Source organism: Oreochromis niloticus, linkage group LG2, assembly GCF_001858045.2.
Source record: "Oreochromis niloticus isolate F11D_XX linkage group LG2, O_niloticus_UMD_NMBU, whole genome shotgun sequence".
Taxonomy (NCBI): Eukaryota; Metazoa; Chordata; class Actinopteri; order Cichliformes; family Cichlidae; genus Oreochromis; species Oreochromis niloticus.
The window spans coordinates 24,344,378-24,478,966 of NC_031966.2; the positions used below are offsets into that span (position 1 = coordinate 24,344,378).

Sequence of the window (134,589 nt, forward strand, 5' to 3'; positions counted from 1 at the left end):
AAAGCGTGTTAAAAACCAACCAAACAAACAAACAAAAATGTGTCTAGAGACCAGGAGCAAAACCCTCCTCAAGGCAATAATATACACTGAATCCAATTTCAGGACTTTATCTCCATTTTTTTTTATACATTATCGTATAAGTTTCTCTCCATAAAATGCACTGTTGCATAAAAAGGGAAGGTAAAAGAGGATGAAGAGCCTGGGAACTTATTTTTATTTCCGTGCCTGTTTCTGCTCAGCTTCATGTTTTTTTTTTTTACTGTAACTTAGAAACTAATATTAGCAACTGTTGACTCAGTGCTGATGCTTGCCTTTTGGTCACATTTGAGCCAGACTTTATTTGCTGCTACATGTTCCTCTATCAGTCAGTTTTGTTTGACTGATTTCCATTTCTTTTCCCATATAGAGATTTTGAACCATTGTGACTCTGATATTTTTGGTGCTTGAGACTTTAAAACGTGACCATCAGACGGCAACACAGGTTAGTGGACTCTTATCTTTCTCTGAATAAAATTGTGTTTTCCTTTGAATTAATGTGAATGTGGTTTTGGATTTTAGTTATTTTAAGATTTAGATTAAGATAAATAAAATCAAATTCTGGGCAGAATCGACCCAGTAAAGACATGAATCCATCACACTGGATGGCTCTGTGAAATGTCAGCTGTATAAGGACCCCCACCATGGTACTTCATACTACACCAGAGTCATTAACTGATAGATCAACAAATAAATGGGAGAAAAATTCTTATTTTTTCATTATCTACTACAGACAATTCTGAAAAAGGGACATCTGTCAATTAACAAAAACTTTGTTTTATATTTGCACATCTGACCAATGAGCTACTAGAACCATTTATTTAATTTTACACATTTATTTCTTCATGACGGACACATGATGATGATTTCCAACCCTCTGCAGAGGTTTTGGCTACCAAGTTTTTGTTATCAGTCAGATGATAAAAACCTGATTTGTGCTTTTATCAATCCTGTCTTATTTAAACAAGTTTGGAAAGGATACTGTTACACACACTGCTTCCTTTAAAGTGATCATTAAGTCAAATCCTTACTTCTCCCCAGCAGTTTCTGAGCATTGTAGCCACCAAAAAGATAAACAGCATTTATCTTAAACAAAAACTACTCCAAGGCAGCTCACTCTCTGGGTAGTTTCTTACTTTTAAGGAAATAATATTGTGTTTTGTATATATTTGTTTTGTTTGAAACCCATTTTAATATACCTGACATTTTTTTGAGTATAATTATTTTTTCTTATTTGTATTCATGTGGGTGCAGTACATGTGTGGCATTTATTTTTGTTTAGTAAAATTCATTTAAATGTTTAGTGATAAAGTTAGTTATTTGCAAATGACTGGACACAAATCACTTAATCCTATTATATGACATTATACTACAGTATATATCTCACGAACTTGACTCCAAGTGTTATTATTATATGCATTTTGGAGTCAATGCTGTATTGACTCCACAAATCTTGAAAAGAAAGGCAAATGTGAAATATAAATGTGAGATCAGAGGTCAAATTTGCAAAGATATTTGGATGCAAACTATAATGTGATCAGTAAAATCCCAAAATATCAGTATCTTTCCCCAAATGTTGGCAATACGAACAAAAGCAGTAGAATATTAAACATAGTTTTAAGCATATCTTTTGACTTCAGACATCCAAGGTAATGTGATATTTAGAATCACCTTTTTTTTCCATTTTTGATCAATATTATTAATTATTATTAAGTTGACCTTGATAACCCTGGTGAATGTAACCAAATTTTAATGGATTGTTAACATGACTCCACTCTATAACCCTACAAACTTTTATCAGAATTTATTCAAAACATTTTGAGCTATTGTATTTACAGACAGAATGACACACAGACAAATGCTACCCGTTTAATAGCTATATTTTCTTATACAGGTTACAATGAGGGTCACAGCAGCTGTACTCTGGACAGCAGCCGTGTTGGTGGGACTTCAGAAGAGCGCTTCATCACCTGACAACTTTGTAGACCGATCATCCCAAAACCTCTCTTCTGTCCCAACTGACCTGCCACAGACGACTGAGTTTTTAGACCTCTCTCGCAACTACATACATCAGCTTCACAATGGAGACTTTGAAAAGACCACTCACCTTAGGTTCCTGAATGTGTCATGGAACGGTTTAGAGGAGATCGATCCACAGACTTTTCTTGACACGCCTCTCCTGGAACATCTGGACTTGTCGCACAACAATCTCAAGAACCTCTCAGGTCAACAATACCTGCTACACACCGTGAACCTCCTGATGCTAAACTTGGCCTTTAACAGATTTCTTACCATGACATTGGGGAGTGAGTTCAGCTCTCTTGTAAAACTGGAGAGATTAACAGTTGGAGCAAAAAACATCAGTGTGGGTGACTTCAAGAACATTGCTAAGGTGAAACTACGCACATTGACGTTATTACTAGAGGATGGACTTTATTATGAAGCAGGCAGCCTGGAGGATGTTCACGCTCAAAGGCTGCAGATAGCCTTTGGACATAATCAGAAAATTGACCGTAATCTGACTGCTGATGCTCTGTCCCTGCTTGTTGAAGTGGAGATGATGAATATGAAAGATGGCTACAAAGACCTAAGTAAGCAGCTAAGAGAGACAGTGAAAATCCACACGACAAGTTTTTATCTCACCAACATAACAATTAAATGGCAGGACTTAACTGAATATGTAAATGTGGCTCTAAATACAACTTTGAAACATGTTGGTGTTTCTGAAATTTATGTAAAGAATCCTCCTCACTACACAACTGAAGTGATCAAAACATCACAGGTGATTTCTTTCACAGCCAGACAGGCAGTGGTAACAAGTTTCCAATTCTCACAGGAGGCTTTATACAACTTTTTCATCAGCATGCCAGTGGAGAGAGTTGCGATTACTGACGCACCAATAATACACATGACCTGTCCCAAGTCACAGAGTCCAATACGCCAGCTGGATTTTTCCTTTGGTGCTCTGTCTGATTCCATCTTCTCAAGTGTGGTGGGTAAAAAAGTAGTTGAATGTCAGAACCTGCGTAACCTGAAGAACTTGACTCTGGTAGGCAACAGTCTTAAAAAACTTGAGACACTGAGCAAACGTTTTCAATATATGTCATCCCTGCAACATCTGGACCTCAGCGTCAACTCCATAAGATATGACCAGTCATTAGAGTGCATCTGGCCAGCAAGCATCACCAATATAAATCTGTCTTCTAATAGTTTGACTGACTCGGTTTTTCAATGTCTACCAAATGGGACACAGATACTGGACCTCCAGAACAACCAGATTTCTGTGGTTCCGCAATCCATCCTCAAACTGAGGAACCTTTCAACTCTGAATCTAAATGCTAACCGGCTGCGGGACCTGCCGCTGTGTGACACTTTCCCCTCACTCCACAAGCTTCTGCTCAGGTCAAATTCTCTCCATGCCCCATCTGTGAACATATTGGAAAGCTGTCCCGAACTGCGTACCCTAGATGTCAGTTTTAACCCCTTCACCTGTACCTGCACTCTCAGAAGTTTCATAAAGCTCGCTATCAATTCTGAAAAGAACAACAGCCAATCAGGAATTGAGCTGCTGAATTGGCCACAGGGCTATTACTGCACATACCCCGAGGACGTTAGAAACTCAACTTTAAGAGACATCTCGATCCCAGAGGTTTCCTGCAACATTGGCCTTCTAGTGGTCGCAATTTTGGTCCCAGCAGGGACACTGATTATGTTCGTTGTGATTCTGTGTCACTGTTTGGATGTTCCCTGGTACATGGGCATGATCTGGCAGTGGACAAGAGCCAAACATCGTGTAAGAATGCGACAAGCTCGGCCCGAAGATCTGGTGGGCCTGGAGTTTCACGCATTTGTGTCTTACAGCCAGCACGATGTTGACTGGGTGCGCAATTCCCTTCTTCCCAACCTCGAAGGCCCCGCAGGAGGGCTTAGAATCTGTCATCACGAGCAACATTTTGTGCCGGGAAAGACGATCATTGAGAACATCATCAGCTGTGTGGAGAAATGCAGGCGCTCTGTGTTTGTCCTCTCTGCTCACTTCGTCAAGAGCGAGTGGTGTCATTACGAACTCTACTTCGCCGCCCACCAACGTCTCACTCTGGGCTCAGACAGCATTGTGCTGGTACTGCTTGAGCCTCTGCCTCAATACCTAATCCCATCCAAGTACTACCAGCTGAAGTCCATGATGAACCGCCACACATATCTGGAGTGGCCTCAAGACAGGGCAAAACAAAGGTTATTCTGGGCTAACCTCAGAGCTGCCCTACAGACTGACCTGCCAAATGCTCCAGTCACACAAGTACAGGAGCATTTGGCAGAGGAAAGACGTGAAGACGGACACAGATTAAAGGGGTAAAAAAGGGCTACAAAAGCATTTGGATAAACTGGAAATACATCATAGCTACCCTGCATCTTTAAAGACCGGGCACCTTTTAGGGTTAATTTATCTCATTAATTTAATTAGCATTTAATGACCATCTGATATGATTGCAATGTATAAATTATGAAATAACACATAAACTTGTTTAAACCATTCAAGTAACATTTAATGGAAACATCCATACAAACTAACATTTTGATTCAAGATTGTAGCAAAAACATTAACCTACCAAATAGTATCAAAAATGCACTTTAAGCCTTCTGTCATTACTGACTCCTGCAAGACATCACATTATGAAATGTGGTGGTTATTTATGTTACCATCTCAACTTTGTACCACTGATGAAGAAAACAAACACATACTGTAATGTGAAAATGAAAGCAATTGTCTATCAGTATTGTTGCTAACACTCTAAAAAGAGAAGTTCACTATGAAGGTAAAGAATAAGCCTGCATATTAAGAGTTCACTCCTCGCTGAGAAAGAAAAGAGAGCTGGAAATGTGTCTGCAGAGAATCAGCTTTCTGGGTCATTAAGTCAGTCCACTTGCATTTAAATTGTGCCTGAAACCTCACAAGCTAAAGTCCAGGTGTCAGGGGAGCGACTGGATGATGATTATTTTTTCGTTAATGCAGAAACGGTGAAGCACAGCGAGCAGGTTTTCCCCACAACGCGACACCTGCCTCTCCATGGCCAGACGGAAATCCTCCTTCACTCCTTTGGTGATTCCTCGAGTCACTGTGTGGTGTCTGGAAGAGGAAAAAGATTTTTTTTTAAATAAATGCAAACATAGACATGGTCAGAAATATGGTTTTATGAGATACCTTAAAATAAAAAGAGGCTTAGATTATATAACCTATGCAATAAAAATAACTCATAAATACTGCAGGTTACATTTTCCTTACACACACACATAAATCAGCCAAACAGCATTTTTAGTCTTTTCAAATAAAACGAAAAACATTCCATTATAATAATAATAATCAAAACCACATGAAACATGTCCACACATGAAATGAGATCAAGTGTTATGAGAAGGCAAAATAACTAAATTCACTATACAAAAACACCAACATCGTCTTCAGTAACAACAACAGTGATGACCACAGAAAGGCGAGTAATGGCTCAAATAAACAAACGCCGACAGAAATCAAAGAACGACTAACTCTTGATGTAAAATGACAGGCCCAAATTAAAACTGGGGGATGACAAGCCTTGAAGCTGGGGATGAAGGAAGGGTGACTGGTGGGGTGGTGGGGCGGGATGGGGACTGTGGGAGGAGGGGCCTGGGGTACCTGTCCATCGTCTGCACCCCTTGTAGCAGGAGAGTATTTAACTCCACCCCCAGGGCGGGGCTAGGGTTCCTGAGGGACAGCAACATTCAACAACTCTGTCAGTGAGGGTGCATTCAAACGTCTGAACTTCTACAGTAATGAACAAAGGAGTCTGAAAACAGTTTTTTCTTTCTTCGCTTAAACCATGAACTCCCTCTCTTTATAAACGCCCACTCCATTTACAGCTTTTTCAGTTTAAAAGGTCAATTTTCCCCACAGGCCTTGTCTATGTAGATCAGTCAGTAGCACTGTCCTCTTAAAAACACACCAACAGAACGGGAGAGTGCAGTCACGATGCCAACTAAATAAAGCTCATAACGGGAAGGAGGCTGCTTACTTGATCAGCATTCCCTGATTGGGCAGCAGCTCCAGCTGAATTCTGCCTCCTTCTGGAGTACGCAGGTATGCAAACTCTTCCAGCATGTCAATGTCTGAGAAAAACCATGAGTTTAAGGAAACCAACATCCAACACATAACAAGATAAAGGAATCACAAAGAGAACTGTCTATTTACAACAAAATAAAGGCAAGAAATGAAGGCAAAAAGGATACTGGTGACATAGTTGAAGAAATTCTCATACTGGAAACTGCCTTGTTGGCAGATTTTGTCCACTGCCTTTAAAAACAGCATCTCGCCCTGTGGCCAGTCGTACTGCAGGAGCACCACCACATGACCAAGGGACAGGTCGTCACGACTGTCGGTGAAGGCACGGAGCTGATTGGCCAAAAAAGGGGAAAAAAAGGAAACAAAGATTGTTCAACCAGGGTTTGTATCACAGTCTCATTCAGCCTTACAGCACGGAGCATGTCTTCTCAAAGTCTGCCTATGAAAACTTATCCAAACCCTTGCGCCCACTTATTTCCACAGATGTATCGTGTCTATGTACCTTAAAGCAGGCAAGCATCAGCTGGAGACAGAACGGCAGCACAGATTTGCTGGTGCACGGAAGTAATCTCAAGTCATTACCTGGTTAAAACCAAAGAACAGGGAATGTTAACAGTACTCAAAGCAACATATAAGTACAGACGCATGCAACACTGACTCTGTATGAAGATGGCACAAACGTATTCATATCTCAGATTAGCAAAAATAAATCAAAACTGTTCATAAACAGAATCAGTGAGTAGATTCAGGAAACTTTTACCTTTCCTCGTTTTGGGCTTGACTCTAACCTGATCCTCTGGGGTCTTTGGTGGCTCCTGGTTTGGGGGTACTAGGCCACTGACAACTTCAAGCAGCTTCTCACAGGCCATCTGACAAAAGAAACAGCACCATACAAAACTATTACACAAAATTTGACTGGACAAGGGCTAGTTGTTAGGCCAAGATACTTTCTAAAACTTTTATTGATGAGCAGAATACTAATATAGTAAAACTGACTAAATGACAGACCTGTGATTGACCAGGTCTGTCAGCTTGGTTTAAAAAAAACTGCATAAAAGTGATTGCAAGTTGTTCTAAACACATGAATTTAATCTGGGACATTTTAACCCATTTTAACTATAGTGCCACCTTCAGGCCAGTTGGTGTCACTGATTTGTTTTTCATGGCTTGTAGAACAATTTATTATGCAATGAAATATTTTAAGTAAATATACATGTTAAAAAACAACAAATAAATTATATATGACCAACTATAGATCAAAAGTTTCAATGTGAATCAATAAATTGTTACAGTAGAGTATATTTTCTGCCAGCTGTGCATTCATAAACTTTTTCTTTATTTAAGTTTTCTGCCTTAATATTGTGTGCCCATTCCCAAATTCAGTTCATCACTTCTCTCAGCTACATTTGTTTTAAAACACACTATATAAACAAGTTTGATATGATTTATTTAGAGGCATGTAAGCATATGCATGTCTCCTGACACAACCAAAATAATATATGCTAAGAGTGTGTTTGTGTGCATGTGTATACCCTGTACTCTCCCAGGGCGTAGTGGCAGGATGCCTGCTGTATGAGGGCCCTGTGGTGCTCCAGACTGGCCTGACCTGAGGGACTCTGTGGCCCAGGCTGAGGCTGCTGCACTGCAGCCATCTGGTGCAGGCTAGAGAGGGCCTTACGGTACTGTCCCTGGAGATAATACATTAACACATAATCAGTATATAACCAAAGACAACTTAGAAAGTGTATTTAAATTATAATAAAATAGCCAAAGTTTCATCTGCCAACTTCAACCAGTTGTGTTTAGTTTTAGTGCGTGCATTTGCCTCATTCTTTAAATACTATATAAATTAAAATGTACACTCTCCAGCCACTTTATTAGGTATATCTGTAGGTCAGAGGCGAAGGTCCAGATGGCTGATAGGAAGGTGATGGTAACTCAAAAAAAAACAGAGAGGATCATTTAAAAGCCACAGCCTAACTGAGTACTCTTGCTGACCATCTCCATCCCTTTATTGCCACAGTGTACCCATCTTCTGATTTCTCTGGTTGTTTCCAGCATGTCACAGGGAATTTTTGAAGGCAAAGTGGTCAGTGAGTGCCTGCATCGGTATAATCTGTTCTTTCTTATGCAATAATTGCATTTCCCAACATTGATCAGGGCTATTTAATTCAAAGCTGTATAAAAATGATGGCATATTTGATCCTAAAGTTAAGATAATAAGCTAAAGATGCTGCTGTTAACAAATAAAAGGGATGCAGATGATTTGTCACAAACAGAAAAGGTAAATTAAAAACAACTCTTGCCTGGTATATAATCATGTCGGTGAGGAATATTCGGAACCACAGCCAGCTGTCCGTCTTCCACGCGGCGCAGATCTTCTTGAACTCTTTGAGAGAAATGCAAAATTTAATAAAATGGTAAAAACAATGAAATTATTAAATTATGATTACACAGCAACAAATAAAACTGAAAGAATTTGTGGACAATTAATGCAGCTGTTCTGATAACAAACTTTTGATGTAGCGACAATATGACTGAACATAAAAATCTCCTACCAGCTTCCAAACCATCATGGGAGTGAAGAAGGTCCCAGCTTTCTCTCGCTGTGCGAAAGCTCTCCAAAGTCTCTGACCAGTTGGGCATGTCATTCTTGTTTACTACAATGTGTCGACCACGGCCTTTTCCCAAACCTTCCTCATCATCTGAGCTCTATAAAGACACACAGATCCAAATTTAATCAAAAGAATTTCCCAATCTGGGATCATTAAAGTATCTTACTCATATCTAAACTTTTCTCACCATAGTCTTCTCTCTTCCATCTGCTAGTTTGCGTTTCTTATGCGCATGTTTCAGTGCTCCTCGCTCCACCTCCACATCACTGTACACTGAGCTCAAATCCTCTACAAGGATCCACGGCCCTGAACTCAACCCACTGATTCCTACAAAGAAAAAAATAACACTGAAACCTGATTGTAACATTTTACTGAAAAGATTAGCTATATTAAATGAAGATGGAGATCTACAAAGATAGACGCTAACCCTGGAACAGTGCAGGCTGTACAGCTGAGACGTAGAAGAAGGCACTACGGAAGAGGACAAGCGCAGCACAGATGACCACCTGACTGCAGCACCGGGCCCTCGTCTCTCCTTCTAGACCAGGCAGGTAGCGACACAGCTCCTTCACCCTCTGCAGCATGTCCATATAACTCCTACAGTGCAAATAAACACATGAAAACATTCCTTTTAAAAATTTAATTTCAAATGATCACTTTCAAAGTCATTGAACCGATCCACATTTTAACCATCTATTATTCACATTTTACATGTGGCACATTATATTTGTTCTACTAAGTGTTTTTTTTGTTTGTTTTTGATTAAATTAAGATTTTTTCCACTCATTACCCACAACGTAACTCATATGTGATTTTTTTTTTAAAAAGGCATTCCCTTAGCTTCTTCCTGGGGTCCTTAAACACTCAATCCAACATTTACAACACATGAACATAAAACAAGAAGGTAGCAGATAGCATTCAGTTTTATAGAGAAAACATAAATACCTCATAAAAAGCTCAAAGTATAACACACCTCGTAACAGAAATCCAAAAAGACATAATCAAAGGAAGCCATAATTGACATCTGCAACAGCATTCCTGTACCGTTTATAATTCTGCATCACATATAATGTAGTAACAAAATTCAACAATGCCACTTGTACTGACAGTGGCTACAGTCAGTGTACTTACTAAACTAATGGACTGATAAGCGCCTTTCTGGCTGAGCACTCAAAGTGCTCTACCAAATCGCACAAACATTCATACAGCCTTTCTACCTATGCCTAAGTGCTTTCTAGCAATCACACACCAACTAGCACTCTGATGGACGCTCTGACAGAAACTTGGGATTCAGTCGATCCACCGACCTTCCGATTGGTAGATGACCCTCTCTACCACCAGAGCCACAACCACCCAAAGGTCATGCACTTACAGGACCTGGTATTCCCAGGCAAACTTTCCGAGTACCCTGCAGGCCTGACCCTACTTAGCATCCAAGATCAGATAAGATCAGGTATCCCTGAGCAAATTATCCTACACTTTATGTCACCTTTGTGTAGGAACAACAGCAGTAACTAAGTAACAATGTGACAGGCAGAGTGGTAGATTACCTCTGTCCCTTGTCTCCCTGCCACTCACATCGTGCCCCAACCACAGCAAGGATATCCAGCAGTCTCTCCCAAGGTTCTGCCACCAGCGACGATTTTTCTGTCAGGCCATCAATCACGTAACGCTGGGAAGCACGTGACACACTTGGTGACTTCAGAGCCCCACCTTCTTGAGAGCCTGAAACAGAAAACAAGAGAAACAAAGTAAATAGAAAAAATAAATACTTCAAAGGTTTCACTATAAAGCCCAGTATAGAACTGGAAATTTTAAGAGTCAAAGTGATCCCACTGTGATAGCCCTAAAATAGAAAACAAAGAACAAGTTCATCACAGTGTATCTTCACCTTGTATCTGTCCATCAGGCGAGGGCCCACGGGTAACATAACCAATGTAGAATTCTGCTGCTTTCAACATGTATTTCTGCATTAGGCTGGCAGGCAGGCGCATATCCATGTTGTTTATAACCAAAGGAAGCACATCACACACTGTAGGAGGAAAAAAACTGTATGAAGCAAGTGTTTTTTTGTTTGTTTTTCAAATGAAATAAAACAAATTTAAAGAAAGTATTTACTCACCAAAAAGCTTCCTGAAGCAGTTGACAGGAGTCTCCAAATTCTCTGATGCCTCTGCTTCCAGCAATGTCTCTCCTAAATTGACCTAACAGCACATCGGGTTCTTTAATAGCTTTTAACATTACATATAGTTTTTAAAAGACAATGCAAATAGTAATATTACACACCCCATGTTGAACCACAGACTCTGGAAAGCGCTTCAGCAGTAACAGCAGCATCTCTGCCTTCTCCAAAGTGTTGAAACACTGCTCCGTGGCTTTCAGCAGCATCTCACACTGCACTCGACCAGGCAGCGTCTCAAACAGTCCTGAAAATGAAAAAAAAAATACTCTTTAGATTTTCACAAGAAGCACTGTTCATTGTCACACTTTTCAATGCAAGTAATGAAGGGTTAAAACCCTCTCACCTCTCAGAAACTGTGCCTGCTTATCCTGAGAGTCACTCCGCAGGGCAGCTGTAATAACACTGATCTCACGCCAAACAATGGGCTGATCTGGAAAGTTTATGAACCTAAAGAAAAATCAAAACTAAGTAAGAGGTCAGACTCAGGACAGGAAACTTGACATTAACGCAAAAAATGTAACTCACATGTCGTACAGCAGCCGCCCGGCTGAAGCTGTCTTTTCTGCATTGCGTTCAATGATGTACATTTCATACTGTAAAAACAGGTCCAGAAACACGAGGTGTAAGAAGATGTTTTTACTGACAGCTTTTGCAGCTGGAGGAGATGATTTGCGTTACCTGTATGTTGAAGTCTGCAGGGTAAAGGGTCCTGGCAGTGATGAGCCAGGCTTTGGCAGCACAGGGATCATCAGAGACCAGCTCCCGGGCTCTTTTCACCAAAAACTCACAGTCCTTTTGGGCTGACATTCTATATTTCTGGGTTTAGATGCCGGATGTGACAAAATGTCAAAATATGCATGCGTGTTTTAATGTAGCAGCCAAATGTAACGCTACAGTTAGCCACATTAGCTAGCTAGCGTCAGCTATTTGGTTTTCAGCTGGCATATTTGCAATAACTGATCATCAGACCACCGCCTATTATCCAACTATTCTATTTCAATATAACTACTACACTTATAGTGAGAAGCAAAATCAAGTAAAAGATAAATCTCTATTTACCGACGCACTCACTAACTTTACGGTAGTGACGTCACGACGCGTCGTTTCGTTTTACGACAGCTACGTCGAATTGCTACCGGATCAGGTAAAATGCAACAACAAAAATAAGAACAATTGTAACACTACTATTCTGATATGCTGCACTTAAAAAAATCTGGAAAAATTAAACAAATAAAATTATTCAGGTTTGCACTGTGAAATACAAGAAATTCCAAAACAAATCCTAAAACTACCTCCGAATCAGCCGTTACTCCATGCATACGGTGTCGGATCGACAGCAGTGCGCAGGCGTGGAACAGCACCGCTGTCACCTGCGTTTGTTAGGGCTGCAGACACGACCTACAGTAGTGGCCCAATTACCCAGCAGAAAACAGCACTCTACCTGTCTAGGGATAGGACAGCGGCTGGTTTCACTGCAGGTAAAGGTTCAGTTGTGGGCCAGGTGCTTATGTGACCAAAACTAGGCGACTCTTATTTTGCCTGTTGACTTTCAGTGGCAGCGGACGATGTTTCGAACCAAACATGGAACAACACTTGTCCGTTTGTCTTTCTTCTTGCTAGCCACTTAGCATGCTAGTTGGACAAATGTCTTTGCGCAGCATGCAGTGACTATATATCTCATCACTTCGTCATATTATCTTAAACGTATACGTAAGCGAGGGGTGCAGGTACTAGCACTGTTGAGCTAGCGAACCAGTCCAGCATTTCTGTGTGTGGCTGTTGCGCTAAGCGTGCTAACTCCTCAATGATGTGGTTGTCCTTATTAAATAATTCATACAGAAAATAACTAATGGAATTTTTTAATGTTCGAGAGAGCTTGCTATTTGTACCAGACTTGGAAAAATTTTGTTTGCACAACCGCCATGACACGACAGGTTAGTGAATCCTAAAGAAACGGTACACAGAGGGCGTGTTCACCTAAGATTAGGTTGTGATAAGATTGCTTGCTTCCGCTCAAATTTGAGTCAAAATATCAAGATCAAAATAAGATTATGTGTAATGGTTTATTTAGTGCGACAATAATACCTTACTGTGTTAGATTATGACTTTAAAGTAAATGTAGAGGTTTTAAGCAAGAAGGTGCAGTCGAATATCCAAAGTAAATGTAATTTACTGATTGTTATAGTTATGCAATAACATGCAAGATGCAGCATAATAAAAGTGATGGTCGGCTGTATTTCTGATAAGATGTCAAAATTCTAGCAGTGACCTGTATCCTCCTTGGATATGAAATGTACGTTTTTCATTGCAGGGAAGTTGGGTAATTTCTTCTAAAATATCATGGTAGCAAATCTGCAACAAAAAAGGGGCAGAGACACAAAATATTGGTTACTTTAAACTTGCAGCCGTTTTCAATGCCACAATGTAATTTCATGCAAAAGCAGCCATGTGGTGGTCTTGTGTTGTAATACTGACTTAAAACTGTGTCAAGAGTTTTTTGGTAGATTTCCTTTGACCTCTCCTGACCTTGCACCATTACCACCACTTCTCCTTTCTGTTGCTTTATATACTAAAGATGTTTTTGACAGTTTCTTATAATTTTTTGGGAACTTCCATTTGTACTGCTGTTGTTGTATGTCACAGGATGTATCTGTTGCATCTTTTGTATAAATAACTAAACTTAATGCTCAAGGCAAATACAGGGTGTAGTCTATACATTGCATTAACAGGTTTGCTTCCCTCATGACTTAGCGTGCACGTATCAGGCTGCTAAGTTGTGTAATACTCTTATCAGTTGGCAGTTGGGGCAGTGTAATTATACAAGTCTAAGGCAGGTTATTGAGTTGGAAAAGTTCACCCAGCTTTAGGCCACATTTAGATAATATGAGCCACAGATTTATTTTTTATTTGTACTTCACAAATAATGTCATACTTAATATCTTTGTTTGGGTGAAAAGAGATTTTTTTTAAAAACACCTGCTGATATTTCTTTCTAATGTGTTTCATAAATTTACAGAAGTGTGTTGATGTGATGCTTGAGGATAAGGCTGTGGTGCACCGGGCCTCTGATGGCTGTTAGCACCATGGACTCCGAGTCAGCGCGGACACCTCAGACCCAAGCCCTGACAAAAGGAGGCCATTCCTTGTTGTCTGCTGGCATTCTGACCACCAGGTTCGGACCTCAAGGGAAGCACTATGTTTGTGGTTCCCTTGCAGCTTTTAGCAATATAGTGTTGACCTTTCCGATCCAGAAAGTCCTCTTCCGCCAGCAGCTGCATGGCGTGTTGGCCATCGATGCGGTGCGACAGCTCCAGAGGGATGGGCTGAGGAATCTTTATCGGGGCCTGCTTCCCCCACTTCTCCAAAAGAGCACTACAGTAGCCATCATGTTTGGCTTGTATGAGGACTTCTCTAGAGTCTTACTAGACCAGGCTGGGAGCAGTGGCGTGCCAGAGCTGATTACAAGAAGCTTTGCTGCAGCTTTGGCAGGAACTGCAGAGGCCATACTTACACCGTTTGAGCGTGTGCAGACTCTCCTACAAGACCACCGGCACCACGGGCGCTTCAACAACACAGCACACACCTTCCGGACACTTGTGACAGAGTATGGTGTGACAGAGTGCTACCGTGGCCTCGTGCCCATACTACTGCGCAACGGCCCTAGCAATGTTCTCTTCTTTGGGCTCAGGGGCCCCATTAAAGAGCAGCTCCCAGAAGCTACTAGCAAGGCAGGTAACTTGGTTAATGATTTTGTTTGCGGAGGGTTGCTGGGGGCAGGCCTTGGCATCATGTTCTACCCGTTAAATGTAGTCAAATCGCGGGCTCAGTCTCAGGTGGGTGGAGCCTTCAATCCTTGCAGAGAGGTGCTGTTAACAGTGTGGAGAGAGAGGGGTGGCAGTATAGCCATGCTGTTCAGAGGAGCCCACCTCAACTACCACCGCTCTCTTCTCTCCTGGGGGATCATCAATGCCACCTATGAGCTGCTGCTGAAGCTCTTATGAGAAGAGGAATGGAGACGACAAATGAGATCTAGAGTGAAAGAGAAAGTGTTTTAAGGGATGGGGTGTTGAGTGGAGGAACAGAGCCAGTCTAAAGTGACAAATGAGAGGTTGTAAAGTAAAGTCGGTGCACTTGCTGTCCAACATTTCCAAAACTAAAAGATAACAGCCAAGTTGTACTTCTGACTGGGGGCCAACAGTCACTGTAAGATAACTGCCTGCTATTGTTACTTTCTGCTGTTGTCAAAGTGTTAAAAGCAGGCAAAACTTGTGCCAGGGTCCAGTTAATATGCCCATGTTTGGTCTGTGTTGTAAAGTTTGAGGGCGCAAATAAAACTCCATCAATCTTTTTCAGAGATTTAAAAGGAAACTTTAAAACTTGAGTGATTTCCTGTTTTGTGGGAGAATCCCTCTCTGTGGACATGCTGTTTGCTGTGATGTTTGTTTGACCAAGAGCGCCGCCTCTTGTGAAGATAAGTTCTGCCACTTAAACAGCTTTGTGCTTTTTCCTCATGTTTAGAGCATTGTTCTCGTGCTCACCAGTTCAGAGTAAAGTAAGACATAAGAAGGCTAATATTTAAGTGACTGTTGAAATCAGTATTAGCAGTGCACAAAGTCTAGGAATTTTCAACAAAAGGAAAAAATAAATAAGGAGCTTTTTCCCTTTTTTTTTTCTATTTTTTACATCAAAAAGGTCTCAGTTTTCACACGTGAGTCAGTTAATTGACATATTTTGTTAAATAATGTTTTGTCTTGATTTATTTTCTGAAGTGCTATTGCCAGTGTGTGTTGTTTTTTTTTTCTTTTCCTTTTTTTTGGTTTTGTGGTTTTGTTTTGTTTTTGTGTTTCTTTGTGTGTGTGTTTTGACAAGTGCCCTGTGGTGTATTCTCTTGTCAGTTTTTTTTTTAATTGAAATACGGGGGGGGGACAATCTGGATGTGTAAGACAGCAAATAGGAGAAGAAGACCTGTGGTTGAGTTCTGCATCACTACTGCTCTTTTATTGGCTATGAAATAAGTGTTCCTCACTGTTTGTTTCCTTTTTTAAAACTTACTGCCATTTATTTTATTTATGTATCTCTTCCCCCTTTTGCTCTCACTTTAATATCTTCTTTTGTCACGCTTGCTCTCCCCTCTGTCTGTAACATCTGTTGACATAATGGGCTCAGATTTCAAGCTTGAGTAGCTGCAGTCACCATACTGCAGCTCTTGCTGAGTTCGACAGCCCGAAGAGGAAAGGCATGCTGCTTGGACACTTGAGAAAGAGGCTTCAGAATAGTGGCACAGAGAGAAGACAGGGGCAGAGGGTAATGTTCAGTGGCACAAAAAGCTCAAGCTGCCATGTAAATGGATCACTTGGCCTATTTCTTCAAGTCTTTTCATTCTAATATCCTCTTCAAAAGTGTATCAAATAACGCTGTTTATCACTTTCCTGAAGCACAAGTTTCTGGATCACTACGAAAATGAAATGTCACGTTAGTAATTGTGCTAAAATGTTTGAAATCTCTCAGTTAAAACCTGAATAAATGCAGAAGTACTTCGGGAAAAATGAGCTGACTGTCATATTTTCACCTAGAGAGAAGAAAGATTTTTCTTTATGTAACTGAGACACACATATGTTATGAAACTGTTTTTGTGTATGTTTTGTGACCTCTGTCTCATTGCTCTGTACCTATGAGTCATACAATGATGATGTGTAAACTGTCTGAGCTGTTTTTGCCTTTTATTAATTATAATCCCTTCTTTGTAAGTGACAAAGAAGTGACAACACTTAACGCACACTGCGTAAGTATTGTCAAGGATTTTTGTTTAAAAGAAATGACATCAAGTCGGGACTGTGAGACTGAGTTTTGGGTCAGCGCAGAGTACTACTTTCTAGCTTACTGTGTCAAGAAGTCAGACAGCAGATAACGATCAGATTAAGGACAATCTGACAGAGGGACTTTAAATCAAGAAGCACTGAACTGCTGTTGCTTCAAAGCCTCTCAGCTCTCTTTGCACCACATCAAGTGTCCTTCTGACTGCTGTCTTAGATGAAATCTAACTTTTTTATGTGCAGATTTATCTAAAAATCAGTTTTAATCATAGTAGCAGAAATATTGCTCGAACTCTGCTAACTGGCTCTCCACATAGTTTGAAGACCAGTACCAAAAAAAGCAAAAAGGGGAGGGGGTGGCCCCATGCATAGATAAACACTGCCATTTTGAAACCGTATGAAATTAACACTGAAAACACAATCTTCATTCATTATAGTACTGTGCAGAAATCTTAAGTCACCCCTCATTTCTTTATACTACGCTTCCAATGAACCAGATTTGTTATATTGCTCTTGAGCAATGGTTCTCCAGGCTTTGTAGAGGTAGTTGTGATGTCAACTGCTTTTTCTCTTATTTTCAGTCCAGTCCTTGTACCTGACCATTTTCAGGCCAATGTTTCTTTTTTAATTTGTTAAGCTATCTAACACCTATGGATAATTCAAGCATTAAAATGACAGCAGACTCAAGAGGTGCTAAGCTATCTGACAGACAACTTAGACCAATTTTAAATTGTATCTTTAGCAACGTTGTTATTAGTAGCCTTTTGCAAAACCACATAATAATTTCCTCAGTTAAATCTGTGGAAAACAGCAGACAACAAAGTTTGACAGGTGTAAACAAGATATTCCCAAAGAGCTATTAGAGGAATACTTGGCATATCTCTGCAAGGTGTGGAGTGTGTAACCGTGGTGCAGTCTCTCATGGTTTGGAACATTTCAGCCAGTTGTGTTGGGGATCTTGTCAAAATTGATGGATTTACAAATGCAGAAAAGCCTATCATATTTTGATCTGCCATCTAGAAAGCATCTCAGTGGCAATAGCTTCATTTTTAAGCATGGCATTAACCAAAGCACACAATGGAGCACCATTAGTCATGGATTGACCTCTGCAGAGCCTGGACCTCAACATTATTGAAGCAGGGTGGGATCATCTTGATACAGAAGGGAGCAAAAGTCACCTAATAGCCAAAGCAGAGCTTTGCTATTTCTTCAAGAAGCCTGGAGAACCATTCCTGAACACTACTTAAAGAAATTACAGGAACGCTCTACTAAGAGAGTTTGCACTATGGTGAAGAATGAAGGTGGTCACACCAAATATTGACTTTCAAGTTCACTAGAATTGTGCAAACTCAGTTTTATCATTATATGCTGTATGTTTCATGTATCTTTAAATACATTTTAATAAATTATTGCACCGACTTACTGTTTTCCTTGAAACATATAAAGAAATAAGGGGTGACCCAAGACTTTTGGAGTTGGAGTGTAAAGATGGTACAGAGGCTATGAAATTCATAAATATTAGTTTATCTGCTGAAGTGAAATATTCACCACGGGGTTGAATATGGTTGAATATTGGTGTGCAGTGATATTTCTTATGATCTCATATATAACACTCAATATTTGTGAATGGTAAATGAAAGCACACACAGTTCCCAAATATTCAAGACAGCATTATTAAGGTCAGTGTTTCATTTATTCCCAAACAATACATTTCTTGGTACATTAACTTCATGTTTTATGTGGGGATGGAAAAGTGGCTGCTTCTGTAGAAACACAGTGGACTCTCTGACTATGAAATGCTGTTCATACAATGTTCCCATACAGGAAAGAGTTAGTGACACAGGCACTCTTTACTGATGGAGCCAGCCTAATGAACAACAGGAGACCCGCCTGAGACTTTACACAACGTCTTGACGTTAGCACGGTGATGGACGCTGCACAACTATCTTAACAAAATTTCCCTCAGTCATCAGTCTGGAAGATTAAATATACTACCTTTCCCCTCACCAGCTGTCTCTCAGCACTTAAGCAGTCTTTATTTCAGCTAATCCCCTTATCAAATTTGAATAAGCAACCGCTGACTGATTTGGCTTAATTAGCTTCCTGTTGTTTGTAGGTGGCTCGAGTAAATCCTTCAAATCGGATGGCGTCATGTGATATGGAGGAGCTGATAAGTGAACACTGTACATCAGCAAACCGATTGAGCAACGTAGTCCTTTTACTGAAAGTTCACAGACATCAGTATAGACAGAAGTCTTTATATTGACAAAATGCTAATGCCATGCAACCTTGCAAAATGTTGCATTCCTTAATGCAGAACGTTCTCCAGAAACAAGACAAAAACCAACATTCCAAACAAAGAAAGCATCCATTATATTCAAGCAAACATAATGCAGCTGCTGTTTGTTTTTAATGTTAGCACAAAAAACCAACAGAGTATGTGGGGGGGTTGAGGGGTTTATGTTTGCATAGCCATAAACTAAAGTAGGGACAGAATAGGACACAGAGATATAAATGTATATCTACAGTTCTGACCCCAGCATTGACCATCAGCCCATCCATCAGTCAGTACTCAGTTAATAAAGTGGTGCACCCAAAGACAAAACCATGGCAGGGAACAGTTGTGGCTCAGTGTTTTAAGACTTTGGATCTTTGCTACATCTGGATAGATTTTAACAGTCACTCTTGTGCCTCATCAAAAAAAAAAAAAATTAACTACATAAATAAGGTCCCCTGTTTGGGCGGACCTCACCCACACATTCCCAGAAAATATATACTGTATGTAGTGTCCTTTGGATGAAAACTAGAGTAACATTATAATACTGCATACGATTGGGTAATGGGGTTATATCCAGGAAGCATTCACACAAAGTCAGGTATGGACAGGGAAGGGGTAGAAAAAACAGTTTACACAAGGATACATGTCTCAAAAAAGGTGCAATCTGTAACAGTCAAAAGTGCTCTCCCTGCTGAGTAATGGTATAGTCGTGACTGTAATGTTGAAAAACTAAATCCTTACAAAGGTGCAAAACCTGCACATATAAAACAAATCAGTTTATTACTATATTTCGCAAGTGAGATACAGAATAGTTCCTGTAGTTTGTCAGTAAACGTACCGTAATCATAAACGTAGAAAATGACAATTTACAGATTACACCTTGTGGAGTGGAGCAATATTTAAAGCAGCAAAAAAGATAACGTAATACTGTCTCAAAGGGGAGGGAAAAAAAAGAAAAAGTTCCAGTGACATCCATAGTTCTTTTTTTCCTCACCAGAGACCTGCCAGTCACAGATCATGGTGCAAATATTGTAAAAAATAAATACATAAATACATACATGGGTAATTCATCATTACATACATACACATATTGTATCATAAAATAAGAGAATTATAAGATAATTATAAAATTCATATGTACAAATGCATAGTCCGTATGCGTCCAAGGAGAGGTTTAGCAACGAAGTGACATTGCTTCGTTTTAGGGGTGTGTTTGGTGTTTGTGTTTCAATGTGGGTGTGTGTGATGTGTGTGCTGTGGTGTGGTGTGCATGGCACTTACTGTACAAGAACACAAGCGTCACACACCAGATAGCTCTGTGCTGCTTCTTCTTGTCTTCACCTCTAGAGTCAGTGCGTTATTAGTGGGTCAAGGTTCACAGATCAAAAGTTTAGAGGTACATGTCCGGGTGTGTCCGAGGGCTCTACCGTGGGTGTCCGGAAGAGCTGTGTGAGTGCGAATACAGACGAGATGAGCACAGTGCATCGTTTGGCTAGCAGCCTTACCCCGTCGCCCTCTCCCTGACCCTGTACGGACCCAGTGACGACCCCGCTCCTACCCCCTGCCCCAGCGCCAGTTCCAGCTGTCTCAACAGCCCCAACAAACTCCCGATACAGCCCCACTATCTCTTTCAGCTTGTCCATGGCCTCTTGGCCATCATTGTCCTCAACTTTTTGAACCAGATTTGTGTTATGGCACATGTCACAACCAGTGCAAGGGTTTGTTTGTAGACAGGCTGCCGACAGCTGTACCAGGGCACTAAAACTATTGGATAAAGAACGCAGGGCTTCATCGGGCGCCCAGCCTACCCGCGTGGCTCGCTGACATCCAGATGCTAACCGTCGAGCCTCAGCCTGAAGAAGACTCCTCTCGGCCTCTGTCATGGTAGCAGGTGTCGTCCTATTACACTTTAGGCTTGCTCCTGGGGCAGGGCTGTCTTCGGTTCCATTATGATTTAGATCAGGCCCTACTTTTAACTTTGTGCTATCTTGCTTTGCATCTTGGCACAATGTTTGCTTTGTTTGCTCAGGTGCACCTCGTTCTAAGACCAGAAGAAGCTGATCTATATCGTGACGCAAAGAGGCAAAGCCGCCTTTCAGCCCACCATAATTCTTGTTAGTTAGGGAACGAAGCGAGCCGCCGAATGAGGTTGTGGGTGAAACTGGACACGAAACAAGAGGACTGAGTTCAGAAGAGGTCGTGGAGAAAGTAGATAGCGGGCGAGGGTTGTCCCTCAGCAGTGAAAGAATATTGGGTTTGAGAGAGGGTGTTGTTGTAGGAGATGGGGCAGGTGCCGGCTGGACAGGTTTGGGGCGTATGCGACGGGAGAACTCATAAACTGTGAGCTCATCATCAAAGCTAACGCCATCCTCTGTGTCGCCGCTGAAACAGTTGGCGTAAACAGTGCGGCAGCCACAAGCCTCCCGGTGTTGCTGTGGAGGAGTGCTGTCTGCCAGTGAGGAGGTCGGTGAGTCACCTCCAATCTCCATGCTGGACACACCTCCCAACCCGACTGCTGAATGAGACCGCGACTGAGGCTGCTCTGATGAAACGCTGCTGCTACGTGCAATATTTTCTCTAAAACTTAGATTAGGGTGGGAGCCGTTTGTGCCACTGGCCTTTTTGATGTGTGCCGACAATTCTTGGGCCTCTTTGATTGTTGCTATGACAACTTCAGCTCCATCATCTAAAATGGTCCCTTTGAATCCTGATTTTGAGGCCACACTCTCTTTGTCCTTGACAGGAGTTTTGTTTAGGTCTGATAAACCACTGGCTACAGACAAACCAGACCCAAATCCAGATGTGTCACCATTGATGGAACTAGTGGACGGATAGTCCAGAGTTCCTAATATCTCCTGGGAACGGGTCATGTACCAAGGAAGGGCCTGAATCTTCCCTCTCAGGGCTGAGGCAGGTAGTCTGCCTCCTAGACTGGAGGAGCTGGTTCTCAGGTCAGATCCTGAACCAGATCTTCCAGATTCTCTGCTTTCTAGGCCCCCTTTAGAATTGGTTGAGGTCAGCGAGGTGGTAACCGTAAGAGGCGCATCTGTATTTTTGGGTGAAAGGCTCTCGTGGCTCAGAGAGACCCTTCTAGGTCCTGACTGGATGCTCCCATTACGACTGCTCCAAGGGTGAATTCCATTTGGAGGACTGACGCCATCCTTACAGATCCCTTTGCTTGGATCAGTAGGAGAGACAGGAGAGCTGGCAGGTAGTGATAAGGGGTGAAGATTGCTTGGTGAAGTGGGTTTGGGAGGCACTGGAGGGGGTATTGTTAGCTTTGTTCCTGAATTAGAGCGAGTGATTGGGGTTAGGCTTGCTGGCCTCTTTGTTAGCAGGTCAGTTCCACTGCTTTTCCCCTCAGCTTCAGGAATTTGCGATTCATCAGGAATGTATTTTTCTTTTTTGGAAACAGCACGCGTTCCATTTTCTAGATCTTTACTTTGTTTTGTGCTGCTTTCCTGCCTTTTTGCCTTTTCTTCATCTTGTGATAGCGATTGCTTGCTATATCGCACTGCTGTGATCAAGGATGACGACATAGGCAATCCACCTGATGTGACCGACTTGAACTCCATGGTGTCTGGCTCCATTTCAAGGAGTTCTGACGACAAACGTCCAGAGGCATCCCCATTGCATTGGGCATATGATCTCCCATGCTGGGGGGACTTGGGAGGAATGATCTGAGGTTTGGGAGGCAGCTGTGGTTTCGGTGCCAATGGTGGTTTGACCTTAACATCAGGTTTCTGTGATGGCTTTGAAGGACTGCCTTGCTGGTTGAGTTGATTCGAAGGGGCTTTAAGTGCCTCCGCTTCCTTCTTGGCTTTATAGAATTGGCTTTTATTGGCAAGTGGAGATGACGGCTCTTTCCCCGGGACAGCTGGAAGACTGTTCCAGGTTCCACTCAAACGATTAGCATTGCGTCGGTCAGCCAGCTCAGCATCTGTGAGAGAATGAGAAAAATTCAATGAAAACAACAGAAAGAGAGAGGTATTAATGGACCGACAGACATCTTCTCACAATTGTCCCATCTCCTTTCATCATATCTTAGTCACAGTGCTGTCACATGTCATCAGTACACAAATAGATATACCATCACAGACAAGGGACTAAGTTATCAAGCATGCTGTAAACAAACCTGAGAGATCAGGAACTGGAGGAGTAAATCTCTCTTGTGCGTCGAAAAACTCATCCTCAGAGTCTGAGACATTGTCTTTGACTAAAAGATTCGGCTTGGGGTTGGGTGAAGGTGTCAGAAACATGCTCTCTTCATCCTTTGATAGGCGGTTCTCAGCCTTTCCTGCTTTGTTCCCAGGAATTGAACTTGTTCTTACTGGGACTTTGGGAGGGGTCTTTTTCTTTCTTTTAATAGGTGATCTTTGAAAGGGTATGCTGTCAATCATTCTCAAATCTCTCGAACTAGGAATCTTTGAAATACGTCTAAGTGTCTCAGCGCCCCGATCTTCCTCCTCTTCATCGTCATCATCGTCATCACTGGTAGCCCCAGGCGGGCTTGGTAGGAAGTCAGACTTGGAGAGGTCAGCAAAGCAGAGGCAAGAGTTGTCATTCCCACGGTAATTGAGGTTAGTGGGTCTAAGTGGCCCTTGATGGCGTTTTGGCTCCAGGAGGTAGGGGTGGTGAACATCCAAACTCTGAACATCCTCGCCTACGTGCAGCCCGTGAAGGCGAGATTTGGATTTGCTGGCAGCACTGCTCTCCTCAAGTGCAGTGCTCAAGGAACTGCTGGACAAGCTGGAGAAGCTGCTGGTGACTCGCGGGTCAGTGTGATACCAGGAAGAGTCCAGGTTCATTTCTTCATCCATAACACTGAATTTATGCAGACCACTTCCTGTTGCTCCTCCTTCATCTGGACTCTCATTTCCTTTACCTTCTGTTGTCACTATTATCTTCACTTCCTGTTTGCCTTTGTGCTCCTCTCTCTCTATTCTTTCTTCCTCTCTCCTCTTCTCTTCCTCCTCTCTTCTCCTCTCTTCCCAGTCCTGACTTGCTGGGTCTGGGCGTTTGTAATTCTGAGAATCCATCGGGTCATCCTCGTCTGTTGAGTCGTCTGAGTCACTGCAGCAGCGAGACACATAACCTAATAAAACCCAGAAAGTGCACAAACACCAGACAGGCATTGCAAAGACTATGTTAGTGCATTCATAAAGAAGAATAATATTTAATTTTTGATAGTAAAAAAATAAAATGACATCTTATCTTTTTTTTATCCGTATCCGTACTGGATGGTGATATAAATAAACATGTGAGGTGAAAAAAGGGCTATCAAAAAGGCCAAAGCCAGAAAGTGATAAGTTTTAAGTGAAACAGTTTTGCTCACTTGATAGGGATTCATAGCACACGCCCTCTATTACGGCGAACCTCCCACACACACCTTCTTCAGCAGGAATCCGGTGCACCCTCACTTTTGGGCGCCCCAGACGGAAGACGTTGACATTGGGATCCACCAGGAGTTTGCAGTAGCCTCCCAGCAGACACCCTAAGTCTTTGGCTGCCAGAGAGTCCATCAGTAAGGCAAATGGCTGAGAGGGGAAGGGTATGGCAGAAAAAAGGTAAAGTAGTAGTGTTTAAAGCCAAAGGGTAAGAGGGGAAAGGCGATGGAGTGGGAGAAAGAGGGAGAGACAGTCACCTTTGCGTTCATGAATTAACATTATATATAGCTAGCCTCAGGCTGTATGCTGTTGTATATCGCACATATAAATGAGAAAGAATGCCTGACCTATATTTAGTGTCATGTTGATGAATATAGTGTGGTGAGTGAACATCTGTGTCACATCTATACGTTTACGACTAATACAGCCTTGCAACTCGATGAACATGTATATCCCACCTAAGACCTCCTTACCTTCATGTCATGCAGCGAGATGCGCAGCAGGCTGACTTTGTCCGACTCCGAGAGCAGCTCCACTCGGCTGATGCTGCTGAACTCGACCAGCGTAGAGATCACGTTGAGCTTGTGGTTGATGACCTGACTCATCCCATACTTGGCTCCCACCAGCAGCGTGACCAGCACTTCCCTGTCCTGAAGCTGAAAGGAGAAGGAAGAAAGAAAATAAGTGTTGCAGTCATTTTAATTGGTTGGAATTTACATCCTTTAGCAAATGGACCCACCAATGTACATGAGGCCTTTAGCCCTTACCATCATTGTGGCTGTGTACGACCGTCCTCCATAAGAAATGAGCTCTCCCAGCTGAGTGAGGTAGGCCAACCGAGCCTGAGTGGCAGATATTACCTATAACACCACAGAAAAGATATACAGTATGAGCAAGACAGACAAAAAAGGGGGTGGGTGGCATTACCCAAGCCTGATACTGACTATTCACCTTTTTAATTAGCCTCCTACTCAGCATCTATTTTTCCTCCAAGCTGCTGTTCTTTCATATACTGCTTTAAACCTTAGGAAGATTAGCAGTCCTCATACATCTCAGCTAAAAAGTAGCCTGAAGTCACTGCTGAACTGTCACTATGTGTCTCTTTACACCTCTCACATTTTCCTTCCACTTATCCATTTACCTTCTGGCGTGGCTCTAGCAGGGACTGGATCTTTTTGAGGTGGTAGCTAATGGCTTTCCTCAGGTCCTTCTCCCTCATGTTGCCCAGCAGCGTAGGAGAGATGAAGCTGTCTAAGCCGAACTCCTTCCTGTCAACGCCACATTTGCAGAGGCATGAAAGTACTCCGTGAATAAAATGTTACAACGAAATGCATGAAAAGTGAAAAGAGTTTGTAATGTAAGGACAAAGATACGCTTAGTATCGGGACTTAAATTCATATTTTTCACTGAGCTTTATTTCTTTAAAAAAAAAACAACTAACAGTAGATGTTACTAAACAGTCATATTTCAGCTTTTGATCCCATTAATTGCAAGTTGACTTCACAATTATAACTTGTGGGATAACTGTTGTATACAAAAGTACAGATGACTGCTCTGTACTACAATATATAAACGTAACAATGGTTGACAACCAGGTCGCGAGCCTTTAAAAAAATGGATGCTTGCTTTGCATTTTGAGACACTTCCACTCTTAAGTAATGGGGCAAATATCCTGCACACACACACTAAACCTCTCCCATCACATTAATAGATTAGGCATTTAGTGAGCTGCCTCATCCTAGACAAATCACAGTAATTGCAGCAGTGAAAAAATGTCAAGGCCCTATTACTCAAAACCTATAATGAGGAGTACCACAATTACAGTGTCCTACTAGCGTGACCCCTAAATGGAAACACTCCCACGCGTATGACTCACGTAATACTCTTGATTGAGGTTCTGGTCTGTCCACAACTATCTAGTCTCTCATGCATGTGCAGGGCTGCCAGGCGGAGTGCAGTGTTGCACTTCATCTCCACCGCGAAACGCTCCTGTAGCACATCGCCAACACTCTGCAGGCAGAAATAATCAGTTTTAGGATTACATAATACACATGCACCTTACAGTCACCTGATAGGAATTTTTGTCCTAGCATACTCTGCATGTCAGACATTGCAAAGCACGTAGCTCATCAGCATATCTGTTAGTAAACCAGCGACCCGACAATGACAGGGAAAACACAATAGGCGAAGACAATGAAACAGTAAATTGGCATGACATAAGCGGCACTCCCCATTGCTTTAGTTTGCAACAAAAGCACGCACAGGTCACATGTAACAATATCAAGACTTAGCATCATCAGAGCAAGTGTGTAACTGCTTTGTACAAAAGAAGGACTAAAGAATGTGAACAACGTGTTATAAGGATAAGGCCACAGTGGAAAATACAATGAGTACTATTTTAAAAGCAGTATCATAAAGATATAAGGAGCAGCTGCATGTCGACTTCAGAGCTACTTTTGTAATATTTTCGAGGAATTTCAGAGCACACTCAGCATAAAATGGGTACAAAGTTTTATTTTATGTATGTACGCGGAGAAAGGACCAAAGTCTAATTGCGAAATAATTCAGAGCAAAAGTCTCAAAAGTATGACAGTAATGGTGACAACAAATAAAGGAGCTTCTCTGACCTGTAAAAAGAAGTACTCAAAGGCAGAGGGGTCATCCTGCAGTAGGTCTCCTGGGTCTCTGGGGATGAAACAAACCCTGAACAGACACCTGTAATCGTGGGAGTCTTTCTTTTGCACCACCTGGTGAAGACAAAAGATAGAGGTGGAAAGTTGTAGCATTTAATCTTCATCCACATCTACGAGATATCTCCGCATGGATTCTTTTCCTTCACCCTCTGAATGAGCTCATCTTCATGCAGTAGCAGCAGTTTGGTGATGCTGTACTGTTGCTCTAGCACCAGGGCGAAGTACTCGATGGCCCGGATGGACAGCTTATCCTTCAGAGTCAGAACAATGTCCTGCAATGACAAAAAAAACCAACAGCTCACAACTCTTAGACAAACAGGTTTCATCCCACTCCGCTGAGGGCAAAGGGACAAATCTGATTCCCTGTCTCAGATTTCCTTCAGCTGGGAAAACAAACTGAAATACAAAAGCTGCTGTAAAAATAATACCCTGCTCATAAAGACAGGAGGATGTACTGACTGATGGTGACTTACTGACCTTTTCATAATTTCCTTTTTCAGAAACAATATCTCCCAATGAACTACAACTGTTATAGCCAACCCACAACGTGACACCTTTAGGGGAAATCATACCTTAACTTCTGGTGCACTTAATTTCAAAATACTCCCACCTGGTCCTACCAAGCTTCTCACAGCTACATTCACCTGTGTGCTTAGTCTCGTGGTGGTTTTATGAAACTGTGTGGGCTTTTTATTGGCTCATAAGAGGACAGTTTTGAGTCACCCCTCATTTCTTGTTGCAAGGAAAATGGTAAGTAGGTGCAGCAATTTATTGTAATGTATGGAAACATACATGGAACATACCATATATAGGGCAACAATAGGGTTTATACAGTTCTAATGAGCTTGAAAGTCAGTATTTGGTGTGACCATAGCCTGAACTCTCTTAGGTAAGCCTTCCTGTAATTTGTTAAGTAGTCTTCAGTTCTCCAGGCTCCTTGAAGGACATTCAAAGCTGTTCTTTGGATGTTGGATTCATTTTACTCAGTTCTCTGCCAAAATGATCCCACAATGCTTCAATATTGTTGAGGTCCACACTCTGGGGAGGCCAATCCATGCCTGATAGACTTGAACTGTGTGTTGTTCTATCGAGGTATGCTTTGGCAGTGTGTTTGGGATCATTCACCATTGCTAATTGCTAACAGTTTACAGATGGCTGTAACTCCTGACCTCCTCCATACATATGAGGACCATTTGAATCAAAAATTTAAAACTTGGACAATGATTTTCGGTCCAGTTCTTGAATAGTTTGGCGTACCTCAGTCTTTTCTCCCTGTTTCCTTTCCTTATAAATGCCTTCTTGACAGCCATCCTTCTACTGACACCGTTTCTGATGAGGCTTCATGGAGTAGATTATTACCCTGTTTCCTCAGTTTCTTTAAGGGCACACTGCACACCATGGTGAGATATGTTATTGCTAATTGTTTTTTTTGTTGGTGCAAAAATACTATTTTATGCCAGTCAAACTGTGTTATCTTCTCATAGATTCAAATTCAAGTTTGAAATTGGTCTATTCCAAATTGTCTGTTGTGTGTAAACGCACAAGGACTAGACTGAATATGAGTGAAAAAGTCCAAAGGTAAACTTTGAAAGACGTTTATAAACCCAGAAGAATTATTTCTCAAGACTACGTTAAAAATAACTGTTGTCAGGCTTCTTATTACTGGGGCACACTGCTGTTATGTAATAAAAATGTCAACCATGAATGATGTAGGGATCTCTTGGGTCACTTAGTTACTATATCTATCAAAAGATAAACAAGTAGCAACTCTTGTGTCCATCAGGCCAATGAGCGAGCTACTTTCAGCTGTTCTCCTATTCACGAGGGCTTCCAGAGCAGGTAGTTTTGCGTGTTTGATATGGCCACTTCTAACATAACCCTAGATGGATTTGCGTCTCCTCCTGTCCCAGGATCAAACCCCTTTTGCTGGTTAGGCGAATGTGTAACTTACTATACGATGGAGCCACTCAATGAAGCCACCAAGTAAAAGCTCTAAATGCTCTTTTCGGGTAAATCTTTCTAACTAGGCCGGTAATCCTGTTTATTACATACCTTGACGGTGGTGTTGTTGTCGAACTTGAAAGCCTTGGTCTGTCCGTTCTCTAAATAGACTTTCAGAACATTGGGCAGGAAGAGAAGAGAGTTTCCCTGGTGGAGAGAAGTGAGAGATGTGGTCAGACAGAATCGATATCAGATGAGAAAAGATCAAATATTAAATGATTGCAAGAAATGTTAGACCATAAGCCCTAATGAGGAATATTTCATTATGTGGAAGACTGTGAATTGAAAGTCATTCGACAGCGGCTTGTAGCACATATAAGAAAAAAAAACCCTTACAGTAAATGCTTGTTTTTGTGTGGCAGCCTCCTTCTGTATCAGATAAGGTTTTCTCACCTGAGTGTGCCCATTGACCACCACCTCCTCTGCAAAGCGCACTTTAACTGGATTACTCCTCAGACGAGCTCTCTTCTCTGCTGACATAATGGATGACTTGGGATTCTGTAGCACACACACACACACACATCAGCACCATTACTGTACATGAAGGATGAAGCACGAGCTAAGACACACACATGAGTAACACTGACGCCAGCAGGCTTTAAGATGCAAACATTCAGAGCTGTACTCAGACGGTCGATACATACATCACAGCACAATGTAAAGTGCTTAATCCTGTCAGAAGATGCAAGCTAAGAGTCACATGCTTGGGAGCACACAGACAGCTTATGTTTAAATGAGCAATGGCATAATGACTGTGTAGTGAGGAGCTCATTAATGTCTTCTTTGTACTCACTGTCATGTGCCGCAGGATAGTCACATTGATACAGTCCTCCAAGTTCCTGAGCAGAGAGAAGAAGCATTCATTCACACAGACGGAGGAGGGATCATAACCTTTCTGCTCAGCTATTAAGACAGCATCTTCTGCTCTGACCTCTGCCGCTAACTCACTAATCCTTCTACACCCGCAGTCACACATGAATCAGCGTCACACTCCCAGAAAACAACTGAAATAATTGTCATTGATTTCTTCAATGACTGTAAAAAACGAGAATAGAATTTATTTGGATTTTCTCTAATTTACACAGAATCGAAAGTATACATACAGGCTGAAATATATAAATACAGCCCCTTAAATCTACAGTTTTCTAAGAAGGAGAATTGGAGATTTACACAAGCTGGAAAGATTTCTAAACAATTGTGGTTCCAGGATCATCGGTTCAAAGCATATCCTAAGTATAAATTATTGAGATGTGTCACCACTTTGGTCTGGAAGAAGACCCAAACCGTCGATCTCAAACGAGAGGAAATTGGTGAGGATGTTCAGGAACAACCCAAGAAACACCAAGGCTCAATCTTGAACTGATAACTGCTGAAACACCTTGAACTGAGAGGGTGGCGACCAAGAAAGAGTACTACTCCAACATCGACACCTTCAAGCACGACTGAAATTTGCAGCTGCCCACACAGACAAGCCAAACACTTCAAAAGTAGTTTTGGAATGGAAACCAGACCATTTATATTAACTCTACTAATACTTCCAAAAAAACTGGTCAAATATCCAGGATCATTCCAGAAGCTTGCTGATTGATACCTAAAGCATCTGGTTGAAGTACTGTACAAGTTGCAGAAGGGACATTTAACCAAATATTAGTGTGGCTATATATTTGAGCCTGTATGGATACCACTGATCCGTTGTGATTTAGAAAAATGGAAAATAAATTACAATTTTTGCACCCAATTCTTGCTTTCAAAAGTCTTTAAAGGCATTAATTCAAACCTAGACAAAGAAAAGTTCAAATAAAATATTAAAAGCCCCAAATTACCCTGAGATTCATGCCCATGATGAGTGCATGGAAACTTCTGACCACAACTGTAGATAGATAGATGGATCTCCTCACCTTAAGACATTTTCCACCTGCTCTTCACTCAAATCCTCCATCGCTGTATCATTAATCTGCAGCACCTGGTCCCCTGGGAATAGTATCCCATCTGCAGGACTTCCTAAACACACGCATTCCCATCAACACACACACAGATGCACAAATTCACACAATGAAAAGAGTGAGCTCTTGCATAAAACAAAAAAACCCCACAGCTGCGTACATGGAGACAAAGGGAGACACACACACACACACAGAATGACACACATGCTTGTTCAATATGGCTGACTCAACAGCGTTCGGCTGAGCTCTCCGGGACGTGAGGGGTTACGGTTATTCTGGGTGTCTTCCAGCTCGGCTCGGCTCTGCTTTCTGTAGTTATTTATACTCATTTGTCTTCAGGCAGGCGAGCACGACTGAGGCACAGCAGTTTCAGCTTACTCTAACACACAAGCACACAGACATGCTGAGCATCTGTGCACGTAAATACATGCACCCACAAATTTTCACACACCCAGTCTGCCTGGCAAAGCCCTGTCTGTCCCTGATTTGTGACCCACTGAAGGCAAGCTGTACAGCATGGCAAGCTTTTGCACACAAACACACACACCCAAAAGCCAAAGTCCCCTCCTGTTAAGCTTTCATAATAGCGCTTCCTCCTCTTCCTCTTTCTATCCTACTTCATCATCCTTCACTTTCCTTCAGAATCTACCAACATGGCCTCTCTGACTATTCCCAATCCCTAAGTGTCACCAACTGTTCATCCCCTCTCTGCTTTCTGTACACTTTCACACTCATTACTTTGTTCTCTTTGGCCATGTTTGCACTTTGGTTGTGTATTCCCCTCTGGGTCTTCCTGCTGGCATCTTCTCTTTCAATTAAATCTTGTCTTCTGTTATCACTTCCCTCTCCCTATCTCACTCCTCTCTCCTTTTCCTTGGCAGCAGCTACAGCGCTGGTGGCAGGGTGGGACCCTCCTCGCTGCATTTATCAGCTTATTTTACAGGATAGACATAAAGTAATGGATCAGCATCTCTCCCTCTCTCTCCCCTGCACTCTGTCTCTCTTTATCAGTCTCTCTATCCCCCCATCAAAGTTGCATAAATGAAAAGTGATTGAATTTAAAAAGGATGAGCAGGTGGCTCTGTTGTTTCTGTGGCTTCTCTGGCACCGTGCCCCGGGGCCTGAATGCCAGGAATGTGTGTGTGCGTGTTATGTGTGTGTGTGAGAGAGAGAGAGAGGGGGGGGGGGATAAAGTGTAAATATGCTTGGTGCACGCGGAGAAGTGTTGCATAAAGCAGGTGGCAATTTGGTAACACTGACTCACAGCCACTGCACGGCTGATGTACCTGTGGCGATGTCCCTGACCAGCAGGGGTGCGTTTGTGGTGAGGGTGAAGCCATGTCCAGTGCTGCTGTCAAGGACTGGGTCCCTGGTAATCTGCAATGTCAGCTTGGCCTGGAAGTTCTGATTGGACAGACTGTTGGAGCGCTGCGACCTCCCATCGCCTAGCAACCGCTCTCTGAGGAAGTCAAACAGGGTGATGGGTTATCAAACTGGAGGCAACGACAGCCATGAAGAGATACTATGTATTCAAGTAGTGTATTCAAAGAGGAGAAAGTTTACTTTTTGCTCTTCCAGATCAAGTTTCTTATTTGTTACACAGTGACTGCTGATTAAAACCTAGCACAGAAATCCTGTAAAGTGAACCTTCTCTGCGGTGTTACACAGTATTTCTGGCTCCACAGTTCAGAGAGTTTGTATATATTTTAGGCCTCGATGCAGCCTCTCATTTCACTCACTGTCTGAAGACAACCTATTTTAGCTCCTCTACAGTTAAGTCAACTTTCTTCTGATTGGCTGTTCCTCACAAAAGTGGGGTTGCTACACCCACGCCGAGAGCTACAGTAGAAAGAAACTTTCTAAAATCGAGTGTTTTGATCATTCAGGTCAGGAATACTCTCTATTTAACCTCTTTATTTAGAAACTTGTATAAATGAACGTTAACCATCATAACAGTATATATATAACCAAAACTAATGGAAAAGCATGCTAGGTTCACTTTACAGGTGTAAAATAACAGCATTTATTCAAGTCACAACAGATACTGTGGTGTAGGATTTACATTTTCAAGGCAATGGACGGTCCAAATGAACCAAAGTGAATCTCAGAATGATATAGAATTCAAGGTGACATGTTGTTGTCTGTTCACTATTATTAAATACACTTAATTTATAAATAATTAGAGAAAAGCATCATATAATCAGATTAACATACATCCTTAGCTTGAATGCACCCTGGAAATAGGTTTACTTATGAATGACAAAATTAAATTCAGTGCCACCTCGTTTTCACAAAGGCACGTCAGACATTGACACTTTTATTGAATCGGTTTAGGTTTTGCTGTGATTTGTGTATTTTACAACCTCAACATGATTAACAAAAACAGGCCGGGAGAATATTGTGAAACTGCCAAAAGATCACTGGCACCGACTTAAAAGATCTTTGCTGTGTTTTGGCAACTAAGACCCCGTCAGAGGGCAAAGGTCACTCTGGCAGGCCTTCAACACTCTCTTTATGCAAAGCTTCAACACAAGTCATATGAGAAGGCTGGGGAGGGCCAAAGCAAATAAATATATGAGATCATTTGTTCTGTCAGCTGTTGGATTGCTAAACAAGCTGCAGGCCAGGGTAGTACACAGTTTTTAACTGCGGACTTTCAGTGCATTTGCAGCTCTCTTTATGATTGCATTTAATGTATGCTTTTCGTTTATTTATGATGTGCGATGACAGTGATGACAACTATTTGCGAACCAAAATTTGCCTCGGGGACAATAACGAATATCCTTCTTCCCAGGAATTCCCAGGAGGAAGTTTACTGGGATTTCTCAGCAACGCGTTCATTGCTGAGAATGAGTCTTAGCGGACAGCGAAAATTCTTGAAAGCATATTTGTGGTTCGCCGTGGGGCAAGTTTGTGTATGAGAGAGGGACAGTCAGGCAGTTTGGGTTTGAATATGTACTTAGCTATGTGGCTCAGTGTGTGGGTGTAGGGAGGTTGTTTGGTTTGTATGTGTGTCTTAGTGGGTCCATAACAGGTTGAGAAAGGCGGTTTCTTCTTCAGTTTTTGCCTCTTTTTGTTTTTTGAGTGCTGTTTATCCTTTTTTTAGTTATTGCTAACTCACAATGAGTCAGTAAATTTCCTCAGCATGCTGAACAAATACACACCTGCACTTTCCACATTTTTTTGTCATTCAAGAATCTGGCACCAGGCTTAGAAGTGCTTAAAGTTGCTCTTCCACTCTTTATGCATTGTTTAGTTATTTTTAGCATATAGGTTGGTGGGTTTTTTTAAACTCTGTCATACTGCATACTCATTTTCTTCCCATGAAAATCTACCCTCTGAACACCTTTGCACTGATTTCACCACAAAAACATCTTCCCCCTCAGCTCAGACTCCTTTTAATCCCGTACCTGCTAAGTGACTCTCGAGTGCGTCGTATTATTGTCCCCACCACCTGCTGCACCCGACTGGCCCTCCGAGCTGGAGACCTGCTCCTGCATCGCTCCTGCTCCTCCATTTATCTGCGACAAAGAGAGAAAAGTACATAAAGACGCAGAGGAACAGGGAAACGTGGGAGGAAGATGAAAGGATTTGGTTGGGATAAATGCTCAGTTCTGTCTTTTTTGGACTGTGCAATCAGTGCAAGAATTGTGCTCCAGCTACATTTGCATCTAGTCGGGCCCTTTTTTATATGCACTGCATGTAGCCTGCCTCGAACGCTATGAATAATCAGATGTGTGAGCAGAAAGCAAAAAAAAGAAAACAGGCTGTGAGAGAAAGGGGTGGAGTTTAGTCAGCACGAGCAGCAAAACATGGCGAAATGACCTGATTCTCAAAAACAACAACAACTGCATCATCACACAATAAATGGATTCGCAAGTATGCCTCAGTATGAACGTTCACAACACCACCACTCTGCAGCTGTACATTTTCTGCTTAGCTTGCCCTTTAAACAAGGGAGTGGTGAGGACATAAAGAGCGATGGAGGGCTCATTTTAACCCTGGGGAGTTCGACTGAACGCAAACCAAATCTCAAGACTTACGACGCCCCTCAAAAGTGTTTTGTTTCTTTCAGCCAATCAATACACTGCAGCTGGAAGAGGCTTGTAGAGCGCCTGATAATTACTTGATAGCCTTTATTTGCGGCATGAAGGGGAATTAAGTTATACTGAGTTTTGTTTTCAGCAGATACTCCTTTGTGATATACTTCATCTGCTGTTTGTGGCCATGCTGGGCGGTTTCACCCACTGAAAGAGGGAAAACAAAGGGGAAAATCTGGCAGGGACGGGAAAAGCAGTGACCTAGATCTGATCTGTTTGGCTAACGATGATGAATGCCCTCCTGAAACTTAATGATCCATACCTTGGCCTGGGGGAAACCAATCCAAGAGCTCAGTCTGACCGGCCTTCGGAAATATGGATCAAACTGCTGCATGCCAGCAGTTCTGTGAAGAGCTTAAAAGAGGCAGTGCTCTGGCCGTCTGCCACACTTGTTCCTAGCATTTTAAAAACACGCCTGTGTCCAATAAATGAGGAAGGATGAGTCATTAAAGTAGGAATTACCTCACAGTACTTCTGATGAGTTATGTAAAAACAATGCATGTTGTGCTGTAAGCGGTAGATATTAAGCAGTACTACTGTGTGTAAAAGTACATTTTTGGGAATTTGTCTATTTCTTCACATTCACTCAACTTTCTCCCACCTCTGCTTCAGTGTCTCTGCTGAATGGAGGCCAGCGCTGACTAGCCCTCCTTAATGGTAGTAAAACATGCAGTGTAGGTTTGTCCTTTAAGAGGATTAGAGGTACTCGCTCTGCACAAGCCCGCACTGGTCAGGGTGTCACTTTAGCACCTCCTGCTTATCCGGATAGAGCCAGATAAACATGGATGAAGAAGGCTGAGTGAGAGTAGGTAGTAGACAGATGCACGCGAGGAACCAAGTGCACTTAGTATTACATCTGCTCCCCCTTTGATCACTGGAAGAAACATTGACTATGTGTTAAATGTGCAGGTGTATGGATGGGTGAGATGATTCTTCCTCTCTTCTGTCTGTCATTTTCTCCCTCTTTCTCTCACCTTCATTGCCCTTGCAGAGTCAGGTAGTCATCTCCAGTGACAGTCTCTGTGGGCAGCACTTTTTATATACATACACAACCTAAGCACTCGAGCAACGAGTTTACTATCTTGGCGTTCATCAACTGCAGCTCACATTTGCAGCTTTACTAGTAAAGCTAGTCTAGCAGATCCAAGAGGAAATACACTGTGACTGCACTTCCCTCATAGTTCTAGAAAAAAGGAGAGAAAGCAAACAGCCCGGTGTTTCACATTTTAACTAAAGACTCAGAGAGAGCGTGACTCACCGTGATGTAGCTTGTCTCTTCAAGACTCCAGAACAAACATACCCCCTCGCCCTCTGAGACATCAGCTCTGGGTAGGTTGAAAAGAGGTGGAGAGGGGTTGTTGCGATCATCAGGGCCGATGCCAATCCGGAGCTACACCACCTGTGCAAAGCAGAACACTATCAGGAAAACCTGTCAAAACACATCCACGTGACAAGTTTATAATTAGAATGAAGCAGGAAACAACCGGTTTCTGGGACTGATTAACCTCTATTAGCTCAATTTTTAACCTGTTCATTAAAAGAAAGTGAATTCTACTCAAGTAGTCAGTATATTTTTTTGTGAACGCATAAGTGTGTCAGGCAAAGCAGATGTGAGCATGAAACAAGTATCTGGTTGTGGTTTTCCAGAAGGCTCCTCCTCTAGTCCCAGAGGCTCTCTCGCTCTCATCCACTGACTTTCTCTGCTCCTCCACAGCCTCAAAAGCTCATGGCGATGGAGAGACGAGGCACTCCATCTCCGTCTGGTTGTCTAAATTAAAATTTCATACAGCCCAGTTCAGTTAACAGTTCAGTTAACTGGGTTTGCTCTAAAAGCAGAGAGGACAGCCTGTGAATCCCGATGTGCTGGAGAGGGAACCACTGCCAGGCAAACAGCGATCTTGGCCGATATTAAAAGGGGACAAGTCTTTCATGTGAACATCAGGGCAGATATGTTGGAAACCTAAGCCAGACTCTGGTTTGCAGTGGAAATAAAGGGCTTTGTTGTGTGCAAGCCCGGCTTTTGAATTAGGAGAAACATTGGATAAACATTCTTGCTCTCATCTAAGGAAACCACTTTATTCTGCACTTGAATGTTGATCTGTGATGTAAACGCTCATTCTTTGTTGCTTTCTTCTACAAGAGGGAGCAGAAATCAAGGAGCTGATAGTCCCATCACTGTAGTTCTTCCATCGGGCCCTGTGTCCCACACACAGAGCTCTTTCACGAGGCCCATGTGTCCCTCAGACAAGGCAGAGGAGGACCTGGACCCACACAGACTGCAGGGCACATGAATAATGCATGGGGCTAATGCAGCTAGTTCAGCCTCCAACCGCCTCCTTCTGCCACTTTGCCAACACAGGCAAGGAGAAGAAGAGCGAGCACAGAAGCAGAGAGGGCGAATGGGGGTTGGAAGCAAGGGGAGAAAGGAGTGGGGGGGCCGGCTCTAAGGGGGCTGAGAAAAGGGGCAGGGATACAGAAAGAGAATTGGTCAGGGCAAAGAAAAGAAAGAAAGGACAGGATATTGAAGAGGGAAAAGAAAAGGGGGAGAGTTTTAAAAAGGGTGAAGAGGGCAGCGCCAAAAGAAATGAAAGGAGAACGGGGAAATAAAGAAGAAAAAATGGAAGGTGACAGAGTCCGTTCATCAGGAGGAGCGGGTAAAATGGGTGGTCAAGTGAAGGTGAGGTTTTTTACCACCATTTGAGAGCAAACAGTGAGACAGAAGGAGCTGTTAACAAACACTCAGACCTGTAGCATTGGTAGAACCCTCCTCTCTGACTGTGTGAGATCACTTCAGTTTTCTCAGGATGTGCCAGCATCTTCATTTTATCCAAACCCGGCACAGTGGAAAACGGTGACGGGTCTACTCCTTAATCTCTCTCTGAATCAATAGTGAATCTTAAATGCCATCCTGCACTGTGACGTCCTGAAATCCCCGAGCTCACCATGCAAACAACTCATCAGCAAGCCTCAGAGCCTGCCTGGCCTTTCACTCAGTCTCCCTCCTCTTTTTCTCTTCACCTTCTCACCCCTACACCAGCCTTCGCTTTACATGGCGAACATAGAAGAATGCTGTTAGGTAATAAAGTCTGTATTCCCTCTCTTTTTTTTTCTTCTCTTTTGTCTGTGTCTGATTTCTCTAAGACAATCCCTCCCCCGTCTGCTCATTTTCCTCACACAATGTCTCTCTGTCTCTGACAAAACAGCCAGTTATTTAATCCCAGTTTGAGGACGCATGCAGTTCATAGAATTAGGCTTCTCCACTCTATCCTCAGGGGGGCTGAGAGGTGGTACTGAACGGGCAGTTCCTGTGCAGTCATCTGAAGAGAAAATGGTTTTAAGCCCAATTAGCACTGCTGGGCTAAACCACGTCAGTACAGAAAAACCTGAACGTGGCACAGAGAAGTCACATCAGGGCATGAATCCACTGACTCGACAACAGATTTTATTTAGAAAGGACCGGTTGGTTGTTTTGGACATCTTGTTCCCAATCTGTCCCGTGCACACATACACACCCCAACCCCCTTCTCAAGCCGAGCACGACACGCCGGATACAGCTGCACCACATGAGGTGCAGGACAGCGGCAGCAGGGGTTGGTTCAGCAACTCCACATTTCATTTTGGCTCACAGTTGTTGCCAATAAAGTTGGACACAGACTTCAGGGAACATTCAGCCCAACAGCAGCACGCTTGGCAGAAAATACTGCGTGTTTCAATGCTTGGAGGACTGGAGGTGGTGGTGGTGGGGGGGATTTAATGTGAGACAGCTGAAATGATTCAGATTTCATAAATGCAAAGTTGTAAACGTGAAGAACAACAAGCAGAGCAGACAACACAGACCCCCAGAGTCAGTCAGGGTGCAGGATTTGTTCTTTGTTTTTTACTTAGAGCAACAAGATACTTTACTCATACTGAAGGACTTTAAAAATAAAGTAAATAAATGCTTGAATGCATATATAAGGTGGGGAAACACTCACAGTGTGTTCTTAGAAAGTAAAAAAAGTTGATTATTTCATTAAATTTGCTAATATACGTCTTAAATGTCTAAATAAAAAGACACTTTTGAGTACTCAGTGTAGCTCTGTGTGTGTAAGTAAAGAACTGTAAGTTGCTTTCTGTAAGAAGCTCAATATGTGGATGTTGTATAACCACAGAACTTAAAATGGACCATGTCTAAAATAATGTTCAACTTGAGTTAAAGTAATTAAAAAGGGACGCCATGATGAATCATCAGATGCTTTTCATTAACTCTTTCCCCCATAAAGACGACATTTGACAACCTTCCCCGCACCCTTAATGACAGCTTTTGACACCTCAGTATATATCAATAAAGCTGTGGTTTGACTCCCATTAGAATAGTTTCCGGCCTTTTCCGAGGGTAGCTGCAGAGGCAGAGACCACCCTCACTAATTTCTGATGCACACCCAGTAATTTTCTTCTATAAGCAGGCCTGAAATATGACAGAAGCTGCTCAGTTCAGAAAAGCGTTTCAAGTGTTGCTCTTAATAGACTTTCAGGGGGTAAAGAGTTATAGGGTGTGTATTTATATGGTATTACACATACATACATAGATTGGCAGAGGTTTTGGAGGTGCTTCAATATCCAGTGAAAGGATACTAAGTAGCAGGAGGCAGAGATCAAACCACCAAACTTGTGAGAAGCTCCTACATAGTGTTGTATTTTTTGCCAGATTGGCACCGGGGCTCCACGGGCGCCATGATGTGTCAGGCTAATCTATGTCTACAAAAATTACCACAGAATTTGGTGGATACTCTTGGGGCACATGGAGGATGAATCCAGCTGACTCTGGTGAATCTCTGACTTTTTGTTTAGTGCTACCATGAGGCTGATGCTTTCTTGTGCCCATTAAATATTTAGATTCAACATCCACTAAGCATGCCGGCATAAAATGTTGTACAAAACTTCTAGGTGATGGTCTGCCATAAAATTAAGTAGAAACATCACCAAACGCAGCTAGCTGTAGGGTTTTTTGTTAACTTTCTATTAGTGGAGGTGGCTTGTTTTCCGTATATGATGCAGCATGTGGCAGTGGTCCATGGTATGCACTTGCAAAAAAAAGAAAAAAAAGAAGAAGGAATAAAATCACTGATAAGGTCGATTTTAAAAGGAACAGCTTGTTTGCTTGTTCAACTTCACGGCATGTTGTGTTTTGCTGGTTGTTTGTTACTGCAACCTGTCTTCCAGACATAATCCCATCTTCTGTTTCTCATTCCGTCTGTCAGCTCATTCCATTAGCATTATGGAGACCGAGCTCACCGTGCACCGCTTGTTTCATTCCCCCTTTCATCAGCGACCTGGCAAGGCTTGAGCTCCCCTGTGCACTATTAAATAATGGGTACGTTGCGTTGTGTCACAGATCTATATCGATGGTTCTCATGGTTGTAAAGAGAAGGAAACATGCAGACAGACATAAAAAGAGAGGAGATGTCTGATGTCTGAGGAAAGCTTTTGGATGTTCCAGGATGATAGATGTAGCAAGTCTGGAATTTCTGCACCACTTTTTTTTTTTTTGTTGTTGTCTGAGCCAATTTCCTTCAAGTCAGTAATCCTTAAGAGGAACACAATACAGGTCTAATCTTTAAGTAAAAGCAATAAGAGTCCAGTCTGTTTGCTACAAGCTATAATAAAGCCCGGGTTCTGTAATAATGCAGATATAGCAGGCCTTCAATATTTCATATCGCAGCTAAGAACAGAAAACCTGATTATTCGGAGCCGATGATTTGCTTGGGCTTTTAAGGAAAATTCTTTTCATTCTCAAAGTCTTTTGCTATATGTTCACAGAAAAGGGGGGTTGGCCTACATTAAGATACCACTGCCAGTCAGTGGTGGCATCACCAGAGAGCTGTCACATGAATGAGGTCACGTCTCCTGTTTCCTCTGGCGACAACTCCAGGAGGAAACAGGTGTAAAATACTCAATAATAAACCCTTCCCTATAACACGTGGATATATATCTTCATATATCCACCAGAAACAACCTCTACAATCAAATTAGGCAACCCATGACCTACTAATTAGCTGAAATCTTCCTCCTTATAATAACATGAACCGAAGATGAATTCTTGAGCAGGTCAAGTATTGGTCAGCGTATTGGGAGCAGGAGCAGCAAAACACGAGCTCAGCAGCAGCACAGTCTGCCCCGGAGACATGGAGCTGAGACTAAAGATGAAGAGAGATGGAGAGGATGGTAGACTGGCTCTGGTTAAGTGGGACAGAGGAGCAGTCAGCAGAGAAGATCGAGGATAATGCAGCCAGGCATCAAGTCTTTCCTGATGTGCAAGTTCTGCCCGTCGCTTTTCTCCTCTGGCGGAGTGACCTCAGAGCAGCAATTCCCATCACATGCTTCAGCATACATCCCTGAGTCATAGCACAAAGCCTGCAGCGCTGGCAGGAGCGCAGGCGGCGTGCTCACATGTATGCACACTGAGTGAAAGCAGCTTTATGTTTAGGATCCGCCAAAACGCCATACGGACCGCAAACAGAAGCATGGAAAGAAGATATCAATGAGAAGATAGCAATGAGTGGAAGCTGCATTACCACACACGTCTGGGCCGCAACAAAGAGTCACATTAAATCACGCCATGCGTTAAACGGAGGGCCCCAGAACAAGCAAAACGCATTGTTCCGGTCTAGTTATGTTGCGCTTGTCATGCCCGACACGGCACGGCACGGGAGAGTGAGAGAGAGCAGGGAGAGAGGTGCATGGCCAAAGGACACGAGCGAAGGAAAAATCGGAAGAGACGACTGTCTCAGGCTGGCTGCACATCGCCTACGCCCATTCATAATGTGCGTGTTTTACTACCCAGACTCCTGGCATCCCCCCTACCCACCCCCTCCTCCTCTGATCAGCCAGGATTTAGTCCGTGCATTTCCCATCTGTAGCTAGTGACGGTGATTTCACTTCGCACACGACAGCGTGGATTTCCAATACCGATGCATAACACATGCGTTTGAGAATATGGTGAATTATAGACCGGGCGCTATTTTGTTGAGATTTTGCTATAACTGTATATTATATGGTGTTGATATATTATTAATACACTGGGGGTTGTGAGATTTAACCTCAGCGCCTCTCTTTATCGCTCACAAACCCATCATGAATGCCGCTAAAAGCATCGATATCTGCCATCTCACAGGCCAGACACTAACTTTGATCAGTGGCCGCAACCATGCCCCTCAATCCAGGGCGCTAAACAAAGAGAGAAGAAGAAGAAAAAAGGTCACTCTTTTGTTGTTTCCCTTATAGCGTAATCTTAATCGGATTTAAATCTCCGCCACCTCCCTCAAATATAGGGACCCGGGTGTAGCCCGCGGGTGATGTGAAAGTGACCACGAGTTAAATTATTCATATTCACATGATAATCGGTGCAAATGGCAGCACTGTCTGAACGCAAGGTGCCGGTCGGTGCCTGCGTAACCAGCCGGGCGCTCCTGTCCTTCATCAGACAGCAAACGCCGTGAAATAACGAAAGGACTCACCTCGTGGTTGATCGGGAGACAGTCGGACCGGGAGTCTGAGGAGGGGGGGATTGGTTGTTAGGCTTCCCCCCTCTTTTCTTCTAAAAGACGAGAGATTTTATACGAGACGAAATCCGTTTCTCGAAAATATCCTCCCGCGCCAGATGATGATGGTGATGGTGATGTGGTGTGTGGGGGGGTTTGGCTAAAAGCTGGATGCTGTCATCGTACTGGGACTGCTCCCTGCCTAATCCTCGGCCCTGAGCTCAGAAATAACCCACCCCCTCCCTCTGCTCGTCTCTCTCTCTCTCTCTCTCGCTTTCTCTCCTCCTCCTCGCTGCCTACATCGCTGTCTGTCCGGGAGGACACCCCCCCCCGATCATCCCACACCTTCTCCACAAGGTCAGTTAGTTACAGCAAATAAGTTATTATAGTCACTGTAGTCAGTGACGATTTAATTTGGCCATTTCTGATAAGTTCTTCGGTTAGTATGTTAACTGAAGATCTTATAGAGCAAATCAAAACCCTAAAATTAGATTTATTGTGAAATAAATCACCATATTGTACATATTATTATTATTATTATTATTGTTGTTGTTGTTGTTGTTGTTGTTGTTATCATTATTATTTGTGTGTGTGTGTGTTAAAATAATATTCATTTAAAAAGCAGCCCACACGCCCGGCCGTCAGGGGCCCCAGACGGCCGGGTTCCCAAAGGGTTCCCGATTTATTGTTGGCTGTTTCAGCTGGCCTCAGGTAATTTAGTTAATTACAACTTTGCCTGGCATCTGCACCCCTCTTACACATAATTACTCAGTTAAATATCAATGGTCCCAAAGCGGAGTCTGTGCTGCTGCCACTCTCAAAAAGATCTAAGCACTTCCTAAATTAAATGTTTAATCACCGAAAAACAGGGTCAAATTGACCCTTATGGACCACACCCGAGAAACCAACCACAATTATTATTATTATTATTATTATTATTATTATTATTATTATCATAAGTTTATTTTCTTAACATAATTCTATAATGTGCAATTTCCTGAAGGAGTATTTAACTCTTCTGCATTACACTGGATAAGACTATTTTAAGTATCCAGCAGAGCATACACAAGAATAATATAATAAATAAAACATAATTAAAAATAACTAAAATAACTAAAGTACTCCAATTTTAACTAAATATACGATAAAACCGCTAAAGTCTAATAAAGGCTCCACTATACACTTTCGCGTTCTGGTTCCTTTGTATGGTTTGTCCCTGTGTAGGCACCGTATTTCGTCGTAATTTCCGGTGTTGCGTATTTCCGGTTTAGCTAATTCGTCCATGCGCCTGAAACGGTGAATTTTTCAGGCGAACCAGACCGAGTAGAATTACAGCAGCAATGTTTAAACTGGAAGGGCTCGGACCCAAAATGGACCCGGAGGAGATGAAGAAGAAAATGCGACAAGATGTCATCTTATCTTTACGAAACTTCCTTATTTACGTCGCTCTGCTCAGAGCCAGTGAGTAGCGTCAGATGACATTGAAAGTTAGCTGAGTAGCCCGCTCATGGGTATTTAATGCAGCTCATTATCAGTAAACGGTGTCATTTGCTCACTTTCTCTTTGTAATAATCATGCATGTGAAGTAACACGAGCACATCAAAATGTTGCCCCCATCAGGTATATTATGTTGTGGTTTACAGTATTTAGAAATCACATACACCTCACGTGCCAAGCAGTACTGAGCTTGATACACAGTACTGTGGAAAAGTGTAGGGTCATCATTTATTCTTTATGTATTGCTAGGGAAATGGTGCAGTGATTTAATGAAACATGTGCAAACATACATAGAAACGGTGTATATAACAGAAAAACAGAGTTGGTACAATTCTAATGAGTTTGAAAGCCTCCACCGTGTTTTACAGATGGCTGTAGACCGACACATGTGTAGCTTTCTCCTGGCCTCTGTAAATACTGACAATGATTTGAACCAAAAATGCCAAATTTGGATTCATTACAAGACCTTTTGTGTCTCATTTTTAGTCCAGTTCTTGTGGAATTTAGCCAACCTCAGGCTTTTCTCCCTGTTTACTTTCCCTCTTGAATGGATAGTTGACTGTCACCTTTGCAGTGAGACAGTTTCCATTGAGGTTTCAGTGAGCACTAGATCGACTGAAGGGCCAAATGTATCTCTCAGGATTTCTTTCAGATACTGTTCATCTACCGTACATTGTTTCTTATACCTGCTACTATTTTTGTCCTCTGTCTGTCCACTTTCCTGCCTTTTTTAATTGCATTGCACATTGTTTACCAAGTTTTCAGCTAGCAGCTCTTTGGGAATCATCTTGTTAGTACAAAAATCCCATTTTATTGCCAATCAAACGGTGTTATCTTTGACATCTTTTTTTTGTGGATTTACCAATGGAAAAAGCAGCATTTTCTGCAGGATGCTAGTAACAAAGTTGCTTAAGTTTATTAAATTATCTCTTGAGTTAGGTGCCTGTTTTTTCTTGAATGAGTTATGTTATTCAAGACAAAGAAATGAGGGGTCACTCAATACTTGTGCAAAGTACTGTATATGTTGGTGTTTGGTGCCTGTCTTTCCTGTTCTCCTCCCATAAGAATTTGTTTACCTGTAGCAGGTAAGATGGTGTCTGTTCATCTGTATCTGAGAGCTGTGTATCTGTTTGGACTGGGGCTGGTGGAGCTGATATGACGTGTATTCTGTGTTTACAGCACCATATGTGTTAAAGAAGCTGGACAGCATATGAGCGGAGCAGCTGGTCTCCTCCTCCTCCATCCATTCACAGAGAGCTGATTGCATCAGAGACAGCATGGATCTCCAGAAGCAGGCGGCTGGTTCCATTACAAAATCACAGCGGAAAATTACCAGCATTTGTCCATCACTGCAGCGGAGAAACCGGCTCACACACATTCAGTTTTGTTTCACTTTGTAAACTTTTTTCTTTTTTTTAACTGTTATTATTAAAACACCTTGTCACTCTTTGTTTATACATGTTTTGTCTTTAATAGAGTTTCTTCCAGATGTCATAATAAAGTCAATCCATGTTTATGTTGCCAGTGTACAAGTGTTTCTTCAACACCTAATATTTGAGAGATATACTTAATACACAACGCATATTAGTAGCACTAATATGTATGTAGTATGAAATTATAGATAACATACAACTATTTCTGGCTCTCTCAAGAAATTACTGCTATATTGTTGCTACAATTAAAAAAAAAAAAAAAAAAACAAGTTTGTGATCAAACAGAATGTGCCCGCACTTCCTGAATCATACCACGTGGGGGCGCTGCTACGCAAGTGTGCGGACTGATGAGACTGCAAGTGATGGAGGCGTCAGCAATGGACGCTAAACCGGGCTATTGTGTGTGAGCTCTGTGGCTTACTAACCGCGTAAGGGTGATGTCGGCTGCAGTTTGAGGTTCTTTTTAGTGAGGAGAGCATCAGCCGTGCGCACGCGGGATCCTCCGCGTTCCTCCGTGTTACCGTTGGACCAGGCCCGCCCGTACTCCAGAGCATCTCTAGAGCAGCCGGTGAATCAGACAATAACGCTGCTAAACACTGGAGCTGTGCTGCAAGGGGCTGTTCCCAGCAGATGAGATGCGGATGAGAAGATAAGCTGTGTTTCTTATCGATCGACCGGCTCGATGGATTCTCGATGATAATCTGATATCCTTAGTGTTTAATAACCAGCACCATCGGCCGTGATGAACTTTCCAAGTCACTTTCAGCATATTTTCAAGCAGCTCAACCACCAGCGCCTCCAAGCTCAGCTGTGTGACTGTGTAGTGGTGGTTGGAGGTCAGACCTTTCAGGCTCACCGCTCCATCCTGGCAGCATGCAGTTCTCACTTCAGGGCTCTCCTCACCTCCAGCGACACTGCAGATGAGGCTGGAGGTTCAGGGGCTGACAGGTGTCGAGATGGTCCCAGTGTGATAGAGCTCGATCCAGAGGTGGTGACCCCAGAGTCTTTCTCCACCCTGCTCGATATGATTTACACCTCCACTCTTTCCCTAGGGACCTCCAATGTGATGGATGTGTTACTGGCGGCATCGCACCTGCACCTCAACGCCGTGGTCAAGGCCTGCAAGATACACCTGTCCAGGAAAAACTTCCCTGCCTCTGCGCCTAAAGGTTGGAGGTCTGTGCAGCAGCAGGAACAGGAAAGTCCATCTTCCCAGCTAGCAGGCAGTTCACAGCAACGGGTCACATCAGGCCTGGAAGAGGACCTCGATAAAGAGGAAATGGGAGAGGAGGTGAGTCAGTCTGTTGGGGATGAAGACTGTGTGGTGATAGTGGGGCATAAGAGAAAGCTGCATGAGGACAGGCTCAGTGACAGGAAGAGAACCTCCAGACTTCCTGGAGAAAACTATAAGGAGTGTTCACCTACTGTTACCAGGAGCTGTGTGAGCCACGAGGACAGAGGAGAAGCTCTGTTGTCCACAGGTTGCCTGCAGATAACTGACGCACTCTGGGAAAACCAAGGTGATGAGGAGGAGAAGAAGTACAAAGCACCCAAGGGAGAGTTAGAGGAAATCCAGCTGCCGAGCCAGTCGGATAGCAGCATAGGAGGTGTGTGGGAGAAGGGTGAAGATACAGATGGAGACGGTGTGGTCAAGGTAAAAGTGGGAGAAGAAGAGGGAGACAGGCCACAGATGCCAGTGATTGAGGTGAAAAAGGAAAATCTAAGCTCATATTCTCCAGATTTGTTAACCAGTAATTCTCCTCCGTCTCCACTGGAAGCCTGCACAGACAATTTGAATGCGCAACTCAGTGGTGAGAAGATGGCTGCAGCCAGCCCAGCAACGTGTAATGTTGGCTCTTTACAGTCGGAGCTGTGCACAGATCTTCGCACTGAGGAGCAGAAAGAAACTGGAGATCTGGATGAGAACTCTGCGGATGGTGAGGGCCTGGACAGCCTGTCAGACCTGGCTTTTTCCTGCTTTCTCAATCCTGGCACTGAAAGTGTCATGGGAGCTCTGGAAGAAGATGACAGTCTAGCCAGCCTCACGGCTGCTGCCACAGCTGCTGCCGCTGCCGCCAGCGAAGCTCTTCCAGCTCTGGTAGATGCAGGTGAGCAGGATCAAAAGTCAGACGAGGCAAACACCTCTACTGCTCAGTCTTCAGACTCTTCATCTTCACTTATTTTTCCGGTCACCTCGGTCCCCTTGCAGCAGCTTCTCCCAACTCAGAGCCCAGGATTTAGTGACACCATCATCCTCCAGCCCACCCAGAACTCTCTAACAGGGTTCCTGAGCACTGTCAGACCACCACTCAGTGTGGGAGCCCCTGTCGTCCAACCCTCGAGGGCAGGGAAAAGCTCAGGAGCAACAACCTTCCGTCGAATCGCCCCCAAAACGCAACCTGGATCAGAATCTGGCACAGAGCTTTCCCATGGCTCTGGGGGGACGCCGCCGATCGGCCACCTCTGACACGAGCTTCAGAGGATGTTCTCTCCAAGTGTAAGAAAGCAGCTGCTGAGGACCACGTGCTGCTGGTGGAAGGGGAGAAAAAATACGCCTGCAAAATCTGCTGTAAGACCTTCATGAACTTGACTGACTGCAAGAAGCATATTCGTGTCCACACAGGAGAAAAGCCCTATCCCTGTCCCAAGTGTGGCAAGCGCTTCAGCCAGTCCTCCCACCTGTATAAGCACTCGAAGAACACCTGCCTTAACTGGAAAGATGACCAGTCTTTGGCAGACACTTTGCTCTAAATATGGACTGTTATTTATTACTATTCAATTAAATTAAATCCATAAAATGTATCCAAACTGATGCAAATACACTGATGATGGTTTGTATTGCTGCTGTGCTTCAAGTTAATGAGAATAAATGATTCATTTGGTCATTTTTATTGATCACAAATCTATTTTTTAACATGAGGTAATTCAAAAATTACACACTTTTGTGCGTGAAAGTTAGGTTTTTATTCTTCACAAAAATCATATTTCATTACAAAACTGGAGTGTTATGCTGTTTCAGTAACGGGAGACATGAAGTATTAGCAGAGAAAGTGCAGATAAGGAAGTTCATCATGGTAAATATTGCATTTTAAAATGGGGGAGATGAGTTTTAAGAATACATTATAGTGTATTTTGAGAAGTTTTAAGGTTAACGAGGACCGATGGTTTGTTATTAAGGCCATTTTTAAAGTACTTGAATATATTTCACAAAACTGCACCGATCATTTCCTTCCTCAAAAATGCACATGTGGTTTCAGTGTCAAAACTGACAGATTAAAGTCAAACTATGAAGCCAACACTGATCATATACCCAACCGTGACTGAACTACATTCTTACTATTCTTTTCATCCAAATCACTTCATTATTGTTTTCTGCGGTCAGCAGAAGAGGCACAGTGGCTCAGTTTGAGGCTCTTAGAGGGTGAGTTCACTGGGCATGTCTGTGCCCTGCAGACCACCCAGCAGGTTTCGTGCTGCCAACGCCGACATGACGCCTCTCGTGGAGTAGGTGGCACTGCCAATGTGAGGTAACACCACTGCATGGGATAAAAACAGGACATAAAATATTTTTTAAACAGTAAATTAAACATTAGAGGTCAGAAACAGACATCTACGCAGGGAACAAACTTTCTGCTCACCGCAGTTCTTTAGCGTGAGAAGCCGGTGGTTTGTTGGAAGTGGCTCAGGTGTTGTGACATCTAGTCCAGCTGCAGCTATCTGTCCACTGCTCAGTGCCTCGTATAGATGCTCCTGGTTCACCACAGCCCCCCTAAATCAAATAATTCACTGTATGATGATGGGGATTTATTGTTATTAAAAAAGTACAAGGGCACAGATTATTGTCTCAGTCCGATCCTCTACCCCCTTTAAACACACTGCTCTACCTGCTAGTATTGATGAAGACTGCGGTGGGTTTCATCTTGCTGAAGAAACTCTTGTCGCACATGCCCTGGGTTTCTGGTGTCAGGGAGCAGGAAACAACAATGAAGTCGCTCTCAGACACAAGTGTGTCCAGGGGAACTGATCAACGGAAGAGGTGACACAGGACAAACACGTATATTAACAATCAATAAAATATCCACTATGAAACTATGAAGCCAACACTGATCATGTATCTGACCGTGACTGAACTACATTCTAATTATTCTTTTCATCCACATCACTTCATTATTGTGTTGAATGAACACCTTTCCCCAAACCCTGTTTTTTGGAATATAAATGTGAATGTATAAAGCAATTTTCTAAGCCCTATTTGAGAATACATATCCTGTTTTTTTGTAAAGTGTTTGCTTCCGGTGCCAGCATCGCCTTTAAAAGGAGAGGAACAAAAGGCCTGACTGGGTATAAAAAGAGGATCTGAGTAAAACTGAGACAGAGAGGTTCACCACTCTGTAAACACTACATACACAACATTAAAAGTACAATAATCATGTCTGCTTCACAAAACAATATCTACAAAAAAGGGACAAAGCTGTGTCTGCGATCGTTGGGCCCTTGGGCAGCGCTGCATTTATCACAGACAGAAATCTGCAGTAGAAGTAAATATGTTACACTTATTGTCACATCTAAAGACGATGGAAATACCAAGGCTTGTGGATGCACTAGTGATGATGTAAGATGGCGTTATCCTAATTTATTTAATCCTTTCAACAACTTGAGAGTACTGTGATTTTATTTCATCTTTATTTCTATTCTATTCCATCTATCTATCCATTAAATCTACCTCGTATTAAATCTACATCATTAATTGCCAGAAATAAACCCTTTGGACAGGCCTTGTGTGTAAATTTGCACAACAGCTCAGATGCCATCTTCACTGTAGCTTCTTTGTTTCAATTCAGCCATTTACAGTTAAATCTGGGTTTTAACTGGTGTGCAACACATTGCATTTTATGTAATTTACATTTTGTGTCCACATGTCTTTGGACACAGGGTTAAATTAGGTTTACAACTACTGCCCTCCCCCTTCTACCCTGCTATGCTTTTTATCATCCCCCTTTCACTGTGTGCATTTCTCTATTCATTCCTTACCAAACTCTCCGTTCACTTCAGCAGCGTGCGGTTTGGCTGTTCTCCCAGAGTACAGAAGTCTCTTCACTCCGAAAGGCATGAGTCTCTGAGCTATGGCCATGCCTGCACACGAACACAAGCAGTTATTCAACTACCAGCAAGTCTTAAATGCTAGGAGGAAAATCTGATCAGATTTTGCAAGTTAGATACGGTTACGAAGTTAGTAAAGCCAACCTATGCGTCCCAGTCCGATGATTCCTACAGTGCTGCCAGAAAGACCGTAACCACACAGCCAGAGAGGTTTCCACGAGCTCCAGCCACCACTGAGGGGAAGAAAAAGTGTGATCAGAGAAACAATAATAAGATTTTCACTCATTAGTATAAATGTGTAACTAGGTGAGACTGACTTTTTCACCTCCTCCACTCCCTCTGGTAATCTGCGAGCGGTGGCCAGCAGCAGAGCCACAGTCAGCTCTGCTGTGGCATCAGTCAGGACATCCGGGGTGTATCCAACACGAATCCCACTGTTGAAAACAAAACATAGGTATAACTGAGAAGGCATATAATGTGTCCTCTTACTGGTTAACAGTGAAGTTCAGTTGATTCACCGTTTTTTGATCTCATCGATGGCCAGGTGGTCAAATCCCACAGACAGCGTGCTGATCACTTTCAAGTTCGGCCCTGAAATCAAAGACAAAACAGCTAAGCAGTCACGTAGCTGTCAAATAAATGTAATCAAATCCCGAGTTTAAAAGCAACAAAATGGCCATCTTCATCCAGACAATATAAGCTGAATGATTAACAGTGATTATGGACGGACCTAAGGGGTTCAGGCCTGCCAAATAAAGTCACTGTGCCCCCTCAGCTGAATTCTAATGATACACTTGAACTACAGGTTACACTAATTCATACACATGGTTTAAAGTAGTTTACTCCTTCTGCAGCAGTTGTGGTAACAAAGCATGGCTGAGGTGGCTGAATGGACAGGTCTTTCCAGCTCAGACTTCCAGCAACCCTTTGAAACCAAAAACAGGTGCTTGAGCAGCTAGTTTTAACTTTGTAAACATTTCTCTATGAGGGTACAGTGTATGGTTGTAATTTCACATAGCGTGTTGGAGTTCAAACCCTCTCAGGCTAACGTTGGCCTCCCGTCCAGTTCATATTGTGTGCTACAGACCCTGACACACAAATCCAAATCAGTACTACACATAGGGTGATCAAGTGTCCCACTTTGTGTGGAAATGCACAGCATTTATATCCCCTACTGTCCCGCAATGAATGAAAGTTAGGAAAACACACATGGATCTCTAAAATCCAGAGGTGATTAGCAGATAGAGGGAGACAGGGAAAACTATTATTTCTGGTGATAAATATATCAAAACCGTTATTAAAAATCACCCACACACATACTGTTTATTTAGTCTGCTTGGATCTGGTCACCCTACCACCTGAGGACAGTGAGTACCTGCAGCCTCCAGGACCTCAGCATCGATCTTGTCCGACAGCAGGCACAGAAGACCGTGAGCCCCCTGAATACCTTTGAGAAGCTCTGCCCTCGGCACAGGCTCATCGGAGTCCCACTGAGACACCTCACATCTGCTTCCAACGAGACACGAAAAGAACGAGATGCATGAAGTAGCATTTCACTCAAACATGCAGGCTAGCTTGTGCAAGCAGAGAAAACTGAGAGTAATGGTGTGGCAACAGGAGTGTATAAACATGAATCACAGCGTGCATGAGCCGATCTGCACAACACTGTTACGGACAGCTTGCTGTTCATTCACACACAAAAACACTTCGTACACTCCAGCCGCTGACAGGATCTTCATCCCCTCTTGCGGGATGCGCCTCGTTATGAAAACCTTCATGAGTTTTCCCGCTGACTGCATCCCACTTTAACGGCAGAAAACCTGCACACTCAAAACTGAAACTTGAAGCTTTTAACCTTCAACGTCAGCAGAGCCCGGGCTACTCTGAGACGCCAGGAAGTAGTCGAACTCACACCACTGCGCCTGCGTGGTAGGGATTGGGTGCACATACTTGACTCGCTACTTCTTTTGGCATTCCCATACAATTCGAATAAAATTTAATGATAGCCATAAAAGACATGTATCCATCTGCCTGTTGTCTTATTGGTTATAGTTTAGAGACTAGGTTAAAGCCTGCTTCCACGTGTTTTTATTCATTTTTGGGGGGACAATTAGAGGATTATCATACAGGAATCCCAGTAAAGGAATGTTTACATCACTCTTCCGATTTTGCCCCTTGCCACCCGACGGGATGAAAATGAAAGGAGTGGACAAAATCGTAATAATAAGCTGTGGTCGTAAAACGCATGCGCGTTGTAATGTCAAAGTACACAAACAACTGTAAAGTTTGCTCCTGATAGATTACAGGCATGTGTATATGAATTCATCATCAGAAAACTTATGTTGGTTAAATGTGCTATAGGCTATAAATAAAATAGACCTGACAATCAACACAAAAAGACAGACATTTTTTATAATGGATGTTTCAAGTATATTTTTCAGTTTAATAAAAATTTAAGAATTAATTCACACAATTGCATGCTAAAGTAAAAAGACAGAAACAAACTATGGACCCTGGTTAGCTCAGGCTGCTGAGCTAACCAGGGTCCATAGTTTGCGTTCTGGTTGCTTAATCCAAACCCGGGCCACTGGATCCGACCTGTGACCCTTTGCTGCGTGTCATTCCACCTCTCTCCCAGCTTTCTGTCTGTCTCCACTATCGCTATCAAATAAAGGCAAATGCTAAATGCAAGAAAATATTAAAAAGAAACAAAGTATGGATAATATCGCACTAGTATCGATCCAATAACAATAGCGGTGTTGATATGGTCCACCTCTAGCATAACTGTGACCCCCCAAAAACTACCATCTATCCTAAAAAAAAACGAATAAGGAGTGGCTCAAAACGTATATCCACTGTATCCACTGTATATCCAAAATGATTTCTCTGTGTTAGCAGCGACATGTCCAACACATGCAGTTTGTTGGGACTCACCCTATAAGCTCAATGCTGCCCCCTACAGTGAAACGCACTTATCGCGTGGAAACCTTTTGACTTAATATTTCCTCTTTTGCTGCTTCATAATTATTTGATTCTGCAGCAGCAAAAGCAAAACGAGTAAAATCCTTCAGCCTACTGCTTCAGAGACTCGTAGACTAGCCATGGACTAGACGCTTAAATTTCTTCACGCGCCTGAACGATTTGCTTGCGTAAGACGTCACCGTCTGCTCCTGCTCGCTCTCTCCGCGCGACGCTGCTCGTCGCTCGCTGGTTAAAAAAAAAAAAAAAAACTCTCCAGAGGAGTAGCCTCTGCGCTCTGTAAATGGTCAAGTCCTCACCCTCAGAAAGCAACAGAGGGCGGAATAAGGAGCTCTCGGTACGGAAGAAAAACACGCAGGCTCCGAAGCAGGAAATTAGAGTGAGGACCCAGCTTGGAGAGGTAAGAAAACACCCTTCTTGAGACTATAGAGGTTATTTGTTGAATGCCAAGACTGGCTGTAAGAGGCTACATATTACTGCTAGCTTGTTTGTGATCACTGCAAAAAGGAGCTACTCTTTGCGTTGAGCCCGTCTGTCAGTATTAAAACCATGTAGTTACGATAACTCACTCGATAACAGCTCCAGGAAAGAAATAACTTTATTGTCCGCATGCAGCGAGCTGAAGCCGTATCGCATATTTGCTGTCATATTACGAAGGCGTTACCGCGGTGTTCATGTGTCAGTGATAGAGCCAAGGCAGCAGCAAGAAGCTTTTTTTCCTCTCTCTCTCTTTTTTTCTGGTTGCTTAACTTCAATATGCTTTTAACTTCAACACCATTTACGCTGAACGGGTCTGACCGTGCAAACCACTAGGAACCAGCAGTCATGTAAATTTCTGTTTAATCTTTATTGGTCAATATATTTTTTTACCCCAGCCACATCCTTATATAGACTGAGTGTTTCAGCACAAAACTAACGAGCGTGAGGCTCAGTTATCGGTTTATCTGTTTTAATATAATGCCGTTTTGCAGTATTGTTTTTGTGGTTGCTTCTAATCGTGTTTGTGTTGTTATGTACACGATAGGGGTTTTGCAGCACTAAAGGCGTGCAGTTTGATTTCTGTGGGAGGAATGGTGGTACTATATTTAAAATTGATCCATTGTTATTAAAAGTTACAAGCTATAAAATATGACGTTTTTTTCTTATATAAAACAATTAGATGAGCATGCTGTTTTTAGATATTGCTGAAAATTCTTGGTACTTTAAGTCAATTATGGTAAGATGTTGTAAATATAGCCATGGTTTGCCATTAGTGGTGTAATACGAACAGAAATATGACAGTATGTGGATGCTATATATATAAAAAATATTTGGATATTGTATTTCCTCATATTACACAGCTATGCTTTAACTGGATTTGTGAAAATGATTAAGCAGCAATTTTTTTTGACTTCCTAAACCAAACTGATACACAGGTTATTTATTGAACGTAACTAAATTCCAAACATCCATGTGTCATTTCAGAAAATAATACTAGTACTGACCCCACCCACGGCACAGTTTTGGCTGAGGAACCAGCAGAGCCTGTCTAGGCCTGCAAGAAACAGCAGGTTAAGTGCAGACGGACCTGTACAATGGCTCTGTTGACCCTGCATAGGATCCCATCCATCTCCACCGCGCCAGTGAGTTCAGTTATCTCCCCGTTTTGCTGTACACAAACATTTTGCATCGTGTCAGCAGATATTATGTTGTTTACTTTTCTTTTATAAAGAATGATTCAGAACGTTGACTACAAGTCATTCATGCCAGCCCCTGAAAAGGTCGGCATGAAGCGCAGCAGCTCCTGAATGTGTCCCGTTGTGGATATCATCACTACATTTGCCTGAATGATAACAAGGCAGATTTGTTTTTCACTTGTAGACAGGGATGCGATCGCACTGATAGGCTTACATGGTAGCAGTACCACAGATATAACTCCTGTTAAAGCATTGTCAGATAGTAATTAAATCACTTGCCTAAAGGCCCACTGTACCTGTTAAATGCATACATCAATACTCTATCATCAGCTTCTGTCCCTCACATCTCCTCTTCTCTCATTCTCCTGCTGCATCATAAATATTTTTTTCAGCATTATGTCAAAGCCCTGGGTTTCCCCTCTGGTCTCTGTCATTGCAAATTAAACCATAAATAACTTTACTGTGCTTCCAAATCTCATTTTTTGCATATTTATGTCACAGAATTTAAACACTCTGCTATCTTAACTTGTTTTCTCCTTCTTTTTTTTTCCTTCTTCAAACCCTCATCGTTCCGCTCCTGGCTCCTGCTCACTTCTCCTCTTCTGTTTCTTTTTTTTTCTTTTTCTTTTTCTTGACTCTGTCTGGACTTGTCAGTTGCGTAACAGGTAATGTTTCTGTCTCAAGTTTCTTTCTCTGTAAACCCTTGTTACTACTGCTACTTCTCTTGTTTCTTTCCCCCCTTCCCTCTTAACGCATTGCATTTCTTTTTCATTTACTGTTATTTTTTTCTGTTATTCCTCTGTTTACCTGCTTATTGTTACTCCGCCTCCCCCATCCCCCTTAGCTCTTTGTGTCTGTCTCTTCACTGCTGCACCTTATCTGTATTGTACCACATTTCACCCGAGGAACTTTTTTTTCCCACTATTTTGTGGACAAATTTTAAACAGGAAAAACATCACACACACAAACATGTACATACATGTGTACACACAGTGCTTCTAGTGCTTCCAGGATATTTCTTTCTTTCTTCCAGCACCGTTGTCTTTATTAAGTTGAAATGAATTAATTCTGAGAGCATTAGAAACGCTGTGTAACCGTTTTTCATTTTAAGTAGCGTTTGAACCTCCAGCATCTTCTCTGACCCTCTTTTGGGATCTACATATTTTCACTTTATTGTAGTTGCCAACAGCCTACCTAACAAAATCATTACAGGCTTTGTAAATGTAATTATAGGTAAATCAAAGTTAACATGGTGAACTGCACACATACAAACCAACTACACTTTTGTTTTGTTCATGATTCCTGTTGATGAAGATTTATTTTTTGAATTTATTTATTTTCTAAGGATGAAAGCCTCCAAAGAAGAGGAAGACTTCAGAAAAGGTAGCTGTAACCCACATGACATTTAAATAGTTATAAACTGCACACCTAGGAAAGACGATAACCAGTTACTTGATGACGGCAGCAGTAACCTACTCTCTGTAACTCTGTAGAGAGAGCTTTGCCCTTGTTAAAGGGGCAGTCCTCCTGTTGGAAGATGGCAAGAGTGGGAGCCTTCATCAGGAGACGTCTCGCACCCCGACTTCTCCTGTCAAGCAAACCAGCGGCGCGCCAGACATGCGCCACACACATCTCCGTGCAATGATTGAACACCTCAGACCAGAAGATACAGTGAAGCTGGTGAGCACTCGTGTCTTTACAAATCATATCAGCAAAATCAGAAAAATGTCACACTGAAACAATTTACTTTTTGTCTTTGATCAACAAGTAAACTTATACGATTGTATCACTGGCAAAGGTTATAACTCCAAAATGTTGAGTTTTGGTAAATATTATGATTTATGATGTTAAGAAACCCTAAAAGTGAGTGTTGTTGCACATACTGACTTTTTCAAAGGGTAGGTGACTAAAGGGAAAGTTTCAGTGACTTCACTACAAGTTCTAAACCTTCAGAGACAGTGAGTTACCACTTTTTAGGTCCTCAGTATCACTAGCATCAAGCTAACTTGCGTAAATATTATTCTAGTAATATTTATATAGTATGGTATAGGAGAATTTGTGGCTATGTCCAGAGCTATTATTTGGTGTTGATGACAGCATTCAAGAAGAAAGGCACAATACTCCCATTTAATTTTCTGTAAGGTCTCCAAAAAACTACCTGCTTTAATCTCAAACTGGCTTAATAAGGCATCACACAGACTTTGTACTATGAAATTAGCAGCACATAAAGCTCCTCCTGGATAAGATCCAGAAAATATCCAGTCACCAGTGCATGTGTGAAAATGCCTGGTAGGAAGCATCAGTAAAATATCACATGTGATGGGTGGGCAATATAGCCTTGAAAGTATATCACAATATTCCAAGCAAATTTGCGATAAGGTTGAGGATATATAGAGAAAAATACGGAACAACATTTTATTTTCAGCTGGATTTTTAAGAGTAATTAAATGAAAGCTATTTTCAAACTTTGTTTTCCAATGAGCTACTGTCTTTCCAAATTTGAATTGTGAAACAAGGTAAAAGCAGCAGCATTATAACACAGAAGTAGGGGCAAAGTCAGGTGGTGTTTGTCCTGAAAACTTTTAGTTAAAGTATAAGATAATTGTTTTATTCTTTGGGTAAATAATAGTGAAGTAACTTAATCTTGTAACTCTTCAGAGGGAGCTCAATATTGTCACATAAGAAACCTAAAAAATGTTTTCCATTTGGGTTGTTGTATCTTGGGTTGAGCTTTTCAACAGGTTGCTTATAGCCCTCTTTTTCCATTCGGATTGGTATCATCACTTTGACCAAACAATATATATGAGTAATTTCCATTCACTGTTTGTGCTTCCTGTCATATGAAGCTTGCTTCAGAATTGTTGATGTAAGACATTTGTTTACTTTTGTGTTGCACATCACTAGCTGCTTCACTTTTATAGCCAGGTTGTGTTTTTGCCTCAAGTGGTGAAAAACATTTGTTCTTTCCTCCTTTAGTGGAAACAATTTACTTACATATTTTGCCAGGGACACGGGGCTCTTGCCCTCAGACGTGCCCGGGCTTGTCTTATTCTTGCTCTAGGGAATGTAAATGCATGGTGTTGCTATAGCAATGAAATGGCTATATGATATTTTTATGTCACATAAAAATTTCATTCAATTCAATTCAATTTATAAAGCACCAAGTCACAAAGTGTACTTGTAGCTTTTCTTGTTTCAGCTTGTTTCAGCAAGACTATAGGTAGAGGCCTTTAACCGGACAGGAGCCAGTATCTTGATCTCTGTAAAGACAACATTTACTTCCCTGATTTGAGTTTTCCTTTAAGGCCAAAGAAAATAAACTACGCAGGACATGTTACACCACTTGCAAATACCCAACCTTATTTGGCAACTTTAGACTTAAAAAGAAAACTATGATTTTTTTTTTTTAAATTCATTTTTGCATGTAAAACGCAGTGCTCACAAGTCGTATGTTTCCCTGTCATCCCTCCCTCTGTGTATCTTTTCATACAGGCGGTGCAGTTAGATTCTGTTAGCCCAGTAAGAGTCAGGTATCTGATTGTCGTTTCCACACTGGCCAACAAACATGAGAGCATCCTGCTGGGCATGGATTTCCCCAACTCAGACAGGTGTGTGTAACCAAGATGATGGTGTACAGTTGCGCAAGATAAGATTTCTGTTCTGTTAATAATTCCTGGTTAAGCTTTAACAAGTACAATTTCCTCCCTTGTCTTGTGTGTATGTGTCCTCTCTTTTTGTTTCTAGTGATCATTGCACCATCGGCCTGGTACTGCCAATATGGAGCAATACACAAGTTTATCTGGACGGAGATGGGTAAGAAACATGTTTTTAAAGAAGGATTAAGGATTATATTAAAAGTGTAAAAGCAGGCGTGAGGCTGAGATTGGGAGGCTGCTGCACAGACGGTGCAGCCTGATTTCTGGGATTTTGGCCAGAGATAATATGAATGAGTAATGTCCTTATTTTTGGAGTTGAATCATTCTCTGTGAACTACAACAGCTCCTGTCACTCAGTCACATCATTGCATAAGCATGGAGGTCATGTGTTTTTAATAATGAAATGAAAGTAAAGTATGGTTAGTTTCTTTATGTGACTGTGTATTGAAAGATTTGTGAGTTTTGCTGCTTTAAAGTCTAATAAATTTTTTCTGTGACTGCATTGTAGTGCGTGAAGAACATCAAGGGTCCATTCCAGCACATTTTGTGTGTCTTCAAATAGTCAGCTATATCTTGATTAAAACAGTTTGGGCTGCTGATGCTCAAAAAAAGATAGAAGAGCTGATCTCTCAGTAAACCGAGAGGTGTCGGATTTAAAAACAGTTGGGCTAACATGACGGGGTGCTTAAACTGCTGTGTTTTAAATGCGCGTGCATGCTTTAGCGTCATCCAAGTGTGTTTGCCATGTCACACCAGCATGTTCCCCCTCATCAGGCTGGATCACACCTCCAACTGTGCTAATGTCTCTCTCAATCACTGTCCTCACGTTTTCATTCCACAAGAACAAGAACTAATTCTAATTTACACTGAATTATTTCTCTCCTGTGTGTCAGACTGTGATGTAGCACAACGATGCTTCTTAGCACTGTTACTGTCTTATTTCTCCTTCTTCTCTTTCTCGTCGTCAGGCTTAGTAATGAGCATTCACATTTCTGTGTGTTTCCTGCAGTGGCTTTAGCGTGAGCTCAGCAAAAGAGACCAGAATCTTTAAACCAGTTTCCATGCAGACTATGTGGTGAGTGAAGCTTATATCCCCAGCTGCTCACTTTGCATATCAATAGCTTTCCTTTGCTCTAAATCTCAAGATAAGTCATTAATACACACAGTGATGTTCTTTTTGCTTTTCCTCTCCCCTCTCTCCTGCTGTAAGGTCAGTGCTGCAGGTGTTGCATGGCTGCTGTGAGCGTGCAATCAAGGCAGCTTTGATCCCAGGCTCTGGGCTGGAATGGGCTCGGCACTACTACCGGCACATCGAGTCCGATCGCAACTGCCTCAATGAGTGGGAGGTCATGAATGACCTGGAGTCGATCCGCAAGGACAGCTATGGACAGAGGTATGCTTTTATTTGTAGTAGCCAAGGGAGTTGATGTGCTGGAAAAAAAATATACATTAAGATAATTTACTATATATAAATTAACTTATTGGTCCCAGAGTTGGAAAATTCAAAATCCACCACATGCAAACCCTGTGTGCTTAAAATCCTATGTTTTAAAAAAAGTACAGCTGTAGCATCACGTGGAAAATAAATTAAATTAAATTAAACATGGCACTTTCACCGCTTAATCTTGCTATTAATGTAGTAATAATAAGAAACTGTTCTTATTGCTTGTGCCTCCCTGCCAGTTGGTACTAAAATTTCCCTTTTGTTCTCTGGGAAGTTCGGCAGAGAGAGTTTCCAACGAGATCCTGATCAAAGAACACCTGAGAGACATCATGAGGACTGAAGACCTGGACAACCTCACATCCAAAATGGTGAGAAGTGTGGGCAGGTAGAGACAGGAAGTTGGTTTTAGAAAAAAAAAGTGAAATTATTACAGCATAACTGAGGTGAAAAAATGTGACAAAATGCATTCATTCTCTGCTGTAGGTGCACGCTACCCTGGAGTCCAGGATAGGCTTTGACATGAGACCCTACAAGGAGTACATCGACAATGAGATCCTGGTCACCATGGCTCAGATGGACAAGCCCTCCAAAATATTTGACTATCTATACCTGGTGAGTCATTGTTAAAGGTCAGATAGAGCTAAAAGCCATATTATGTACAGTCACTTTCTTTTGTTTTGGTCAAAAAAACTGACATGGGTTTTAGTGCCAGGATGTTGTCATGTGACTGTAACTTCCCCTTTCAGATCTGTGTTGACAGCGATAGGGAAGATGGCTCTGTCAGCCCTTTCCTTCTCATCTTCTCTGACCTCGCTTTAACCTATTTTTATTTGTTTTCAGGGCTCTGAGTGGAATGCAGCGAACTTTGAGGAGCTGCAGAAAAACAAGTTAGTAGTTTCACCTGCAACATTTTCTGCAGCTCTGTGTGTTGTGGTCTGTCTCTGTTTCCCATTAAATCACAATAAGGGTAATATTTAGCTATGCACTGTGTTTTGCTCTGGCTCTGAGTGTGTCTCGGCATGTTTTTCAGCGTGGGCTACATTCTGAATGTGACGAGGGAGATTGACAACTTTTTCCCAGAGTCCTTCTCTTACATGAACATCAGAGTGTACGATGTGGAAGCCACAGACTTGCTGTCCCATTGGCCAGCTACATTCAACTTCATCAACACTGCAAGGTACCAGAGGCTTTTTCAATCCAGACTTGTAAAAAGGTTTGTAATTGTTCCTCCGGGGCAGAAGCTCTGTTAGGGGCTGAAATGTGTGAATCTAAATCTCCATAGAGGACTGTCTATGATGAACTCCTGTATTGTGACACAGACCTACAGTCCTTTAAGTCAAAAACCACTTTACTGTGTATCCTTTTTTGCTTTCTTGTCTGATTGATACCATTCTCAAGATTATATAATCTGATTATTATCTTAGTGGAGACTGGAAAGTCTCCAAAATCTGCAGAGCTTTTGTTTAAATTTAATGGGATTTAAGCTTACATTTTTGTATGAATAGCATACACCCACTGGACTTTTTTTTTTTTTTTTTTAACTACGTACACCTAGTAATGGGTTGAACCGCCTTTTGCCTTCAGAGCTGCCTTAAATCTTTGCGACGTAGATTCAGCATGGTGTTGGAAACATGACATGACAGCATCAAGGGTGCAGAGCTGTAGTAACTACAGTTGTAACTACAGTTGTATAGTTGTTGAGCCATACTATAAAGATATGGTATGGCTGAAGCTAGGATATGAAGAAAGTCACAATCAGGGAGCAGCACTAAGGCTTCATGAAAAGAAGCCACACTGAGAAAGAAAACTGCAGATGTGATGTTTGCTTTGAGAGTGTTGATGGAGAAGTTTTGAGATGGTCAGAAGCTTCTCTGTGGATCTAGAGACCACATATGATGGGAGCCATGAGATGCATGAGGAAGTCAGGAGTGGCAGAGAAGTATGTGAGGGTGGTGCAGAATATGTTTGAGGACAGCGAGACAGTGGTGAGATGTGCGGTAGGAGCAATGACTGTATAAAAGTTTTGGGTAGGAGTGACAGATGGTTTCAAGGTGGTGTAGGATTGGCTCTGGGCCCCTTCTTGTTTGAAGTGATGATGGATAGGTTGGCAGATGAAGTCTAGCTGGTGTCTCTGTGGTCTATGATATCTGTAGTGACAGTAAGGAGCTGGTGGAAGAAAGGCTAGGGAGCTGGAAACGTGCTCTGGAGAGAAGAGAAATTAAAGTCAGTAGAAACTAGACAAAATACTGTGAATGAGAGAGAGACAGGTGGAAAGGTGAAGAAGATAGGAGCGGAGATAATAAAGGTAGATGATTTGTAATGCACAAGAGAGTGCAGACAGGGTGGAGCGGGTGGAGATGAGTGTCAGGGGTGATTTGTGTAGAATGATAGCAGCAAGAGTGATGGGGAAGGTTTGCAAGATGGTTGTGAGACCTGACAGTGACAAAAAGACAGAAGGCTGAGGTGGAGGTGGCAGAGCTGAAGATGCTCTGAGTACTCTGTGTTCCCATGGTCTGCAACAAGACTCCACAAGTCTTCACGGTCTGACATGTTATATATTCAGAAACGTTCTTTTGCATACCCTAGTTTTAACAACTTATTATTTGAATTACTGTTGCCTTTCTGTCGGCTCTAAGCAGTCTCCTCTGACACTGACAAAGCATTTTCATCCAGAGAACCACCACTCAGGGGATATTTTGTCTTTTTCAGACCATTCTCTGTAAATCCCAGAGATGGTTGTGTGGTGAAATCACCATTCTTCCGTCCATCTTGCATTATCAAGCAGTTTGAACAGTGTACTTAATATAGTGGCCAGTGAGCATAAAATATAAAATGTTAGAGAGATTTAACAGCACTGGAACACTGTATGTGTTACTGTAATCATTTATAGACGAAGGGCTTCCCTTTGTTTCCAGTTTTTATAATGAGCTATGCTCACTTCACGCAGCTTCATATTTAATGGACACTGATGAGAGTGTTGTCGGTCTCTGTGCCTACTTTTAACAGAAAATGAAAGACTACATTTCCTCAAATATTGAATTCGATCAAGATTGGCATAGCCATCAATTTTTCAGTTCTGAGCTGTCACACTGTGACTCAGCTTCCCATTTCAAGTCTAATCTGTGTGAATGATGTCTACAAACGACGACTGAGTTGTGAAACATCATGACAGGCGGTATTCACACCACGAAAATAGAAAAATACTGCTTCTGTGTTTTCAGTTTACAGTTTGGAGTTTTGAAACAAAACCTCTGAGAGAAGGCCAAGCTACCCTACAATTAAAGCTGCAAATCTTAAATTTGTTCAGCTCCTCGGCTAGTTTTAAAGCTGCCACATGTTCACAAACCAGAAGCCTTTTACTGCAGAGCGTTATTTTGCATGTGCGTATACATTCCAGTAGTTCTCCCTTCATGACTTAATATTTGTTAAGCAAAATCCAAAATCACTGTGCGAGTTTTCCTTTTCATCTTTGTGTATTACAGGAAGAGTGGTCAGGCGGTGTTGGTTCACTGCAAGATGGGCGTGTCCCGCTCTGCCTCCACAGTGATTGCCTATGCTATGAAGCAGCAGCACTGGACACTGGATGTGGCATTGAACTACGTCAGGGATCGCCGGTCCATCGTCAAGCCCAATGAGGGCTTCATGAAGCAGCTCCACACCTACAGCGGCATCCTCAGTGCAAGGTTAGGCCTAGTGCTCTTTTTTTTTCCTGTTCTCTTTAGTTTGGAAGCTCAGTTGAGGAATGTGCATGTGCATTTATCATTCCAGCCAGCAGCGCCATAGTGCTCTCTGGAAGCGAAAGTCGAGAGACCAAAGACAAAAATCAGTTCGAAATGAGGAAAGAGGGGAGGAAGAAAAGACAGCCGACGATGAAGAAGAAGAAGAAGATGAGGAGGAGGAGGAGGAGGAAGATGATGATGAGGAAGATGACGGACTTGATGAGGATGATGGCGTAGATAATCCAGATGAAAAAAATTACTCAGGGGAAGACTGTGAGGTAATCAGATCCTGAGCAATTTTTCACTTTTTAAAATCCAGATTTATTTATTTTTTTACCTTTACAGCTTTAACTCCTTTATATCTTATCAACCTCATCTAGGTATTTGAACAGCCTGCCCCAAAGTCTGACACTATCCAAGACCCTGTGCAGACAGGCCCTGTGATTACTGTAAATGAACCAGAAAAGGTGAGCAGACTGCCTGACCCACATTTGTCCTCATATTCTCACGCAGAGTGCATCAAAGGCTACTCATCTTTTTACTTCTCTTTAATCTCCAGGTCATACCAAGTGTTAATCGTAGTGGCAGAATGAACCTCTACTCATTAATGCAGTCCATCAGCGAGATGGATGATGTGGATAAAGGATATGAGGTAAAAGAAGCAGAGTGCCGGTCTCTCTAGCCTCCTCTTTGTAGTTAAGCTGACAGTTTGGAAATGGCTCATTTAGATTGAGGACATGTAGCGAAGCCTGTTGTTTGAAATAACTCATGAATAATATATGAGTCATGCTTCTTACCTCTCAGCTGTAAAAGGCTGATGGAGTATTGTCGTCACCCCAAGAATGAAGTGATGTAGGATTTTTTATATTGTCATTATGCGTAACTACTAGGAGACAGAGAGGTAACACTGGAGGCCACCAGTATGTTTTTATAGCAACTTTTTCGTCCTGTGATTATGTTAGTATTTCTACAGACATACATATTGGAAAAAAAACAAACTAGGTTTCATTTTTAATCAAAATCTTTAGTTTGACTCTATGTGAGGACCTGTATGGCCTTCCATCCCCTTTTTCACACCTTGTGTCCTGCCAGTAACTATACTACCAAAATAGTAGCTGATTTAGTCTTCTGTGGTGAATCTTTCTAGAGATTATGATGTAATCCACTTAAGTGGTCAACATTATTTTTGGCAGCATTTATGGTTGTGTTGCTTTATGTGCTAATCATCTCAGTTACGTCCCAGTGTTTTACACGCACTGCCAACCATGATCGAAATAAATAAAATGCTGGGACTTTTTCTCTCCCGAGTCTCCATTTAAAAATATTTATCTGTCAAGTTTTTGTCTACTTCTTTGTACATTTCCTTTCATCAGTTCCAACAGTTTTGACATTTGTGAGTCCTTTCATTGTTATTCCTTATGTTGAAGCGAGGACTGTTATGCCATCACTGATAAATTAAAAAACTGTTGTGAATACGTAGCCAGAAATAGAAGGTATTGATGGTACTGAAGCAGGATAATCACGGTAGTCGCCAGCTACAACGTGTAGTTAGATTTCGACCGAGGTTTACGTCAGGTAGTCCCATAGCGTTCAGAGGCGTTTGGGGTTGCGATGTATCTGTGGAGTAGATTTCTTGCTGAAGAATTAATCCCAATGTTATAACTTTGTACTTTCCTACTTTGTTCTTTTCAAAGATGCCTGGCAGTCCGAGGCGGTCACCAGGACAGCGGAGGCGTAGCTATGGGCGCCGATGTCTCACTCACCAGAAAGCATGTGTGGATGTTTCACCTGAACCATCCAGCCGGCCGGGCGCGGGCCAAAGCAAGCCCCAAAGTGATTAAAAAGATGAACAAGCAGGGAGGTACAAGAGGGACTATAAACGAGGCACAGAGGAGAAAAGCAGGAAAGTGAGCTCTGGGAACATGCCAAGGTTTTTATATAATGATCCTAAAGTCTTAATTTATATTTTCCAGGTCTTGGATTGCATATGTCACCTCATAAAAGCTATAATAGATAGTTGATTTTTTTTATAAGGACCATGCTGCAGTATTGCTGTACCGGTGAAAGCCAGGATATCTGATAGCTGAAATCATTGCATTATTGTATTATTATGTTTTATGTTTATGAAGGTATCCAAACACATATGAACCAGCATGTCCCTGCCGAGCTCCCTCAGTCCCTCTTCCGTTTTTTTAAGCTCTCCTTTCAACACTTCAGAGGTATCTATGCAATAACTGTTTTAATTTCCTTATATGAGGCTGTATGCTGCCAGCCCAAAGCAGAAAGTGTTCATTTCCTCCTTCTCACAACACATGCCATGTGCAGATATGGAGGATTTCACTGTATCTAAGCTGTGCATTATGGATTATGTCAGAGCCAGTTTTATGGCATATGCCAGTTTGCCAAACTGTATTCCTCTGTGCCAGTGAATATATTTAAAGGAAATGTCGGTTTGCTAGGAACCTTTCCCACCCATTTTATTTTCATCCATTATATTTTGGCTCCAGGGCTACACGAGTGCCTTCAACCTGAGAATGAAAAGTGATTCTTTAATGATATTTTTAATGTTTTAGCTTAAGTACAAGGTGGTGGTAATATATTGCATTTCTCTTGTACCATTTCCAAATTTTATGTCATTAATTATGTGACTTTACAAGTTTGTGCATAATTACAGTATATATAGTCACATAATTGCTGATGACCTGGGTGCATGTTTTGTGTTTTATACCAGCCTGTGAGAGGACACTGTTCAGGGTTTGAGCTTGTATTTATATGGACTTTGAAGGGATCAACTTAAATTATTCAATGTTCTGTTTTCACTAGATGCTGATGAGGACATTTCTTATTTTATGCTGGTATTACTTTTTATCCAGTGAACCCAAGTTAAAAAAAGAAAAAAAAAGAAAACGTTTAACCTGCATGCTCACTATTAGAAAAAAAAAAAAAGAGGAAAAAAGAAAACATGCACTTTATAATCCCAACACACTGTTCCCACCGCCTGAGCCAACTTCACACTGTACTATGATTAAAATGATCAGTGATTGGTTTTTATTGTCATCCATTTCCTTATTGTAACAGACTCTCCACTGCCTGCACCTCACTCTTGTTTACAAGCACCTGAGTAAAAAATAAATTATTGTACTCAAACCAAGAATCTTTATTTTTTGATTAAATATTGAACCAGAGGAGAATGACTTAATATAAAAGAGACATGGCACAGGAACAAGCTTTCTTTTGAATCCTATTTTTTACTGTAGCAGTTGTAATCTTAATATCAGCACAGTAATAGTTAACAAAAGAGAGAAGTAATCGGGATACAGATTTATACAAAACAGCGGATTTGACTGATGAATTACAGTCAGGACCCAACATATTTCCTTCTGGGTTCACTTAGAATGATTCCTCCTGCTTTCATTGCAGCTCTGAAAGACTGAACCTGCAAAACAGAAAAGCCAGAGAGAGAGAGCGATGTGAAGCCAAAGGCTACCTCAGTGAAGTAAAGTTACAGTAACTTTATTTCTAGTCCCTGCTGTACTCACAGAATCTGAGCGGTATGTCCAGGGAATCGCCCTATACACCATCCTGGTGATGCCAGCCTGCTGGCAGCGCTGCGCCAGCACCTCGCCCACAGCCTGACAGGCTGCCACGCAGTTTGTAGAAGCCAGCTCCTTCTTCACAGCCCACTCTTTGGTTGAACAAGAAAGCACCGGAATAGGGGAGCAGCTGGAAAACACTTGGGCTGTCACATGGTGTTGGCTACGGGAGAACATCAACCTGAAACAATAAGAGGCACGAGAGGAAATTAAATAGAGATAATTGTTCTTTATGCATGAATATGCCATGTTTCATTAGAACCTGACTGATTACAATATTTTTCTGTCCATTCATATTGACCGTTATGAACCCAATGGGGTAGAACAAATACAGAATATTTGTATAATCTAGAATAATAGCAATGAATATAAAAAGAGTTATCTTTGTTTCCCAATTTTAGTTATACAACTTAACATTAATTTAAGAAAAAAGGTAATAAATTTACATAAATGGATACTTGTTTGTATGTTGTAAGCTGTGACCCAGTGTGGGGTTGATGCACATGACTGTTGTCTCCATTTCTCTTTGAATTTTGTTCCCGACAGCTGCTATACTTTTATAAATATTTCTCTCTGTTCATCTTGTTTGTTTCTTTGACTATTTCTTTAGATCTCTGATTATGCATCAACATGTCTCAAAGATACTGTGTCACTGCTTGTTACAAAGTCACGATCCTTCTTAGATTGAAGTCATTTTAAATGTGTAATTTAGTTTTATAAGGCAACTTGTCACATTACTAATTACACTAACATAGTTACTGTATAGAGTAATGTGTTACCGCATAACAGTTACTACAAAGTTAGAAAGTAATTCACAAGTCCTCACTAACAAAAGTTGTTAAATTACAGTAAGCTGTATCACGACTATGCTCTTAAGATTTATTTCTGGAATACTAAAATATGCATGAATTTTAAAAACTGCCATTTGAGAAAAAACAAAAATACAACAGCTAATGCAACATTACAGCTCTTATAATGCAGTCACGTCTGGGGGGCAGTATTTCAACCACTGGCACAGACCGACTGCTGTCAAGCCAGTCCCCATGCTGTTTAACCTTATGTGTGTAGGTATTAACTATTTAATACCTACACACATATTACAGCATTATCAAGGACTGTTACAGCATTAACAGTCCTTGATAAATATCAGTCTGTCCTTCATAGAACTCATTTTACTGAAGCAGCTCTTCTTTGAGTGTCCAGTCTCATTTGGATGCAACGTGATGCAGATGAATATTCTGTTTTACTGATGTTGGACAACCCCTGCTTTTGATACTCTTGACCATCACATGTTCCTCGATAGTGGGTGCATCTGGGCCTGCTGTAGAGTGGTTTACATTATAGCTATCTGAATGAAGCTTTTCAAATGCTGTTTCTAAGTACAGGCCCTCTTCCACTTCTATTACCTATGGTGTGCCACAAGGTTCTGTATTGGGGTCCTTAATTTTCAGATATATCTGCTCTGTCTTCAGCACTTTTTGAGCACCTTCATGAACATTTCTTATCACTACTATGCAGATAACATTCAGTTATAGATCTCTTCTAAGCCCCATTCTACAGATCCTGAAAAAATGCTTAGACTATTAAAAGATGGATGGCTGATAACTTTCTCCTACTTAATGAAAAAAACCTGAAGTCCTTGTTTGTGCCCCTGACAGATTGGTCCCCTTCTGATATTTGCTAAATATTGTATCAGGAACCGTGGGGTAACATTTCACTTTGCTTTCACTCTGCATGGTCATGTCAAATTTCTGGTTTGATACGGTTTTTAATAGCTTAAGATAGTTGAGCACCATGGTGTTACACTTTGAACTGGAGGTTGTTATTCATGCATTTATTTCATCATGTTTGGATTATTGTAATTCATTCGAGCAAAACCTCCTTGGAATGTCTACAGGTTGTTCAGGACCCTCATGTCACATCACTGGTGAACCAGCTGCACTGGCTTCACATTCAATGGGAGTCCATTTTAAGATGCTTGTTTTGACTTTTAGGGGTATCACATTAGTGAACTTCATTAGTGAACATCCATACATTCCCAGGAGGTCCCTGAGGTCATGTGATCTGAAACCTTCCCTCTGTCTTAGCGTGAGATCTCTTTGAGGACAGAAAAAAAGTCAAATCTTTTTATTTTTACGTTTGGTTCACTCTTTTTCTTTTTTAACACTCTGGTATTGTAATTTTAGATAAACAAGAGACTAAACAATGAACAAGAATATAACGAGTATCACTCCTCAGTATAACGTTACTCTGATTTTTTTACTTCAAAGTAAAAGCCCTTTAAAATTTCATATATGAGCAATATTTGTCTGAATCCAGAATTCCAGTATAGAGAAACCGCCTGTTTCCACAGACTAATTTCACTTTAAATCAACAGGATGCACCCTCGCAGTGCTACTCAGTCTGATTCTGGATTTCACAGTAAAAACTTAAACTTTTACAGACCTGTGGTAGAACTCCCGGTGTGGCCAGGTTGTCTTCCAGCCCCGATCCTTCACAGCCAGAGCCATCTGCTCCAGGTTGCGGGGATTTCTATTTACAAAGGTCGGGTTCACGGCTTCATTTTCATCCGCGGAGGGCTCTGGCTGAGAAGCTGCTTGACTCAGACACCGAGCTGTGTGACAATTAGTCTGGTCAGCTTTTATGACTGCAGATAGAAAGTTTAAGGCTTTCTAGCTTTACTTACCCGTCTGGTTTGAAAGCAGAGCTGGCCGACAGCGTTGAATTTGACCTAAGAGCAGCCGCACACTGCGACTAACTTGGCTCAGAGCCATGTCCTCCCGAGCAGTGCTAACCTCACAAATAAAAAGGCCAATCAATGTGTTACCATCAGGTAAGACGCCAAAAACAAGCAAACATACTATTCAAGAAAAATCCACCGTTACATGAGGAGTCCCTTCTTTGACATTCCGATAATATCCGGTTCACTCTGTGCCACTTCGGAAACAGCACCCATAGAAACTGAACTCGCGCTTAAGGTTCCGTTTACAGTAATTCCGGAACTTAAAACGATGGAAAACGCCAACAACTTTTTAATTCTACTAAAACTATCAGGCAACAAGAGTAACCAGTGATCTGAAGATTTTTCCCTGCAAAAGAAGTTATTATTGTTTGTTTAATGTCAGACTCCTTATGTGTATGAGTTGTTGTTACATTGTTGTATTTACATCTTTTACACTACTGAACAAACGTCTTGAGCCACCCCTCATCCTTATACTGTATGTTGCTAGGAAAATGGGAAATTAGTGCAGTGATTTATTGAAACGTGAAAACGTGCATGGAAATACAGTCAATCAGACAAAAACAGAGTTTTTACAATTCTTATGAGCTTGAAAGTCAAAATTTGGAATGACGAGCTGTATTTTTCAACACAGACTGAACTCTTTTAGTCAAGCTTTCTTGTAATTTCTTTAAGTGGTCTTCAGAAATAGTTTTCCAGACGTCTTAAAGGACAAACAAAGCTCTCATTTGGATGTTGTTCGGTTCGCTGTCAAGATGATCCCACACTGCTTCAGTAATGTTGAGGTCAATCCATGACTGATAGTTGTACTATTGTGTTTTGGGTCATTGTCATGCTGCTACAGATTGAGAATCACCTTGGTGGTACAAAAATCAAAATATATACTTTGATCTTGGATAGAATCAAAGAAATGAAAACAATTTGATTTTTTTTTTTGTTACAGGCTGTTAAGAAAAACTGCCTAAAGACAAAAAAATGTTCCTCTGAAGCTAAATATGAAACAATAACGGTTTGCTCCTCTAGACTTCTGCACAGCACTTTCATCTGTGGTAACTTCTCAAAAAAGTACTGTGGCATATAAATGGTATCACTCAGCCGGCAACAGATACTTCAAGTGCTTCATTTAATAAAACTCAACATTTAATTTATTATCTGCTGAAAACTGTTCAATTTTACAGTGTAAACAGGGAGGGGAAAAATTTATTCCATTGCAGTGTTTTGTACAAAGTGGTGGTTTAACAATAGAAGATACCATCTGTCCATAACACAATGCATAAACAAACAGTCCTAGTAAGGCACCCAAGAAAAATGCAGCTATCAATAAATACTTATGCTGTGGTGTTGCTGGAAGACATGACAATGTGGGAACAACATCTTTGGCTCATAAAAATCATCCAAATCATTATCTGAAGAATTCTAAAGAACTTGCACTTTAATACTTCAGGTCAAAACTTAAACTTTCCCTTAAACTGAAGAACAAATCCATTCACTAGTGTACTTTCCCTTTTCAAAATTGATGCTTATTATAAATGTTGAGAGAGTGAAAAGCACATGATTACCAACTATTTCTCATGCTAATGATAGAGTAATTAGAAAGCAGTACATTATCTTTGAAAAAAAATAGCATGGGGATACAAAATATGTGTTTTATATATGATATGGTATAGTGGTAAATTAACGTATAGGGAGTCATTCTACCGGTGCAAAAATAACAGTACAGCATTCATCATTCATTGATCATTGTGCAAGTTAATTAAACCATTTCATAGCGAAAGGGAACCAAAGGTCGAGTACCGTTGTTAAGACAGGGTCGTTCTGATTCATAGACACATAAATTAACTTTGCTGGTAACCCTGAATAAACCGCTGGCTGATCATATAGGGTTTGAGGCATTTATTATAGATGCGAAGGAGAAAGGGCTGAGTTTGTAACCATCTCCACTGTAGAACTTGTTCTGAAACTCCACCCTGTAAAAGAGACGGGCATAAGTCAATCTCCAACAACAAACAGAAACCTCAGAGCACGTATCATACTCTTATTCTACAGTGGACTTTTTTTTGGTAATAGTCTGGTTTGTTGTTCCTAAAGGTTAAGTCAATCTTTTCTCCAGCACCACCATCCTGAGAAAACTACTGCATTAATGCTACATACTGTAGGTGGTGTATCCTACAGTCAAATTCAACTTTGCATGCAGGGTTATTGCCAGAGGCAGCTGTAAAGTCTGCTTAGAACAGTCTTTGCCTTCACTGCATCTGTCACACAACAGACAGCAAATAGAGTGCAATGTTTACACCAGCATGTAACAAAAACATGTGACCATGGATTGCTGGCTTAATTGCACAGACACATAAAACCTGACACACACTCTGAAATAAAAAATAAATAAAAAAGTGGTTCCGGATCTTTCCCAGTGCAATCATACAGCCTATCTCCTTTAAAAAAAATCTTAGTTAACCAAAGCTATTTTCCCCCTTTGTCTCAACCCTTCTGTCACTCTCACCAGTGCAGACGGAGCGCATGCAAGAAAGCTGAGAGCCCCTCCATGACCAGAAGGATGCAGACTGTCAGCACAGCGAAGAAGGCGAAAATCACAAAGAGGACTACAGCTCCCACGTAACCCTGCCACGTCAGCCCCTTACGCATGACCATCTCCCACAGCACCTCTGACAGCTCTGTGGAGACACAAGTGAGTCACTGTTAGAGAATCACAGCTGGCTGGAAAACAACAACATGAGTGTGTATAACTAGAAAAATAAAATAGATTAAAAAAAAAGAAGAAAAGTATGAGTAAGTTTTGTTTAAAAGAGGAAGTCGTGTGTGTGTGTGCATCATGTGAGTATGAAGATAAGCATTGTGTTTGTATGTGCAGTGCCACTGACGTGCGTGTGCCAGGCTGAGAGCCCAGAGTCGGAGGTAGGAGGCTGTGTTGGAGATGCAGCCCAAGCAGTACTCGATGGTGTGGATGGCCTGATGCATGAACACATCTGCGACATCAAACTCCTACAGACAGCACAACAAAAAACCCCAAAAAACCCAAAAGGAGTTAATCAGGATGTATTAAAACAGGTAAACTAATCTAGTTACTCTAGCTTCACCCTCACCTCTTCTACTAGCGGCCTTCCTTCTACTTCCCCCTGATGAACATTGATGGAGCCTTCATCAGACACCAGTGGACGCCTGTCTTCATCCAGATGCTGCAGAGAATTAAAGATCAGTCAGAAAAGTAAATGCAGCTACATAAAAGGAATTAAAATTCAACCAAACGCAGACTCACGACTCGACGTCGTCTTCTCTTGAACATAATGTATTCAAACGTGGGCTTCCCAAGGAGGAGGAATGGCACAGAACACAGAGCCAGTATCACCAGGACCTTCTGCACTATAGCCTGCACAGAGTTACAGAGAAGAGGTTATCCTCATTTGACCGTTAGTTTATTCAGTTCAGGGCTTGCATGTATTTATCTACTTAATGAATGCAGCATTTTTGTTATTCAAAAAACAAAACGGAGACACAACTACATCACTGTTGCTTGATAATGCAGTTAAAGTGCTGATTACTATATTTGGAAAGTCCCTTATTGTGTTCATGTGCTTGTAATAGATGTGGCATCTGGGGTTTGACCTGCCAAAGCAGTGCTGCATTTACATGCTAGACTTTCACAAAATAAAACCCACAAACAACCACTGAAAGATGTAAATATGGTAACAACATACATAAAGACTATCATTCAGTTTATAATAAGATTTCATGATAACTACTGCTCAGTGTGACCAACACACACATGTTTGGGAAGTGGGAAGCTAAGAAAATGCATAAAGCAAACCCGATATGTTCCCTTTAGTGAAGCTCACAAACGACGCACACACCTGTCCTCGATAAAGTGGAGGGTTGTCAGGGTTTTCCGTAAACAGGAACATGTCTATGAAGTGGATCAGTATGCTGGGAGCACTTTTGGACTGAGAAGGAGCGTAAGCAACCCACTTATAGACCACCATGAACACCAGGTAGCCAAACAGAAACAGCATGAAGAAAAGCTCTGGGATCAGCACAAAAATCAAACTGCTGAACTTGCGAAAGTGCCTGTAGAAAAAAAAAAAAACAAAAAAAACAACAACAACAACAACCAGGGAGAAACGAGGATAAGAACACGAGGTTGTGAAGGCAGCACAGAGCTAATCTGAAACAGACAAAACAGGTGTGCAAGCAAAACACATGCAACAAAAGGGTAAACATTACTTACCAGTAGTTGAAGAATGACAAGCAGACTCCAAAAGTCATGTGAATAATGCCGATGATGACTGACATCTTCATCTTGTAAGAGTTTAGGAATGTTAGTTTGTTGTTGGCCATCCCCCAGACCTGACGACAACATCAGAGAGAATAACTGGAGTTACAATCAAGACACATGTATACATATTTATGTGCATGTTTGATTGGAAGACGATGAATATGATGGGCACACCGGGTCAATGCCAAATGGATAGGGGCTTGTGAAAACGCCAGGTACAGCAGGATCCATGGATAAGTACTGGCTCCCTGCCAGCACCGATGAACTGAAAGAGATCACACGAAGGTAAAAAGTGTGTCGAAAATGGAGTAAACAGCAAGTAAGTATTACTTATTATATTATTGTTTATGATTTATTTGACCTGTATTTTTTGTGTACTAAAAACTCAATAAACACATTGTTGCAAAAAAAGCAAATAAGTTTCCAGGGTGAATATACGAAAATGTTCTTACTTCCATATGTTTTTTTCAAACATTGGGCCGACGTGCCAGGCCGAGCTGAAGGTGGCGAGCCCTTTGCTGAAGCACTCGTTGTAAATGGCTCCCGTGTAGATGGAGAACAGTCCCATCAGCAGAATCAAATACCTTCCACCGAACATCATCCTCCAGATCTGACACACAAAGCGGTCAAGGACATGTTTTAGTACATTATAATTATTTGAATTTTTTACATTTAAACATAAATGGGAAGCTGTGTGACCAAAAACAGAATGCAATGATTTGGAAATTTGTTAATACGCCCACATTTTATTTACACAGAAAACAAATATTAAATGTCAAATATTTAACAGCTGGAGGAACAATGTGCAACAGCATCTTAGTCAAAGGCATATGCACTTTTTAGAGCAACAAATGCTCCTGTCCAGTTGACGTATTCGAATATGTCAGTAAGATAACGCTAAACCATGTAGTGTCTGAAGAGGGGATGCTGCACAGCGGGAAACATGGCCGTGGCCTAAATCTTTTGAGTCATCTTGTTGCCATGTTTTGTTTTGTTTTCCTTAAAATGGTACATGCTTTCAGTTTAAACAGTTAACATGTTTTCTATGTCATACTGTGAATCAAATATAGGTTTCTGAGAATTGCAAATGAATGCATTTTGTTATTTAGGTTCTATGACATTTTTGGAATTGAGGTCACAGAAACATTGCTACTTTTGCTCTTATTTTTCTCTTCGGTGATTTTCATGTTGGTCAACCTGTAAGCTGGAGGCATGTCTGTGCATGCAAATTTCAAACCACATGCAAAATTTACTGGTACTGGCGGATTCCTTGGCTCACGCAGATTATGAAAGCATACTGGAATTTCAGTACATTTTTTGGGGCATCCGTGAAACAAGAAGTGAGTTCATTTGGTTATTAGTCAGTGTGGTGAGCAGGTCCTGTGGAACAGAGGAACAATCTAAATGTGGTCTGTTGTATTACTGATGCTGCTTGGTCTGAAATAAAGTTGCCTTTAAGTTAGACATTTTGTTAAATACAGAGTGTCTACTCTTCTAAGTTACCTCATTGTTGTTGTTTCTAAGTTTGGGATCTTTTTCCTCGAGGACCATCCAGAGAGCAGTCAGAGTCATCAGTAAACCGTGGCCCACGTCCCCAAACATTACCGCAAACAGGAAGGGGAATGTAATTATGGTGAACAATGCTGCAGGGGCATTGAGAGACAAGATTTAGCCAAAGACAAATACCTGAAAGACTTCACTTTGAACACATTTCATGAGGAAATCATTTGTCATCTAATGACGCACCTGGATTGACCTCACGGTAGGCGGCCACTCCGTAGGCATCTACAATGTTCTGGAAACCTGCTGTGAAGGAGTTGAGGGGAAACAGAGTAGGTGGAGGTGTAGAGCAAGGCAAGCGGTTGTAGAAAGAATCAACCCCACTGCCGCTTTTCCTCTGAGGTTGGAGAACAGGGTGGGATAAAAAACAGGAAATTAGGCGATTTACTCATCGGTGCTTTTTACAGCTCTATGTTTCTGCTCATCTGTTGTCTCACCCCTCCCTCTCTCAGCGCACACTGCAGTTCAGGCAGCTTGGCGGTGGGACACCAGGCCTCAGCGATCAGGCATTTGTCAGTGACAGAGGGGCTGCAGAGATTCAGTACCGACTGGATTGCCTTGCACTTCTGGACTCGCACCTTCCACTGGGGCAGAACAGCCACCGCTTTCATCAGCAGCTGCTGCAAGAAGCTTTCGGTCTGTGACAAAACCTGAAGTCGCAGAAGGAAACAAAAAAAGAGGCGTGATGAATGTTCTAGAAGCACTGTAATATAATATCCTATGCAGAAACTATAAAACCAGACATTACAGTCTTTTAATTATTTTGATGCCAATATGTAGTATCAAAAACCAAAAGAAAATCACTCACTGATTTGATGTCTTCAATTCTCCCTTGAAGTCCCTGGAGAACCTCCTCTCTCTCGGCAGAGCTCTCGGGGTATGCAAATGTCTCAGTGCGGAAGCTGCGAGGAGGGAAAATCCAAAGAAATTCAAGTTAAAAACATAGGTGCAGCTTCAGAATCTCAAAAACAAAAAACAAACAAAAAAAAATCCCCACCAATCGCAGATCTTCTTGACTTTCTGTCCAATCTGATCTCCCCAGAAGGAAATGAGGAACACGGTCCATTGCACCATTTCCCCCTGCAAATGGAGAAAGAGCAAACTGCTGTGGTAAAACACCTGGAATGAAACTCACATCAGAAACTCTCTGCGATCCCCTCTCCTTTTCTCTTACCGTGTCAGGGTGCTCAAGTCGATCCTCCATTTCTCTAAAATCCACGATAATGTAACCGCGACACGCCCGCCATAACAGTCGCTCGAACGAGGGCACCTTCCAGGGGTGGACCACTCCTGCCACAAAACTGAGGGAGAGGAAAACTGTTATATAGAGAGGAAAAAGACAACATTTTACTCTTTAACATTTAATTGACACCTACCTGAGTCGGACATCTTGGCGGTTATCAAACAGACCTTGGGTCTCCGCTGCAGGTGGTACCTGTGAGAACAAGACAAAGGAGAACATTCTTTTTTAGTTTTCCTCACAACAACAATTACAGAAAATTGTGCAGAAATGGAGTTTTTCACCACGTGTGACGCCGTGAGAGAGTGAGTTCTGGTCAGGACTCCTCGGTACTGACAGAGCTGCGTCAGCTGAGCTCTAAGGCTGTCTCTGTTCCTGGACACCTAGTAGGAAACATAAACGATATTTCATCAATCCCAAAAATCTTTATCTCGTGGTGCACTAAGCAGAAAAAAGACCCTCCTCAGGCTCCATTTCGGCGCTCACCTCCTTGAGCTCTCTGGCGAGCCTCTCGCTCTCCTCCTCTATGGTGATGAGCTCACGGGGCTGAGGGGCTGAAGGCATCGGACACGGAGGAGGGAGTGGACCCTTTGAGGGTGACGATAGGGAGCGATTTATCTCCTGCTCCAAGAAGTCTGGAGGGTGGAAAGGGTGGATAATGAATCATGGAAAATAAAGAAGATGAATGGAAAGAGGAGCCTTATGAGTCAGTACTCACGGAAAGTCTTCTCGAGATCCTCGCATCGTCTGACCTCGCTGACAAATTTCCTCTGAAAGGAGTTCACATTGGGGTTTAACTGAAAGCAGAAAGCAGAGAATAAGGATACTGAGCGGGTCTACATGACTTACACCAAAACCCATGATGCAGTCTGTTGCAGGTTAACAATTGCACTGGACTCCATGAACTGCACCAAGAAGAAGAAAACTGCATAAAGGGTTTAATAGACTCACGTCTCTGAACTCAACCAGGCCCAGCTCTCCCAGCTCGCTGACACAATTATAGGCCGAGCCGGACTGAAGAAAGAGCTGCACCAGGCACACCTCCTCGCTGCGAAATATGGAGCCCATATCTGTACAACACCAAAGAAAACAACTTTACACACACACACCGTCCTCTGAATACAGCTGAGTGAAAGTACTGCAGCATATAAAGAGGAGTATGAATTTTAAAAAAATGGCAGACAATGGTGTTAACAGATGGCATCTACTTTCAGTTAGAGAGATCAAAACTACTCAGTGCAGAAGTATCTAAGTGGAAACTGAAGAAAGAGGAAGCACCAAGTCCTCCTGACCAGATGATCAGGTGGGGTTTCCACTATTGCACACACATGTGTCTGCCAAAATTAGCACAGGGGCTCTTTTTTTAGTTAAATAAAATAATCAAAGATGTACATATATATGAAACAGCATTACTATATTGTAGAAAGGCACAATAAGGTGCATTATTATTGCTTTCCCCTAGCTACATAGAAAGCAGTTTTGTACAAGCGCTCTACAGTAAACCCCACCTTTATGATGGTTACAGTGTTTGATCTTTTGTTAAAAAGCTTACAGCGCTGTATCATTTTTCAAAGCATTTCTTTAGACTGTTGTTTGTGGTGCTCGCACTATATTCAGACTAACCTCACTCATTTGGAGGGCTGAGCAGTGAATTGGATCTAACAGTTTCTTCATTAACTGAGCGTGATGAGTGTCATGAAGGTGGGAAAGCGACCACTAAGAATATATACAAAATTACTTATATCATAAAATAGACGTAACATGAAGGAAGCGTGGCTTCAGACTATAACTGTAAAAAGATCCATGCTGTTAAGGAAAAAGCATTTGACCTCGCCTCTTCTTCGATCTATCGACTATTGTCTCTGCTTCTCAGCTTTTGTTGCCTGGGGCAAAGTTTCGTTTTCTCTATAATCGCTAGCACACAACTCCAGTGAAGGAAAAGCCGAAACACTGGAGCGTTAACGCATAAATATAAGCCACATTTAAGAAAAGTAACAGAAGGGCTTGGTGTGTCTCGGCCACAACTATAGGAGATAAACCCGCTTGATAAAAACACAGATTTGAGCTGAATGTCGGAAACCTCACCTGTCTGCCTCTTTACCTCCGCTGCAGTCCGACCTGGTGTCTGTCAGGCAGTCTGGTACCGAGGGGGACGGACTGACCCGGGACTGCTAACCTGGACAAAGCAGACGCGTTTACGAGACTTGGGGTAGAAGTTCTCTGGCTCCGCACTTCCTGTTTGTGAGAGTCACGTTACTGCAGGAGGCACGTGATAGTTACCGTTTGAATCTCGCTCCACCGCGAGAGGTCGAGATTTTAGGCTCTTTAATGGCGGTAACGAGTCCAATAAGTGGATGTTTTTCTTTGTTTTTTTTAATTAGATTTTTAGTCTGACAGGAAATCAGAAGCTTATTATTAATATTTCACGGTTTGATATTAGAGTTAAGCATATCTGGAGAAGCTGGTTTGGCCGTGTACAGTCATCTGGAAACCACAGTCACGTGCGTTTGATAAACCCAGACGTGCTCTGTTTTTTTCCTCTCCTAACTTTATTAACTACATACAAACCAAGGCCAGAACCATAATTTGTAGCATGTGATGTCTCCAAAAAAGACATGCTAAAGTTAGGGACAATATTCAAAGTAAAAGTCAACCAGTATTTAAAGTTGTTTTTAATTCAGTTCTGTTACATTTAAAGAAACTGAAAAATAGTTCCTTTCTTAGTAGTTTCATTATTATGCAGCAGGCAAAGGAAGAATGTAGAAGTTCACAACAGTGAACACTTAAAGTTCAACTGAGATGTTGTGTAGGATTTGTGTAGAAATCACAGCCTCTAAGCATACAGATATGTATCATAGGCGTGAAAACCATGGCCATTTTGGGCTTTTGATTTCTTCGAGCTATTCTTTCTCTAGGGTGCAAAGATTGTACAGCATAGATCTTTAATGGTTTAAAAAACAAGAATTCAGTCCACATGTTTTAATTTATTGTGGATTTCCTCTAATCCACACAGGATCGAGTCTTTTCATTAATTGGTGCTGAAGGTTCTACTGTGTCTTTTAACTTGAAAAGACCAACACATGTTAACTTCTTGTTCATGTGATCATGAGTCACTGCAACAGGTAATTCCTCTTTGCCAGCATAAAAGGGATTTGTTGTGTAAATGTGTCACTACTTAAAACTGTCACTGTCAGATAAGAGGAAATTGGTTAGAATGAAACTGCTGGAACACCAGCATCACTGTCCACAGTGAAGTGTTTTACGTCATGATGGACTGAAGATGCCAGTCAAAAAAAGGGGGTCCTGATCCAAAATCAAAACCTTCAAGCTCAACTGAAATTTGCAGCTTCCCACAAGAACAAGCCAAATGCCTTTAAAACCCATCTATGCCAGGAAACCAACCAGTTTAAATGAACTACCACTTATGTCAAGAATAGTCGTCAAATAGCCAGCTAGAATTATGCCAAAAGCTTGTTGATGGATACCTAGATTGCCTGCTCAAGGCAAGCCCTTCTAAGGAAACATTTAACCAAATATCAGTGTAAGAAGTTAAAAGAGAGGGTAAAAAAATAAATTTAAAAAAAAAATCCAATCCTCCTTGTATGTAAACCGGTGACCACAACTGTATCAAAAATAAAGATCATTTTCATTGTCTGGTATAAAGCTCAAACATCAAGAAAGCAATGAGTAAAATGCATTTTGATTCAAAAGGAACTTTATATTTTGGATGTATCTTGTAAAGACAAAGCAAGCATTCTAGCTGAGGACCCCACGGTGACAGACACTCGTATGGCAATACAAAAGATATTTTATTTAATTGTAAAAGGGCAGATGTGCAACAGGTAAAACAGCAGGTAATAAGAAATACACAACTGGGGGGAAAACAAAAGACAAAAATGTTTAAATGGAATCAATAAAACAGGATATGAAATGTGGCGAAAGTTTTTCACAGAAGTACATCAATTTCCTACACCTGTTGATCTCACTGTACATGACTGTAGATGTATCTTATCTTACCCTAACGACACTATAATGAAGCTGGTCTACATTAAGAAGCAATTATAGTTTCCAAATGACCCCCCTCCCTTTCATACATACACAAAAAAAGAAAATACTACAGTAAAATCATAATTGCTGGCAAACAGGAAAGGAACTTAAAGGCTTTTCATGTCATTTTCCATCACTTGTATTTCAAACACATAAAGCCAACAAACATGTCGCACTAACCATGCTGCTTCAAATTGCTGACAATCTCACAGATTTCTTCACTGGATATGAGGACTAACTCACTAAAAAAGATGCAAAGTTAGCACAGATTTCTTTTTTTCATCTTTTTCTGATAATGTGTCGGAGGTAGCGGCAGCTCTGACACAGACTGTTCTCGTCTTAGTTGCCCTCCTCCCCTCATCTTGAATTTCTGCTTTTCTACAAACTGTAAAATTTGAGGCTTCTGTCCATTGCTGTAGACGTCAGGAACCGGGCATTCTCTCCAAAGGCCACCCCAGTCACCAATCCTGTATGGTCTATGGTTGAAAAGAAAAAGATCAGGGGTAAATGTCACATGCATACTAGTTGAAAATCTCAAAAGACATTTGACATTTCTTTTGTCTTCATACCGGTGAAGTTGAGGACCTCAGACCACTGCTTGCAGATGTAGACACGGATGTCAGACCCTCCTACAGCCAGGTAGGTACCACTCTGATCAAACACAAGGGACTTCACCTGAAACAAAAAATGAACGGATTAGGCTCAGAAGAAAACCTAAAATGAGTTGGACAACTTCAAAGCTGGTCTACAGTGAAACACTGGAGTTCAGCTTAGTAAAAATAAAGAGAACACAGTGGAAAAACTGCTAATCTGGTTCTTTCTGAAGTTAAAGCAATCCACCTACCAGCACCCTGACAATTATACATGCAACTTTTCATCCACAGCCATTTATCTCTGGGTGCAATGACAGCCTAGAGGTGATGCTAAAACTATTTCTCAAACAGTTAAAAAAAAAATCCTTTAAAAAGGAGAAATCCCAAATTTCTTACCTCATAGTTGTTGTCCAGAGTAATGGTCTTGAAGTTCTTCAGCTTCCTCAAATCCCACAGTTTCAGAGAGCTGTCCTGGGCACCTGGAGCAAACAAGGATAATTATGTTTATTTTTTTTTCCTATAGGCACACCATTTTTATTCTTATAAGGCTGAAGACACTGATAAATCTCCCAAACTATGCAAGTCATTGATGCACTAGTCACTTTTGATACTCTAAAGAAAATGTTCATGCAGCTCTACAAGTTTGTGCACATTAAAGACTGACGGCTAAACTGCGCAAAAAATGCTATCAAGTCAGTCTCACCTGTGGCCAGATAGTATCCGTTCTCAGAGAAAGCAATGGAGGTGACAGGTCCAGAGTGACCTGGGAAGTTGGCCACGTTGGTGCGCTCCTTCAGATCCCAAATCTTAATCTGGGAGTCCGCAGTACCAGTGCCAAAAATGAGACCATCAGGGTGGAACTGAGCGCATGTGAGAGCTGAGGGGTGCAATCAGATACATTATGCCTGGAAGAGGACTGTTATTATGACTATCAAATGCATTAAGCAAGCAAAGAGAAACTTACCACAGCCAGCACTTTCATCAGTAACTTTGGTGAGGACTCTGCCCGTCTGGATATCAGAAAAGGCCCAGTACTGCAGGATAAAAGTAATAAGAGTTAGAGCGGTGAAGCAGTTTAACGGCAAAAAGCTCGATCATTCAGTGATTAAAGTTCAAGGCCTGTCGGTAATTTCGAGCACGCACCTGATCCTCAGAGGAGCTGAGCAGGTAGTCTCCAGTAGCATGAAGAGAGAGACCAGTGACGCCTGCCTCGTGAGCACGCACCACCTGCACACAGTTGCCCCCGGTGACAGACCACACACGGATGGTGGTGTCTGGAGAGGCGGAGAAGACCACGGACTAGAGGAGAAAAGACGGCAAGCGAGTGAGGAACAACAGATTAAAGGAACGATTGTGTTTGTCATCATTCCATTAAAATTCTTCAGGAGCTTTGGGTGCAAGTTTGCATGTAGGATCTCAGAGGACAAGTTACCTGAGATGGGTGGTAAATGACAGAGGTAACCTTCTTGGTGTGACCCTTAAGCGTTGCCACGATCTGCTCTTCGTTCTTGTCAAACACCACCACGTTCTTATCAGCTCCACCTGGGAGATAGAACAGGTTTAATATCAGATTCTTTGTCTGGCATCCCAGCAAATGAAATACAGAATGAAAGATTGATTCAGTGTACCGGTGAGCACTTTGTTGGTGTCTGAGGGACACAGATCCAGAGACAGAATACCAGGCACACTGGCACTATGAAGACCCTGAAGGCAACATAGGAGAGAACGGTGATAAATTGGATTGCTCGGTGAAACAGATGCATCCTCGTGATCCTGCATAATCAATACTTACAGCATGAGAGGCCACTTGGCGGTATTTGCCGAGATCCTCGGCTCTAACCAGATCCTCTGGGACAGTTTTGCCTCTCTGTAGAGAACCACAGTAAAGCAATTAAATGAGAGCGAGGGTAAATTATGCACAAACAGAGCTTGTGGCAAAATAAGTAAAACAAGTGTTTGCACATTAGCAGCTAAATAAAAGAGAAATTTAATACCTTCTTTCTCTCTGTAGTGAGGATAGTAGCCTTGTCTTGGAGCTGCAAATAGAAAAAAAACATTTAAAAACATCAAGCTCAAGAAAAGCACTTTATAACCAAAGAAATTATTACAAACGGTCATAATGGTAAAAAAGTAATCAATCAAAAAAAATATATCAATATTACCTTCTGGATGATTTCTGGAGTCATTCCCACTTGTTCACTAATCTCCATAGGCTCTCCACCAGCACCCTGGTGTAAAAAAAAGGCAGAATTAAATATTTTTTAAAGGCATGATGTGACAGTCTGATCGTTGTCTTATCAGCTGAAACTAAAGCCCAGCTACTCACTGCTGCAGCTGGCTGAGAGGCGGGCACTGCCTGAGGGGCAACCAATCCGGCCTGGGGTTTGAGCGTAGCAAGAGCTGTGGAAAGAAGAAATCGACTCATTAAAATAAATAAAATACACACACAATATCAATGAATCCAGGTTCATTTGGACCCGATGATCACATTAAAGCCATTTCTACACGTTTCATAACTGTGCGGACACCCAAACTGCTGTCAACCCACCTTCTCTTGCAGCTGTGACCTCTTTGGTGAGTCGAGCGATGACTCTGCAGGCGGCATCGTGCTGATAGAGGGCGTGTGAAAGTTCTTGGCGAGTAGTCTGCAGCTGCTGCCGCAAGGTGAAGCTATGAAGCATTACAGCATCCTAGAACAGAAATGAAAAGTGAGAAAGGAGCACAAACAGACACAAATTGACATGTTTTAATTACTTTGGTTCTACCAGCATTTTGCAGTCAAGATTTAAAAAACAAAAACAAAAACAAAAAATCCCACCATATACTGGTTTGTTTGAAATATATCTTAAGAAAATTTATTAAACTCACTGGAATATAACTTTACACCCATGTGTTTAAATTAAATAAGGAAGATAACAAGATGGAACTCGCTTTTTTGGTCTCAGCTAAAGAATTAAAGTTATTTAAATGAATGTACCAAACAAACATTTTTCATGAATTCAAACTAATTCAAAAGACCCAAGGTTTGTCACAAAACTTTGCAATTCAAGAAAGAAAAGGGGCCAATCTTCTATTAGATTCTTTTTTTGCAGCACAGATTAGATCAAAAATATGCTGTTGTAACCCATCATATAAATGCACAATTAGAAAAAACAAACAAACAAAAAACAAAAATTCAAAACAAGAGTCCTGTTGTTAAAAACTACTGGAGAGGGATAAATGGTTGCCTGTAACACACTTTTAATTGTTAAACTATCCAACACCCTACAGATCTGATTTGAGTTCTACACATTTATAACTAATTTATGTTGATTAGTAGCTGACTCCCTACTTGTTTAAAATGTTCCTAAATGTTGTGTGTATTTGTAATGTGTTGTTGATGTAGTGTTAAACATTAATAAGAAAAATCAATTTAAAAACAAAATGATACATACAATAGATACAGTATAAAGTGCTCTGTTCTTTGCTATCTCAGAGTTTACAGGACTTACCCATTCATCTTGAAGGGACTTGAGAATGGCAGGAATACTGGTTGCCGATGGTGCCTTTGGTCTAATAGGATGAGCCACTAAAAGACAGGAAACCTCTTCAGTAATTCATCGAGGCTTATTTGCAATGAGATTTGAGTATTTAAGGGCATATGCCACACTGATTTTCTTTTCATATATAAATCTAGATCATTTCCTATGGTTCTATGAATATCACAAAGAATAGCTCATGAGCACCTATCCAACTTCACAAAGTCTCACCCTTGAAGGCCACACGATTAAAACTAAAACTTATTTAACAAACAGCAAATGAGATAAATCGGTTTTTGATGATGAATATAATATTCTACTTTTGTGTAAGTTCTTTTAAAAAAAGTTTATTTGTTTGGGAGGTTTTATTTTTCGCTTCACCTGAATTCTTCAGGATTTGTTTTATATGATTCATAAGATACAATACAATGCAACACGTCTGCAAACTTCAGCCTACGAAACCAAAGCCGAGCATCATTCCACTGATAACGACCTCTCTGACGGAAGTAGCATTACTCTGCATGAACTTTATTAAGGTCTACTGCCTCTTAGAAAACACCCAGAAACCCACCTTTGATGTCTACGAGCTGCTCCTCGGACAGCGGCTGTCCGTTCATCGGGTCCGTCCCATTCTCTGCGATGTACTTCTCGATCAGCCTGCGCTCAAACACCTGGTTGGACACCGGAGAGACGCACGGGTGCTCTGGCACTTCGTTGGAAACTGTAATAGAGTTCAGTTCCGGCTTTTTTAACAACACATAACTCCCAGCAATTTAAAAAAAACACACACAATTAAAAAAGAGAGATCGATGAACTATATCAAAGCAGAAGGCGGTACTGCATGGCCGCTAACGCTAGCTAAATCAGCTAGCAGCATTAGCGCGGTACCGAGCTAACCGGCCTCCGTCATATCAATGAATTCAGCTTCACCTACTTGCACAAACCAAAGCCATGTTCCAGGCGGAGTCCTAAAAGTCTCGTGTTAAATGTGATTTATGCTCGCGCTGTACTTTAAAGTTGTTGCAGCTAAGGTAGACTTTACTTCTGTTTGGAAGTAGCACGCTGTCCTTTCATTGCCGCTACAACGAACACTCTTCTTCTACGCTTTGAGTTAGCTTCAATGTCCCAAACTCTGCCACCTACCGTCACTGCGCCGAGGAGAACATTTGACCACTTTCCAGCTTCCTAAATATATGTGTATCTATCTATCTATATATATATATATATATATATATATATATATATATATATATATATATATATATATACACACACACACACACACATATATATATATATGTATACACACACGCATAGGTGGAAAGTGGTCAATCGTTAGTTTATTGATTATTGCTTTATTGATCAGGTACAAGGAGTTTTTGCACTCAGTGTACATAACAGAGTAGCCAACAGACAGACAGAGAAACAACATGACACCAACACGGCACAGACAATAATACATTTATAGCGTACTCATAGAGCAAAGTTGCAGAGTGCAAATCTGTTGGAATAAATAAGAGCTGGACAGCTAGTTATTATATATACAGTATACACATGAGGATTGACTATAAATATATATATATAGCATATAGGTATGTACAACAGGACAAAACAGTATATACTGCATGCTTTGATTCAGCAGCAGGTTTGGTGGATTTTTTAAATACAGAGACCATGTGAGTGTCCTAAATGTTTATCAGAGTGATGGCCTGTGGAAAGGAACTGTACAGATGGCTGCTTGTTTGGGCATACAGTGCTCTGTAGCGCCTACCAGAGGATATGCAGTGATATTGCCTGATTGTGCCCTGACTCTACATTTGTATTTCCTGCAGAATTCACTGTCCATTGTAGTCTGTTCTTGTCCTGCAAACAATACCATGATGAGTGAGCAGAGAACAGACTGGATTAATGCAGAGTCGAATGGATCAACACCTCCTGAGGCAGGTTGAACTTCCTGAGCTGGTGCAGGCCTCTGCTCGGCCTTTTTGATGATAGTGTCTATACTGAGTGACCACTTCAGATCTTGGAACATTGTGGCAAGCGGGGATAATGGAGAGTGACTCCTCCTCAACTGCACTGTTACTGCTACAGTTTGAGCGTATTCAGCTCTAGGCTGATCTGACTACACAACAGGGCCAGCTGTTCAACCCCACATCTGTGTCCTTGATAAGACCAATGACCGTCATCAAAAATCACAATTTTGACTGACAGGTTTTTAGAGAAACAGCCACTTGCATGGAGGGAGAAGAGCAAAGCAAAAAGGACACACCCCTGGGTGGCGAACATACATACAGTGTAAAGATGACATCATCTAAAATGTGTTTGTTAAAGACACTTTTTTTATTTTTTGAGTGATGACATTATGACATTGTGAAAATATTACAAGCTTTGGGGATAAAAAGTTATCCTGCACACAAAATTCACAGATTAATTGCAGTATTTGGTGAAACATGTCACATAACTATTATAACTAGAATTACCCCCAAAGATTTAATACACTGCATAAATCGTTAGAAATGCAGACAAGCTATTTAGAATAATAATTACATATGGACAACATGATGGGTGAGAACTTAAGTCAATATTGCTGTACAGTATTTAAAAATGAGCTTTTTCAAACGTTACCACAACAACTGGTGGGTAGCCCTAGAGACCGTCTTAAACACAGGAGCAGTGCAGATCATATTGGTCCTGAGGGTCCGGAGGTAGGTAACGGCAGGAGATTTCAGGAGCACCATCAGGCAGTGCAATATGAGACAGGAAGGATTATGCTCAACTCATGCTTCAGAAAAATTACAAAGCAAACTATTAAAACCGTGCATAAGGCACAGGCAAGGTTTTTCTTCTCTGTCAGGAGCATAACTTCACCGTTTGTGTGATTTCTCCATGCTGAATAATCCTTCTTCCCTTATCTCCGATCCAGTTCTCTGTTTTATGAAAAGTTCAGATTCTTTGACGTGTAAACACTGAAGGATTCAGAGGTGTCCGTGTCTAGTGGCAGCGTGGAAAAGAAGTCTTGGGATTTGTTCCCCCTTCCCTTATCTCCGTCCTTTTTGATTTGGAACTGAACGCAGTCCTCGGATGAGTGGAGGCAGTCTGAAGCTCCGGGCACAGGGAAGGAAATCCTGTCCTCTTCCTCATTAGATTTAGCCTCCTAACAAGGGATGAAGACACAAGTTTAAGCAAATATCGTATTAATCCGTGGCATCTAAATATTCACAGCTGGAGAGCTGTATTACCTCAACAGTTAAGTTATTACTAGGAGAACTCCCAGCTGTCGCCCTGTGGGCATCCTGGTTCTCAGCTCTCGGAGACCCTACCATTACCGGAGCATAACCCTGGAAATACAAACAACAACAGATATGAACACAGACACAATTCAATTGAATGATTTTAGCTCCCTTAAAAAAAACAAAACAGATTATATTAGTTAGTCCGTCTTACAGTGTGAACAGGACTGGCTCTTGGGGTCCATTTTCTTGTTGTTTCAGGCTGCTGAGAGTAGCTGTAGTGGCCTGAGGGCTGAGGAGAGGGGTGACTGTAGTGCTGCAAGAAAAACACACAAACATAAATAAACCAGTAACGATAATGACCTAGGAACTCATCCGGCTCACAGACCATCACAATTCACCGGTTACTGCTCGTAAAAACAATAAATGTGACCTTGAGTGATCACTGTGTCCAAGGTTCTTGTGGATTGCGGAGGGACAGCCAGATGACATATGTCTCGCCATGGCATGAAGGCATGGCAAGGCTCAAATAGAGATTAAAAAGAAAGGCTGAAACAGCTAGCCCTATTTATGTAACCGTCTGCTGCTCTCCTTTCACGTTTCATGTTTTGGAGAGTCAAAGCGTGAAATGGGCATCGTGGACCGGTGTGTCTGTTAAACGTTTCGCCGGGATATCAGGTTGCTCCTTGCTAGTGATGTGTGTGGCATCATCACGCTGACATCTACAGAGCTTCAGTCAAATTACTTTGGACAGAATATATAAAAATATCTACGAAGTATCTGAAATAAAACATACCCACTGAATAAAGAGCTTCTACCATAAGTTTTTTTTCTCCGTACTTCTTAAAGATACTTCAGCCCATCAGACTGTCTGGTGCAAAAGAGAAATGTCCAATAACGTTAACATGTGACTCATGGAGGTGTCAAAGTGCATGCATCTGCAATATGATTGACTTGACGGCTTGTATTTATTTATTTGGCTGTAGACTCTCCTTCATATCAAAGAGTGAGGCCATCTGTTTCATCAGGGTGAAGAGTGCATCACCCTAATAAATCCACCAAGAAATGGCTGGATGAGAAGAAATGGAGTACAGCAGTATGGCGTAGGAAACAATATATAAATTGAACTGTTGTGGGTGGATTCTAACTTCTTGCACTGGGTGGAAAATTTGTCATTTCTGCTAGAGGTTGGAGCAGTGACTTCTTCAGAAAAAGCTCACTTTCCTGTGACTCTGTTCAGCTATAGCACCCTTATCTGCAGGAACTGCTTCAAGAAGATCAAATGGCTTCAAAGACAATATTTCCTTGTCCAAATATATATATATGTAAAAGGAAGTCAGTATGATGTTTTTTCCTGGTTTCCTCACCTGGATGTTGACCCTCGGGGGGTTGGCTGGCGGCGTGCGGTGTGTTCTAAAGCAGGTGATGATCTGGGAGAGGCTACAGTTTGGGTAGCGTTTCATGAACAGGATGAAACCAGCCAGGGACACGAACATGCCAGAAGGGACAGTGACGGACTTGAGGAGTGCTCGCCAACTCCCTCCCCTTTTGTCTGGGAAGATAGCAGATAGCATTTTAGGAGGAGGAGTGGCAACTGTGGATCAAACAACTTCTGACTGATGCATGCTTCCAAAAACATCGCACAATACCCACCGATCACGTGCAAGTAGGTGGAGGATACCAGGTTGCCATTCCTGTCTTTGACTTCATACAGCCCATCATGCCTTGAGGTCAGCCTTGCAATGACCACCTCGTAGATGGAGCCGTTCCTACTCAGTGAGATGATACCCCTGTAGCGCAGGTCATGGTCCGTTATCTGCCCCTCACGGATGAGCTGCACAGGGCCACGCGGGGGTTTGGGGTCAAAGGGGCCCAGGGAGGATTCATCAGGAAATTGGCCAGGGGTAAAAATGAGATGGGCATGAGGAAGAGGAAGAAATAGAGGCAGGATTATGGACTCTTTGGTAAAGCGTGTGATGTTGAAGGAATGCCCTGCATCCATCCATGTGTAAAATCATGAAAAATGGAGTAGTGGTGAATGTGGAAGTATGAGAGGGCATCAGATAGAAAGGGAAAGATACGACAAAACCATTAGCACTGTAAAGTCACAAAGTTAAAGGTAGTCAGTCAGCTTCTTAAAACCCACATGTTTCTGCTCTGCTCACCACGGACGGTGAGGGTGCTGCGACCCAGCACCTTCCCGTTGTCGTCTCTCATGGTGTAGTTGCCTTGGTCTGCTTGCGTCACTCTCTCCGCCACCCAGACCTTCCCCCCTCTTAGTAGCCGCCCCCGGCCAGCGTCACCGGTTTCGGGGTCTGTCCGGTTCCAAAGCACAACCGGCACAGCCTCAGGCGGAGCGCCCCGGTGAGAGAACTCCAACAGGGAGCCATTTTCGGGGATGCTGTGCTCAAAGGTCTCCCCATAGTTTCTGCGGTAGGGTTTAATGCATTCTGAAGGAAGACGAAGAACCACGAGATAAGTGAAAGACAGAAAGAGAACAAGTTTATTTAAGTACAATTTTAAAATGCAAAAGTTACTTTCTTTTTAACTGAACTGGTGAAAATTAAAGTGATATTGCAAAAGACCCACTCCTAACACACATCAGTATACTGCCAGGTAAAGTACTGCCACACCTGCTGTGCATTCATACCAATTAACCTCTCCTCTTTTTACGCAGCAGGGGTGTAGCTGGTAAATGTTATATGCACACACACACAAACACACCTGAAACAGAGTCAGAATAGTTGTTACAACTTCTCTGCTTTAAAGCAATGAATACATTGCCTATATGGCATCAAAGCATACAAAGTCAAAGTCAAAGTCAAAGTCAACTTTATTTGTCAATTCTGCCATATGTACAGGACATACAGAGAATAGAAATTCCGTTACTCTCAAACCCTAGAAGAAGTAGCAATGAACATTTAAATATAAGAGAGAGATTAAAAATGCAAGTAAAATAATTAAAAAGTAAAATTTGAATAAATACAGTACAAGCTATACAATATACAATATACAATATACAATATACAATATTCAGGTAACGGTAACGGTAGATGACATTCAGTGTAGACCAGGCAGGGTAGTGCAAATAGGCAAATAGTGCAAATGGAGATTTGGTAATGTACGGTAGGAGGTAGTGTAACAGAACAAAGTCTTATGAGGTAATGGCAGTCCAATGCTCCACAGGTGGCTAATAACTGGTGCAGGCCAGTGAGTGAGTCGATACGAACACATTAAGTTAAATTGCTTAACGTTTCAAGCCAAGAGAGGCAGATGATTGAAAAATTATGGCTCTTTTGCATCATGACACAAAGCAATGAATTTCGCCAAAGAGAGGCAACTGTCATACCTGAAACGATCAGACGGACAGTCTCGTAGGTGAATCCCACGGACAGCTTGTTGGCATAAAGTCCCTGGTCAGCATGACTCACTTCTTTCAGGACTAACGACTTATCTTTGGTCCACTCAAACCGTGGGTCCTTAACCTACAGTTGCATGGCAGATCCATTTTTAGGCAACACAGCAACCAAACACACACACACACACACACACACACACACACACACAAAACCCCCAAGTGCCAACACTCGTCCACTCACAGTGGTTTTCTCCAGCAGGATGCGTTTCGGCCCCTCGGGATACGGCGTAAAAGTCACGATTCGTGACGTTGAGTCCACCGGTAGACGAAACTCCTTCCCGACGCAAACAGTCTGGACTTTTTCTCGGTCACCTGTCGAGGTGCAAATGAAAGTCAGCAACATCATTGGAGACCACGTGCTGCAGATGAAGGATGCATGAGCGGTAAAATGATACTTTTGACTCACCTAGTAATTCCCAACCTGCAGGAAAAGTACGAGTAACATAATTAATAATTTTCTTTAGACCTCAGATATGGATGGTAACTCTCCTACAGATGTAAAAGGTTGACCTACTTTTATGCTATTAGGTCATTTAAGGTCATCTATTTTGTAACAGATTTTTAGAATCTGCTATGTGATTTGACTTTTAAACTCTTTAATTCAGCATATGTACACGTTTATTAATTCTTACTGTTCACGTACTGCCTTTATACTCTTTTGGATGCATATTTTTCCACTGCATTTTCTCTGGGCACCTTTCACATTTATTATAGTTTTGCATGTTGGAAATTTATATTTGTGAGAATTATATTTCAGAGCTGAAGTGCTAAAAAACGACATTCTCTGCTCTTCAAATCTGGGCTGGCCATTCTTCTTTGCCTTTGTTTTATTTAATCCAAGACCCTTTAATGAAATGGCTTTCTAGAAACATTCTGCAGATAATGGTGACGTTATCAACAAATGTATTAATTAGTCACTTTTTTAAATAGTAACATTGACTTCACTTTTACTATGAATAACCTAACCGTAATATAAAGCACCAGTAAATGCATTATTAATAATTATTTAAGCAGAAAGAAACAGAACAACTACGGGTAGTCTTATTAAAAACTGGTGCCACACTTACCCAGTGCAAAAGGAAGGGTGAAAAGTGCAGTGTAGAGGACGCAGGAGGACATCTTCTCCTGTAAAAGACAGCGGATTGTTTCATCTGTAAACGTAACTGACATTCACCCCAACCCTCCTCTGAAAACAAGCGGCCAGACGGGACATCCGATCATTAATCAACAAGCTACAAAAGGCGGGGAGCTCAGCGACAGCCCTACTGATGTCCGTGCGGACTCAAGCTACAGCGCACTCATGTCCCCCCCATGACGTCCTGTCCGCTCTTTGAAGTCATGTCCACTCAGGTGTCCAACATGTTTCCCATCTTCTGAACCATCGCAGCGCTACTACAGGCTGCCGGGCCATCAGTTACCGATCATCAACAAACGATTACTCAGTTTGCGCGTAATGTGAACTCACCTGCAGGATGTGCAAAACAGAAATCCACCGGAGGGTAATTTAAAAAAAAAATGTTTTTGTGGATGAGGATAAGAGGATAACGACGACCTCCGCAGAGCGCGCATGCCCACTGTTCCCCCTTCTGTTATGGCGATGGATACGTCGTATTCTCGGCCGCTGATACGCAAAGTGCGTCACATTTTGCAGTTCTTGTAAATACACCGTTAGCCCAAGGGAACATATTTTCCCTCCCTTTTACTTAGCCTGCTATATTTTAGACTTCTGTAGTAACTCGTCAGAATCTGACTGTACGTGCAAATGATGAGATGATCTTAGAAAATATAAGAGATCATAACGCGAAATGGAAATCATCTCACTTAAATTTTCCTTCTTGTTAAAAAATTAACAAAAGTTAATTAACAAAATTAACTTGTTATTTTCTACAGTGGGGGAAAATTACTTGATCTCCAGCTTCCCAGAAATAAAGTCTCTAGATTTGATGGTAGTTTCATTTTAATGGGAGAGACAGAATATGGACCAAAAATCCAGGAAAAAAACACATTACATAAAAATTATAAATTGATTTCATGTCATTGAGTGAAATAAGTGTTTTATCCCCAAGAACAACACAAGCAAGTTTTTTGTGGAGAAACCCTTGTTGGCAAGCGCAGCAGTAAGATGTTTCTTGTAGTTGGTCACCACGTTTGGACTCATCTCGTTTACTCCTCTTTACAGAAACTCTCTATTGATTTTCTATGGCAGGAATGTCAAACTCTTATTACACCATATTACACATACAGCCTACTTTGATCTTAAGTAGGCAGACAACATCCCTCAGATATCTCAATATAAGAAGAAAGAAGTCCAATTTCACTGATACATCTTAGTTTTACTACATGATAAAGACATTTTGTTCTATTTTAATGACAGAAATCAGTCAGCACAACTCTTCTGGCTTAAATGATAAGAAATAAATGTAAAATTACAAAACAGATTTATCTGTGTGCCACATGGACACACGTGACGTTTGTCTCTCTCCGTTTAAATGAAACAAACATAAAAGTTAGAGACTGTTCATGTCTTTGTAAATAAGCAAACTTGCTAATTCAGCAGTGTATGGTGTGTGGTTTATCTTTATTTGGGGAAGTTTATGTGTCACATGAGATAAGTAAAGTCCTTAACAGTGCACATGCTTACATTTTAAACATGTTTTTAGTATAGGTTATATGCATGATTAAAATAAAGCATGTTTTATGGTACTGGACCAGTTATTTCCCAGTGTTTTTAGCATGTAACTCTTTAAAAACGTCTTGACTGCGATTCCTTTAGAATTCAGTCCTACTGAATTCACTTGAAATGGGACGGCAGCCAACAAAAGGACGCGAAAGTTGTCTTTTTATCCCCTTTAAACTGCTTTTATTTATGATGTGGTGGTTTGTAAAAGCGATCTTGCAGGCAGACACAACACAAACGCCCGGTTTGTTATTGAAACGTATCCTGGGAGGTGGGCCCTGTATGCAGTTACAGTGGGAGAGGTGGAGCCTAAGCCACGCCCAGTCCAGTCACAACTCAATCACACAAAACAAGTACGTTGCTGTTATTCTTTTTCTGTTTGTCCACAACTTCTTCTTAGTCAGGCTTTTTAATACTGAACATCACCTGTGTCACTCCCAATAACAGCACGTGTTTATTGTGGACTGATTTGCTTTTTTCGGGGTTAATTTTTGTGTGTTATCCGAACATTTCATTACAGAAGGGAATGCGGTACGGAAGCTGAGGGAAAAAAACGCACAGAAAAAAGAGCCTCAAGTCACCTCTCTGCTCTTTCTCTGCAGGACATGTCGCTTGTGTTTTTGATGTTTTCCATTGTCTTCTTCGGTGAGTAGAGCTCATTCCCACATTCTAACATATAAACACCTGAAATCTGAAATACAACGCTCAATGGTTTGGGATTATTTACAACAAACGTTAAGTGGTTTCAATGCCACACACTCCGTGGGTACAGCATGTACAAAGTTATCCAATCTCTCCGTGGAGCCAGGTGTTAAGTGGCACTCTGCGAGCGAATTAAAGTGCGTGTATGTTGTAGTAAAAGACGGGGCTGCTGTAGACTAATGCAATTTAAATCAGTAGCAGAACACAGGAAGAACAATACGCATCGTCTCCACACCCATCTGCTATTCCCAGAATTACTGCTTGGTGCATTTCATTTATCAATAAATTATTTGGGAAACATAAACACCTATCAACGTACATCCACCCATAAATAAACAAACAAATAAATAAACAAATAAGCAAGCATATTGTTTTTATTGTTTTTCGTTTTCCTTAATTGAACAAAAGACTGAAAATAGGGAACGCTGAGTCGAGACTGTAGATTCTCTCTGGCTTCTCTGTATACATAATTCAATTACATAATTGAATTATGTATACAAATATGTATACATAATTCAATTAGGGCTTAATTGAAGAAAACAAAACAATAATCTGATTAATTTCATTGAAATATAAATATACAGTTACATATTTATGTGTTTTAAACTATTCACGGTATTTATGCATTATCATTGATGTCTTTGGGCGCAAAGTGAAAGGAAATGTTTACACGACGGAAGTGAAACCAGAAAATTCAGCACAGCCAAGATTTCTTTCCGTTAGCTGGTTTGACAAAACATATAACCTCAGTCAGAGAGAACGGGTAGCACGACGGTGGCAATCAACTTTTTCATATTTATTTGTCTTCTGCTTCCGGCTCTGTGAGCGCTCACACGTAAATATGGGCGTTTTGCAGAGTCACGTGTCTCATCGTCCGCATGCGATAATCCCATGAGAGTGGCGCTTAAAATGGTCATTTATAATATTTAAAGAAAAAAAAGATACATCAGTAAAAAGCAACAGCACAAATAAGATGAGAGAATAATGCTACAGAAAGTCTAGTCTAGTGGCTTAGTGCACCGCATATCCATTCAAGTTAATCACGTTGTCACTGCTGTTTAAGGTAACAGCTGCAGATTAGAGCTCTGAAACTTTAAACTGGATCTATTTCAACGTTAGGCCATTGTCCAATATCAGAATAGGCAGCGTTTCTGCCGAATGGCAGAATCGCATCAGTTTGTCAGCAGATCAAAGTGTAATTATTTTATTGGTTGTCTTGATGCATGCTCAATCATCCAGGTAAGGACATCCCAAAAAGTTAATTCTGTGTCTAGATGAACAGAGTCAACTTTTTGGTATTTTATTAGTTGAAACGGTGTTCATGGTTTATGTTCAGTGTTCATGGAGCTGCAATTCCAGCAGTGCTAAAGAAACTTAGCAACAGATTAAAACCACACAACATTTATACTTTTTATATTGAATTAATTAATTATATGTGCACATGTCTGTACACTCTGTGCTTCATTCATTGGTTTTTAATAAGGTTTTGCTTAACAGCTAAAACATGCTGTAAATAAAAGAATCAGTGAACACGTTGCGTTTCTGGAGGATTTAAACTAAAACCTGACCTGCTCCCTACCAGTATAAATTACCACAGTGACTCTTACTTTGAGCTTAGCCATCTCAGCATAGCTGGCCAAGCCATGAATCTGGCTTCATTAATACACCTCGCTGTTGTGATGTATAGGTTTGAGTTAATGGCTCAGCAGTGCTGATATCTAAAAGTGGCCACTTGCATGCTGCTGTTCTTAGATGGTCAGCCATTGCTGATTTGAGAATAGCGGCTGCTGAAGTGAGTGCATCAGAGGGACCAATCAGGTTGAACCGTTTGGAGACAATGTTACAGGCAAGGCAGAAATGGTTTAATGGTTTGGAGCTGCTGTGGTGACTGAGCTGAAAAGAGGGTAATTTACTGATGTGAGATGTTGTTCATGTATTTCCTTCATTCAGCTAATAATAACTTGGTTTATTTCTGATGTTTCATGACGAATGTGAGTTAATTCATCAGATTGAGAGTTATACTTTACTCTGCCTCATGCTTTGGGGATGAGAGATCTCTAGGAATGCTTTTTTTATGCTGCTGCATTTGTGTAAATTCAGTGATGTTCCAGAACCTTGTCTTCAAAATTACTTTCAGAGTGTAACAAAATGTGTGTTTGTGTGTGTGTGTGTGTGTGTGTGTGTGTGTGTGTGTTTGGTATATTAATGGAAACAACTGATATTATGTCATCAGATGTTTGTGGTTTCAGTTACATTAACACTACCGCCATCTGTCTCGTCTTCTCTTGCATCTTTCTGATTAAAGGCTCATCCTCTGGTATACAAACTGATGAGGTGTGCTATGGCAGGAGGTGGCAGTTTCCATCTAATTATACACCCTTACGTTATACTGGACCGATATACTTTACTCAAAGTAATGGAGGATCCGTGAAAGTTGTTATAAACAATGGGATGGTGAGCAGTTTCAGGTTCTATGTGACCATTACATTTCTGCAATATGATAAATGTTAGACCTCTGTTTGAAACAATTAAATCATAGTATATATAATCTGTTTTAATCTGAGGACTATATATGTGCTATCTACCTTTCAGGCAATAGACGGACGCTTCAGAGTCTCTCTTGGCGCAATTTATGTTACAAATGTGACAGAAAGAGATGAAGGAATTTATTCTGTCTCATCTGGTGGCCACCAGCGACACAGTGTTGTTGAACTGAAAGTCTTGGGTGAGAATTTGAACTGTACTTTATATTTACATCAAAAATATCTAGGTATGCCTTTTAGCTACCTGGTCCTAAATATAAGTACACTCCTTTTTTTTTCTTAATGTGCATTTTAAGAATGTGCCGAAAAGGTCACAAGGAATTACTACTATACGTGGGAGTACTCGATCCCTAGACGGGCTGAAATCCTGGAGTTTACTCCCCTTCACAGTCCGGACCAGCCAAAGATCCTGTGGAATCGCACAGACTCTCAGATCAGAGAAAGCAGAGCTGAGGTGAGAAACGGTAATTGGCAGCTGTCTTACCTCACTCATGCAGACAGTGGCTACTACAACTTCAGGGATAAGGACCACTCTGTGTTGGCCAGGGTGCTGCTCAAAGTACAAGGTGATGTGAGAAGCCGCATGTGAGATTTCTGCATTTTACCAGATTAGATGTTCTTATGAAGTCTGATCTGTCTCACTAACAGAACAAACCAGACACTATGAAACAAAGTGGAATGAGTACCTCGTCATTGAATACCCTCGGGGTGCTAAGAAGTGGACCATGACTTTTACACCTGAGGGGAAAATGGAACCCAAAACACTGATGGATGGCAGTCTGATCATAAAAGATAATCATTTTTCTGGCAGAATTCGTGCAGTGATAGATGGCATAGTAATCGATCCTGCCGAAATTGGAGACTCTGGCACCTTTGAGTTCAGAGACCCAGAAGGCAACCTGATCTTGAGTGCTCAGCTTGAAGTGATCCCTGGTAAGCAACAGAGTATTTCTCCTCATAGAGTAGAAGTTCTAACAAACATTAACCCCCACTCTCTACACCATATTCCCTAACTATCTCCGTGCTCTTGCAGAAATGTTGCCACAGATTATATTTATGGTTGTGACTGTCTTGATTGTCATCTTGGTGATGGTCTGCTGTTGCTGTTGTTGTAAAAAGTGCTGTAAAAGGGACAAGTCTGCTCCTCAGACTGCAGCCTCACCTGCACCTGCTGTATATTATCATGTAAGTATTCCTTCAAGTGGAAATAAAGATTAATTATTTTAATATTTGATGGTTTTTTTTACATTAAAAATCCTTATTCCAATTACAGAATGAGAATGAACCTGCATGCCCAAGCTACTCACATCCTTCAGCTTTGTCTTATCAGCCTGTGAATTCTCATGTTTCTACACAGCCTTCAGCTACCTCCTCTGAGCCACCGGTAGGTGTAAAGCTTGATTTAAATTCAAGGCAAAGATAAAAGTGAGGTGAAAGGAATTGAGCCACTTTTGTTGTTTTGAAAAGAAGTAGTGTTTGTGGATTGGCCCATTTGAGTTTAACTAAGTCTTTATCTCATCTGGGCCTGCCGGGCAACTCACAATAGCACCAATCCTCTTTCCTCTTCTGACTCCTGTGCTTTTTTCTAACTTCACAGATGTACCACAAAGTGAATATCCATGAGAGCCCTGCTCAGCCTGAGGTATATACACACACACAAACATCCAAAATTCCCCATGAATGCATAAAACCAAGAACAGGAATTTCCTCGTTCAGAGGCATTTTTGGCCTGTCAGTGACTGATTCATTTTACCCACTGCACTTATGCACCTTTTTCGTTTTACCAATGTCTCCAGGTTGCAGTACCTGGAAAGCAGGCTTCCACTCCAGATCCCTCGGTCGGCCCAGACTTCCTCTTGTCAGACCCAGAGCCGCGATTTGAACTGAAAGGATTAGACATGCCTTTTGCACCATCTCTTACTTCAGACACAACTATCTGTGATGTTTATAACTCAGACAAACTAAACTTTCTGTAAATAGCATGCTGAAAATTCAGGTAGAGTTCATTCCACTTTTTCCATTTTCATCTTTGCAAAGCTATTGTCATACATGCACAGGAAAAAGGCCATGCAGACAGATGTTAATCGCACTGTGTTGATACATTATCAGTTTTTTATCTTTCACACCAAGATGTACTGTTATAAAATGTATGGATTCCAATTATATTTTTTCAGTTAACAAGATTGCTTGTAAGTTTGTAAAGTCGTGTCTTGAAAACAGTTTGGTTCTGGGAAAGCTTTGAATTTTTTTTTTCTTCCTAATTTATCCTCAGGTACAAGAACATAAATCTCACTCAGTGTTGTCCTCAAAATGCCCTGTTACATCTCCAGCAGCTGAAGTGTGAACTACGGAATCAGGGTTTTATTATATTGTGGAATATAAATGCATATGCTGTAAATTAGAATTGTTATTTGCATGTAGTGTCTACTTTGCTTCTCTCCACGGAGCTAAGGATATTTACTGAATAACAGATAATGCAATCCAGTATAATGGCAAAGCATGTAATACGCTTTGCCATTGATATCGGACTAGATAATGTTGCTAGCTTTAGCTTGTATGGGTATTTTCTACCTCTGTCATGTGCATTCAGCTCCATACATCACTTGTTTGTGGCTTTTATTGTTGCGTTTTGAGGGATGTTGGGCAATTTTTAAAAGTGGCTTTTTATATTGTTTAATTCTCAAATGCAATACAAGTATAACTGTGGTTCTGTATATCTTTAAACAGAAGCTTGTATAAAAGTTTTATCGGGCATTGAAAAACATGTATTGTTTATATAATATATGTAAAATTCTGATAGTTGTTTGCATTGCATGAAGATGTCCGAATATGGAATCAGTGTAATGATTTGAAAAAGACCTTAAAGAGCTTACATAAATTTTTAAACTGTCCCTTTGTCTCGCTCCCTCTTTCTGTCTCACTCTCTCTCTCTAACACACACACACACACACACACACACACACACACACACACACACACACACACACACACGCACACACACGCACACGCGCGCGGACACAGTGGAATGACAACACCACTACTTCTTACATTTTAAAAAATCTAAATGGAAGAGCCCCTTAAAATTTGCATGGAAACTAGAGGGTTAGGCATTTTTTAACATTACAATCAGCATTACAGTTGTAATAGCTTCTAATGCAACTGTAAGTCATTTAATTATAACAGCATTTGTATGTTGACAGACATTTAAAAAAGCTGGTTTTGGAGAGTCTGCTACTATGCAGCTCTTATAGCAAGTTGATGTGCAGATGTTAATTCCTGCAGTGGATGTTCCTTTGCCTACATGCATGTAGTTTAAGTAATTGCTTTGTGTTATCATATTTCGTAGATAAATATAAATTGGTGTCATCTGCATAGCAATGAAAATGCATGTGTTTTCTAATAATATTGCATGAGGGGAAACATATAATGTAAAAAGTATTGGTTCTAGGACAGAACTCTGTGGAACTCCATGAAAAATTCTTTAACTTACATTAATACTACCTGTCTACCTGTTCATTCCTGGTCCATTCCTGGTATAAAGCCTGAGAATAACTGCTATGGCATGGGGTTAAACTTTTCATCTGATTATATACATATTATTTATTATGGACCAGTACAGTTCACTCCAAATAAAGGAGGCTCCTCAAAATTTGAGGTAAATGTTTGGAGGTAAGCTGCTCCACGTGCTGTGTGACCATGTCTGGTCTTAATGAGAATTAAACTATCCTGCATCAACCAATCTGTTTGATAATAGATTTGTTTAGATAGACTTTTCCACTTGAAGTACTTTTTTCTACTGTTTTTGTACATAAGTGCTTTCTATCTAGCATTCACACTTATCATATCGGTGAGTAACTTGGGGTTCAGTATCCCAAGAATCCTTTGGCATGCTGATTGTAACAGCCAGGGATTGAAGCACCAACCTTCTGATTAGTGGATGACCTGCTCTACCTCCAGAGCCCTGTTACTTGTGCATTTCTAAATACAAGTTCACTCTGTTTTTTGTTGTTGTTTAAAAAAAAAATAAAAAATTCTAAATTGGATTTTTTTCTTAATTAGTGTGAATACTGATAAGCATTCATAGTATTGTTATTCAAATCTTTATTATTATACTATTTTATTATTATTATTAGTGTGAATGCTAAAAAGCATTCACAGTATTGTTATTCAAATCTTTATTGGTGTGGATGCTGATTAAGCATCCACAGTATTGTTCTTCTATTCTTTATTATTATAATATTTTATTTTCTATTCTGTACGTTTTTTGCCTTCTATCTCCTTCAACACCGTTCAACTTAGAAAAACCATTCAACCAAAGTTAGATTCCTCTTCTTTTGGACATTACCGCTTCTATTTTTCTCATTATTAACTTTTATATTTTTAAAATTATTCAACTTTATTCAACAAAAATTTACCATGTATTTCAATGGGGAGACCCTTCAAATTCTCATTCAACTTACTCCTCTTTCAACTGTATCATGCCAAGACATTGAACTATTCAACTTGTATTTATCTTTTCAATATCTATTATACCTTTTCTTCAGTTTCTTCAGAGTTTATAATGGGTGTGTATGGAATGGGATGTTGGCGGTTAGAGTAAGACAGCTGAACTGCTGGAGTGGGAGTAAAGGAAAAATTTGTATTAAAATCTTCTCTTTAAACTGCTGCTGTGTCCACAGTGTTCGCCCTACAAGTATCATTTTACCATCAAAACATAGCCATCGCTGTCCTCTTTCATCCAATGTTATTATTATTGTAGTATATATTATGGTTCTTTCATAAATGTCACCAATGCACAGCCTCCTCCCTGCAACTCTTCCATAGAGTCCAATGTTAAAATCGATCCCAAAATTCGTCTGAAAAGCAGAAGTACAGGCTGTCTTTTCACTGTCACCATGTCCATATAATAAACTCCACAGGCATGAAAACTCAGAATTCCCCACTTTTTAAATTGCTCCTGTTGCCAAATTTTTGACAGCAGGAACATTTAAAAATGATTTTGATGGGAATTAGGGTCTTGGCCTTTTTTGCCAGATTAAATGTCCCTATGAAGTCTAATATGTGTCACGAACAGAAGCAGACATTGTGACACAAAGGAGAATGAGCGCTTCTGCATTGTGTACCTTTGCATGTTAAGATATGGACTATGACTCTTACACCTGAGGGGGAAACGGACTGACTGAAGGCAGGGTGATCATAAAACATAACTGGTTCTTTGGGGGAAATTAAGGCAGTAAGAAATAGCATGAACAAATTATCCTGTGGAAATGAGTTCAGAGCCCTAGAAACAACCTGTCACAGGTAAAAGTGACCCAGGGTAAGCAAAAGAGCATATGTCCCCATAGGGGGAGATTTCTAACTATTATAAACTCCCTAGACTCTTCTCAACACCCCAGCTTTCTCTGTGCACTCAAATTTTGATCAGAAATTACAGTAATTGGCATTGGTGTATTGTTTGTTGTCATAGGAATTGTACTAGTGTAAAATTGAAAAAGTGCCATAAAATGTCCTCAGACCGCTGCCTCACCTGCACTTGTGTCTCATTACAGTGTAAGTATTCTCTAAAGTTTGCATTAATATCAACCGTTTATTTGAAAATCCTTATTCCAAGTTGCAAATTGCTTGGAAGTAGTGCAAAGAAAAGACTTGGTCTGAATAGAGTCCGTGTGTGAGTGGCCTTGAGTGGTGGAGGTTACTCAGATTGGTGAGGTGGGTGGTCAGGGGTGGGTTGTGTGGGGATAGTGTTTGTTAACAGTCTGAATGGCCCAGGGGAGGAAGCTGTTTGTGAACTCTTTCTCATTTCTCCTGAGGTAAGACAAATATGTCCCACTCACAGATAATGTTGCCAGTTTTACCTGTCATAATGGACAATTTACTGTGTTCCACACCTCCATCCTATACCTTCAGCTCTATACATCACTTATTTGGGGCATTTATTATTTCAATTTGATAAATGCTGTGAATGTTTCAGAGATTATTTATACAGTAAAAACGCAAACATAAATGCAAAACAAATAGTATTCTGAGCCTGTGTTTTTGTATGTAAGCCCAAAGTCATGTAACAGTCTTGTTTGTTTGCATTACATTAAGATGTCTGACTATACAGTTAGTAAGAATAAGAATAAATCATCAATGATTTGAAAGCTTAATTGGAGGAGGAGAAAAGAATGAAAATAATGGGCCAAGTTAATTGTTTTCACATACTCAGAACGAGTCCTTGTGGTTACTAAGCTGATTCTCAGGCGTAAAGTCAAGGGAATATCCTTTTAATTAACAATTACTATGGTTCAGAAAATAATTTAGAGTCCTCAAATATAAGTACTCAATTTAGGTCCCATTTTATTGAACAGTCAGAGTGATAAAAACCTGTTCAGTGAATAAATTGAACAACATAGACTGCATTATATTTGGCACTCTACCATCCTAACATTTGCTCATTATGCTGAAGCTGAATGGGAATTTTCTGCAGAGCATGAACTACACATAAAGGTGTTATAGTCAATCAGAGGGTGCATGAAAGTTAATTAAAGTTCTGCAGGAGAAGGATATATAAGGGGTAACTGTGGCTGGTTATTGTCCTGAAAAAAGCCCCAACCTGTTGGAAAACTATACAATATTGCATATAAAGAAAAGTATGCTATCACGTTGTAATTTTTTAAATTACATTCATAATGGTTTTACAGGCTGGAAAATAATAAAAACCTTATTGAGGATGCTTATTATGTATGTTCTTGAGGCCTTTTGATCAGTTCCTATCAGGTTTTACAGTTTGGATCCTATAAACACTCAAATAGAGGAGGAATTTATAACATTAGGAAAAGATTTTGAGACATTTAGATAAGCTAAATGGTCTAACAGTAATGTTCATTAAAAAAAAATAAAGCTATGCTAGTTTTCCAAAAAGTTGATTCTTTTCATCTAGACCTAGCGTTTTCAGGGGGAGAAACATTTAATCACTTGGATTTCCTTACCTGAATGATTGAGCATGCATTAAAACAAGCAAACAAACAGACAGACAGACAGACAGACAGACAGACGTATTTAATTCCTCCCTTGCAATAATCCGACAAATATGGGTTTGGGTTAAAATAGGATAACAGTGGAGGAGTACAGCTCAAACATTTTGGAAGAGGCAAGTGTGAAGGTTAAGATGTTTTGGGCATGTGCCTAGGTGGGAAAGTGGATATATTGGACACATTAGACAGGGGGTGTTGAATATGGAGCTGCCAGGCAGGGGGACAAAAGGAAGACCTCAGAGGAGGTTCATGGATCTAGTGAAGCAGGACATGCAGAGGGCTGGCGTGACAGAGGATGCTAGAGATAGGGTGAGATGGAGGCAGATAATCTGTTGCTGCTGTGATAACCCCCTAAAGAGAGCAGCCAAAAGAAGGAGAAGATTCAAGTATATAACTTGTGCAGTAAGACTATAACTTTTACTTAATTGAAAAGTCTAACTTTTTTCCCATGCTAATTTTCTGCAGTGATTTTATTCCTAAAAAATGTTCAGATTCCCCGACCCCTTTCTTCCAGATAATGATCAAGGAAATGACGTCAGAGTTTCCACCCTTGATTGCTAGGAAGCGTCCCACTTCGCATCTCCGGGGGTTGTTTATACTCCACCCAGGAACTACAGGGGCAGGGACGGATAGTTGGAGACGCGCATACAGCGTTATAGTCAGATACGTTGCTACTATTATTTTGCTGTAAGTACATAAACTTTGCTATGTCGTTTTTTAAGTATTGTTTTTGCAAAAAGTTGCACATCGTTTGTGTCAGTCCAAGTTTACATCATTAAAATACCCTCAGAACAAAACCGCGGTCAAGTGAGCCCTCACATGCGAAGTCGCAGTAAAGCTAGCCGCACCTACAATATTGTTGCACTTTTCTTATTTATACATATATATACCTGACCTTATCCCCAACTAAACAAAATTTAAGTATTGCAGTACTGTATTTTTGATATTGTCTATTTTTTTTAATGTTATTACAGGGAAACTTAAGGAGGTGATGCAAATATTTCACTGTATTCTTACTCTCGGTCATCCCTACTCTTCCTCTTCTGCCACACAGCTCTCCAAAATCATTAGAGTTATCCTTATACATTAACACTACCTCCACCTGTCTCTTCTTCTCGTGCATACTGGCTATTAAAGGCTCTTCAGCTTCTATACAAACTGAGGAGGTGTGCTATAGCAGCAGGTGGCAGTTTCCATCTAATTACCCTTACCTTATAGTGGACCAATATACTTCAATCAAAGTAATGGGGGATCTGTGAAAGTTGTAATTAAAGATGGGAAGGTGAGCAGCTTCAGGTTCTATGTGACTATTATAGATCTGGAATATGATACATTTAAGGCTTCTGTTTAAAAGTAGTAAACTATTTTGAGGACAATAAATAGAACCTGTTTTAACCCGAGGTAATGTGTAAATATATATGTGCTGTCTATCTTTCAGGCAACAGACGCACGCTTCAGAGTCTCTCTTGGCTCAAATTATCTTACTGACATCTTTCTGACAGAAAGAGATAAAGGAATTTATTTGGCGTCATCTGGTGGCCATCAGTGACACAATGTTGTTGAACTGAAAGTCTTGGGTGAGAATTTGGGCTGTACTTGATATTTACATCAAAAATATATAGATATGCCTCTTAGCTACCTGTTCCTAAATATAAGTCCACTCTTTTTTTTCTTAATGTGCATTTTAAGAATCTGCCAAAAAGGTCACGAGGGATTACTACTATACTTGGGAGTACTGTATCCCTAGACAGGCTGAAATCCTGGAGTTTATTCCCCTTCACAGTCTGGACCAGCCAAAGATCCTGTGGAATCGCACAGACTCTCAGATCAGACAAAGCAGGGCATGGGTGGAAAAACATAAATGAGAGCTATCTTATCTCACTCAGGCAGACAGTGGCTGCTACAACTTGACCAGGGTGCAGCACAAGGTGATGTGAAATTTCTGCATTTTACCAGATTAAATGTTCCTATGAAGTCTGATCTGTGTCACTAACAGAACTAACACTTTACTTGAATGCAAAGACAAATGAGCACTTCGTCGTTCCATAGCCTCAGGCCATTAAGATGTGGGCTGTGACTTTTACGCCTCAAGGGGAAATGGAACCCAGAACACTGATGAATGGCAGTCTGATCATAAAAGATAATTGGTTCTTTGACAGAATTTGGACAGTCATGGATGGCATAGAAATGAATGCTGTAGAAACAATAGACTCTGGCACCTTGGAGTTCAGAGACCCAGAAGGCGACCTGGCCTTGAGTGCACAGCTTAACGCGAATCGAGGTGAGCAAAAGAGTATTTCTCCTCATGGGTGGAAAAGTACTAATCGTTCTAATTTAACATCAGCCCCACACACTCTACACAGTATCCCCTAACTTTGTCTGTGCTTTTACAGCATTTATTTCAGAGAGTACATTACTCCCTGTTATTGGCTTGGTTGCCATCATTGTGATCATCTGCATTTGCTGGTGTTGTAAAATGAACTGCAAGTCTTCTCCTCAGACTCAGACTGAAGGCTCACCTGAGCCTAATGTATATTGTCATGTAAGTATTCTTTCAAGTGGAGATTAATAACAGCTGTTTTAACTTTTAATTAAATATCCTTATTTCAATTACAGGATCAGGATCAACCTACAGGTCAGCGTTATTCTGGTGAACCACCTCCTCCATATTGGTCCTGTCAGCCCATGAATTTTCATGTTCCTGAACAACCTACGGGTACCTCGTCTGAGCCACCGGTGGGTGTAAAGCTTGATTTATACTTTTATACTGTTTTGAAAACAAGTGATCTTTGTGTTTTGGCCTGCTGATCGCATGCGTTTGCTATGATGTGTCTTCTCTTTATGTTAGTCTTATTTTATAGAATCTTAAAGAATCATTAATATTTCAATGGATCTGAGGCAGTTATTCAGTTGCTATATTTGTTTGATCATTATTTTTGTTCCTGAAAATGAAGTTTGTTCTTTCAGTCAGTCTTTTTAGCAATAAAGCTTCTTATTATGGCCTGTACTGTTGTACCCAGCCTATGCTAGAGGAATGGAATGGAATGAAGAAATTTTAAGAAATAAACAAATATTTTGAAAACAAAACAAAAGAAACTATTACTTTTCCACAGCACACACACGTCATTTGTCTCATCTAAACTGCCCGCCGAATTCATATAATAGCTCAATTTGTAATGTGTTTTTTCACACAATCATGATTGTTAATTTTACAATTATTGTCAAAGGTAAGTTACTTTAAAAAGAAACAAATAGAAGGTATGGTAAAAAAACACAGCATAAATCAGAAAATCTATTACAAAGCTATATTGTCTTTTTACTCAAAAGCATTAAATTGTAGCCCCAAAAGAGGAAATTCCCTTAACATTTTGTCCTACTTCGGTTTTATCACTATAAAAATCCTTCTTGCTATGTGGACTGATGTATATATTTTTTTCTTTTCACAGGCATATCATGAAGTAAGTATCCATGTGAACCCATTTGAGCCTGAGGTACAAAAACAAACAAACAGAATTCCCCCATGCGCTCGCAGAAACCAGAAAAAGGCTGACTCATTTTGTTCATTGATCTAATGTACCTTTCTTTTCTTTTTCTTTTTTTTTTTCTCTGCTATCTCAAGGTTGCACTTCCAGGCAGGTGGAATTCCACTCCACATCCCCCAGTCAGCTCAGACCCCCTGCTCTCAACCCTGGAACCACACTTTGATCTGGAAGGAGTAACAGTTCCCTCTGCACCTTCTCTTAGTTCAGAGTTTTAGAGCTTAAGTTCAGATGTTGTTTTTTGCACTCAAACTGACAGATATTTTAACTATTATAAATTATTCTCTGTTATCTGTGGTTTGTTCCTCCAATGTTAAACATGCAGCAGTCTACCCCCTTAAAAAACAGAAAAACAAAAACAACATATATAAATTCTTCTTGACCTCACCTAAACCCTCAGATCATGTTGTATGTGTTAAACAGGTAATCTTCTGTACGGATTGACAAAGTTTTATCTTCTTATGCTCCTCTCTCTTCTGGAGTCCCACAGGGTTCCACTTTGGGTCCCCTTTGATTTGCAACTGCTGTATGCTACATGCTAACTCTTGGGCACATCTTGGCCTGACATGTTCAAGATCGTCACTTCCCTGCAGATAATACACAACAAACTCAATATACGAGACGTCATAACAGGATATGATGTCCAATCTGGAAGGAAGGAACTGGATGTCCAAATTTTTTTCTGAAACTGAATAATGGAATTTATTGTATTTACACCCTCTCCACCCAGCACAAACTTTTTGTTTTTGACTCCAATTTCTCTTTTGATTTGCACGTGTCTAAAGTTATACAGTTGTTTTTTTATTCATCTTAGACAGATATCTGTCTAAGCTGAATAAGCTGCTCTAAGCTGCTCATTCCAAATCAGAAAAGGTTATTCGTGTTTGTATTTCTTCCAGATTTGGCTGCTGTCATGCTGTTAACTCATACAGCATTCATCATAACATCCTCAGACTTCAAAATGCTGCTGCAGGCTTTTAATATATAGAAAAATAAGCAGTAACGTTACACCAGTCCTCACATGCTTCCACTGGCTACCTTTTAGTTGTAGAACTAATATGAAGATTTTATTGGTGGTTTTTAAGGCCTTATACACTCCTGTCTATATCTGCTGCTGATGCCATGTGACCCTGGCTGTTGCCTGAGATCTTCCACCATGGCCTTGGTTAGTGTTGACTTGCCTGTCCACTAAATGCGATTAAGCCTTTCCAACTTACGACCCATTGAAGATCTCAGGCAGGCAAACTTTGAAACCTTTTAAATGTCTTTCTTAAAATTGATTTTTATCATCTGACTTTTTAAAAATGTTTCTGTCTTTTAATTGTGGGACTGTATGCAATCCCTTGTTTCCATTGAATTTAATATTGTATTTATTTCCACTGAAATAGTTTTGAATTGCTTTTTTTTTTTTGTTTAGCACTTTTTAAACTTTAAACATAAAATATTATTGAAATATAAATGAATGTTAAATATATAATAAAGGATAATGTTACCACCTTTACCAATTACCATAAACTACTTTAAATTATTGTTTTATATCTCTATCTGTGCCTCCTGCTCCATGTATCACTTCTTTGAAGGTTTTATTATTACCTTTTGAGGAAGGATGGGGTATTTTTTTTGAAGAATAGCTTTTATGTTTTTTTATTAAAAAAAAAACCTGCACATCTAAATGCAATGCAAGTATTACTCTCACTGTATATTTTTGTATGTAAGTTGGAACTTTTATAACCTTTTTGTGAAAACTGAAAAAGTTTTGAGGCACTTGTTTTGTGTCAAATTGTGATAATTTTCTATGGTCTAAATCTGTTATTTAAAAATGCACATCTAAATGCAATGCAAGTATTATCCTCACTGTATTTTTTATAGATTTTGTAAGCTGGAACTTTTATAACCTTTTTGTGTTACTTTGACAGAAATGCTTTGTTCATAAAATACATGTCAAAATCTGGTCTTTCTTTATGGTCACTTTTACTGGTTAGTCTTTCAGTTTTATAAAATCTGGATTCTTTTATGAGTAAAGAGGCCCATAAAATATGGAAGGTGCATAACTGACCACATATATATCTTTGCTATTTAGTGTCAACTGTGTTACAGCTAAAGCTGAATGGGGATATTATGTAAATCTACACATAAAGCTCCCATAACTCACTCAGAGGGTACATGGATCTTAAGTTTATTAAAGGAAATTTCACTCAAAACCACAATTAGTCTTGTAGTGGTAGAAAAGCTGGGAGATTACCAAAGTAATTAGAATCTGTTGATTCTTAAAATTAACGACAACAATAAAAGATATCCAAGATGAAAGTCAAGATACTATTTCGACTTTAATCTCAAAATTTCCAATTAATTCTCCAAAATAGTATTTCAATGAGAAATTCAACATACAAATTTGAGGATAAACTTGAAATACTATTTTGAGATTAAATTCAAAATATTATTCTAAGTTATTTCTCAAAATAACATTTTGAAATTTGTCTTGAAATTTTGATTTTATTCTAAAAAAAAAAATAAAAATTCCCCTCTCGACTTCCAGGCCATACTCAGCATAGATGTTTCTGTACACTAAGCTGGCCACTCGGTTATGGCGTTCCATGTATGCCCTTCCTGTCAGCATCTTGCATCCTGCTGTTATGTGCTGGATTAGCTCAGGGGCATCTTTACACAGCCTGCACCTGGGGCCTTGCGTGATGTGATAGACCTCAGCCTCTATGGATTTTGTGCTCAGAGCTTGTTCCTGTGCTGCCATGATTTGTCCCTCTGTGCTGTCTTTCAGTCCTGCTTTGTCCAGCCACTGGTAGGATTTCTGGATGTCAGCCACCTCCTCTATCTGCCGATGGTACATGCTGTGCAGGGGCCTATCCTGCCATGATGGTTCCTCCTGTTCCTCCTTCCTTGTTTTTACTGTTTAGCTGGCTCATCAGGACTTGCCTGACTCTCTGCATTTGAAGCTTTCCAAGCAGCCTTTCCATGGTTCCCATTTCCCTGTGGGCCAGTTACTTGTAGCTGTCTTCAATGTCTGCAATGTTGTCTTCTGGTAGTGCGATCCTCTCGGTTCTGATTACCTTCCCTCCCTTTGTTATCAACTACACTTCTCCAGTCCAAACGACAGATATAGATATAGATAGATAGATATTCATGTGTGTATAATTTGCAATAATTTGAACAATATTGTTAAATTTAATAATAATAATAATGATAATAATAATAATAATGACAGCAATAATTAACCTTTAATAAAAAATTATTATTATTGTTGTTGTTGTTGTTGTAAAATTATATTTCTTTTTATTTTTCGTGGCCCTAACAGCCCCTCGCGAATCCTTTATCGAAGTGACGGGATGAGGCCGAGTCACACCGAATCCTCTTGTTCGGTATTTTAACAAGAATTTCCGTAAAACCCTTAAACGCATCACGAGTGCGCTGAAGGAAACGCCCTTTGGGTGGGCTCACAAAACCTTCTTCTACTACCCATGTATTTATGTAGGGTTGGTGTAATTTGAAGTCTTTACATACTAAAAGAGGTACAAATATCCCCCAAACGCAGGGTGCTTTGTGCCTACTGTTGGACTCGGAATCGCTGAATCCCTGCACATCATGATCTTGTTGTTGCTTCTAGTTGCCAGTCTTGGTGTGGGTAAGTAAGGAAGCTCATTTCCACGCTAGTAAAGCAGCTTTAATAATGCTGAAGTCTGAGACTCAGCATCAGTGCTCAGCATCACCCTTTATTATTGTATTTAAGTGCAATTTTCTTAAGTCCGATAATACTGCATATTAATGAACATGTCAATGTAAATATGCCAGAATTAGCCAAAATAAAATACAATAATAACATACATTAATACTTTTTCTCTCCTCTCCAGGCCTTGCTTATGTTGAAAATCATGAAGTGGAGTATGGAAACAGATTCAGGATGAGGGTGTCAAGAAGGGTTCACTTTATCGAGTTCATCCCCAAGAACAAATCAGAAGGGACGATCTTGTGGAACCGTGACGAAGCTCCGCCCAGAGAGGGCAGTAGATGGAAGATGATTGGGACCTTATATACCATCAATTCTTTAGCCCAAAAAGACAGTGGCCGCTACATATTCAAAGACAACTATGGGGAATTGATGCATGCGAAGATCATTGACGTAAAAGGTGTGGATCTTTTTAGTCCTTGATTTATCTATTTTTTTTCTTTTTCTACAGGTGTGCTAAACGTTTACCACAAGCCTATAGTTGGATTGACCTACAAAAACAATGAGAGCGTAACACTAACAGCATATTTAAAGTCTCTAAAGCCAAACTGCGGTATATAACAAATATGCATTTAGTTAAGTCATATAGCTGTATTCTCTGTAAACCGGATTTTATAAAGTCCACCAGAGCAATGCAAATCTAAAGCTCAATAAAGGACATGTGGATTGGTTCGTTTGAACCCTTTTTAAAAAGACAGGTTCTGGTTTTATGGAGATTCTCCCAGCTCATCTTCAGAAGCATCATACACGACAGTAACTTAATTTTCCTTAAATCTGACACAAAATAATCGAAAACCTTACACCAGGAACCAAGACTATTTCTGCAAATACAGTTTTTGTCATTTGTATTGTGTCACTTTGTATGTCCCTCTCCTGTCGTCAACCCCTCCTCTAGAGGTGTCCCTGCTTCCTACAGATTCCTCATTCATTAGTGCATTAACTTAAATATCACTTTAATATTTTCTTTATCAGAGGTCACAAAGAGCTATACCCTGGAGACTAATGAAGTCCTGAACATCACTTTTGATCTGGAACCGCACTCCTGCAACATTTACTTCTTCCCTGGTGAAAACAGTAAGACTGCGATAGTCCTTAAGGGCAGGCTGCAGCATGATTCGAAACAAGTGGATTGCGTGGGGTTTGAGCTTTTAAAGCCATGTGGGATTGTACACAAGGCCATCCAAAAGACATGCATCGGACGGTTTGAAGTCAGAGATGATAATGATGACAAAGCCTTGGTAGTGTTCCTGGAAATGGAAGGTAAATAAACTATGTTTGGTCATTTTCATTATACAGTATACAGTTTGCTTTGAGCTGATTAACGGACTTTGTTTCAGAGCCACAGTTCAGTCCGACTTACCTCGGTATTGGTGGTGGTGCGTTGTTCGTCACACTGTGCTGGTGTTGCTGCAAGCACTGCTGTTGTGGTGAGAGCTCCTCAGCAAAGGACAACTCAGAAGCAGCTGAGGAGAATGATAGCGAGCCTGCTGTGTATTACCATGAGGTGAACATGTTCTGCTATTATTTTCTTTTTGTGTATTTTTTTTTTAGTTGTGTTTATATTGTCTGTTTAAATCAAACTGCAGTTTGAACCTGTGGGACCGGGATCAAACCAGCGCTGTGAACTCTCTAATCCACCCAACACTGATGAGGCTCCTGATGCTCCAGTTGGCCCGATGGTTAGTGTGTGAACTCAACTCCCGAGCCATTTTTATTCTCCTCTCTTTCCTGCTATTAATGTGTGTTGTTGAACTCTGCAGATACACAGTTCTGCTGCTATGGATGCTCCACCTGCTTATCGTGAGGTATGACCTAAGTAAATGTTCAATGCAGTTTTTAAATTTATTTAAACTTAGAAACAAGACTTGGTTGTTGCTTGTAATGTGCAGTGACACGTCTGTCTTTTTCCTCCAGGTTACACCGCTGGCGAAGCAGGAAGAGGCTCCAACCATCACTCCCAACTCTGACGCTGAGCCACGGTTTGAATTGAAGGGGACAGTTTTCAATTCTGATGCCCCACTCAGCTCATCCTCAACGTACTGTGATGTTTATACCTCAGAAAAAATCAACTTCCTCTGAAAACCTTGATTTTGAACCGTGTTCTTTAGTGTGGCGGTGAAGGGATAGTTTGACATTTCAGGGAATACGAGTGTCTGACATCATTTTTGAGCCAAGAAAAAATGTTTTCAAACCACTGGTAAATTTACAAATTTATGTTTCTACAGTTAGTTTTTTATGGATAAAAAACTTTAGAACCAAAAACATTTTGAAGCTTGTGTCTTCACTGCTGCCTGCTGTAGTTCCATATTTATCAAGGAGAAAGAAAATGTGTATTTTCAGGTCTTCCTCTGTCTTTTTGTTTTTTTATGCTGTGATTTTTAAGGGATACTGCACATTAGTAAACACTACTGTAAAAACATTTTTCTGTTCTCTATAGTTCAGTCAGGAATACATTATGCATTACAGACCACTCTGAATGTGATATTTTTCAGGGAAGATATATGTAGAAGACACGTCATTATTGGGTCCTTAAAAATCAGCTCATCTCTTTGGTGTTTACATTCACTGGTTGCAAAAACTTTAAAAACGGAGGTTTTACAGTTAAGTGTGAAATCTGAGACAGATTAACTTAAATAAGGGAAATATTTTTAGCTTCGGAGACACTTACATTCACAGTTAGTATGAAATGTGAGACTGCTAATGAAGACGCTTATTTTAGACTTTTTTGCTATTGCTGCTTGTATGAAGATTTCACGTCTTAGTCTTTATCGTATCTGTAACATTTATTTACAAGTGCAATACCCCTTCATCCTGTGAAAGTACTGTCGATTGTGTGAATTAGAGCTATATTTGGGACTTAATTATACATATGTTATTTAAGCACTTTCTGAGAAGACTATATGCTCTAAAACCTTTAAAAAAAAACCTTATGCACATATCAGCATGTATTTAGACTGTTACATATAGCTTTAATCTGTTACATTAAAGCTATATCCTATCTCTACAACTTGTTTGGTATTTGTATTTGTTCCCCTGCACAGTTTACCTTCAGTAATACTTAAAGCACCTTCTACAGTGTCACCAGAGAGCCAAAAGCTCATCCAAGCACATCAATTCCTTTCTGCCATAGCAGCTGGTTCACAGAAGACAGGAAGCAGAGCAGGAATCAAACTACAACTGATGATTTCTGTCTTGAGAAGAAAAACAACAGAACCTCAGACCTGTCTGGCACAAGTACGAATTCTGTGTAGAGACATTAAAAAACGTTTATCAGCTCATCATTTAAGAACTGGAGTATGCATTCAAAGTGACTCATTTAAGTACTGGAACAGATTTTTTTCACAAATACTTAAAATTAATGTTTTTGTTTAGCTTTTCCCACAGTAATTGGCAATCTCTGCTTAGATTATATCAGAGACACGTAGGGATCCTTTAAAGGCTATAGTATGTATGCTATTGTATAACAAAAATGTGACTTGAGAAAGATGTCCACTTTCATTCTCTCACACAGGTTGACTGAAGGTTTGTTTTGCTTTTTATGTTTTTGGGGAAGTGTAAAAAGATGATTTTAAGTGGCTGAGAAAAGTTTGGAAGGAGCTGCAAAATCTGCATTTATTTGTGTTTTTGGACACCTGGTGAACATATGCCCAATATCTAATGTTCTCTAAAGGGAAACAGCTGGCTCTTTAGGTGCTCTAATGTGTTCATAAGCTAGCTGCTAAATCAGTTTGCCATTTCAGTGTAATTAAGTGAAGTTTGTTTTTTGTTTTGTGCACTTTATGTTCAATATATGTATTTTGTTATGCCTGAAATGAACAAATAAATGAAATGAATGAATGAAATGAAGTTGTGGCCTGGGAAATCCAAATGCATAAAAAGCTTTGCGGAGCTGAGATGAAGATTTGCCGTACAATTCTTGCTTTATGCTTTTAATCTTTTAAAAGAATTTCATCACATACTTCTTCTGTAGACACATTCAGCTGCAACACTCTATCGGTTTTCTCTTTTTTTTCACTGATGTGGTGAAAAAAAAAGGTTGATTTGATGATAGAATCGTATCTGGTCTGCTTGGCACTCCACCAAAGCACAGCGTAGGAGGATTTTGACTATTGATGTTGCAGGGGAGCAAGCAGGAGTGATAATTTTGGCACTGAGGTCAGGTTGCTCCATTCCCTTGAAGTGGCGGTGGGGGTGGAGATTGGTGGTGAGAACCCAAAGGATTAAAAAGCTTCCAGATGACAGAGCCGTTGGGACCCAGCCTGGCAGATGGGAGTGAAGAGGCACGGCTGTAGCTAATTGAACTTGAGATGTCAATTATAAGATGTGTCGCTTGATACTTGTGCTTATGAAGCCTAATCTAAGATGCCATCAATGCATGGAAGGTTCTCAATCAGGATAGCTGCATGATTACGCTGGTCTGGCAGTTGGTCGACCACTTCAGCCCAGACTAAAATATCGGTTGGACTGGCTGCTGTAATGGACTTTCCCTGAGTGATACCAGAAGGTCAAAGATTTGACTTTTGCATCTCAATGGTTCACCATTCACTGTTCTTTGATGGTGACCCCCAGGAATGTGTACCAAAGCAACAGAATACTTTGCTTTTTTGAACAGTACGTGCAAAGGAAAACATTTCCATTTAGCTCAGTTGTCACTGTGGAAACTGTGGACCTGGTAAGCAGCTGACTGAAATGCACACAGACTTTGCATGACTGAAGCTTTTCTCTTTGAACTGAAGAATTTTGTAAAATATTTTATTGTGTTTGAAACGGTGCAACAGACAGGGCAGAAAAGGACTGTTATGATCTCATTTATGGAATTATTTCCTGTATGCACAGTCATTTTTTTTCTTGTGTAGCCTTTCAGTACATTTTGTTTGTCATAGTAAACAAGTTTCATGTGGCTTGATTGCAGAGCATTTTTGATTAAAAATCCCAGAGATTACTTTATTACCCACATCTCACACAAACAGGCTGACAGAAATCAGTTACTATTTTTCTTAACTTGCATTGCCATCACCTTTGTCCATCTTAACTCCTATCTGCCTTTTCTCATCACTACTCCTTTTTCTTATTCTCTACTGCGTTCACTCGGCCCTCCAGGCGTCTCAGTCGATCCTCCACAACAAAAGACTTTTCAGAGCTCGAAGTGAGCAGCGTCAACAAGACGCATACCAGCACTAAGCCAGCCAGTCGAACTGCTGTGGTGTCTGCAGACGCTTGCTTATCAGTCACTATCAGTCCAAAAAACCAGAGTCCCAAGACAGTTTTGATAATCCAGAAGACCTGCTTTATCACACCAATCAGCAGACGCAGAACGATGGACAGCAACCAGTAGCCAATGAGGGCCACCAGACCCCACTGAGCGACGGCCGTCACACCCTCTGGAGTGAAGCGGGGCAGTTTCAGTGCAGCTGTGGAGGGAGGAAATCCAGCTTAGCCGTGTTGTTAAAAAGAATAAAGCTTGAAAATACTTTCTGTTACACAGGAAGCAACAAGAGCAAACACTTACACTTAAAAAGGAGTGGCTTACAAATTGCCCGGAGGGAGAGGCAAGTCTGCATATTTTCACTCGCATTTTTTATTGCGATGGATTCAATTTTACGTGAGCACACACACACACACACAAACAGACACACACACATAGGGGCTCATCCTGCTACCCACCATCAAATCCAGTGACTCTGAGGATCTCTGTGACGTAAACAGCGATGACATTCAGGCCGCTGGCAGCTCCTTCGGCCAGGAATCGGATCACCATCTCGAAAAACTGCAGTGGTGTGCAAGGAGGGTGGAGACATGCTTTACATTTGTTATTACACAACGCCACAATGAAGTAACATGGCATTCTGGCCAGACTGAAAACCATGCAGAGAGACGACAGAAGACAATGTGCAGGCAGTGTGACTCATAATGCTGACAGGAGCAACTGATACAAACTCACTGATCGCATTCGGCTGGGAATTTTAATAGCCCGTATGAGCGGCATCTTAAGATAGAAGATGTGCCGACTTGGACAAACAGCTGTGTGTACTGGTGACAGCTGGACAGCACCCCTCTCTATTCCTGTGCACCCTCAGCTTACCACCCCCCGACTCACAAAACGACACACACACAGACACAGAGTAAACAGACACAGTACTGCCTTGTCCAGCAAGGTCAAGGGGAGCCCAGCGAGTTGCACGCATATCTAATCTGCACCTGTTGCACTACACACGGCCACAAACTTAAGAACTTCATGTCAGTGTCTGTGTAACTCATAAACAGGTGTAATCACTTTCTATTGGTTTTGATTTTGAAAACTTTTTTAAGTCTTTCATAACTGTAAAATCGGCCTTATTTACTTATTACACTGTTATACCAAAGATTTTGCTCTTTTACACTGAATTTACTGGGAAATATCAGCACAGTGTCCAGATCTTTTGTTTAGCTTAAATCTGAAGTTGCTGAAACAGGCTTTATTTTCAGTTTGATTGCATGTGGGAAGTTAACTCAAACAGATTCAGACACACTAGGTGATTCATGGTAAACCACTAATGCACAATGAGGTTTCCACACACTCACAAAAGCTCACAAGTAAAGTGAGCCCTTACATGCAAATATCACTGTACTGAAACACACAGCTTCTCTACTCTCAGCACTATATGGTGTGACATGACATGACACGACATGGGGCTAAACTGAACCAAGTGAGAGGGCTCTGTTTAATTCACCATGTCAGGGCAGCACGATGGAAACACCCAGGAATGTTGCTTACCATGGCCATTGTACTGACGTTCTCCTGGCCAAGCAATGACTCAAGAAACAACACTGCACTCTGAGGGAAAAGGAAGCCACCAGTAGTAGAAGGAGCAGGGAGGTAGAGATGAGTGTGTGCAAGAGTGCGGAGGGGTGAGGAGAAGACAGAAAAATGAGGGCAGAGAAGATGATGGGGGATCAGGAAGGGAGATTATCAAGTTGAAGAGCACATGGAGAGGATTGCGTGTGTAGAGGGTGAAGTGATGGGTGGAGAAAGGTTAAAGAGAAAGGTTGGAGCTTTCAAAATTAGTAATCAGGAACAGTTAAGCACTGAGCGAGAATACTGAGAGAATAGTGAAGTTAGACCACCGCATTTTAACAATTCAAATCCACTTCCTGGTGCAAGGAGAAAAAGAGTGTTATCCCGCGGTGCACCTCCCCTCGTTACCTCAGCAGCTGATCGTATCACGCTGGTTCCCACTAACGACTCCGCGTACCGGTGGATCTCCTGGCAGGTTCCCGTGAAAACGGTACGCAGGGTAACCACCGATGGGCTGTCCACCTTGGCCTGCTCAGCCCGAGCTTCGGCTCCAGCCCAGGCCACCGTCAAGCCGAGAGCCAGCACACAGATAGTAAGCAAAACCCGAGCCATGGCACATCCACTGCGCTCTCAGCTCTCAGCCCAGACGCACAGAGTCACTGAAAGGAGGTTTGAGAACAATGAGGGGAAAATGTGCCAAGTGAACGCGCACAGGTTCACGCTGCAGCTGAGAGCAGGTTGAGCAGCTCGTGTTCAGTGACTCAGACTGAAAATCAAAGACTTAAAAATGGCTTCTGTTGGGAGCATTCGCTGACTGCACACCGCGTTTTAAATCAACATGTAGCACAACAGGCAGAGGAACAGGCAGCAAAAGGCGCACGCTTTTAAAAATAACAATACGAGATTCAAGTGTAAAATTTGAAATTCAGATAAAACACTGGTTTAAAAAATCCAGGTTGATATTATTACTATTAGTGTTTAATTATAAACTCTGGCAGCACTGCAAAAAATATCCAATCCTGGAACTCTGCGCTCCCCAAGGACGCTCCAGCTATATTTGGTAAGAAACCGTTAAAGGCTTAGATCCAGCAGCGATAGAGATATGAGATCATCAGTCAAAACGTAACGGAAAGTTACAGTTAAAAACAACAACAAAAAAAAAAACTCCGGCAGTGTATGAATCCAAAAGTGGTTTGTTTCCTGAGCAGATCTGCAAGAAAACGACCGAAACTCTGCGAGTGTGAGCTGGCCACGAGTCTCCTAAAGCCTCTTATTTCAGCTCTGAGCTCCACAGCGATCAAGTTTGGTGCTCCTTTGTCTCTGAACTTGCATCAAAATGCACTTCTGTGATGGATTATGTTGCATAACATTTAAAGAGAGAGCGAGAGAGAAAAATCCCTTCTTGCCACCGTTCCCGTTCGGCACTCCCTTCCTTCCAGCGTTTCTAACGACCGTTTCCAGCGTGGAAACACGTCTGGGGCTTCGGGGAGGAGGAGCAGAGGGAGGAAAGCGCTCTGGTGAGCAGGGATAAACAGAGATTTGCACACTGGGACTTGTGGTTTAATGCTGCAGGGTCAAATGTTAAGACTTTTCACATGGTTTTTATAATAATAAACCCCCCCCCAAAAAACCAAAAAAAACCCGAAGCAGCAGAACAGTTTTCATGTCATTTTAATAACTAGCAGAAAAGCAATTATACAGCACGAAGTCAGCTTGTTTCAGGGCAGCACTGAGCAAAAACAGGCAGATAAAAAAAAGAAAAGAAACAATGGCATTTACAGTGTACATACACAGCACTGCTGTTTCTCTGAAAACTGGTTTAATGGGCTGCTTTCAAATGAGTGGACACAAGCTTCTGTCTGCACCAGCATTTAAAAAAAAAAAGTTAATTAGTGGACAATGGATGAGAGAAGCTTCAGTTATTGCTAAAATAAAACAACAACAACAACAACAACAACAACAAAAAACTTCAGAGCATCACCGCGGCCCACACAGAGCTGAAATCATCGACTGACTCCTCACCAACAGTCTCTCGCACATCAGAGTGTAAGGGAAGTACATAATTGGAGGAGGGGGCACGTGAGTGCCGTGCTGAGTCTTTTCCCCAGGCAGTGTCTCTACTCCAGCTCATCTTGCTGACCTGCTTCCTCACGAGTTTAGCTGCGTGGCTTTTAGCCGATGTAGATGCGATGGAAGTCGTTGGCCCCGAAGGCTGCGTTGCATTTGGGGCACTTCCTCTGGCGTGTGTCGTAGCGCGTTTTAACGCATTCGAAGCAGAATACGTGGAAGCACTTTGTCAGCACAGCATCCTTCACCCGGGAGTTGCAGCACGGACATGTAAGACGTGCCTGTAGAGAGAGAGCGCGCGTGAGAGAGAGAGAGAGGGAGAGAGAGAGAGGGAGGGAGAGAGAGAGAGAGAGAAGGAACGGTTTGAACAATACACTGAAAAGACATTTTTGTTCTCGACTGAATGGTTCCTAATGAGCGGACATGAATATCTAGGGCAGGAGTGAAGCCCTCAAACCAGACTTAACACTCAACCACTCTCTTAGAAGAACAGAAATCCTGTAAAGCAGGTCTGTATCACCAAAGACTCAAGTCATAATTATATGTACTGCCTCTGTGGATAAATCTGGAAAAATGTGATCACAGGCCTATAGGAAACTGAAATTTGAGCAAGTCTGTTTTCTGACAGATCCACTGAATTCCAGTTGTTTTATTCCGTCCGCATGCAAGAAACATCTCCTGGATGCACTGGCACGCATCTTCAGTGATGTATCCTCGGGTCATCAGGTGTTTCGGGTCTCGCAACATCATACACCCTCGCCCAGGCTCTGACATTCCGGTAGCTACCCACGGATCAGCCCTCTTAATCCACAGCCACCTTGTGGGTTTCTCTGCCGCTTCGCTCACAGCCTGGATGGCCCTCTTCTTGGCTGCCCCAGCCACCCCCAGCCAACCCAGGACTGTGCAGTGATCGTCCAGCAAAGCCCCTACAATCCACTTCTATGGGCTAATAGAAAGTCTTCCAGCCCCTTCCCCTGCACTCCTGAACTAGTTCCTGGTACTTTGAGACCATAAACACTCTGATCACATTCCCCAAAACACACGCAGCTATAACACCTGTCAGTGTATTTGTTTATGGATTTTGCCAGAAGGCTCGCAGCCATGAGACATTACTTAGGTGTAACAGGATCTGCTTGTATTTTTTCCCACAATTGGTGACACTGTAGTTTGACCTCAGATGTTTTTCAGTGCTAGCATTAGAATGATAAAGTTATCGGATGGTCATCAGATTTAAAGCTGGACTGTTTCAGAGTTAGAGGAGAAACACTACCACAAGGTTACCCTCATTTTGCCTTTATAGTAAATAGGAAGTTATAGCTAGCAACCTGTAAGCTTAGATTAGCACAAAGACTGAATACATGGGGAACAGAAAGCACAGGAGTTTATGTTGCTGTGCTTTATCTTGGTTGAGACTGGTAACTTCCCAGAGTGTCTAAAAGACATAACCTCCTGCAAATGTTGAAATTTCTACACTAAAGATGCAATACACACATCACTGAGCTTTGTGTTCTGGCAGACTCATCGGATCACCTTCGTCGAGAGCCAGGCTAGTCTGCCTCAAGACTTTATGCTAAGCTGAGGGTCTGGCTGCAGGCCCCAACTCCTAATTTAGCAGCAATAATTCATCTCCTTTAAAACTATCCAAGACACCAAATAAATGTTTTTTTCCAAAATGTCTAAATATTCTTGTGAGACTTTGTGTCTTCCCGCATTGTATAGTGTATACCGTAGTTTTCGGGTCATAAGCCGCTACTTTTTTCCCACACTGTGAACACTGCGGCTTATACTGATGTGAGGCTAATGCATATTTTTTTTCATGCGGCCAAAAACATTTTGCCTGGTAACAGTAGACCAATCAAAATGATAAGTAGTATATATACGGTATATATTTTTATCAGTTGTTAAGAGACGTTGTAATGTTGTTTGTGCACTGATCCGTAAAAAAAACATAAGCAACGTAATTTGTGTGTTACCGATTGGTACGTATACTTAAAAGTAGCCGTGTTACAGGCGCTGTTCGAGGAAAAAAAGCATTTGCAATATGTATTTTTGTATATTACCATAACGTTTATGTTACCATGTTTATGTTACCTTACGGATTAAATTAAATGTTGAAAATCCTCACATGTAATATTTCTGTGTAAATATCTCATATTACAAGTGGAACGCATACGGCTTAACATCCAGCGCGGCCTGTACAAGTACAAAATTGATTTTCTTTCTACAATTAGAGCATGCGGCTTTTAATCAGGTGCACTCTGTAGTCCGGGATTTACAGTATATATAGTGTATTTTGTTGACTTTGTGACAGCTGATGTTTTTTAAAGTTTAAAATGAACAAACACTCTAAACTCAGTGCCAGTACCTAAACCCACCTTATAATCATTTATTTCTTCATTTAGAATATCGTCTCCATTGCTGATTTTCTCGGCTGGCTTCTTGGCCTTCTCAATCTTTCTCCTCAGTTTGGAAATGTCCTCCTGAAAAAAAAAAAAAAAAAAAGGGGGAGATGTAACAGCTGTAAGTGAAAGGAGACACTCCCTATATTTTGGGCTCATCTAACAACAGACTTTATGACTATAATAGTGTTATAGCCCTTTTGTACTGACTCGACTCGACTTTTCAGGGGTTTCCATTAGGTCATTTTTAGTATCTGCTCTGCTGGGTTCCAAGCAATCTAAGGCGATCCAAAAACGTGACATCAACAGACTGCATGCTGCCGATTGGCCAGTCAGTGGCATCACTTAAAGAGTCATGAGAGTAACTCTTTCAAAAAAATCAAAATCGCCATTTTGAAACCCAGCAATGAGGCAAATGGCTCCACACAAACCAACACTGGGTTCAAACCACCGGGTGCAGACGTTTACCGTCGATTTAGCAGCAGGTATACCCTCGCTTCGACGTCCTTCACTGTTGTGCTGCTTTTTGTTGCAGCCGTGTTGCTATAACAACTCCAAGCACCTTAAGGTGCTACTCAATCGCAATGGAAAACGATCAAAACCGAGTCAAGTCCCATAGAGGAGAGTAAGTACTCGTGGAAAAGAGACTATAAGTGACATTAACAGTCACGTGACAAGTTTTCACCGTTTCATTGGAGGGGAAACAAAATGGAAATATTGGAATTATAGAGGAAACAAATCCAATTAGGGATTAGAAAATATGTTGTGTATTTTGAGAAAAAGTCATCTCGAAAGTCTTATGACAGAAAATTAAATTGTTTTAAATCCAATTTACATTTATGGTACAATCTGATACAGGATAGCTGTGGAGAATCAACACGTAGGGCTGTTTTCAGCAGTATAGTTTAAATTGCTTTAAAGTCTGTAATCCCAGTGCATATGATTATGTGATGGCATTTCAAACTGCCGTGTTTACTAAAACTTGGTGATTTGCGTACCTGTGCCCGTCGGGCATTGAAGGACTCCTTTTCCCTGGAGATGCTGTTCTCAACGACCTCCTCTCTGACCAGGTTGAGCCTCTGCTGAACCTGCTCCAGCTGAGTTCGCACCTCCTCCGAAAGCAAAGCCGAGTCCTGAGCCTGAAGGAGGACGAGAGCAGTCAGTGGGGAGATTCTAACCCTGTACACTCCACTGTGCACACACAGTACAGCATGTGAAAGTGATTTTAGTCATTTACTTTAACTATGTACATCTAAATAGCATTAAAGCTTAAATTCCTTAATAGCAGCTCATTTTGTAGCTCTGTTTCTGCCCTCTTAGGGAAATTTGATTTGCAGCATAATCACAGGGCATTTTATCACATTATTTGAGCTTTACATATGATCAAGCACAATGTAAAGGCACTTTCTAGCGAGCTGAACCGGCTCTCCGGTGAAAGATGTATTGTTAGAGGCCTGCAGCTGCTCTCTTAAAAAAAATAAAAATCAATAGACAAGCTCAAGCATTGGTGTGGTGTGTTCTCCTCCTCCCCGTTACGTAGGAGGGCAACTCCTACATCAGGATCATCTGAGTGTTTTGATGTCAGCAGTGCCTCCACTCTCCAGGACACTGAGCAGATAAACCACATAAAGTCTATAAGGTGCTGATTGCCGATCCATTTAAACACTGTGGAAAGACTGTTGTTTGTTAAAAGTTGTTTTTCCGTAAGGCTCAGGGATTTTTTGGCACACCTTGAGAAGGTACCAAGGTAACATAACAATCTCAAAAACTGACTGCTCAACTCAATAGGCTGGGCCTCCGATGGACTTCTGTTTCCTTCGAGGTCAGGTCACACGAAACAGAAGGCATCACAGTGAGTAGCCATTCGGAGTGGTTGCCATCCCAGGGCAAGCAGGTTTTCTCCTGCCCTTCACCTTGGCTTTAATCCCCTTCATGCTGAACAATGTGTTACCTTGCGTTTATTCATGTCCAGGGCTTGTGTTCGAAGTGCCAACTCCCTCTCAGCAGTGTTGATGGTGCCCTGCAGGAGGCGCTCCTTCTCCTCAAGTTTCCTCACCACCTGCAGCTGGGCATCGACCTGTAAGGTACAGCGCAAACAACGATTTCAATAAATCCCGTTTATTTAAAAAAAAAAAAGAAGAAGAACAAAGCAGGAAACTGTTCAGCAGAAATTGTTTTTACCATGTGTGTTACAAACCACTATGATGCACAGTGCATTAAAAGAAAGTAATTAACTATATTTAATTTGTAATTAGCAATTAATCTATGCATGATGAACCAGCGTGGGGGTGGGGGGGTGCACATGGGTGCTGCAGTCGCCTTGTGCTTCACCTGAGTTTTTAAAGTAAGTAGCTGGTCGGCGAGCTCCTCCTTCTCCTCTTTCAGCAGCTTGTGGATCTGGTTGGACTTGATTCGCTCGCTCATCAGCTTGAAGTTGGCGTCGTCTTTTTCTCTGAGCTGCTGCATCAGGCGGATGTTCTGTTCCTGCATGTCCTCAAAAGCCTGGCCCGTCACGTCCATCTCGCTCAGCAGAGCGTCTTCCTCCTACAGGAGGAGGCGAGAGTGTTGGAAGAAAAGAACCAGGCAGAGGTGTTTAAGAGTAAAAACTAAATTATGAGATCACGCACCTGTTTAGCTATGGACAGCTTCTTGTTGAGGATGTCGATCTGCTCCTCCACAGAACGGATCTTCCTCAAAGCCTCTTCATCAGCCATTTTCTTGCCCTCCCTCCTCTCCCTCTCCTCCAGCTCCCTCAGCCTCTGCCGCAGCTCCTCTGCCTGAAACCAGGACATTTATACGGGAAGCCCAAAGCACATTACTATCTGCTTCCATCCATCCATGTAAAAAAATACATAAAAATCATGCCAGAAACGTCTTAGTGGACCAAACAGATTCACTTCCGCTACTTTGTCGATCATGTTAACTAAACGCCTGCATTGTGCAGCGCTTATCACCTCAGACTTGGTCTTCTTCTCTGCAGCCATGAGCTGGACCTTGTCCCTCTGCTCCTTGGGTGCTGAGCGGTACATGTCCAACAGCAGCTTCATCTCCCGCTGGGACTCCTGGGCTTTCCTGCACAACCACAGTTTTGTTAAAGATTCTCACTATCACCTAAACGAACACACAACACACAGTCAAAGGAGTTTCTCAAACTATGCTAGCTTCATATACAACAAAAAGACCGTTCACCCACGTTTTCTATGTCAACATTCTTTGTTTACCTGCTGTATAATGAAGAGCTTATTATTTAGTCAGTGCTACTGCTGTTGATTCAGAGAATCATATGACGTTTGCAGCCTGAAGCTGACCCGCAGAACAAAGATCCACAACAATAATGAAAGTAAACATGTCATATGTCTCTTTATAATGTATATTTTTAGTTTATGTGTGTGCAAAAAAAAAAAAAAAAAAAAAAAAAAAAGCAGAAAAATCCTGCATGGATGAATAATCTCTGACACAACTTAAAATAAATCAATACAAATCACTAATGTATCTTACTTGAGTTCTGTGCGGACGATCTTCAGCTGCTCCATCTCCTTCCTCTTTGACCCTCCAACCATAGAGAGACGCTCCCCGGCCAACTCCTCTGCCTGGCTGCTGCTCCCTGGTTTCTCCTTCTCTTCCTTTATCATGCTGCTGCTACTGCTGCTGCTGCTCCCGCTGCTCCGTGTTGGCCTCTCCCTCTCCTTTTCCCTCTCTTTCTCCCTCTCTCTCTCTTTTTCCTCCTTCTTTATAATGTCCTTTTCTTTCTTTTCTTCCTTCTCTTTCTTCTCCTCCTTCTCCTCTTCCTTTATAGTTGCCTCGAGGTCTATACCAGACTCTGTTTTCACTGAGGCACCTGTAGAAAGACGATGCGACAAAGCCATGGAGGAATTGTAAACTGGGACAGGCTAATTAGTGAAAAAATAAAAAGCTATCTAAAATAAAGCTACATAAAATGATATAATCTCTTAGAATTAGTTAGCTAAGCTGGTAGTTACCTGTGCTGCTGGGTGTGGAGGAGCCGTTGTCAGGCTCCGTCTTGACCACAGGTTCCCCAGAAACAGCTGGTGTTGATGGAGAAGTTGTTTCCTCCTTCACATCCATCTCTGTGCTGGACTGAGATTGGAGGGTGGCGTTGCCCTTTGAAGCGCGAACCTATGAGGGTAACAGATTGTGCCATCATGTTCTGCTTCACTTCACCCAAAAGATATGACTGTGAAAGCATGCCATCACTGTTTAATTTCTCTTCCTGCCTCCATCTCACTTACCTGGTTGAGCTCAGCTTGAGCTTCTCTAAGTCTCAACTTGTATTTCACCACCTCTCCCTTCATCTGTTGGTTGTGAGTTTGCAACGTGCTGATCAGGTGTCGCATCTCCCTATTAATGGGACCTGAATGAAGTAAGAGGAAGTCAAGGGTGAAGATTTGCCAATTGGGTTTTGGTACAAATACAAATAATGCATCGCATTCACTTTTAATGTCACAACTTCCATCAGTTACCTGCTTGCTCATTGGCAGCAAGAGTCTGCTCAAATTCGATGCGCAGCATCTCATACTCCTTCCTGACCTGCGCCAGTGTGTCCTCCAACTGAAACACCTCTGTGCGCACCTTCCTCTGCAGAGTCACCTCATCATTCTGCACACAGAGAAGATGTGAGTAAGACAAGGTGTGACGAAAACAAACAACACACAAAAACAAACCCCCCAAACACACAACCCACCTCCATGTGCTCCAGCTGTCGTAGCCGTGCCGTCCTCGTGGTGTTGAGTCGAGCGCGTGTCTCGTCTAACTGAGCCTTGAGGATCAGAGACTCGTTGTAGAGCACAGAAAACTGTGACTGCAGACAGCGATACTCTGCAGTTTCTTTCACCAAGCTTTCAGCTCGGTTCAGCAGCTCCGTCTGAGCAAAACAGAGGTAATGAGAAAAGTCAACAAACCAGAGAAAAAAAAATAAGCTGCTGAAAAATTTCCATCACATTTTTGATGTTCATCAGAAAGATTCTGGTGTAAAAACTGACTATACCTCCTCGCATTTCTGTTACACTCATGTGAATCCACTCATTTTAATTAGCTTCCAGTAAAAAGCATTTTTACACAATGGTAAATTAGTACTTTAGTTGCTTGGTTTCATAAAAGTGGACCTTAAAAGTGCTCATAAATCACAAGCGACTAAAACAATGCTGCGTTCAGTGCGAGTACCTTCATGCTGCCGTTCTCCTGCTGAACATTTTGCAGGTCTTGCTCGAGCTTCTGCAGCTCAATGAGACGATTTTCTGCCAGCTCTCTGTTCTCCTCCAGCTCACTGTTCATCTCCTCAAACTGTGTCAATGAAAAATACAAAAATGCTTTTGCATTTTCACACTATAGTTTTTCTTTCCGTCCAAAAACCTGCGCTTTAACTTTAAAAGGAAATCGTACCTTTCTCTTGTTAATCGTGATGGTCCCACATACACTGCTGGCCTCTCCACAAACTTTATAGCCTTTGCTGTTTACCTGGGGTACACAGGAAGTGTTAGAACATACAAATAATGTCCTGACATTTCCCTGCTTCTAATCAGCCTGCACTATCCTCACCCTCTCCAGTATCTCGCTCAAGTGTGCGTTCAGTCTGTTTTCCCGCCGGCGGATCTTCTCCATGTCCCACTGCAGCTCCTCGATCAAAGCCTGCACCTCGCTGACGCGCTGGTCGGCCTTGTTGGCTGCCCGTGCCAGAAGCCGGGACTGAGTGACACAGAAAACCCCCCAAAGAATTAACTACTTTAAAAAAAAAAAATCAAGTCTGTATGACCAAGAAGCTTATATTATCTTCAAAACAACAGTGTTAGTAGTGTAAAAGCTAGTTGGATCTGAGGATTAACCAATGACCAATTCAAGACGCAGTTCATACCTCGCTCGTCATGTGTGTGTACTTCTGTTTGAGGTCCTCCGTCAGCTGTTGAAGCCGCTCATTTTCACTGGTCAGGAGAGTGTTCAGTTTGGATGCTACCACCCACAGACTGCCCTCTGGAATGAAAAGCAACAGCATCACATTTAAAGAAAACCTGATGCACGAACATTTAATCTCATTTGTCTCACTGAAAAACTCTCTTCACAGAAAACGTCAAAACATTGACTCTCACCAGCTCCAGAGTCCAACTCAGCCTTGAGCTGAGCCACGGTGTTCTTCAGAGATTCATAGATCTCCAGCACACGGGTAGCCTGCTTCTGGCTAGACTCCACCCTCTCCTGAAGCTCTGCCTCCATCTCCTCACTGCTGCTGCTAGCCAGCGTGGCCAGGAAGGAGTTGTTTGTCTCTCCTTGATGGCCTGGATGACAGCCACATAACAGATTCCGTTTTTGGTTTTTTTAACATCACTGCTTTCAAAGTGATGATTCGTTGGTAAGTTCTGTTCTCACCTCGGTCCTTGGCTCTCTCCTGGTTGGAGTCGCCATCGGGTTCTGGAGTTTCTGGCTTCAGGCTCCGCCCCTCACCCGTTGGAGATTTCTCAGGCTCACTGCTTGCTTGGTCGTAACGCCTGATGATCAGCCGAATGTTTTCATCAAACTGAAAGAGACCAAACGGCATAAAATTTGGATTTTTACATCTTCATACAGAAGATATTTGTTAATGATCATTTTTTGACAGAGGGGTCACCTGGTTCCAGTATCTGTTCAGGATCAGAAGACTGGCATCATCTGTTGCTTGCCGGGTCTCCAATCTCTCAATTCGCTCTCGAAGTTCATCCTCAATCACCTGCACGCAACAAGATAAGAGAGTTTTAGATTAACAAGACAAGAAACAAGTGCAGCTTCTATAGTCTTAAAATAACACCGGGTAATGAATTTACCTGTCTTTGATCGAGAGATTCTCCCAACTTTCGGTTCTTAGTCTGGAGAGCTTTGATGTCTTGTTCTTCCTGAAAAAGATTTGATTGAAACATGACTGCACAAAGAAGAAAACTTAGCCACAATACGTGAAGGCGGCTGCTAATAGATATATTAGGGGTAGAGTGGATAATAGACGGGGACTCACAGAGTTGGACACCCCTCCCAGTTTGATGACAGTCTCCACCGCGGTGCTCCCTCCGGCCGCGGCGCTGACTCCGGCACCTCCGTCCTCTCCTTCACGCTCCCTGCGCTTCTCTGGCGGCGCACCGGAGGACGAAGGGCCGCTGGGGTCAGCAGGACGCTTTTGCCCCGACATCCTCGGACTCCTGAAACAAATACAGGGATAAAGAATATTCTCATTCTAACCGAAGGAAACTGTGTGTCCCTCAAATGAAAGTAACTGGGTAAACGACAAAGCCAGCTAGATTAAATGACATCAGGTAACTGTCTCGGTGTTTATTCTGATACTATATCGCCCAAAGAGATGGGAGGAGGAAAAAAACAAACCCAAATGACCTCGTAACATTTCAAATCACCAACAGTCTGATTAAATGAGTGACTGTAAGGTTAGGAGAACGTTAGCCATTTGCTAACGCCAGCTTTAAATGCCGATTAACTTCATTTTGATCCCGTACTTTGATGCAACTACTCTGTAATACTGTCAATAACAGCTACAGCTAACAGAAACCTTACCGCTTTTAACGTTAAGACTTTTAAGCTATTAACTGAATCTGTCTGTGGATGTTGATGTTGCGGCTCCCTGGCTCTCGGAAACGGAAGTTTCCACAGTCATGATGGATTAACGCTAACTTGGCAGTGCGCCCCCTGCTGCCACGGAGGGGACAAACTCACCAAAGGGCCGCGTCCGGCTTCTTCTTCTTTCTCTTCTTTGTGCTTATTGGCGGATGACAAACAAGGAAATGGTGCATTACCGCCACCAATTGGTATGGAGTGTGAACCGAAACGTCACTTAAGGATTAGATCCTATCATGCAAATGCGTTTGACTAAGACAATTAAAAATCGCCTGATAACTTTCAGTTCTTGAGTAAATCAATGAAATCCAATTTTATAAAACCATCGTCCTTTCTTTTCTTTCTCCCATTATTTTTGCCATCTCTCTGTCATTTTCTGTTTTAATAGATTTCTTATTTCTTTTTTACTAAAGCTGATAATTAATTCCACTAATCTTTTTCCAGTGGCCTCATTTTCAGCATTATCTGTCATTTCATTTCCCTTGACATCATATGCTGATATCCATAAAAAGTTCATCATTAGTCCCATCATCCTTACTCTGTACAGTGTTTGTTGGATTTCTATTGGGATGTCTGATCTAATTTCTGAATGGATGGATACTCATGATGAACTGGAATCTGAACAAATTACTGATCATGGTCTTGTGTCTTCAACCCACTGGACAGCTTCCAAACATCCTGTAATGATGTTTAACACTTTCTTGCATTTGTCTATAATGTTCTGAATATATATGGCCCATGTGACCCTCTCATCAAACCAAACTCCAAGAAATGAGAATAGTTTCACTCTTTCTAGTTCTTGCTTATCTAACTTTAGCTTAATGTCCTTAACAATTCTTTTTATTGTAAAAAACATTGTCTTGGTCTCATCCACTGAAAATTTAAATCCCAGCTTATCTCACCGTTCACTGTTCTTTCTAGTAATAAACTCTTAATTCCTTTCTCTCTTCCACTGTCTCACCCTACACCTAGCAACCTCTTCTGTCACACCAAGCATCTGCATGTCCTCCTTCACTACATCCATTAATCCTCTCTGTAGTCTTCCCTCTTATCATTCTGCCTGGCAACTCCATATTTAGCATCTTTTGTCCAATAAGTCACTATCCCCTGTCTGCACAATGCCAAACTGCACAATCTTGGCTGTCCCTCTCTCCCTCTGATAGACTTGTTTCTAATGTTGGTCGTCCTGGTGTCTCCCAAAGGGAATTTTAACATCTTCAGCTTGGCCTCCTTTATTTTTGTTAGTGCCATCAACTTGAAACTATACAGCACAGCAGGCCTCATCTTGTAATATACAATCTCTCTCTAGGGATAGTGGACATACTGGACAAAGGATGTTGAAGATGGAGTTGCCAGGCAGGAGGGAAAGAAGAAGACCACAGAGAACATTCATGGATGTTATGAGAAGGTTGGTGTCATAGAAGGGATAGTGTGAGACAGAGTACACTGAATGTAAACTTAACACAAAAGGTAGGGGAAGGTGTTTAATTGATTATTTCTTTTTGTAACAGTGCTTCTTGGCAATAAATCTTATAATCTTGGAAAACATATAGACAAAGTTTAATTCCCTTTAAATGGTCATGAATTTGTAAGGAAAATAAATTTGTGGGTTGAGCAGCAGAGCTGAGTATGTGGGCTGCGCACATTTGTAGCAAGACAACCGATGCGGTTGTGTTGGTCACAGAATAAGTCATTTGGCATTGGCAAAGAAGACTGGACAAGTTTTTCATGGGTGCAACCCTCACAATGGAAGAAAATTGTACAACCTTGGTGCTCACTACCTGGAAAACCAGATTGAGTGTGTGGGGTCTGCAGGAACCTCTGACCTGATGACCTAAGATCCCAGGAAGCAGCTCAAACTGAAATGTTAAAACAAAATTCTTCAATTTACTGGCAACAAATGAAGAGAAGCCAAAACGGGAGTGTTAGTTGGTGCTAGTTAAAAGTCTTAGTGCAACATTCTCAACAGTCTGGGAAAGGTCAATGGGTGATTTGCTAAAACAAGTAAAAAAATTATCAAAATAATCCAAATAAGAAGCGATAAAAGCCTTTGACACCAGCAGTCTGAGTTTTGAAATACTCCTTAAATGAGGAAAACAGCCCAGAACCGGCTGTTTGGAATGATTGCTCAAGAGACACTGAACAGAGAAAAATGATACCCAGATTTCTGAGGCTTGACTGAACAAAAAGAACCTAAGACATGCTGAATAATTTCTGCAATCAAATGGTTATTAATACATTATTCATGCATTAATGTACAAGTTCCCAAATGTTACAACACAAATTAAGACTGCTCTGTGTCTTTCTAAAGCAGAATTGATACTGGAGCCATTACCAAGCAGTCAAAGGGTAACAACCAAAGGGTAATTTCTCCTGTCCAATATTTTTCATTAATTTTATGCCTCCGTTGAGATAAGCAGTGTTATCTACAATAAACATGCATGTATGTGATGATCCTTGTGTATAAAAGGTAAAACGGGATTCGTGAACAAAGAATGATCTCGATCAGAGATATCAAAGGGCAAATTGCTCACGGTGCAGAGTCCGGATTGTGTAAAAGCTGGCTCGGCGTTAATCCTGAGTTTAAAAGCCATTCCGGCCATGAGTTCAAATAGTGCTATCTAATGAGGTCACCTATTGCCTGGTGGTCACAAGAAACTCCCTCAACACAAAAGTTTTTTTGGAACACTTTCAGCAGCTGATAAGGACTGTCTATCCACGACGTGATTATCACGCACCGTGACGCACTTGGCACATATAAGTGAATTTTAATGAAAGAAACTGTAATATATTCATGAATATTACTTGTTTCCAAACCCCCAACTAAAACACGATGAGAAAAATCAAGCTGAATTTAAAGAAAAGGCGCGTGCACGTGCACCATTGGTCTCTGCGTGTAATAATATAAAAACTCTCCACAATATGAAATGTGGCTTTTATGACACACACAGACACACACACCTCTTTCTTCAGACATGCAGAAATGTAGAAATTCGACGCAAAAAAGAACAAGAGTTCTTCGAATGCTTTTGCGACTCAAATTTTCACCAGGAAATGCAAAAACAAACCTGAAATGCAACATTGCAGCCGGTGGCTCGCATTACATTTCAGCATCTGTCAGTGTGCAGCTCTGTGAG

At 41.4% G+C, this 134,589-nt stretch overlaps 16 protein-coding genes across 34 annotated transcripts; 7 read left to right on the top strand and 9 right to left on the bottom strand.

Moving 5' to 3' along the window:
* The first annotated feature begins 338 nt into the window (after window positions 1-338).
* LOC109204746 (toll-like receptor 1) lies at window positions 339-4,832 on the top strand. Its single transcript, XM_019366395.2, has 2 exons — window positions 339-481; window positions 1,931-4,832. Exon 2 carries the CDS (start codon window positions 1,937-1,939, stop codon window positions 4,388-4,390), a length of 2,454 nt encoding a protein of 817 aa, XP_019221940.1. The 5' UTR covers window positions 339-481; window positions 1,931-1,936; the 3' UTR covers window positions 4,391-4,832.
* On the bottom strand, window positions 4,559-12,046 carry ints10 (integrator complex subunit 10). 2 transcript variants are annotated; one of them, XM_025911884.1, is made up of 18 exons: window positions 11,606-12,046; window positions 11,453-11,520; window positions 11,271-11,374; window positions 11,032-11,171; window positions 10,868-10,949; window positions 10,637-10,777; window positions 10,296-10,470; window positions 9,173-9,342; window positions 8,933-9,072; window positions 8,689-8,842; window positions 8,437-8,519; window positions 7,663-7,818; window positions 6,891-6,999; window positions 6,633-6,712; window positions 6,298-6,460; window positions 6,084-6,177; window positions 5,708-5,776; window positions 4,676-5,161 (listed from the first exon to the last, which is right to left on the bottom strand). In XM_025911884.1, the coding sequence occupies exons 1-18, from the start codon at window positions 11,732-11,734 to the stop codon at window positions 5,005-5,007; spliced, it is 2,214 nt and encodes a 737-aa protein (XP_025767669.1). In that variant the 5' UTR covers window positions 11,735-12,046; the 3' UTR covers window positions 4,676-5,004. The 2 variants fall into 2 exon arrangements, with proteins under 2 accessions (XP_025767672.1, XP_025767669.1); XM_025911887.1 differs by lacking the exon at window positions 5,708-5,776 and having other exon boundaries at window positions 4,559-5,161; window positions 11,606-12,045.
* A 200-nt stretch (window positions 12,047-12,246) lies between these two features.
* Window positions 12,247-17,810, top strand: LOC100708157 (solute carrier family 25 member 51). The gene is made up of 2 exons (XM_003444750.5): window positions 12,247-12,405; window positions 13,944-17,810. The coding sequence occupies exon 2, from the start codon at window positions 13,996-13,998 to the stop codon at window positions 14,926-14,928; it is 933 nt and encodes a 310-aa protein (XP_003444798.1). The 5' UTR covers window positions 12,247-12,405; window positions 13,944-13,995; the 3' UTR covers window positions 14,929-17,810.
* A 604-nt stretch (window positions 17,811-18,414) lies between these two features.
* Window positions 18,415-42,937, bottom strand: frmpd1b (FERM and PDZ domain containing 1b). Of its 2 annotated transcripts, none has more exons than XM_019366405.2 (17): window positions 42,639-42,937; window positions 36,401-36,541; window positions 34,453-34,563; window positions 32,329-32,501; window positions 30,998-31,100; window positions 29,893-29,938; window positions 29,493-29,597; window positions 29,151-29,246; window positions 27,245-27,370; window positions 27,033-27,152; window positions 26,282-26,415; window positions 25,547-25,673; window positions 25,173-25,265; window positions 24,879-25,061; window positions 24,354-24,555; window positions 23,154-24,113; window positions 18,415-22,958 (listed from the first exon to the last, which is right to left on the bottom strand). In XM_019366405.2, the coding sequence occupies exons 3-17, from the start codon at window positions 34,557-34,559 to the stop codon at window positions 20,401-20,403; spliced, it is 5,133 nt and encodes a 1,710-aa protein (XP_019221950.1). In that variant the 5' UTR covers window positions 34,560-34,563; window positions 36,401-36,541; window positions 42,639-42,937; the 3' UTR covers window positions 18,415-20,400. The 2 variants fall into 2 exon arrangements, with proteins under 2 accessions (XP_019221950.1, XP_005467734.1); XM_005467677.4 differs by having other exon boundaries at window positions 24,408-24,555; window positions 42,639-42,934.
* A 953-nt stretch (window positions 42,938-43,890) lies between these two features.
* Window positions 43,891-48,483, top strand: tomm5 (translocase of outer mitochondrial membrane 5 homolog (yeast)). Of its 2 annotated transcripts, none has more exons than XM_005467678.4 (2): window positions 43,891-44,123; window positions 45,339-48,483. In XM_005467678.4, exon 2 carries the CDS (start codon window positions 46,335-46,337, stop codon window positions 48,057-48,059), a length of 1,725 nt encoding a protein of 574 aa, XP_005467735.2. In that variant the 5' UTR covers window positions 43,891-44,123; window positions 45,339-46,334; the 3' UTR covers window positions 48,060-48,483. The 2 variants fall into 2 exon arrangements, with proteins under 2 accessions (XP_005467735.2, XP_003444797.1); XM_003444749.5 differs by having other exon boundaries at window positions 43,900-44,123; window positions 45,339-45,679.
* Window positions 48,484-48,537: 54 nt separating this feature from the next.
* Window positions 48,538-53,083, bottom strand: grhpra (glyoxylate reductase/hydroxypyruvate reductase a). Its single transcript, XM_003444748.5, has 9 exons — window positions 52,406-53,083; window positions 52,068-52,198; window positions 51,211-51,283; window positions 51,010-51,126; window positions 50,837-50,925; window positions 50,624-50,725; window positions 49,477-49,612; window positions 49,231-49,361; window positions 48,538-49,128 (listed from the first exon to the last, which is right to left on the bottom strand). Exons 1-9 carry the CDS (start codon window positions 52,489-52,491, stop codon window positions 49,007-49,009), a joined length of 987 nt encoding a protein of 328 aa, XP_003444796.1. The 5' UTR covers window positions 52,492-53,083; the 3' UTR covers window positions 48,538-49,006.
* A 556-nt stretch (window positions 53,084-53,639) lies between these two features.
* On the top strand, window positions 53,640-67,073 carry si:ch211-203d1.3 (protein phosphatase Slingshot homolog 3). 2 transcript variants are annotated; one of them, XM_005467681.3, is made up of 17 exons: window positions 53,640-54,071; window positions 55,136-55,293; window positions 56,693-56,730; window positions 56,841-57,027; window positions 58,840-58,955; window positions 59,092-59,160; window positions 60,013-60,078; window positions 60,214-60,396; window positions 60,722-60,815; window positions 60,931-61,059; window positions 61,288-61,334; window positions 61,478-61,624; window positions 63,930-64,130; window positions 64,216-64,444; window positions 64,547-64,633; window positions 64,726-64,818; window positions 65,861-67,073. In XM_005467681.3, exons 2-17 carry the CDS (start codon window positions 55,246-55,248, stop codon window positions 66,005-66,007), a joined length of 1,881 nt encoding a protein of 626 aa, XP_005467738.1. In that variant the 5' UTR covers window positions 53,640-54,071; window positions 55,136-55,245; the 3' UTR covers window positions 66,008-67,073. The 2 variants fall into 2 exon arrangements, with proteins under 2 accessions (XP_005467738.1, XP_025767691.1); XM_025911906.1 differs by lacking the exon at window positions 53,640-54,071 and adding an exon at window positions 56,002-56,012.
* Window positions 66,242-70,742, bottom strand: mrpl18 (mitochondrial ribosomal protein L18). 2 transcript variants are annotated; one of them, XM_005467682.4, is made up of 5 exons: window positions 70,639-70,742; window positions 70,446-70,549; window positions 70,205-70,373; window positions 67,706-67,940; window positions 66,242-67,602 (listed from the first exon to the last, which is right to left on the bottom strand). In XM_005467682.4, the coding sequence occupies exons 2-5, from the start codon at window positions 70,531-70,533 to the stop codon at window positions 67,525-67,527; spliced, it is 570 nt and encodes a 189-aa protein (XP_005467739.1). In that variant the 5' UTR covers window positions 70,534-70,549; window positions 70,639-70,742; the 3' UTR covers window positions 66,242-67,524. The 2 variants fall into 2 exon arrangements, with proteins under 2 accessions (XP_005467739.1, XP_003444789.2); XM_003444741.5 differs by having other exon boundaries at window positions 70,645-70,739.
* Window positions 70,743-71,608: 866 nt separating this feature from the next.
* On the bottom strand, window positions 71,609-79,884 carry tcirg1b (T cell immune regulator 1, ATPase H+ transporting V0 subunit a3b). 2 transcript variants are annotated; one of them, XM_005467683.4, is made up of 21 exons: window positions 79,673-79,884; window positions 78,539-78,657; window positions 78,306-78,384; window positions 78,074-78,222; window positions 77,872-77,970; window positions 77,724-77,782; window positions 77,522-77,648; window positions 77,345-77,427; window positions 77,156-77,249; window positions 76,785-76,997; window positions 76,534-76,684; window positions 76,291-76,430; window positions 75,240-75,397; window positions 74,962-75,052; window positions 74,740-74,858; window positions 74,366-74,579; window positions 73,774-73,884; window positions 73,601-73,693; window positions 73,379-73,499; window positions 73,000-73,171; window positions 71,609-72,466 (listed from the first exon to the last, which is right to left on the bottom strand). In XM_005467683.4, exons 2-21 carry the CDS (start codon window positions 78,653-78,655, stop codon window positions 72,373-72,375), a joined length of 2,484 nt encoding a protein of 827 aa, XP_005467740.1. In that variant the 5' UTR covers window positions 78,656-78,657; window positions 79,673-79,884; the 3' UTR covers window positions 71,609-72,372. The 2 variants fall into 2 exon arrangements, with proteins under 2 accessions (XP_005467740.1, XP_005467741.1); XM_005467684.4 differs by having other exon boundaries at window positions 77,875-77,970; window positions 79,673-79,883.
* Window positions 79,885-81,375: 1,491 nt separating this feature from the next.
* On the bottom strand, window positions 81,376-86,880 carry prpf19 (pre-mRNA processing factor 19). The gene is made up of 16 exons (XM_003444727.4): window positions 86,680-86,880; window positions 86,317-86,466; window positions 85,719-85,795; window positions 84,776-84,917; window positions 84,554-84,627; window positions 84,390-84,455; window positions 84,222-84,263; window positions 84,020-84,094; window positions 83,856-83,931; window positions 83,660-83,769; window positions 83,371-83,526; window positions 83,192-83,261; window positions 82,931-83,104; window positions 82,624-82,706; window positions 82,204-82,309; window positions 81,376-82,110 (listed from the first exon to the last, which is right to left on the bottom strand). The coding sequence occupies exons 1-16, from the start codon at window positions 86,696-86,698 to the stop codon at window positions 82,013-82,015; spliced, it is 1,518 nt and encodes a 505-aa protein (XP_003444775.1). The 5' UTR covers window positions 86,699-86,880; the 3' UTR covers window positions 81,376-82,012.
* Window positions 86,881-88,066: 1,186 nt separating this feature from the next.
* On the bottom strand, window positions 88,067-94,008 carry LOC102080103 (uncharacterized). Of its 2 annotated transcripts, XM_005466361.4 has the most exons (11): window positions 93,859-94,008; window positions 93,461-93,518; window positions 92,800-92,814; window positions 92,575-92,705; window positions 92,325-92,460; window positions 91,141-91,425; window positions 90,629-90,967; window positions 90,343-90,527; window positions 89,190-89,291; window positions 88,985-89,083; window positions 88,067-88,899 (listed from the first exon to the last, which is right to left on the bottom strand). In XM_005466361.4, the coding sequence occupies exons 2-11, from the start codon at window positions 93,510-93,512 to the stop codon at window positions 88,678-88,680; spliced, it is 1,566 nt and encodes a 521-aa protein (XP_005466418.1). In that variant the 5' UTR covers window positions 93,513-93,518; window positions 93,859-94,008; the 3' UTR covers window positions 88,067-88,677. The 2 variants fall into 2 exon arrangements, with proteins under 2 accessions (XP_005466418.1, XP_005466419.1); XM_005466362.4 differs by lacking the exon at window positions 92,800-92,814.
* On the top strand, window positions 92,651-101,206 carry LOC100694395 (uncharacterized). 4 transcript variants are annotated; one of them, XM_013267943.3, is made up of 12 exons: window positions 92,651-92,776; window positions 95,282-95,423; window positions 95,591-95,715; window positions 98,078-98,226; window positions 98,365-98,497; window positions 98,612-98,881; window positions 98,964-99,248; window positions 99,349-99,500; window positions 99,589-99,699; window positions 99,913-99,957; window positions 100,112-100,311; window positions 100,588-101,206. In XM_013267943.3, exons 1-11 carry the CDS (start codon window positions 92,770-92,772, stop codon window positions 100,289-100,291), a joined length of 1,599 nt encoding a protein of 532 aa, XP_013123397.1. In that variant the 5' UTR covers window positions 92,651-92,769; the 3' UTR covers window positions 100,292-100,311; window positions 100,588-101,206. The 4 variants fall into 4 exon arrangements, with proteins under 4 accessions (XP_013123397.1, XP_019221997.1, XP_019222001.1 ...); XM_019366452.2 differs by having other exon boundaries at window positions 100,112-101,206; XM_019366456.2 differs by having other exon boundaries at window positions 95,673-95,715; window positions 100,112-101,206.
* Window positions 101,207-105,869: 4,663 nt separating this feature from the next.
* LOC102079518 (tensin-1) lies at window positions 105,870-110,821 on the top strand. 8 transcript variants are annotated; one of them, XM_013267938.3, is made up of 8 exons: window positions 105,870-106,018; window positions 106,770-106,908; window positions 107,021-107,259; window positions 107,354-107,612; window positions 107,725-107,873; window positions 107,948-108,067; window positions 108,778-108,822; window positions 108,951-110,821. In XM_013267938.3, the coding sequence occupies exons 4-8, from the start codon at window positions 107,396-107,398 to the stop codon at window positions 109,086-109,088; spliced, it is 669 nt and encodes a 222-aa protein (XP_013123392.1). In that variant the 5' UTR covers window positions 105,870-106,018; window positions 106,770-106,908; window positions 107,021-107,259; window positions 107,354-107,395; the 3' UTR covers window positions 109,089-110,821. The 8 variants fall into 8 exon arrangements, 7 of the variants coding, with proteins under 7 accessions (XP_013123392.1, XP_013123393.1, XP_005466411.1 ...); XM_013267939.3 differs by having other exon boundaries at window positions 107,381-107,612; XM_005466354.4 differs by having other exon boundaries at window positions 107,491-107,612.
* Window positions 110,822-112,279: 1,458 nt separating this feature from the next.
* Window positions 112,280-115,613, top strand: LOC100698134 (uncharacterized). The gene is made up of 7 exons (XM_005467691.3): window positions 112,280-112,507; window positions 112,734-113,009; window positions 113,582-113,869; window positions 113,947-114,113; window positions 114,196-114,288; window positions 114,370-114,414; window positions 114,524-115,613. Exons 1-7 carry the CDS (start codon window positions 112,468-112,470, stop codon window positions 114,686-114,688), a joined length of 1,074 nt encoding a protein of 357 aa, XP_005467748.1. The 5' UTR covers window positions 112,280-112,467; the 3' UTR covers window positions 114,689-115,613.
* A 1,731-nt stretch (window positions 115,614-117,344) lies between these two features.
* Window positions 117,345-120,875, bottom strand: LOC100697868 (transmembrane protein 109). Of its 2 annotated transcripts, XM_005467692.4 has the most exons (4): window positions 119,793-120,875; window positions 119,364-119,423; window positions 118,274-118,376; window positions 117,345-118,020 (listed from the first exon to the last, which is right to left on the bottom strand). In XM_005467692.4, the coding sequence occupies exons 1-4, from the start codon at window positions 119,994-119,996 to the stop codon at window positions 117,665-117,667; spliced, it is 723 nt and encodes a 240-aa protein (XP_005467749.1). In that variant the 5' UTR covers window positions 119,997-120,875; the 3' UTR covers window positions 117,345-117,664. The 2 variants fall into 2 exon arrangements, with proteins under 2 accessions (XP_005467749.1, XP_003444679.1); XM_003444631.5 differs by lacking the exon at window positions 119,364-119,423 and having other exon boundaries at window positions 119,793-120,872.
* A 162-nt stretch (window positions 120,876-121,037) lies between these two features.
* rnf20 (ring finger protein 20, E3 ubiquitin protein ligase) lies at window positions 121,038-131,554 on the bottom strand. The gene is made up of 22 exons (XM_005467693.4): window positions 131,393-131,554; window positions 130,845-131,025; window positions 130,660-130,728; window positions 130,467-130,565; window positions 130,229-130,376; window positions 129,952-130,137; window positions 129,720-129,835; window positions 129,407-129,553; window positions 129,251-129,325; window positions 129,032-129,151; window positions 128,553-128,732; window positions 128,332-128,467; window positions 128,101-128,222; window positions 127,831-127,987; window positions 127,349-127,688; window positions 126,805-126,922; window positions 126,478-126,627; window positions 126,182-126,394; window positions 125,802-125,927; window positions 124,849-124,989; window positions 123,827-123,931; window positions 121,038-121,732 (listed from the first exon to the last, which is right to left on the bottom strand). Exons 2-22 carry the CDS (start codon window positions 131,013-131,015, stop codon window positions 121,556-121,558), a joined length of 3,096 nt encoding a protein of 1,031 aa, XP_005467750.1. The 5' UTR covers window positions 131,016-131,025; window positions 131,393-131,554; the 3' UTR covers window positions 121,038-121,555.
* Between the last annotated feature and the right edge of the window lie 3,035 nt (window positions 131,555-134,589).

Bases quoted from the DNA above. Each gene is read 5' to 3' on its own strand.
- LOC100708157 (XM_003444750.5), top strand. From the start codon at position 13,996: ATGGCTGTTAGCACCATGGACTCCGAGTCAGCGCGGACACCTCAGACC.
- si:ch211-203d1.3 (XM_005467681.3), top strand. From the start codon at position 55,246: ATGGCTCTGTTGACCCTGCATAGGATCCCATCCATCTCCACCGCGCCA. The intron at 55,294-56,692 runs GTGAGTTCAGTT...TTATTTTCTAAG, and splicing joins CATCCATCTCCACCGCGCCA to GATGAAAGCCTCCAAAGAAG. The intron at 57,028-58,839 runs GTGAGCACTCGT...CTTTTCATACAG, and splicing joins CAGAAGATACAGTGAAGCTG to GCGGTGCAGTTAGATTCTGT.
- LOC102080103 (XM_005466361.4), bottom strand. From the start codon at position 93,512: ATGTCCTCCTGCGTCCTCTACACTGCACTTTTCACCCTTCCTTTTGCA. The intron at 90,968-91,140 runs GTGAGCAGAGCA...GGATGGATGCAG, and splicing joins CAGCACCCTCACCGTCCGTG to GGCATTCCTTCAACATCACA. The intron at 88,900-88,984 runs GTAATACAGCTC...ATCCCTTGTTAG, and splicing joins GTAATAACTTAACTGTTGAG to GAGGCTAAATCTAATGAGGA.
- tomm5 (XM_005467678.4), top strand. From the start codon at position 46,335: ATGAACTTTCCAAGTCACTTTCAGCATATTTTCAAGCAGCTCAACCAC.
- rnf20 (XM_005467693.4), bottom strand. From the start codon at position 131,015: ATGTCGGGGCAAAAGCGTCCTGCTGACCCCAGCGGCCCTTCGTCCTCC. The intron at 129,326-129,406 runs GTGAGGATAGTG...TGTGTACCCCAG, and splicing joins TGAGCGAGATACTGGAGAGG to GTAAACAGCAAAGGCTATAA. The intron at 121,733-123,826 runs GTGGGTTTAGGT...CTCTCTCTACAG, and splicing joins AAGAAATAAATGATTATAAG to GCACGTCTTACATGTCCGTG.
- LOC100697868 (XM_005467692.4), bottom strand. From the start codon at position 119,996: ATGGCTCGGGTTTTGCTTACTATCTGTGTGCTGGCTCTCGGCTTGACG. The intron at 119,424-119,792 runs GTAACGAGGGGA...CTTTTCCCTCAG, and splicing joins TGATACGATCAGCTGCTGAG to AGTGCAGTGTTGTTTCTTGA. The intron at 118,377-119,363 runs GTAAGCAACATT...ACACCACTGCAG, and splicing joins ACGTCAGTACAATGGCCATG to TTTTTCGAGATGGTGATCCG.
- ints10 (XM_025911884.1), bottom strand. From the start codon at position 11,734: ATGTCAGCCCAAAAGGACTGTGAGTTTTTGGTGAAAAGAGCCCGGGAG. The intron at 9,343-10,295 runs GTAATCTACCAC...TTTGCACTGTAG, and splicing joins CAGGGAGACAAGGGACAGAG to GAGTTATATGGACATGCTGC. The intron at 5,162-5,707 runs GTACCCCAGGCC...TTCCTCTTCCAG, and splicing joins GGGGTGCAGACGATGGACAG to ACACCACACAGTGACTCGAG.
- prpf19 (XM_003444727.4), bottom strand. The intron at 84,918-85,718 runs GTAAGTCCTGTA...TTTCTGTTCTAG, and splicing joins AGTCCCTTCAAGATGAATGG to GATGCTGTAATGCTTCATAG. The intron at 83,932-84,019 runs GTAAGTATTGAT...TGTTGCCTTCAG, and splicing joins GCCAAGTGGCCTCTCATGCT to GGTCTTCATAGTGCCAGTGT.
- tcirg1b (XM_005467683.4), bottom strand. From the start codon at position 78,655: ATGGGCTCCATATTTCGCAGCGAGGAGGTGTGCCTGGTGCAGCTCTTT. The intron at 78,385-78,538 runs GTGAGTCTATTA...TTCTGCTTTCAG, and splicing joins GCCTGGTTGAGTTCAGAGAC to TTAAACCCCAATGTGAACTC. The intron at 77,649-77,723 runs GTAGGTGTCAAT...CCTCTCCCTCAG, and splicing joins CGCCAAGATGTCCGACTCAG to TTTTGTGGCAGGAGTGGTCC.
- LOC109204746 (XM_019366395.2), top strand. From the start codon at position 1,937: ATGAGGGTCACAGCAGCTGTACTCTGGACAGCAGCCGTGTTGGTGGGA.
- LOC100698134 (XM_005467691.3), top strand. From the start codon at position 112,468: ATGATCTTGTTGTTGCTTCTAGTTGCCAGTCTTGGTGTGG. The intron at 112,508-112,733 runs GTAAGTAAGGAA...TCTCCTCTCCAG, and splicing joins AGTTGCCAGTCTTGGTGTGG to GCCTTGCTTATGTTGAAAAT. The intron at 114,289-114,369 runs GTTAGTGTGTGA...TGAACTCTGCAG, and splicing joins ATGCTCCAGTTGGCCCGATG to ATACACAGTTCTGCTGCTAT.
- LOC100694395 (XM_019366452.2), top strand. The intron at 98,882-98,963 runs GTGATGTGAGAA...TCTCACTAACAG, and splicing joins GGTGCTGCTCAAAGTACAAG to AACAAACCAGACACTATGAA. The intron at 99,249-99,348 runs GTAAGCAACAGA...GTGCTCTTGCAG, and splicing joins TCAGCTTGAAGTGATCCCTG to AAATGTTGCCACAGATTATA.
- frmpd1b (XM_019366405.2), bottom strand. From the start codon at position 34,559: ATGGAGGAGCAGGAGCGATGCAGGAGCAGGTCTCCAGCTCGGAGGGCC. The intron at 31,101-32,328 runs GTACATCAGCCG...GCGTGTGTTTAG, and splicing joins GGTCAGGGACATCGCCACAG to GAAGTCCTGCAGATGGGATA. The intron at 27,153-27,244 runs GTGAAGGAAAAG...TGTCTTCACCAG, and splicing joins AAGATGAGCTCATTCAGAGG to GTGGTGCAAAAGAAAGACTC.
- LOC102079518 (XM_013267938.3), top strand. From the start codon at position 107,396: ATGTGGGCTGTGACTTTTACGCCTCAAGGGGAAATGGAACCCAGAACA. The intron at 107,874-107,947 runs GTAAGTATTCTT...TTTCAATTACAG, and splicing joins AGCCTAATGTATATTGTCAT to GATCAGGATCAACCTACAGG. The intron at 108,068-108,777 runs GTGGGTGTAAAG...TTCTTTTCACAG, and splicing joins GTACCTCGTCTGAGCCACCG to GCATATCATGAAGTAAGTAT.
- mrpl18 (XM_003444741.5), bottom strand. From the start codon at position 70,715: ATGGGTGCTGTTTCCGAAGTGGCACAGAGTGAACCGGATATTATCGGA. The intron at 70,550-70,644 runs GTAACGGTGGAT...TTGTGAGGTTAG, and splicing joins TCAAAGAAGGGACTCCTCAT to CACTGCTCGGGAGGACATGG. The intron at 67,941-70,204 runs GTCTGTAAAAGT...TTATTGTTTCAG, and splicing joins CACCGGGAGTTCTACCACAG to GTTGATGTTCTCCCGTAGCC.
- grhpra (XM_003444748.5), bottom strand. From the start codon at position 52,491: ATGCAGTCAGCGGGAAAACTCATGAAGGTTTTCATAACGAGGCGCATC. The intron at 52,199-52,405 runs GTACGAAGTGTT...CGTTGGAAGCAG, and splicing joins ATCCTGTCAGCGGCTGGAGT to ATGTGAGGTGTCTCAGTGGG. The intron at 49,613-50,623 runs GTAAGGAATGAA...TCCGTTGATCAG, and splicing joins TGAAGTGAACGGAGAGTTTG to TTCCCCTGGACACACTTGTG.